We start from the raw sequence: 144,179 nt of genomic DNA on the forward strand, positions 1-144,179 counted from the left end.
AAAAACCCATTACTGACCACATAACTTGTCCTTTGAAAATAAAGGTTTCTTTTTATCCAGTGAATAAGATTTATACCAAAAATTAAATATTTTAAGACTTAAACCAAAAAAAGGCCTTTTTAATATCTAAAAGATGGATTGCCCCTGGAATTTCAGTAATACCAGTAAATTCATTTATATCCATAATTAGGATTAATTAGCTGGCTCAAGTACTTTTTTAAACGATTTGCAAAATCAACTGTCAACAGTGAAATGGGACTACAATGGGCCTAGAAAATAAAGTAACAATACCATTTCTTGAGACTGAAATATTACACTATTCCCCATTAAAGGAATTAAATTAACAAGATACCATCATAATCTGGAGTCTTGTTTTGATTAATTGAAACAAGGGTGTTATACAATTCCTGTTTTGAAATTGGCAGATCAAGGGGTTGTTTATAATCGTCACCTAATTTAGGAATATCAATATTTTCAAGAAACTCCTCAATGATACCACTGGCAGTTTGCCCATTGTTTTGAATGGAGTAAAGTGTAAAAACCCATGATAGATAGGCTAGGGTTAGGGTCAGAATTAAAATTAAAGTCAGGGTTATGTTTAGGTTTAGGATTAGGGCTTAGGTTATAGGCTAGGGTTATGGTGAAGTTTATAGGGTAAAGACGGGGTAAGGATTATCGTTTATATGTTATTTAATTTTTGGACTAACGAACCTTCCGGACTATCGACCTGTTTCAGGATGTGGTGTGGGAGGGGGGGGGGGTAATAACAAATAAATTGATTAATAATTTATGTGTACACTGCGAAATGGTTCTCTGAATAAATAATCAAATAAATAAATAAATAAATAAATAAATAAATAAATAAATAAATAAATAAATAAATAAATAAATAAATAAATAAATAAATAAATAAATAAATGAATAAATAAATAAATAAATAAAATACATAAAACAGCGTAATTATGTTATAACAGCATAAATAAATAAATATATAAATAAACAAATAAAGAACGAAATAAAGAAAGTAAGAAGAAAGAAAGAAAGAAAGAAAGAAAGAAAGAAAAAGAAAGAAAGAAAGAAAAAGAATGAAAGAAAGCAAGCTCTCTCTCTCTCTCTCCCTCTCTCTCTCTCTTCTCTCACTCCCCATCTCTCCTACATATTTCCTCTTTCACCCCACTCTCTTTCTTTTTCTATCCCTCTCTTCGTTTCTTTAAAATTTAATTTCATATCATTTTTAAAAATATTCGAAAATCTATATGTTAGCGTTCGGTTCATGTGAGAATAGAAGTATTGATAAAAATATCACGGTATGTGCTTTAGACCCCACCCCAGAAAAAAAAACACACACAAAAAAACAACAACAACAAAACAATGACGATCATTACTATATATATATAAGTTAGCCTCCATCATACCGATTTGTTGACACAATTTGATAGGAAATTATGGGCGTCAATCCATTTTGAAAAGGCGGGGGGGACATATCCTTTTGTAATGAGTATTTCTTCGTGTGAGCGCGGTATGACGCGCTTGCGCGACGGAGGGGTGTCTGAGGGGAACGTGCCCCCCTCAGAAGTTATGAAGCCCCAATTGAGCCATTTGGACACATTTTTACACTACGTATTATTGGTTAATGGTTAAAGTAGAACATACCTCGCCATAGGGCCGGAAGTTCCCCCTTTTGATCCAATAAGTCCCATTTGCGTATCGGGCGAAAGAAATAGTGTTTTTTACGCCTTTTTGGTCAAAAAGGGTCCAAATTTTGAAAGAAGAGGTGTACTTTTTCAAAATCCGCCCCAAAACATTTCTAGTATATGGGCCTGGGCCTCAAAAATGGGCCTAATAGACTCGCGCGATGCAGGATTGTCTGAGAGGGATGTGCCTCAGAAATTGGAATATATCTCTAAAAAAAGGCCCAATTGAAGCCGTAATTTTACACATAGATTACGATGTTGTGCTTGCTCGAAATCGAATAACACTACGCTTGTTACTTTATGATTGAAGTTGCCAAATTCTGGGTAAGGACGTTTGATATTGTGGCCCTACTGTGGGAGGGGTGGGGGATATGGTGGTGGATTGACGCCCCGGGATTGACGCATTCGATGGAAAGGTTACGTGGAACAGCAAAATAAAATGCAGAACTGGCTGATAGCCTTTTCATATGTGTGTGTGGGGGGGGGGGACTCCTGTGTCCACCAGGTTTAAAGCCGTTGATGGGAAGGTTACGTGTAACTATAAATTGATACTTACCAGGCTGAGCGTGCACGTTTTGTGGAGAAATGGCAACTTCAGAAACTAACAGCAAAATAAATGGTAGAAGTGGCTGTAGCCTTTCCATAGTCTCAAGCATGTCAGTTTTGACTCTTTACCAGGAACAATTTTAATTCAGTATATTTTGCAAATGAACCATTCGATGACGTTGCTAATGATAACTTGACCTAGGAATAGTAAATTTTCAAATATCACTTTTTGTTCAATTCACAAATAATTAAAGATATCAAGTTAATTACTGGTTACTGAACTGAGAGTTAAATGTGATTATCATTATTTCAACATGTTGCCGTGCCTATGTACGCTTATCGTCTATTAATCGAACAGACATGCAACAGTTAGTCATGCATCAGTTAATTCAATGTATACATGGTTTACTGTTCAGGTCAATGGGTCATAGATGGCGTGCCTTAACATAGTAGAGTACTGCAGGGGGTACTGTGTGGTTTTGAGGTCCTATGAGATATTTCAAATAACTTTCTTTCGAAGGAAGTATTTATTTCATTGACCCTCGTACATAATATATGCAATGTTGCTTGCTTATTTAAATGTTCGGTAACGTGACACTGAGACGGTATATTGGGTGTATTTATCTTTGCACAATGGGATTTTTAAAATTGATTAAGTTTTTAAAGAAAATAAAGCTTAACACAGAATATCTGATAGGACCAGACAGACCGAGGAAAACTAGGGTAGGCAGATTTCTTTCATGTTTTAATGGTTGTGCAAGTGTCCCATGTTATGCACACTGGTGACATTAAAAAATTATCACGACCCTCTGGTACGAGATACAAGACCCCCCTAAAATAGCCTCCCTTTTCCAACAACAACAAAGCTAGAAAATGGGGATTTTGAAGATAATCAAAGATAATTACAGAAAACCATTCACAGTCAAAAATATACTCTGCAGGTGTTAAGTTGATATATTAATCTTAACGGATATGAAAGAAAAAGTACAAAATCTAATTGGTTTGTTCCCTTTTTAGGAGGGGTGTTTTCCTATTTTTCACTTTTTGAGAAAATACATACATACATACATACATACATACACATACCTACCTACATATGCATATATATGTATATATATATATATGTAAGTGTTTGGTCATTACCCATGGGTTTTTTTCTTCCCTTTGTTCATGGCCTCACACATTTTTTGCTTGCTTCTGTAAGGTATCATTGCATTTGCTCACACTTGTAAAAGGGTTATACCCGAAACGTTGTGTAATTTAATGTATTTTACATTATTATCAGGCGCTGTGCCAAACTTTGTATACCCAACTGTCGACCATATAAATAACCAGCGTCACGCAGAACTTCGACCTCTATATATATATATATATGTGCTATATGCACGAATAGAAATACCCATCCGATCGTCTACCCAGGGTAAGGTTACCCAGGATAACCTTACCCTGGGTAGACAATGTGATATGGATTTTGATATAGAGCTACGACGTATCATGTACACCCTAGAGCTGTTCTTATACATTTAATTCCCGTTAAATAAGGACTGACATGTGTACAGTGTGCGCAGGCCTACATCTTCATTCAAGTTTGCAAATTAATAAATAACGAACATGTCAACTAGAACATCAAATGGCCTCCAAGTTGACAATATGTCTTCAACGGTCACCCTGGGTTGACACTGCAAAATATGTATAATGTTCATAGGCGTATATATTATAGACATTACACGTTGGCAAGAAGTCATATGTCATATACCCTATGTGTGTTAGCATGGTTAGTAACAGCACACGGATATCCAGATTTTTACAAAGTAATAAAGAGTCTACCATTTTGGTGAGCCTGTTTCGCAGTCTCCAGATGATGTTGGTTCCAATCATGGAACTGACAGAAGCATACTTGGCAACAGCCTTGGAAACACGTTTGGGGAAGCCAAGTTTCTTCAACCCACTTCGGAAACGGTGATGAATATGGCCGAGTGACCCAATCACAAAGACAATGATTTTGCAATCAAATCCGCACAATGTGAGCAAGTTACAAAGAGGAGTATACTTTTGGAATTTTGTGTTGTAACTTTCCTCAATGAAAGCAACGAAAGGACAAGTTACTTCCAAGATGAAACACTTCATGTTTTCGTGATCAATGAGAAATAAGTCTGTTTTTCTTGCTTGAATGTCCTGAAAGATGTTTGCGAATTCAATTTCATCATCATCACTCGTGATCAGGGCACCTGCGATGATCTTTTCACGGTAGATATCACACCTGTTATATTTTTTAAATTTCCTTTTCAATGATATTGATGATCCGGTTGTGTCTTCACATGTAATTGTAATGAAATTACATGCAGCCGTTTGCTACATGTGACATTGTATCCTATGAATTTCTGCAAAGAGGGCACGACTTGCTGACCTGAGGAAACATTACATGGAGCAAAGAATTTGATTCAGCGATTTGGAGTCTAGCTTTGATGGTAAACTTAAGCAGGTCAACACTTAAATCACCATTCTTTAAATGCTCCATCGAACATGCATAATCTGCTTTCTCGAGGTCCGCAAGTCTTCCCTGTGATTTAAGATTTTTCCAGTTGCAGTTTCAGTCAGTTTCTTTATGATAAAATAATAAATTACTTTATGACAAACCATTACAGTTTCACCTGCCTTTATGGCATACGCAAAGTTTACGTTGTTTGATTCAACCAACTCGATGGCTAGTTTTGAGCAGATCTCGTTTAACTCAACCCAGGCTGACTTGCTCAAGCAAGTCTAAATATTTTTTGTAATGGTACCATTTTCATCAGTTTCATACCCAGCAAAGTTTCTTAACCAGAAAATTCCTGAAGATTGGAAGATGTCAAAAATTATTTTGATTCCCAAAAAAGTACGTGATCTGGACCTCTGGACCAAATTGATAACTGGCGACCCATTTCACTGACTTGTATTATATATAAAGTTTACATGATGTTACTAAAGGAACGCTTAGTTCAAAGCGCTTCACAGTACAAAGAAAAGAAAAGAAAAAGAAAAAGAAATACAATTAAAATAATTCATTAAAGATCTGCAGCAACGGGTCGTGGACCGTACACTGAGAATCCACGATCACCTGCATGTCTGATAATGTCCTTGGAGGAACAAAGATTACGTTTGCTGGAATGATGATAGAAATTAGCTCGGGCAAGTAGGTGGGGCACTGTTATTTATGCATTGCTATATGATATATGATATATGATATATGAGAACAAGGATTTTGAACTCGCTGCTTGACTGGGGGCCAGTGAAGACGGATGAGAAAAGGTGATATATGATCGCGCCTACGGATACCAGAGAACAAGCAAGCAGCTTTGTTTTGAATGCGTTGGATTTTCGTGAGTTGGGCTTCAGTGATACCAGCAAGCAGCGAGTTACCATAATCGAGGCGGGAGCTCACAAGTGCTCGAACAACATGATGACGGTTTTCTTCATTGAGGTACCGCCTTATACGAGACATATTTCGGAGTTGATGATTAAGAGTACGGCATAACCCATTTACATGATCTGACATAGACATAGTACTGTCAAAAATAATACCAAGATTGCGGACCTTATATCTCTTTGTATAATGTTTTACCATTCAGCAAGCCGGTCAATGATTAGGCTTGATTGGACATTGCCATCTGCTATAATGCATCCAGACTAAGTCGTTTAACACCTGGTCAATATACGTAATCCTACAGGGGACATACCGGTAGTAGTTTGACAGTGTAGTGAAAGACCCATTATTTAATAGAATGTTTGGAATTTTGTAACTACAATACTAAATAGAGATCAAATCACTTTATTATCAAAATACATATAAAACCATTGAACAATAAAGGAATACAATAAGCCCAGGACAGATCGTATAAAAGATAATGCAGGGCGGACAATTACAGTATAACAACATATAAGCATTAGAAAAATCAATATTAAAAGACATAAAAATAAATAAGATTTCATTATTTATCACATTATGCACTGAGCAAATTGCACTGGTCCCAAGACCTTTCGTCTTTGGCATGGTAAATGACAAAAGAGGCAATGATGGACAATTAGGAAACCTTGTCGCGGAATTCCTTGAAACAAATCGGGAAGTGAACTAAAGAAGTGAATGATTTGAGCCTGTCAGCATTATCTTGTGAAATGAAACCTCTCGAGCCAACTTCAACAGGAATGTAAGTAACATCAAAATCATTTTCCTTAATATCAGAAATAAGAGGCGCATACTTATCGAGCTTCAACTGATGGGCCCTGTCAATACCATGCTCAAAGGGAACGGTCAGTTCCACAATCAATAGTTTCCTGAGATTTTTCCAAAGAATTACCAGATCAGGTTTGAGGTTGGTTGGAGAACATTCAGTAGGAATGGTAGTGACACCAGCAAAGCCAGCTTCACCTGGAATGTCATGAATTTTTTTTGCATCCGAATCTTTGAGGCCAGCTCGTGCGACATATATAAAATATTTCAGAAAACTATTATGACGGTAAGTATAACGACCTTGGTCCAGAAAGGCTTTACAGTTATTTAGAACATGATTGAGAGTCTCTTTGTGGCAGCAATGTAAACATTTGTTGGAAACAGATTTACCCCACCTAGCAAGGTTGACCCTTGTGTTCAGAGAGTCGCCAAGGGCGTTAACCAAAAATTTGCTGACTCTCGAAGGAAGATTGAAAATGATGCTACGCCAGAGAGTGCAGGAAGATTACTTGGAAAGGAGATCATAACAACGTCCTTGCACTGCAAGAGAACGAACATGATTATGCCAAAATTCAGAAATTGAATCAGTCAACGTTTTCTTGGCGGAAGTTTGACTTTTCCCCAACTGCTTTAAATATTTTCTTCACTCCTGGCAGTCACTGATTTCTTCCGAGTCCATTTTCGCTATCTATCCAATTTGGAATCAATGCAGTGGTTAACAAGCTCATCACTTCTATTTCTAATTGAAATATGAGTCATCACATGAGAGATCAGAAATGGATCGAATATTGAGCCCATTAGGCATGAAAATAAAGGCAAGGGTGCCGGGTTTTGGAATACTAAACCATTTTTTCAAATGGCGATTGCACATAGCGTCCAGCGCTTGGAGATGAGAAACGCAGAGATCATTGACTGTCAAATGGTAGCGTAAAGAGGGAAGAAAGTATCTTGTGTAAACTTAAATCTTATATTCGTTACGAATAACAGAAGTTGCGATATTTTCCAGGGCGGAAATCGTGCATGGTACATTGGTCCGAGCAATGTATAGGGAGCTTGCCATCACTTTAGGCCTAATAGTCCCCGGGGTATAGACTTTTGGTTTCCCCGTTTTATTCAAGATTTTCGCATAGAGCCCCAAGAAAATTGAAAAATTAGATTACCATACAAACAAAACAGTACCGTGATCTTTATCGGGGTTCTATGTAAAATAGTGGCTGGACCAGGATTTTCCCGGAGTATGGTGGGTGGTGGTGGTGGTGGTTGTGGGGAGGGGGGGTAAATGGGGGGGGTTGGGGCAAACCAACAAATTTTGGGCAAAATTGCCGCAAAAGGTGGAAATTTACGTAATTTTAGTTTCTTTGCCTCAAAAGTGGGGAGGGGGGTACAAAAATGGGAAAGAAACATATTGGGGGGGGTGGCTGCCAAATTGCCCCACCCCTCACCTGTACAAAAACACAGGATATATTGAAACACTCGTTTTCTACGTTTCCTTTACCTAGACATGAGGTAAAATCAGCACAATCAACGTGCAACGTACGTTTTAATGCTACGTTGAGTCCAAAATGTGAAATCGCAATGTCATTTTTTAAACGCAAAGTATCACACACATTTCAATGGACAATCTCTGCGTATGGATATTACTTTTAAATTTAGTCAACTTTTAACACATCGCTGTAGCTTTATTAAAATGATTTGTTACAAACAAAAGGGATCATAATAATAATTAGACTTTCCTTCGTATGTTCATTATCCTTGACTGTCATTAACATATTGTGAAATGGACAAATTTTGTGCATTTTCAACGATATATCTACGTTCATTTCGGACGTGGAAAATCTGCAAAACGTGACCTCGTTTCGATACAGGAGAGTGGTTTTGAATAGATCAACGTACGTCCGATACCTACGTTTGGAAATCGCAATGTCTCTAATAACTGAATACTTGGTGTGGTTGGGGAATAAATCAGCTATCACATACCGTTCTTGAAATATAAGAATTTTACGACACTCCCTCAATTTTAAGCCTTTCCACGGATTCAAATATCAATCGATGAGCTTTATACAGACTTGACATTTAATATGGAATATTTTTTCGCAAAATTCCAAGACTGGTCTGGAAGGGGTCAGCATGAACCACGCTGGCTAAATATTAATTGGGGTGTGTCGGGATGGTTTAAAATAATTGTTTACCAGAAAATGCGCTTTCCATTAGTTTACATTATGGCGCTCATAATATAGTGAATTAGCCTAAAATGGCGGATTTAAGGAGACTGAATTTGATTTTTGCGGGGTAAAATTTCTGAATTTGAGCAACATTATTCTAATATTATCAAATTTAGTGAGGTTTGAGGCGATCTTACAGAACCGAAATATCAATAAGTGTTTGTCAGAACTGAAATGCACCTTTGATCTACCAGTTTTGAAAATGGGAGGAGCTTTGAAAAATATGGCTATTAAAAGTGGCACCACTCAGAAAATTTGAATGGTCCCCTGGGGCCAAATGTTATAAACTTATTGTACACAAAGAAAGAGTGTGAGTTCATTGGACAACCAGAAATCCGCACAGTTGTGTTTGTACCGTAAGTTTATAACATTTGACCCCAGGGGGCCATTCAAACTTTCTGAGTACGTACAGCTTTTAAGAGCCATATTTTAAACTCCTCCCCTGTTCAAAACCTTGGTACATTGTAAGTGTATTTTTGCTGTTACGAATGCCATTTGCTGACGCAGTTTAAGAAATATCACCTCAAACCCCTATAAATTTGATAATAACAGAACCATATTGCATAAGGTCCGAAATTGTGTCCCCACAAAGCTCAAATTCAGCATCTCTAAATCCGCCATTTTAGGCAAATTCGCTATATTATGAGCACCATAATGTAAAGATATGGAAAGCACATTTTCTATCAAACAATTATTTTACACCATCTCCCGACACACCCGAAATACTATTTAGCCCGTGCGGTGTATGCAGACTCCGTCCAGACCAGTCTTGGAATTTTGCGAAAAATATTCCATATTAAATGTCAAGTCTGTAGTATAGGCAGCGTACTAAGGCCATCTTGATTCAATAATTCGTCTCAAAGTCCTCGCGCGCATTATTAAAATCGCCCGTTTATTCGCGTTATTCCCGCTGGATCGAGTAAATGTCTCCTTTTTTCCGCTGTTTTATTTTTCCCGACCCACCACACAAAAATCTCACGTCTGGCATGATCGTCAGACGTCAATATAGCCTAAAGCTTAAACCTCAATAACAACTTTATCTCGCTCGACACAGTGCAACCATCCTGAGAGATGAAAAGGTGGTCTATTCTTGCCACAGATACACAAAATTGAAGTAAAAATAACAAATATATAAATTAAATAAAACCACATTCCGTATTAGGTTTTTTTTACTTGGGAATGGTTTTGAGACGAACTATTAAGATTAAAAATTAAGATGGCTTAATCACTGCGGATTATCAGCGCATGATGCGTCTGTTGTCATTGATCAGTTGATAGATATTGACTCCGTGGAATGACTTGAAAATGAGGAAGTTTCGTAAAATGCTTCTATTTCAAAAACGGAGCGGTTAATTGTCAAAATTCAAAAAGTATGTGATAGCTGATAATTATGTTCCTCAACATCACCAGTTATTTTGCCCAAACAAATCAGTTTCCGACGATACAGTTTTTTCAGGGACACCCTGTATAGGGGTAGTTTATCTATTTCATATATTTTACCTACATTATATTCGTGTGTTGTGAACACATTTTTAACAATATACACACAATGACTTCACACTTCACACATTCCATTTCTAATCTAATACAGGAGTGCATTTGTCAGTTTATTTAAACCGATTATATTCTGAAAATAAAGACATGATTATACTGGCCCGGTTCAAGTCTTTGGTAATGAAATACAACGCTGTCCATAATTACTCTGTTTCTACAATTAAGAGCAAGCATATCCGACTCTGCAATAGTGAAATGTTAATCAAATTCAGGCTGTTATAAAAATAGTTACAAATTGTGACCTAGAACCTTTTCGGCAGACCTGATATCGAGACTGTCAATTTATTGCAGGAAAAGGACGATTATTAAGAAATAATATTATTATTGTTGATTGCTATTAATCCCCAGTGCTGTGTATTTCGCAAAAATAATTTGTGCATATCTCAGATATTTAATATTAAAAGAACCCTTGACCAAGGTACATATTCCAAAAGCAAATAAAGTTTATGCCATTTCAAAGCTGAAATATTTTTAAAACAGTACAAGGGGTCATTTTATCATGTGACGCGTTTTGTTTTCGGGCACTTGAATGGTCACTGTCCAGCAAGTCAATCAAGTCTGGAGTTACAATATCCATTACAAAACTGTTATTGTTATGCAATACGAATGACTTGAACCGAGCCACTGACAATATTTATTAACTTATTTATTTAACTACATTTTAAAACTATTTATTTATGTCTATATATATATATTATAATGCCAATCTAGAAAATTAATTAATTTGATACCTTAAATAGGATACCATCACCCAAACATTTCCTTTCAAAGATTTGTTAACAATGAGTTGCTTGGATATTAGAGGCATCATTGGACATCGCAGTAGCGCATAGGCTATACCAACCCCCTCCCCGATTTTCGGAGGCAGGTATTTTTGGGACCCTAATGTATTGAGATTTTGAAATCCGCTTGCCTGCACATAGGCCAGCAGTGGGTGAGGCGGTGAGGTCGCTATTTCAAAATGGCCTTCAAAATCACAAAAATCAAAATAAGTAGACCAGCAAAGCTCCTAGTAGCATAATTCTGATGTCTACACCCATGTTTTTAAGTAACAACACTGTGGAGCCTAGTTAGAGTTTAAGGTACTAAAAGGATAAAACGGGCTGATACTTGACACCCTTTCCTCTGATGAGATTTTGAAATTGGTTTAATTTATTGACACTAAACCAAGGGTATACAAAGGTACACTTCCAAGGGTTTAGATCCGAAAAAACAGCCTTACATGGATCTCGGAAATCGATAAATCGGCAAGAATTAGGTTTTTCCCAGAGAGTCATTTAAAAATTTGTGTCACCATCGTACAACTACTGATCCAGGGATATTTTTAATGTGTTAACTGGACACCTTGACACTGAAAACACAAGTATAGATATTAAAACCATGTTTCCAGGACCTTCAAGGACCGAGATATAGGCAATTTTAATTTTCAGTGTCGGCCATTTTGAAATTTTGGCAGCCATCTTGGAAATTAATGTCCTTTTGCCATTGTAAGTGACACTGTTGGAATCCTTGACTCTGAAAACATGTGCGTAGAGATCTGAATTATGCTGCTAAGACCTTCAATGACCAAGCTATGGTGATATTTGTGATTTTGGCGGCCATTTTGAAAAAAGCGCCCTCAGCGGCTCACCCACCCCTGGCCAATGTGCAGGCAAGCAGATTTCAAAACCTCAATGGATAAGATTTCCAAAAATACCAGCCTTCAAAAATCCCCCTAAGGGGGAGGTTTCAAGGATGAGCCCATAGCCTACCATCTATTAAGACTAAGCATGTCTCAAATGTAATACATGTACTATGGGGTTTCGAGAAACATCTGAGCTTCCTTCCAATGCCAAATTCGTAATTTTGATGGTGAAAAGTGGGAATGAGGCTGCCAAATTGGGTCACCCATCTTTAAGCTTGAGTAAGCGATATAATTATTATGCGTGAATTAATCGTCAAAGTGAAATATTACGATTATTACCTAGACAATATACCAGAATATTTTAAGTAGAAATTGGAAACCACTGTCGGTGTACTGAATTCAAATTTGCCATTTTGAATAAAATTGTCAAAAAGATTACACCCTCCAAATTCACTTAAACATAAAATATCACAAAAACATTAATAGGCCTACAAAAAAAATAATTACGTCCTTTGGAGGTTAGTAAAGATTGGACAGTGCCCTCCTCGCTCTTATAACTTTGCCATGCCCCTACTACGTCCAGGGGAGCACCCCGGGACCCCTTCACCAATATCTGAATAACCTATAGTCCAAAGAGAGTCAAAGATGCACACACGAAATTAATTTCTGAAACAAGATAAACTAGGTATTATAGTTACCCCTTAAACGTGGAATAGTAATAATTTTAGTATACGGAAGCTATTTAGTGAGTTTTAATGGCGAACCTCGTCTGTTAAAGGTATATTAAGCCTATCCTCGGTTTTCGATCCTCGTTTTATAATATAGGTATTTATAAACCGAGGACAGGAAACCGATGATTCGTTGCTGTGCTTTGATACAACAAATCATTAAGGAAGTTGATAAAGATTCAATATTGCCATTATCGCTCTAATAAATTCCACATGCCTCTACTACGTCCAGGGGAGCCATGGGACCCATCCATCAATATCTCATTGAGAGTCAAAGATGCACACACGAAATGAATTTCTTAAGGGGGTACTACACCCATTGATTTTTTTTTTGCATTTTTTTGCATTTTGTGAAGAAATTACACAAAAAAAGTGGACAAAGTGAAGGGGCAAATCTTCTCGTTTTATTGGTGGTATCGGTATCAATGTAGCTTACATGCTTTTACAGATAGAAGCCAAAAGGAGGTACATCACTGATGATTTAAATTCACTTCATTTTGGAAAGCTTACTATCAACGGATTTTGTTAAAATTTTGGATTGTGTTGCTAACACATTAGGGAAATAAAGTTGATATGTAAAATGGGAATAAGTGGTTCCTGATTTCTTTTATGACTTCATGAACTTGGTGCTCCACAACTATCAAAAAAGGAACTGGTTAAAATGCTTCTATTTTCAATGTTGAGCTATATTTTGTATTTTTAACTTGCGACATTATTGCACTGAAACTTAATTAAGCCATAGGTAACAGGTTACAACAACCATACTACAGCAATGATGAAAACAAATTGTATTTCTTGTCACCTATACAACCATATTGGGTAGTTTTCCGTAAGCTTAACTTTTGTGATTTTGGTAACTATTTTATATTTATTTGTGAAATCCATCTCAACTAGGCATTCTAAATTGTACTCACCATTTACATCCCAATGTATATTAGTATCAACCATGCACTTCTCGATATATATCCAGTTAAAGACAGAATATCAAAATTATGCCTCATATGATATCACAGACTCTCACATGTGTATTCAAAATTGATGCTTAAATTTGACCTGAACCAATTGACCTATAACCTGACATACGGTGACCTAATAGCCTTTTCTTTCTCCTAACAACTAATGACTATGCATCCATTGTATAAGTGTTTATTTAATTTATTCAGTGTTATATCATGGTAGGTATTTTGCATGCACCACTATAGATTTTCTATAGAGAGTATAACAAAGGATTTAATGTATTCTATTCATGTACCCTACTTGAACATGTTGAAAAGAATAAATTGTTTGTTATGAAACACCGATCTGAGTTACTAGGATACAGTAAACAAAAAAATATATAGGGCTAAAATGACTTACTAAAATGATTGAAAATCACTTTATATGTAGATATATTTTATAAGTTCAGGACATGAGGTGATAAACATAATATATGTACTTAATAAATTTGCAAGAAAAAAAGAAGAGGGGTACTGATGAAAATCGGGGTATTATTCCCCCTTAAAGGTGGGTAACCTGATTGAAAATCTCATCCCCCACTTTACCTCATCAAAATGCTGATTTTGGTATCAGAAGAAAGCTCATATTTTTCTCATAAACATATTGAAATTTGGCGTTTCAAATCGGTGTATTTCCGAAGAAATCATCAAAAAACTGCCGAATTAGTCAAAACTATGGTATACCATTCGGCTAATTTTGGCAGTTTTTTGATGATTTCTTCGGAAATACACTGAGTTAGAACTTCTAATTTCAATATGTTTATGAGAAAAATAGGGCCTTTCCTTTAAATCAATATATTACATGATCATGATGATTATCATTAATAAAAACACTGTAGACTACCAATATCACTATAACGTCCTATTGATTGTCTGATTTGGCTGTAATACTAGACTTTTGATAATATTAATTAATGAGATTCCTTGTAAATTATCTTAATGTGCTATTTTGTTATCACAATTTATACTTCACTTTTACTACCACAGAATACACATTGATTTTGTCTCTAGGTTATGATTAAAATGGCAATATTTCTTCATGCGTTCAAATAATGCTGCATACTCTGTTCTATCACTCATAAATAATTTGTTGAACTTTCTTAATTAAACTAATTAACCTGTTGATTCAATGTTGTTGCGTTATCTCAGTAAACGTTGAATAAAGTAATACTTAAGGGAAGCAACATTTGACTTCCAGTGGGCTGGAAGTTACAAAAAACGTTTCCCACTTAACTGTGTAGGGTATACAATAATATTTTAAAAAATGTGGCCAGTACCTAGTGCCAAAAAACACCCACACACCCCCCACACACACAAAAACCCAACTTCGCCGCTCGACCCAAACATTTGTTTTATGCCGTTGATAACCAAAAATCATACGGAGCTGAATCTTATGGCCATACAATTTTTGTATTTAAATTTGACCACTACAGGGTGATTTAAAATGAACTGTACCCAAATTCAAAAATTTAAATAAAATACTTACCGACATTTAAATAATTTGTGTTTGTAAGCTGTAACAGGATAGTATGTTTTCTATTATTGGTGAAAAAATCATGTCTTCACCTCAAATGGTTTTGAACAAAAGTACATTTTTATAAAACACACCAATTTTGTTACTGCGGTAGAGAACACGGATAAAATTAGTTCCATGTGTTGGTCTAAAAATGGGATGATAAATTGAAAATGCGATATCTTCTGACTAAAACCACTTATTATCACAATTCAAAATTTCTACTACAGAACACTTATCATTGCTTTCTATAATAGTTTTTTGATATCATCAATCTCCGCGAATATTATATAAAAAATGGGTAAAATTGCGTACAGTTCATTTTAAATCACCCTGTATGGCCATAAGATTCAGCTCCGTATGATTTTTGGTTATCAACGGCATAAAACAAATACTATTGAATGGCTTTTATCACAAGTTCTTTAGTTTTGTTCACCATTTGACTTCCGGGGTGGGGCTAGATGTTTGGGTCGAGCGGCGAAGTTGGGTTTTGTGTGTGTGTGTGTGGGGTGTGTGTGTGTGTGTGTGGGGGGGTGTGTGTGTGTGTGTGGGTGTTTTTTTTTTTGGCACTAGGTACTGGCCACATTTTTTTAAATATTATTGTATACCCTACACAGTTAAGTGGGAAACGTTTTTTGTAACTTCCAGCCCACTGGAAGTCAAATGTTGCTTCCCTTAAGTATTACTTTATTCAACGTTTACTGAGATAACGCAACAACATTGAATCAACAGGTTAATTAGTTTAATTAAGAAAGTTCAACAAATTATTTATGAGTGATAGAACAGAGTATGCAGCATTATTTGAACGCATGAAGAAATATTGCCATACGAAAATATTGAATTGAAATAAACCTTGATATGAAGACTTCTAACACAAGTTGTACATGTATATTCAAGAACATGATATCTCAAAAGTAAGTGATATCTCAAAAGTAAGTGGACGAGTTATTTTTGGTCGAATACTAGTTTTAACAGTACGCACAATTCCTTTCGTGGATGACGAGAACATAACTTTACCAGCAAAAGGAGCTCGAGCGAACTGACATTATAACAAACTGAGAGAGCAGATGAAAATCAGAACCGGTGGGATCGAACCATCGAGCTCGAGATTTCCGGTAGAGAGTTCATCCAACTGCTCCACACAGAACTATATGGTCCACACTTTATAAGTTCACCCTAAATACTTTTGTTAAATTAACCGACACATATTTGACGAAATGCAAACGTGTAAAAAGAAATAAGAAGCCGTATTTGTTTTACACATATGGGCCATATTATATCGTCACACGTCATGGCGTTCAGTCACAATGGTTCATTATGTAAAAAAGATACCGTTTTAAACAGTGTTAAAGTTGCATCTGAGTTCATAGGAGTCAGGTAAGCCAGGCCTATGCATGTTTTTTTTTTAAAGAAAACCTGACTGCTATGGACTCAGGTGCAACTTTTAAAACGACCTCTTTTCTTACACAATTAACCATTGTCACTGAACGCAATGATGTGTGACGCTATAAATTGGTCCATATGGGTAAAACAAATAGGGCTATACATATCTATTTACATTTTTATATTTTGTAAAATATTTTTCGACTTATTTTAAAAAGTATTAGGGGGACTTATAAGTTGTGGACTGTATATAATCGGGCTGATCATGATTTTAAGGTGAACACTTCTTCACTAGGCATCGCTTCCTATATCATGAGTCTTAACGGCTAATATGCGATCCTCAATACTTAAAAAGAAATAATCACCGGGTCCACTTACTGTTGGAACACTCTTATAATATATACGCTACTCATAATATACGATTATTATTTAAATTGTTTTCTTTTTAAACATAATGTTTTAACATATTTGTATAATGGAACCAGTCAAATTTGTTGTTTTTGTACCAAAACGGTAATTGTTGTATAATTATTGCAATTGCGATAACAAATCTCCAAGTAAACTGTCGATATAGTAAGTGTGTTTTTCTTTCTTTGTATTTCATTTCAGTATTTTGGCCTGAAAATTAAGCGACCAGCAAACTTTCCTGACCGTCATTACTAATATTATTTTATCACTTTGTAAAAGAGTTACAAAATAAACAACTGACAAAAATCGTATATTATTAATATTTTCACATACAAGTAAAAACTATAAATACATACTACATTTACCTTACAAGATTGTGTGCATTGTTATTACAATTAGTGCAACTTCTTCGTGATCTGATCATTAAACGTATATTTGGTGTATTTTTCCTTACAAGGGTGTTTCACGATTTTAATTAGCATCCTCTTTTTATCATGTTTCAACACTCTGAAAAAAAAAAGCGTTTTGGGAGTTTTACATATAGAACAGGGCTCTAGGAAATTACAAGAACCCCATACTGATTCTTTCAGGCCTTTACCGAACCTTTTTCATGTATAAAATGGTTCTTTCTCGCCTTTGCAGAACCATTTTAGTGCTTTGTAGAACTATTAAATATTCTATGGTAGCTTAAGAACCTTTTTAATTTTACTTGAAGCCTTTATGTAAGAGTGAATAGATATACACACAAAAAAAGCTTATGCACACAAATATTAGGCCTTTTTTGTCCTAGATTTCTAAAATGTATAAAAATCTCCACTTTTTTAGAGTAAATTGGGGGGGGGGGAGAGGATGAGGTTGTTGATCACGAAGTGTCCCTTTAATATCGAATGATAACTATACTTCAGACTTCAAGGGTGACCAACCCGGGGCACATGTCACGGTCATCGTCACTTCCTACCACAATTCAAGACAACTTTCATTTATTACATCACCAAATAAGTACAAAACGGTAGGCTTAAGAGTCTCACCAAAAAGCTATTATATGTATCATTGTGCCTGTTCCTTAATGTCTGCCACCAGGGCTCCTGTCTGTGGGAATTTTCACAATGTTCTGGCTCGTTCCGTTAATAAATACGATTGTTTCTTTATTTACAATCATGAGCCCGCAACTGGAACTTACACGTACTGTGTATTTTCGAGTCAAACATTTGAAATTCGCCATGTGGCCCTCATATCTAAAAGATTTGGTCACCCCTGCTCTACTTGGTGCATTAGCAAAGTGCTAAAATACATTGTTATGTGCGCAAATCACTTGGATACAATAATACAAGTATATATACAATCTAATAAAATGATACGGGCTTACATTACACCCGTAGTCATTAAACATACAGTTCTTACGATACATGCATATGGATTAATTAATATTTTCAAAGTAGCAATGTCTTTTATGTTCAGTTCACATAAGGTGACCCGTTCCTACAAAACCCGCCACATGTCGGCAGACATAAAGATAAATACCTTTGAAAAATATAGTATAATTATTAGTCAAACTTTTGAAATTTTTCTTTTTTTTTTCTGAATTCTCAGAATTGCATCCAAAGAACATCTTCAAAACATTTTACATGGTACAAAACAAACAATATGGGTAAAGTTACAGCTGTAACTATACAGGGTGTCCCAGAAAAAATTACCGGGCGAATGAATTTGGACGTAAGTCAAGAAATAGACATCAGAATCCAAAAAAACTAAACATCAGCGTGTAGCCCATCTTATTTTGCATCTTTTACACCAATTCTACTGGAATTGTTGACTGATCGCGAAGAAATGAGCGATTACATAACACATGCGTCAATTCACTTCGTTCCAAGTTTGAAAGAAAGATCATTCAACACAATGCGCTCTAGTGGATAACTGTCAATGGGCTTCCGCTTCATATTTTGTTCTGTCAAATCCTTTTCGTTCTTTTCAAACAATTCGTTTCCTGCAAAACATTTAATTAGGTTTTGTAATCGTTCATTTCTTCGCAACCAGTCAACCGAATCAAATAAAATTGTCGTATGTGATGCACAACAAAATAAGCTATGTGCTACATTTTTTTTATTTTGATGTCTATTTCTCGACTTACGTTCAATTTTATTCGCTCAGTAATTTTTTTCTGGGACACCCTGTACATTAAATATCAAATGGTCAAATTTGAACATGCTCCGAGTTTTGTGGGAACGGGTCACATATCTAAATTTACCCTCTCAAGATTTAAGGATTACGTTTTCTTTCAAATAAATATTTTGACTACTAACACTGGTTAGTAATTATAAACCAGTGACTATATCTTTTTAAATAACTTTCAATATATTAATAATTGAAACGTCTCATCATAATCCTCCCAAGACTTAAACATTGCGCTTTTTTTCCAAAATCTTGATATTTTGGTTTAACAACTATGTTTAACTTCTAATGCAAAACGAGATTATTAATACTGAATCATTGTAACAGATACTACATCTGAATGATTCACATTTCACAAAATACCAACAATTAAAAGAGCGTCTCAATTGCATATATTTTATATTAAACAAGGTATTTTTTTCATAATAGACTTTAAATAGTTTATTTCTTTTTGCATTTGAGCGTAATCTGCAGTTGATGTTGTTGTTGCAAACTGTGCGCGCAGTAATGAAACAATAATTTGTTTTAAACATTTGTTTTACTGATGAGTTGCAGTTAATATGATTTCTATTGGTATGGTTGTAGTGGTAATGATGATGATGATGTTGATGATGTTAATGATGATGATGATGATGATGATGATGATGATGATAATGAGGATGATGTTAATGATGATGATGATGATGATGATGATTTTGATGATGGTGATGATGATGGTGATGGTGGTGATGCTGCTGCTGCTGATGAAGATGATGGATAATGCTGATGATGTCAGATGATTATTATGATCGTGATGGGGTCATGGTGAAAAAAAATGATGATGGCAATGATGAGGGATTTAATTAAGTACGCAATCTTCACTCCACCTCCCGCACCCACCCACTCAATGTTGTTTTGATACTGAGACAGGAACGGACAATTAGTCTAGTGTTGGCTCCAGCATAGATTGGGGGAGGAGGGGTTGCAATCAATATGAATTTGAGTAGCTGTGCTTCAAGAAGCACGAATATCAGGTGGCAGCTTTGTATGGTATGTCTGATATAGTTGATGATATTTAATTGGACAAGTGCTAGAAATGGAAGAAAATTATTTACTTTTCCATGCTCCCTTCATATCAAGGATGATTTGCACCAAAGTAAAGTCCATTCTGGTCCATTTCAACATTTGTACTTTGACCTCGGGTAACCTCTTGTTGACCTTTTCATGTTCACTTCACATTAAGGATTCTTTGTACCAAGTTTAAACCAATTTTAAATATTTGACCTTTGACCTTGGGTGACCTGACGTTGACCTTTTCATGTTCCCCTCATATCAATATTGCTTTGCACCAAGTTTAAGCCCAATCAGGCGAATTGTAGCGTGTAACCTCATTTGGCCCTTGACCTCAGGTAACCTCATGTTGACCTTTACATGCTCCACTCATATCAAGGATGATTTGCGCCAAGCCCAATCGGGCCCATTTTAACATTGACCTTTGATATTGGGAGACCTCAAGCTGACTTTAACATGTGACCCTTATTTGACCTTTGACATCAGGTTGACCCTCAAGCTGTGGTACAACTAATATTAAGCTTAGGCCATTGGTTTTTCTGACCAAGTTTGGTGGTAATAGCATGTAATTTAAAGGAGCATCAGCATTTTAAAGATTTTCACTAAATTACGCCTGATGTATAATATTTGACCCCTATCTGTGAACAACTTATATCAAGCAAGGGTCAGCGGTTCTTATGGCCACGTTTGGTCAAGCGCCTGGCGCTAGTAGCATTTTAAAGATTTTAACATAATGACCTCTTATAACTCCTACATGACCTTTCACCTCTAACTGTTAATAACTTCGGCGCGAGATCGGCGCAAGTTTCTGGCACTAGTAGCATTTTAAAAGAGGGTTTGGCGAAAGAAATGGAAGAAGAAGAAGCAGCAGAAGCAGAATCAGAAGATTCGCCTGCTCAACAATATATTAGTGTGGCATTACATGCCACCTGATATAAACATTAATGTTTGCCACTCATGTTACTTGCAATGTTTAAACAAAGCACACGTACTCAACTACCCTGTTCTCAGGTATGTTGTTTTGCTTATCACATTATGCTATGAGCCAAAAAGACATCATCTCCAAAGACACAGTTCAGGGACCTCGAGGCCTCCATTCACCAAGAAAGTTAACCTGAAGTTGTGGAGAATGGTGTGTTTATACGTATACACAATACGTTCAGAGGTCAACCAACTATGTCTTTATAATTCGAACAGCATGTAACATAATAGGCCAAACCAGGTCAAACCGACTTTTACAATAAAGATATACAATGTATGCATAATCTGCAAGAAGACAGGTCAAATGTTTCCATGCTTAAAATAGAATTATATGCTAAGCATGTTTCATCATCATCATCATCATCATCATCATAATCATCATCATCATCATCATCATCATCATCATCATCATCATCATCATCATCATCATCATCATCATCATCATCATCGATGTCGTCGTCGTCTTCTTCATCATCATTACCTGATTACTAGCCACACCATCACGCCATCAAAAATATATCAGATCAATCAATTTGCTGCAAGTCCTCAGGCAAATTTAATATACAAATATGTAAAATCACGTTTTATTACAACGTATCTAATTGCAATTACAAACACAATTGCTAAATTAAGCTGAAATAAAAAACAGACTATTAAAGTCTATTTTGAAAATAACAAGTGGATGCAAATCTGTATTACAATGTATATTATTTATATACATTTATATTGCGTTATATTTAATTCAGTGTGCAACAAGTAATTGCATTATTGTTTTTCAATGCGTTTTGTGTTGAATGGTTTTCATGTGTCATTACCCCCCCCCCCCCCCCAAAAAAAAACCCAACCCAAAACACCGAAACTTAATATTGCGATTTCTTTCCAAATGCTCTGTTATGGCTCCTAACTAATTGAAAGAGCTTAACCATTGCAAATATTATATACAGGGTGGCCATTAAAAAGTTCACACTTTTTCGATGGCTTATTTCTCAGAAATGAAAACACATATTGAAATAAGTTGAACATAATTGTAAACCTCTATGTCTGGACTGTCATTGCTGAAAAGGGCATTAACATCCATGGTCTAATTACAAAATGGCGACCATTTAAAGCAGAGAAGTCAAAAACCACTTTGCACACACGTAAGACTATAGACAATGATCATGCATATTAAGTTTTTAGGCTTAAGCAAGTTTTAAAAAAGTTTGATGACTCTATATGCATTTACTTGAGTGTCATTGCCGGGGTCATCGGACTCATGCGTGTACAGAGTTGTTTACTGTTTGAAAATCATTCACCTGTGAAATTGACACAAAAGGCTAATTGGACATGCTCATTTACATAACAAATACACTAGTTTTGGAGGGAACTTTAAATTTAAAATGCCTTGCGTGCGTTTTTGTCATTCATGTTAGAGATACCCGTGTAAGTACTTTGAGGTGATTCTTGCTGTTCAAAATGCGGCAGTTTACAAAGGAGGAACGAATTTTCATCGAGGAGGAAATTTCAAGAACCGGAAAGGTGCGCTCTGTCCTGAATGCATGGCCGAACCAGTTTCCGAATACCAGACTTCCCAGTCGCCGACACATCTATAATATTAAACAAAAGTTTCACTTACATGGAACTGTTCTCAATCGGAACAAATCTTACAGTGGGAAACCACGAACAGGAAGATCAGCCAATCACATTGCCGATGTTAGAAGGGATTTGCAAGCTAACCCAAGATTGAGTACTCGACGGAACAATTGTCCCCATATTCCAAGGACAACGTTCAGACGAATCATCACTCATGATATCGAATGGCACCCTTACAAGATCCTTAAGCGTCATGGACTGCAACCAGGAGATCCAAATCGGCGACTTCAGTTTTGTAACTGGTTAGTTAACAGAGCACGTCGCTTTCTTGATACCGCTGTTGTTGTTGACGAGGCAAACTTTCAAATGGACGGGTCTGTCTCTTCTCAAAACGTACGGATGTATGATGCACCGAAAGGCAATCCTCCGAAAGACTTTGCTTTTAACGTTCCACATGACAAACGCAAAGTAAGTGTTCTCGCAGCCGTCACAGGAAACAACCGGTTGATAGGACCGATATTCGTTGACCAGAACATAAATGGAAACGTTTACCTCGACATAATCAACTAGAGCCTCAACTGGTTCAAATATTTGGACAGCAAGCGAACGGGGCCATCCGCAGGGCGTGGTTCTTTCAAGACGGAGCGCCAGCCCACCGTCTTATCGCTGTTAGAGACAGATTGCAGGAGTTGTTTCCGCATCGTGTTGTCGGCCTTGGACATCATGTGGAGTGGCCTCCGAGGAGTCCTGATCTGACACCTTTGGACTTCTGGCTTTGGGGTGATGTCAAGGCGTCTGTGTATGCCGAAGGTCCGCCAAGGAATTTGCGGGAGCTGAGGAGACGTATTACAGATGCGTTCACAAGGATCCGACGCACCAGGGTTAATTCAAGAGCAGTTCACCATATGTACGATCGTGGGATGATTTGTATTCGCGAGCAAGGAGGCCACGTTGAAGGACGATAAGAACACTTTAAAGACAGAAGAATTTTCACTGTAGCATGCATAAATACGTGACTTTATGGAACCATGATAAGCAGTAATGAAGAACAGAACTATTTTTATCAGAGTCAAATATGATTTTACTTGTATTCTTACTTTTCTAGAGCAATATTTTTAATTTCATGACAATTGCGACAAATAACTCGTTTCCATTGAAGCACTGCTACGGCTTACATGTGTCTATATGAAGAAATAATTTCCGACGAGAAGGAGAGACATTCCTGACACCTATTTATAAATTTATCTTGTTATATCTCTATATAAGATTTATGTTATAGTGCAATAACCATCATGAAGACTCGGGTATAAAATTATGCACATTATCTAGAATGCGACTGCAAACAAACGTTAACTGCGCAGATTATTTAAAGCTACTGTTACATATTCTGTTCAACTGGAAGGCTACATATATTCTGTTTGAAAAAGAAATATTTATTTAAATATGGTTAATTTACAAGAGAAATATTGAAAGAACTTTCATGCGTACTGTTATTTTTCTTCCTTTGTTCCTAATCCATTGTGGTGTGAACCAGCGACCACCATAATATATCGCGTGATCATCCGCTCCATTTGACTTACGTGTGTGCAAAGTGGTTTTTGACCCCCTTGCTTCAAATGGCCGCCATTTTAGACCATTAGACCATGGATGTTAATGCCCTCTTCAGCAATGACAGACCAGACATAAAGGTTTACAAATATGTTCAACTTATTTCAATATGTGTTTGCACTTTTGAGAAATAAGCCATCAAAAAAGTGTGAACTTTTTAATGGCCCACCCTGTACTACTAAGTGGAGGCAGAGCTGTTTTACAATACATTTATATTGCATCATATCTTGGGATACATACCCAGTGATTTTTTTGTTATTTCTAAATTTTTTGTGTGTTGAATGGTTTACACATATCATTATAGCCCTCCAAAACTTGATATTGTGATTTCTTCCCAATATTCTAAGCTACCAACTAAAACAATGGTAAAAAGATATTGCAATACAATATCGATCAATGATGCAAATATGCAAATATTTAGTTACAAATTAAAGTAATGTTTTAAACTGCTCATTCAGCACCAGGTTACTGATATCAAATCGTGCTAATATTTACTAAATACTGAATAACTCATATTTTATAAAATGCCAAAAATTGCAGTTTACTTTGACAAAATATCAACTTCACAGAACTTCGCGATTGCAAAAAAGCTGTTTTACAATACATTGATATTGCGCCCAATTTAATTAGTCAACATGTAAATTACATTCTTGTGATACATATCAGTATTTTTTCCTTCAAAATTTTAATATTTTGACTGCCAAACACAAAAATGGTAAACAGCTGTTACATCATTAGATTAGTGATATTGAATCGTACTAATACATACTACATGTACAGTAAGCCAAAAATTAAGGTACCAGTAGTATTCGCCCCTGTATATCCTAAATAAAGACACATATATTAAAATTAAAACAAGCATCCAATACATGTACTCTTAAGCTCTGATTTGAGACCTTATTTGTTGAAATTGGTTGAGAACATGATGCAGTCATGTCTACAGTAGAATTCATCTCGACCTTTGCAGGACTTAACCCCATTAAAAGCTATTAAACCAAGATAACACTCATTGAAACAGCTCAACTGATTAAATCGGATCTTCTCTGGTTGTGCACAAGTGTCTGTTTTCATGTGCGATATCGCAATAAAGCTGGTATTCATAGCTTCAGTTGGGTAACCGATTATAAAGGAAACGAAAGGAAACAATGGTATGTGTACCTTTGTTCACGAAATGAGACAATGGCGTGCTTTTTGTAAACAAGCATTCTTGAAAATGAGCAACATAATGATTGTTGACTTAACACGGGTTGGAAATAATTTCTTCATATTTTTTGGTGTTATCTGTCGTTTACATATCCTTCCTAAAACACCAAAGTACGAGTATTTCCAAACATCTAAATTAGCTAAAATTTAGGACATGTTACAAAACTATATTGTCTAGAATTTTAGAAGAGTACTTTTAATATTGGCCGGTTATTTTTCACACAGCGACGTTAACTAGGCAATGTACTATTACCTATAACATTAACTAAAACACCAAAGTACGAATATTTCCAAACATCTAAATTAGCTAAAATTTAGGACATGTTAAAAACTATATTTTCTAGAACTTTAGAAGAGTACTTTTAATATTGGCCGGTTATTTTTCACACAGCGACGTTAACTAGTCATATCCCCATACTTTTAACGTATGGCTATCTGTAGGGGTCACGCGTCAATGGGAAAGAGCACTGTGTATTGTGTATAGGAAAACGGACAGTAACTGCAGTATGATTAAAGCAACGGTGATCTAAAAGCTAATGAAGAAACGAAATCAAAAGTTGAACTTTTGTGTTCTAATCAATGAAAGCACGACGCTAGTTTCAACATGCTAATCAATGGAAGCTTGGCGCTAGTTCTCTTGTTCGCGAACGCTTTGTGTACACATCAATAGGCATGCACTGGAGCAAACTGCAACTTTAAATTGGCATCTTCCTTGGGTTTTTGGATCATCGTGTCTTCATTTCTTGAACAATTTCAACGAACGATGTCTTAAATTCGAGCTAAAAGATGCAGTTTTTTTTGGCTTACTGTATTATACTGCATGACTCGCATTGTACAAAAAGACAAAATTGATTTATACTGTGTAGTGTAATTATTCAACATGCAGCAAGTTCTTGCGATACATGCTCAGTGATTAAATTATTGTTATTTTTCAATATATTTTGTGTTGAACGGCTTATTATAACATCTCCGTATACCCTCCCCAAGGCTTCGATATTACGATTTCTCAATATAATGTTAATATTTTGGCTATACCAAATTTAATAAAGTGCTATAACAACATCAGATTATTGATATTGAATCATGCTAATACATAGTTCATGTTAAACAACTCACATTGTACGAAAAGCCAGCTTGAAATATCATAGCAATCAAAAAACATTTTAAAGTTCCAGTGAGTGCCAGATTGTTGATATTAAAGCATACTGATACATACTGTATGACTCGCATTGACAACTTGAACGAACCTCGCACTTACTAAGGGAGTGTTCATAAATACTTTGGTGAGGGGGTTGGAAAAGTTGGTACCTTGGGCATCAACAATTTATTGATCTCAATAAAAAGTGTGGACTTTTATATACCCCTTTTTATGGTCTAAATTTTTTAATCCCCTCTTCATGTCCTAAAAAGAATCCAAAAATATGTTATTGGAGTTATGACCGTTTGCAGTTATTACTCATTGGAGTCATAGTATTACACTCAAATTGTAAAGTGTGCAAATTTTGTTGCTTGGGAGTACGCAATTGTATACTTAACATTCATGCGAGCGAAACACGCAAAAAAATGCGCATGCCTTGTCGTTCATTTCCCTCCAGATTTTATCCTCAAAATGTTTGATCCCCCCTATTAAAAAAACAAACATTATCACTTTTTAAAGCCCATTTTTTTATTCCCTATATTTCCAACCCCACCAGAGTTTTTATGAACACTCCCTTAGTGAGTGAAAAGCTGTTTTACCATACATTTACATGGCATCCTATGTAATAGGTTATTTCGTACATATACATATAGAAAATACATTTTCATTGTTTCATATCCAAAAGAGAAAGTCCCCACTTGATAAGATTTCCATAACTTAGAGCACAAACAAATCAATACAATCCAGATGAACATGTGGATAATTTTGTTTGAAAGAGATCGGAATAAACGATAATATTAAGGCGTGGGGTATGGGCGAACTTGAAGTACCGGTATCTGGAGAGGGAAGCAATGAGTTGCCCCAAATCACAGCGGCAGGTAGTGACTGGCCCGCAGAGTGCTAATATATATTTATTTTGGAAGGTTCGTGTTTGTTTTAAATTTTGGGGCGTTTTTCCAAAATTTGATATTTTTGGTAATATTTCAAAAGCGACATGCCAAAGACAACTCTTTGGGCACATAGTTTGTTATTGTTATTGCAGTTCTTTTCCACATACCTACGTTAACATTCGATTGGGTGATTTACTAATATTATATATTTTATGACTGCAATTTGGCGTTTTCAATGCGTTTTACACGTATCATGAAATTAACGCAACTATCTAGTCACGCTGCTTTTAGAATTTTTACCTGATCGTCGGCTTTTGCAGGCAACAAAATGCAGATTGGGTCACGATAGATGTGGTATTCCTCTATGTGGTTCACTTATTGATAAAATGAGTTTGCATTCCTTGTAACAACACACACATTGCCGTCTGGAAACCGGGTCTGGTACTGATTTTGGGACAGCCATAGACTTCAGCGCCGTATCAAATCTCATAAAAACCACACGACTGACGACTATGTGTTTATGTTTCCCGCACGAAAGCTTGTATTGTGTCTACATCTATTACTATACTTCTTTGGAAACGTTGACCTTTGACCATTCTTTGTATAACGCCCTGATATGACCTTGATATGTTCGCTTGATTGGGTACGTTATAGCATCCATTTCATTGAGTTGTTAGGACTTGGTCAGTAGATAATACTACACGGATACAATAGTTTAACATGGTGTGTGAGCATGGTGAAAGACTCATTATTGATTAGGCGCGGACATATTAAAGGCACAGGTCCTTTGCGTGCATAGCAGAAAATTATAATAGAATGTGTGAATAGAATGTTTGGAATTTTGCAACTAAAATACTGCATTCTGCATTATGTATTTATTTATTTATTTATTTATTTATTTATTTATTTATTTATTTATTTATTTATTTATTTATTTATTTATTTATTTAGGCCTATGCCTATTTATTTATTTACTGACTTATTTATTTATTTTATTTATGTGGTATATTAGTTAGTAGGCCTAGTTAGTAATATTCCATGATAGGCCTACGTCGGTTTATTATTGATTGTTGATAACTTGACAACTTGATTGATTGATCGATTGATAGTTATTTCACATTATATTCCTAGTTTATAGGCCAATTTGAATATCATTGTACATTAGATAAATATACCTATCAGTATTGATTTGTTCTATTCAGCAATATCAAGGATTACTATCAAACTTCCCATAGCTAATTGTCAGTTGGCTCAGTGGTAACGCAGTGGGTTTTACAACACGGAGGTCCCGGGTTCGATTCCCACCTCTGCCTATTTTTTGCAAGGCTGAGAAAAAAATGAAATTTCTGGACTGCAAACTTATTTAGCGCGCGATCTGAGCTGGTCCTTTTCTGGTGGCTGTGTCTGTTACAGGCACACTCCCTCTGCATCCAAACCAGATTCACGCTCATTACACCTCCCTTAAGAGTGAATGAAATTTGATTCAAATGGTTTGAATGGGTATCGACCTTGTAAGATTAAAAAAACCGCAGTCAGCATAGTCAGTTACCAATTCGCCGTCGAAGTGGGGCAATAATTGGATTAACTACCATAGCAATAGGGTAAAACAATTTTTGAATATATCGTGCTGCACTTCAATCAGGTTACACTCATCACCTGTGCATGTGTGCAATCATAGTTTGAATACAATACCGCTCTTTTCAAAGATACTGATCTTACAGGTGTGAGTAATCAGTATGAGATGGTTCAATGCAGAGGTACCGCATGAACGTACTAGTAGTAAAGTGCGATATATTCCAAAATTGTTTTACCCTATTGATATGGTAGTTAATTCGATTATTACGTCACCTCGACAGCGAATTAATCGCACACGCTGAGATTCACTGACTTCAGGAGAATGAAAAATTGCAGGCTGTGCAATTTCGTATTGCGTGATCTGTTGGATTTTTTTTTCAAATTTCAATCTTCATTCAATCATTAGTTTATCGATCATTTGTTTTTACACAAATTATACGACAGCTAACAAAATTTCCTCGTGTTTATACCAGTTTTATTACTTTAATTGAAGTATGTTAAGAGTTATGACCACCTAATCAAGTAGGGACTTTATAATTATTTGGATGTGCTTATTTTCTGTTGAACAGCTTATACATCTTGATATGTCCTTCCCAAGACTTCAAGATCACGATTTCGTTTAAAATGTTAATAAATTTTGGCTATGAACTAGAATAGCTATTACACAATATGCTAATACAAACTAATACTGACGAACTTACATTGCACAACTCGCAAGAACTTCAAAATTGTTAATATTTGTATGTATTGCCAATTGAAACCACGCATAATTATGTGTATTAGAGTGTGGCAAAAACACTTTTTTTCTAGGATTGACTATGGCGTCATCTGGATGCCTACTTTCCCCCGGGTGTTTCTACAGATTTTTCTATATAATCTTAACAGTAAGAAATAGTAACTAGACTTAGCTGTGGTCTAAGACCACGAACACAGCCGTGTTGTGACCCTTTAATGACCTTTGACTCCAAAATATATGAAAACCCCATAGACATTGGCTAATGTCAATGTTTGTGTGCACATGGCATCACTTTGCCATGTTATTTGTGGCAGAAGGGGCATTTTGAAGGTTTTCGTCTCAGACCGGAAGTGACCCCTTAATGACATTTGACCCCAAATAAAAAAATACCACATATGAATTGGGTAACCACAACTCATGTGTGAACATACCGTTACTGTCCTATGTTTTTCTTAGCAAATAAAAATGTTTTCGGAAAAGGTTTTCGTTTTATACCGGAAGTGACCCCTTAATGACCTTTGACCCCAAATCTGTGTACACCCCATAGACACTGGGTAATAACAATGCATGTGTGCAAGTGGCGTCACTGTCCTACAGAATCTGTGGAAGAAGATGCATTTTAAAGGTATTTTGTTTTATACCGGAAGTGACCCTTTAATGAGATTTGACCCCAAATAAAAAAATACCACATATACATTGGGTGACTGCAGATCACGTGTGAACATACCGTTACTGTCCCATGTTTTACTTAGCTTATATTTTTTTTAAAGATATTTCGTTTTTTTACCGGAAGTGACCCCTTAATGACCTTTGACACCAAATCTGTGTACACCCCATAGACACTGGGTAATAACAATACATGTGTGCAAGTGGCGTCTCTGTCCCACATAATTTGTGGAAGAAGATGCATTTTAAAAGTATTTCTTTTTATACCAGAAGTGACCCCTTAATGAGCTTTGACCACAAGTAAAACAAATACCACATATACATTGGGTGACTGCAGATCATATGTGAACATACCGTTACTGTGCTATGTTTTACTTAGCTAATAAAAATGTTTGAAGGTTTTTCGTTTTATACCGGAAGTGACCCCTTAATGACATTTGACCACAAATCTGTGTACACCACATAGACACTGGGTACTAACAATGCATGTGTGCAAGTGGGGTTGCTGTCCGACGTAAGTTGTAGGAGAAGATGCATTTTTAGTTGAAATCACGTTTTTGACCCCTGTGACCCCTGCGTGACCTTTGACCCCGCGAGTTTCATGTGACATGTGGTCAATGATCATTGTGACCAAGTTAGGTCAAAATCGATGTAAGCATGTGAGTGCTATAGCAAATGTAATGGTTGACAGAAAGAAGAAAGAAAGAAGAAAGAAAAAGAACCTGTAAGAAAAAAGACACAGCCGTGACTAACGTCACGGCTGTGTACGTCACGGCTGTGTAAATAAGTAGGGATTTTGTGAAAATCTACTGCCTGGGTGAAACATGCTTCGATCTTACTGATATTTCAGCACGATAGTAGTATGTACCACAGTGAAATTATCCGAGAGTTCCAAGTCGATCCGAGAAAAAAAGTGTTTTTGCCACATCCTAATTTGTATACATTTATATTACACCCTACTATACGCAATCATTCAATATACTATACAGTAAGTTAGACATTATGATCAGACATTATGAATTATAAGGTTATAATCTGTTCTGAAACGTATGACCCGATATTATTTGTGTTAAGATGTAGGGGAGACCGGGCGTGTCCGCCCTATTTTCTTCAATCTCGCCTAGAGGGCAATTCTCATGTTAGAATGCTATAGTTTTTACATTTTAAAGCTGTTTATAGCTAAATACTACCACATTTGTAAGGACATTGAGCTTTTAGTAACGGCAGGAGAAGGGAAAATAAAAATCACGATAACAGGGCGGACTTGCCCCGTGTTTGGGCAAGTCCGCCCCTATGGTGGGGTAAGTTCGCTCTGATAAAAAGTAAAGGTTATGATATTGCAAAACAATTAGTAAAGGGTATATTAGGCAGTCACTCTATTCCAAAGAGGCTACTAAATTTATTAGAGGGTTATAATGTAAGCTAATAAATGTAGGGGTCCAAAATAAGCAAAACCTTTATTTACAACTTCGGTATTTATGGTTTTAGGGCATAAACGGCGGTATGAGTAATACTGATACCACTTAACTTTAAAAAATATACTTACATGTAGTTTTACTCTTCTTAAAGGTATTATTATCAATAGTTTGCATAATACGCAGATGGGGCGAATCCGCCCCGGGAGTCCGCCTGGGGAAAACACAGGGCGGACTTGCCCCTTCACATACAGGGCGGACTTGTCCCAACGCTACTTTTTTTTACCACGTGTTATGCCTACTAAACACAATATGTCGATCTTTTTATTGTATAATATGTTGGGCAAAACGTTCACCTTACAAATAAATATAAGAACGAAAACCGTCTCTGCAAGTCTTGAGATTATTACAATATTACTAATTTTAAAAATGTGAACTTCCTTGACGTTTTTTGACGATAATTTCTGTGGCGAGATGTGTCGGACTGTCTTGTTTTCTTGGGTACTTAGCTATGACGTGTGCCAGCTAATCACATCATCATTGTACTTTTCCAGCAGTCACGGGATCAGAAACTCTGGGTGGACTTGCCCCGGTCTCCCTACTACCATGACTGAACCCCTGACCAATTGTGTGCCTATTTTTGCATTTTTCTCAAAAATTATAGCCTCATTGGTGACAAGTAAGATATGTATATTATAGGGGCAAGGAATACAACTACTGCACTGGGAATTTTATTTCAGCACAGACAACAGTTGTGGAAACCAATATTTGATCAATAAATCAATAACTATTTGCCTTGAGTTGCTGAATTTCCAGTGCAGTAGTTGCAGTCCTTGCCCCTATAATATACATATCTTACTTGTCACCAACGCGCTATAATTTTTGAGAAAAATGCAAAAATAGGCACAAAATTGGCCAGGGGTGTAGTACCCCCTTAAAACATTGACACAACTTATTATCTTTCAAAACTTTAAGAGTAAACCTGTTAATATTTTGTCTACCAACTAGAACAATGATAAACAACTAATACAGCAGCAGATTATTTACATTGAATGATGCTTATTGCTAATACAGTACATACAAAATGCTGATGATGCATATTATACAACAGAACAATCTGCAAGAATCCTACATTTGCAGTAATGTCTGATTTCATATCTAGGCTACGGACACTGGACGAAGGTCCGCTACAGACTTTTTAGTGGATGTAGACTATTCGATGTCCTCGTTATTTAATATATTCCCATGCTTGTGTCTTTCTAGTTTTATTTTGTCCGCACCAATAATGACTTCAATCATCGTCTGTTATAGCGATATAAGTAAACGAGTCATGATAGATTTCTCCATTTACTTGAATTGCAATATACATCACAAGGCTCTCATCCGGCTCTACGTTGACATCGTCAACGATAGTCAGGTTAACTGTAGCAGTAGTCGCAGTCGTAGTAGGCATGAATTCTACGTGTTCATCCTGAACAGAAATATAGTCACTACTGGATGTCGCTGTATAATCTGCTGTGTTCACAACTGGAACAAAATAATCATAATTGTAAGATATTGATTATATCTACGGTTGAGAGCCAGAAAGCCTCAACTCACAATAACATGCTCCCATAAAATGAGCATAAAGTCGCCATGACACTATAGAGGATACAATCAATATGACAAAATTCAATAGAAAACAAAAGACATTGTGGAGGAAATATTGACTTTTGAAGCCCAAAGCAAGGGACCAACTTTATGCTCGTTTTGTGAGAGCTGGTCATAGATTTTCTGGTTATGAACCCTCAATATTTCGATTAAGGCGACGCGATCTTTTATGCGTAATTATAGAGGGCCAGGGGATTCACTCTATCATTAAAAATTAAATATTTGAAGAAATCATAGAACCCTAGGAATAAACATTGTAGTGTAACATACACAATGACAAAAATTAATTGTTGTAATCGATCAAATTTTGAATTTAGACTGAATCCGTAAGTATGACACCTCTCGCCCATTTAAAGGTCAATGCTGTTTTTACCATTATGCAGCGAAACATTGTTGAAGCTATCTCACCAACATGTTCAAAACACACTTTCCATATCCTCCTGTCCTGCATCGCCGTTCCCAGGTCAGATGCTTCCAGTCAAGTGTCTTGCTTGAGTACATATACATATGTAAGGGGTGGTCTACCAGGGTTTCTTGTTCCATGTTTGGGTGCCCAGTTTATCATGTTGGCGACAGGTTCACACTTGCTCCTAAAGCAGTGCCCAGCGAAGCGTGTTCTCCTTTATCTGATCTTCTCTGAGAATCTTGGAAGGTCTCTATACAGCTCTTTCTTGCTAATGTGCTGCTTCCAGGGGATGTTGTACACTGCCCTAAGCATTCGGGTGTAACAGCCGTCCAGCTCTTTAGATAGTTTGGGCGTTATGGTCCAGACTTCACATCCGTATGTTAATACAGACTCCGCGGTTGCACTGAAGATCCGTATTTGAATTTCTTTGGTAGAACAGACTTCCAGATCTTGCTTAGGCTATTGTATGCTCCCCAAGCTACCGCCTTGCGTGTTTTGAGATGCTTGCTCGAGATATTTGAAGTCTTTCACCTCACTTAGCTTTGTGCCATTATTTGTGCTGATGTTAACTGGCTGATCTTGGTTAAAAGACATGAACTTTGTCTTGGTGGAGTTTATCTTTAAGCCGACTCTTCCGAGTGATGTTTCTACCCTTTGTAGCAGCTCCTGAGCTTGTTTTATTTCTTCTGACAGGAGGGGCGATGTCATCAGCGAAGTCTAGGTCGGTTACCACTTCTGGAACAACTCGTCTGCTTTTTCTTTTTTCTAGCTAGAATACTAGTGCTTCTTCCTTACCATCTATAGCCATTCTTAAGGCATAATCGACCACTATCACAAACAGATACGGGGCAAGGTCCATTGCTTGAGGCCATGGGCATCAAATCCGATTGGTTTAAATCATATCTTTCTAACAGGCAGCAACTTGTCAGTGTTGACGGCATTCAATCTAATCTTATGCAGCTCTCCTGTGGAGTTCCACAGGGGAGCCTGCTTGGTCCGCTGCTTTATCTTTGCTATAGCAACGACATGGCTATGTCGGTAAAAAACAAGCTGCTCCTGTATGCCGACGATAGTGTTATTATATCTTCAGACACAAACCCGGATGTGATTGCCCATGATCTTAGCTTAGATTTGAAATCCTGTAACAACTGGCTCATCAACAACAAATTATCCTTGCATGTTGGTAAAACCGAACTGATTTTATTTGGCTCACGTAGAAAGCTTAAAAAGCATCCAACTTTCACATTTCATACAATGATCATACCATTCAACCAGCTCCCTGCATAAAATATCTTGGGGTGTCACTTGACCAACATCTCTCTGGAGAAGTTATGGTCGATTCTCTCATTAAGAAAGCTACTGGCCGGCTCAAATTTTTATACAGACATTCTCAATTTTTCAACCAAAAGCTTCGCAAAAATCTCTGCTCTGCATTACTGCAGTGTCATCTTGATTATTGTTGCACCTCATGGTATACTGGTTTGTCCAAAATTTATCAGCACAACTTCAAGTTATTCAAAACAAGATGATTCGTTTTATTTTGAACCTAGCTCCCAGAGATCATGTTGGTCAGGTAGAATTTGACTTAGTTAAACTTCTAGATATCCAAAACAGGGCTAGGCAGCTGAGACTCAACCACATGTATAATATTTTCCATTCACAGGGCCCTTCTTATCTTACCCAGTTTTTTACCACAATTTCTGATATTCATTCTCATGCCACTAGGTCAAGCTCTTGGAATTTTCATGTCCCAAGAGTTGGTTCAAATACCAAAAAATCTTTTTTCTACCATGCAACTCTTGATTGGAATAACCTACCTTCGCATATCAAATCCATTCTGGACAAATGTACTTATAAACGTGCTATGAAAAAATACCTGGCTAGAGTTGCTATGACCCATGAGTCTGCTGAATTTGTGTAGCTTACTCCTTTAGGTCCCCGCCTTTGTTTTATCTTATTGTTTCACACGCTCCCAGGCATCTTTTTGTTCTTTTTGTGGGACCCCATTGGAATTAAGTCTACACAGGAAGCTAGACTTTATGGGTCATCCTGGCAATTCGGCATTTTGGTGTCTTTTTGTTGTGCAGCTTTTCAATGTGTTAAATTTTTGTATGTTTCATTGTACTATTTTATGTCGCTTTTGCCAAATAAATATGAATGAATGAATGAATGGTATCTCCTTGTAGAACTCCGGTTACGATGTCAAACAGCTTTATCATATCATCTTCTCCCTCTATATCTGGGGGGCTTCCTAGTAGGTCTTTGAAATGATGATACCAGTTGGTAACTCTTTCCATCTGAGTGTCTCCTTTTAGCTGGCCTCTCATTGACGATTTTCTTCCTGTAATGTCATTAATCAGTCTCCAACCTATACTGTGCTTACAGTTGCCATGAGCTGTGTCAACTTCTCTCAGCTTGATGTTGAGATCATCCTCTATTGCCTGGTTATAGGCTACTGCTAATTCAGACTTTGCCTGATTATAACTGAGCCTGTTGTCTTCGGTTGTGCATTCTTGATATGTCTCATAAGCATCTTTGATTTTCAGTCTTGCTGTTGTGACTCTGTGATCACTTGAGAAGCGCGCCTTCCTGATTTTCTTTCTAACAGGGATGATCTTCTCCGTTGCTTCTGCAGTAGCGCTTATAAATCTCTCATATTGCTCGGTTGCACTTTTATCGATATCTTCTAGAGGTTGGAATCTGTTGCGTACCTCAATTGTGTATTGCTGCTGTAACTTGTTGTTTGAACACAGTGCCCTCCAGTCATAGTGTTTCTTTATTGATAAAGCCTTGCTCTTTCTTAGACTTATCCTTGCTGATACGATCCTATGATCAGATCCTATACTGGAAAAGGTGCAATAGGCTTCAGCGTTCAGCAAGCTGTTATTCCACTTTTTCCGAATCAAAACATAGTCCAGTTGATATTTGCTTCCTGTTGGGCTCATGTACGTCCAAAGCTTTCCATTCCTCTTACGGAAGTAGGTATTTGCAATTATGAGGTTTTTCTCAATTGCCAAATCTACCATATACTTTCCATTTCTGTTGGTTGCGTCATGATAGGTAAAATATGCATATCCAGTTCCAACTCGACCATTGAGGTCTCCTACTAGTACAAGCTGGAATGGAATCAATGGCTCTTCTTAAGTTGTCATAGTTGTTGTAGTTGTTGTTGTCAATGTTGTCTTCATTGTCTACGTTAACTTTTCAAAGACATATTCTTCGTCAAACATATATCTCATGCACTACTGTTAAACAAAATGAGTATCTACATTAAATTGACCATTTAGGCTAGGAGCAGTAACCTCAAACAAAAAAAAAAAAAAAAGAAAAGAAAAAAACCGAGTTCGTTCACCCTCACTACATACAAGTATTGACACCATAGGTAGTTAGTATGGACCCTCTATATCACTGCTAGGTAGGTAGTGGGCTCAAATGGTGGTATCACATTGTTTTACAGGTCATTTTATATATGGACGTATAATCGCATAAAAATAGGACACACTTAATGGGTAGGGGAGATATAAACTCCAAAAACTCAACTTTTACTCGTGATATTGAATTAATTTTGGTATTAATATGTAGCTAAATAATGTTTCTGACTTTCTAGTATTATTTTAAAGCAAAAACAGGTTTCATTTGGAAGTATATAGTCCATAAGTGAGTGTTTTTCTAAACCATGTATGAGGTTTGACACTGGCCTCAAATCTCACAACTATGCCAATTTATATTTTCAAATTGATTAAGTTTCCATTTTTAATTTTTTAATTTTTTAACCCTGATGTTGATTTCCCTCGTACATCAGCATAACATAACAAAATATTAAGGGGTAGCAGAAAATAAATCACCAGAACTCAAAATTTTACTCATGATATTGACTTCATCTTGGTATCAATTCTATTAAATTAAATTCAATATGTATCTAATTGATTGTTTCTAGTATTATTTTAAAGCAAAGCGATCATTAGTTGTCAGGTAGGTTCACAGAAACCTTGAGGAAAAGGTCAATTTTCTATGTCTAACAGTGTAAATATGACAATATTAAGGGGTAGGGACATATAAACTGCCATAACTCATCGTTTACTAACGAACATGAATTCATCTTGGTATCAAAATGTATCTAAGTGATTGTTCTAACTTTCTAGTAATATTTTAAAGTAAAGCGACCATTAGTAGTCAGGCAGATATACAGAAACTGTGAGGAAAGGGTAAAATTTCTATATATGTCTAACAGCGTAAATATGACAATATTAAGGGGCAGGGGAAATATAAACTGCCATAACTCAACTTTTACTCATGAAAATGAATTAATCTTTGTATCAAAATGTATCTAATTGATTGTTCTAACTTTCTAGTATTATTATAAAGCAAAGCGATCATTAGTTGTCAGGTAGTTACACAGAAACTGTGAGAAGAATTTACGTTTTCTATGTCTAGCAGCGTAAATATGACAATATTAAGGGGTAGGGGAAATATAAATTGCCATAACCCAACTTTTACTTATGAAAATGAATTCATCTTGGTATCGAAATATATCTAAGTGATTGTTTTAACTTTCTGGTATTATTTGAAAGCAAAGCGACCGTTAGTTGTCAGGTAGATACACAGAAACTGTGAGGAAAAGGTCAATTTTCTATATCTAGCAGCGTACATTTAAAGATGACAACATTAAGGGGTAGGAGAAAATATAAAATGCCATAACTCAACCTTTACTTGTGATAATGAATTCATTGTGGTATCAACATGTATCTAAGTGATTGTTCTAACTTTCTAGTATATTAGTTGTTATGTAGATACAAAGAAAATGTGACAAAGTCTCTTGCTGCTCGATTGCAAAAAGTGCTTAATTGCAATTCCGTATAAAAACCACATGTGCCTGCTAACGGTCAATTTTTTTTTATTTTATGAGGCGAAAGGGCTTTGGTAGTAGGTTACAAAAAGTCACATCAAAAATTCCTCCGGAGCTTGTTGCCATAGCAACGGCAGATTTTATGATTTTAGGGATTTTTGCTTATTTTGGGGTAAAAATATACAATTTTCTGAATTGTTCTTGACTTGACTTAATCTAAATTATATTTTTAATAAGCGCATTTACTACAGGCTCTAGGGAGGAGTTTGTGTACATGACTCTTTTAGAAATTGACCTTGCATTTTCATGTTATATAAATTATGCAAATTTGAGTAAGACAATCAGATCAAGTGCAATCAAAGATGGCGTTGAAAATTGCCGCCAAATAGGGGGTTTACCAGTAAAACACACTATAGCAACATACAAATGATCTAATGATGAAAAAGTATTGATGCAATTGATGTTTCTAATCAACAGAAATAAATATGTGCCCTTTTAAATTCAAAATGGCGTTCAAAATGGCCGCCAGAATAGCATATTTCAATTGAAATACACTAGAGCAACATGAAGTTGATATAATAATAAAGTATTCTCAATGGAATTAAATTTTCTTACCAAAAGAAATAAATATGCACACAATTTGTTTCATTGGTATCTCTCCAATTCCGGTGTTGCCAGAAAGTTTGTCAATTTTTTAAAAATTGCATTTTTCGAAATAATGCATTGTCTACATATTTACTCATATAACTTTTTACACGACCAACTTAATTGAACTATTTACCCTTTGCATACAAGATACAAGACACCCAACTGCATCCGGAAGCAACAATTAAAGGCTGCAGAAGAGTCGTATTCTGCAAAAACCGGTATTGCCAGAAAAGCTGACTTTTTAAATCTATATTTCCAATAAGCGCATTTTACATAATTCAGTTTATTTAATTATTTTTTAAACTGTTACCGTTATTTTATCTAGCTTTATCTGTACATTTGCTAGCATGATCTCATACAGGTTTTGAAACTTGTGCTTGGTGTTGCCAGATAGTATGAAAAACTGCTGTTACCCAGAAAACCCATATTTGTCATGATCACATGCTCTGTCACCCAAAGACCCTTTTTTTCCTTTGAATGTGTCACCCAAATACCCTTATCTATCCATTTGAATAGCAAAAAATGGTCGCCAAATAGGGGTTTAGCATTAAAACACACTATAGCAACATACAGTCATGGACAAACGTTTGGAATATCTTTATTTTTGTATCAAATGCAGTTTTCAATCATATTAGGAACAGATTTATTGTTCTGGTGTAGTGCTCAGTAGAATTTAATTGAAAGATATGAATGTCCTTTGATGTTTACATCACACAGTTTGTCAATAAACAAAGAATTACCCGAGGAAGCGCATTACAATGGAAGAATTACACAATCGCAACACTTTTGGCGGTTTCATTGTATCACAAAATGAGATTAATGACACTAGAAAACTTTCTTGTTTAAACAAAAACTTAAACTCTCACTGTGATTATTTGTTCAGATAAGTCTCTTGCTTGAGAAAACACATCTCAATATTTGGTGTGTCCACCCCTTGTCAGCTTAAGGTCATTTAGGCGACGTGACATTCCCTCATCCAGGTTAGCCATGGTCCCTTGTGGAATATCTCTCCAGCAAGCAATGAGGGCGTGTTTAATTTCCTGCAGGGTGATTGGTTGATTGTCCATGTTACCTATCCTGCGGGATACTTCTGCCCATAAGTTCTCTGTAGGGTTCATATCCGGGCTCAAAGACGATCAGCCAAGGTGTTCTGCATTCTCATTTTCAAGGAATTCCCTCACACGTAGGGTTCTGTGTGCCGTGGTGTTGTCATCTTGGATCACGAAATTGTTCCTGAAGTCTCTTCTTGCAAACGGAAGCATAACTGTATCAAGGCCATACAGATATTGGTCCTGGTTCATGTGTCCTTCTAGCATGTAGAGTTGTGATTTCGACCTACTGTGAAATGCTCCCCATACTGTGATTCCACCACCATCTCCCTGGACTCTAGGAAGGATACAATCCTCAAGCAGGGCTTGACCAACCTATCTTTTGATCATTTGTACAGTCATGGACAAAAGTTTGGAATATTTTAATTTTTTTGCATAACCCTGTTTTTAAGTGCAGATTTCTTGCCATCAATGACCCGTAAGCCATGCAAAATGGATCACGGGTGTCTGTCAAGGTCTTAGGTACCATTCCATATCACACAATACATAATGTAGGACAATGGCTTCTTATGCCTGACCAATGAACCATCGGGCATCCTTTTTGCAGTCATTTTAGCGATATGATTCATAAGGTTACATTGGCTTTTGCATTACGGTGTGAAGAAACCAGCTTTATTTTGTTGCATCTGTCTGTTGTATACGATATTTCTGATCATGGGGTACGAGTTGAGCGCAGATTTATACGCCCGCGTCATCGACTTACGTAATCGGGGCTACAAACAGAAGGATATAGGTGCCACTTTTGGAATTACATAATGTGCAGTCTCTAAAATTTTGAAAAGACGTCGGGAGACCGGAACTACTACACCTAGACTAAGGTCAGGTCGGGCCCGAAAGACCAACGCCCGGGAAGACCGATCTCTCCTGAGACTTTGCCGCAATGGCCGCACGAAGTCTGCATCTCGGCTACGAACAGAATGGCTGAGGTCCATAAAAGTGCCTGTTATCAGGAAACTTGTGAACAATAGACTGGTTAGTGCAGGTTTTCGCGCAAGGCGACCAATAAGAAAGCCGATACTTCTGCAAAGACATCTGCATGCGCGCTTGCTTTGGTCGCAGAGACATAGGGATTTGACAGTAGGCCACTGACGTAATGTGATCTTCAGTGAAGAGGCCCGGTTCCTCCTCTACAAACAAGATGACCGCTTCAAGGTCCGAAGATAGGTTGGTCAAGCCCTGCTTGAGGATTGTATCCTTCCTAAGGCCAGGGAGATGGTGGTGGAATCACAGTATGGGGAGCATTTCACAGTAGGTCGAAATCACAACTCTACATGCTAGAAGGACACATGAACCAGGACCAATATCTGTATGGCCTTGATACAGTTATGCTTCCGTTTGCAAGAAGAGACTTCAGGAACAATTTCGTGATTCAAGATGACAACACCACGGCACACAAAACCCTACGTGTGAGGGAATTCCTTGAAAATGAGAATGCAGAACACCTTGGCTGATCGTCTTTGAGCCCGGATATGAACCCTACAGAGAACTTATGGGCAGAAGTATCCCGCAGGATAGGTAACATGGACAATCAACCAATCACCCTGCAGGAAATTAAACACGCCCTCATTGCTTGCTGGAGAGATATTCCACAAGGGACCATGGCTAACCTGGATGAGGGAATGTCACGTCGCCTAAATGACCTTGAGCTGACAAGGGGTGGACACACCAAATATTGAGATGTGTTTTCTCAAGCAAGAGACTTATCTGAACAAATAAATCACAGTGAGAGTTTAAGTTTTTGTTTAACAAGAAAGTTTTCTAGTGTCATTAATCTCATTTTGTGATACAATGAAACCGCCAAAAGTGTTGCGATTGTGTAATTCTTTCATTGTAATGCGCTTCCTCGGGTAATTCTTTGTTTAATTGACAAACTGTGTGATGTAAACATCAAAGGACATTCATATCTTTCAATTAAATTCTACTGAGCACTACACCAGAACAATAAATCTGTTCCTAATATGATTGAAAACTGCATTTGATACAAAAATAAAGATATTCCAAACTTTTGTCCATGACTGTATAATAGGAAAGGTGATTAGACCACAACTACTAAAGTTCACTATGTAATGCTACAGCTTTGTACTTTCCAAATAAGTAATCATGGCATCACACTGCTTATTGTATCGCTGTTGTATTTGGCTCACGGGTCGGAAATATGAATTCTATTGCTATATTTCTATTTAATTATTAATATGACAGTTAACTGGAAATATCCTAATTTGGCGGCCATTTTAGATTCCATCTTGAATTGGAGAGATTCAAATGAAACAAATTGTGCATATTTATTTCTTTTAGTTATAGAAATTAATTCCATTGAAAATATTTCATTATTATATCAATTACATGTTGCTCTAGTGTATTCCAATGGAAATATGCTATTCTGGAGGCCATTTTGGACGCCATTTTGAATTTAAAAGTTCCGAATGAAACAAAATGGGCACATATTTTTTTCTGTTAATTAGAAACATTAATTGCATCAATATTTTTCATAGCATAGATAGTGTGTTTTAATGGAAACCCCTATTTGACGGCCATTTTGGACGCCATCTTTAATTGCACTTGATCTGATTTTCTTACCCAAACTTGTTTGAAGGTCTTTGCATATATATCATGACAATGCAAGGTAAATTTTCATGTACACAAACTCCTCCCTAGAGCCTGTAGTAAATGCGCTTATTGGAAATATAGATTTAAGTCAGATTTTCTGGCAATACCGGTTTTTGCAGAACACAACTCTTCTGCAGACTTTAAGTGTTGCTTCCGAAAGCAGTTGTGTGTCAAATCTTGTACGCAAAGGGTACAAGATTTCAATTAAGTTGGTCGTATAAAAAGTTATATGAGTAAATATGTTGAAAATGCATTATTTCGAAAAATGCATATTTTTGAAAATTGGCAAACTTTCTGGCAACACTGGCTTTACAGGACAAATAGCCCCAGAGTTTTTTAACAGATTTGGAAGGGACAATGTCCGCTCAAGTACCACCAAAGAGAAAATAATTCTGAGTGCTCAAGCAAAATTAGTTTTTTGACTTCAAAGATATCATTTTTTCAAAAGTGCTAAATTGTCAATGTTGCCCATCCCTAAAATTGCACATATTGGAAATATTATTGAAATATTTTTTGCACCTGGGAAAAGTGCAAAGATGGCACTTTATGGTGGTAAGGTTGATTTTTTGACCTCAACTTTTAAGTCAAGAACAATTCAGAAAAGTGTATATTTTCTCATGTTTTACCCCAAAATAAGCAAAAATCGTTAAAATCATAAAATCTGCCGTTGCTATGGCAACAAGCTCCGGAGGAATTTTTGATGTGACTTTTTGTAACCTACTACCAAAGCCCTTTCGCCTCATGCAATAAATTGTTTTGACCGTTAGCAGGCACATGTGGTTTTTAAAGGGACTGGTCAACAATGATCAAAATGGATTTGTAAAAGGTCGTAGTATTCATAATAATATTCGTTTAATCGAAGATGTTTTACGTTATGTTGATGATAATGACATTCCTGGTATTATGTTACGTGTTGATTATAAAAAAGCGTTCGACACAATTGAACGTGAATTTATCTTGTATGCTTTAAGAAAGCTCAATTTCGATGAATCATTTATAAAATGGATTTCTACGGTCATTTTTAAAAACACATCAAATTGTATCATAAACAATGGGCATATCTTTAAATTCTTTGAAGTCGAACGCGGTGTAAGACAGGGATGCCCGATTGCATCATTGCTCTTTGTTCTAAGTGTGGAACTGTTATCATGTAAAATTCGCCAATCCAAATCTATTAAAGGTATACAACTTCCTATAGAAGGATATGGTCGCAACGAAGTCAAAATTTCAGCCTTTGCTGATGATACAACATAATTTGTCAATTCTGCTGAAGCACCCCAAAATACTCTAGTCACTCTAGATAAGTTTGCGCTTCTATCAGGTCTCTGTTTGAATTACAATAAATGTGACGCCATCTGGATTGGTTCTCTCAAAAACAACGATTTTAAAATTGGTAATGTTAATTGGAAGCTTTCTCCAGATAATACTATTAAAATTCTTGGTATTACCTTTAGCCTAAACGTCCCTCTTGAAAAAATCAATTGTAACTGGGATGAAAAAAAAAAAAAAAATCGAGAGTTCCATCCGTGCATGGCAAATGAGAGGATTATCAATGATTGCTAGAAACTTAATTGTCAAGTCTCTTTTAACCTCACAACTCACATATATTGCTTCCACGATTATTATTCAAGACAAAGTGGAGACAAAAATCAACAACATGTTTATAAAATTTGAGCTGAAGCGGTAAAACGCAGAACAACCATTTCTGACTTTGATATGGGAGGAATAAAAATGTTTCATGTAACATCTTTGTTTGAATCATTGACTTTGTCTTGGATAAAGAAACTCGTCAACAATGAGGTTGCTGTGTGGAAAAATATTGCTTTATATCATGTGTCTAAGATTGGTCTTTATACAGACCTTTTTAAATGTAACTGCTCAATTAAAACCATGGGCATCGATTGTACCAATATCATTGATAAGTTACCCAAGTTTTACTCATCTGTAATCAAATATTGGTTTAACACAAAACCGGTTGTTTACAAACATGATATTGATATACCTGGTACTGAAATAATATGAAACAACAATGCTATTCAACTTAACAGTAAATCACTTTTTATGCATGACTGGATCAGAGCAGGCTTCATATTATGAGTTAAAGAGTTAACGATCTCTTTGACAATCAAGGGTCTATGTTTTCTGTACAAGATATACCTCAAAATTAAAGGGTCTTCATTGATTACTTTGTTGTTCATAATGCTAATATGTGTGAAACATGTAATGTTATTGATCATGTTGATCATTTCTTTTACTATGGGAATTTCCATAACCTGACCACCATTTCTGACTACCTTTTCTGACCACCTTTTCTGACCATCTAGTTTGACAATCTTATTTGACATTATTTTGATGTTTGCTTCATTGTTATTATCTTTACACTTTGCACAATAATGTTGTACCATTCTGGATGTTAAGTGACATAAAATTGAAATTATCAACTGAAATTTGTTTTGTTTTTCCATACTTCCACAGGACAGTTAACTTCTCAGTTTAGAGAGGAGACAGTTATCATTTCAGGTGCTGGGTCAATAATCAATAAATAAACACAATTACCACTTCACAAGGTCATATTCATGATATTTGTCAGGGAATGTCCATAACCTGACCACCTTTTCTGACTACCTTTTCTGACCACCTTTTCTGACCATCTTTTTTGACAATATTATTTGACATTATTTTGATGTTTGCTTCATTGTTATTATCTTTACACATTGCAAAAAAAATCAATCCCATTTGGGAAAGAGTCAAAACAGTGATATCTTTGAATATCCAGCATAACATCTCTCTCAATGTTAAAAATGTCATGTTTGGTGATCATGGTTCACATAGCAAAGACAACGTGTTTGTCAACTACGTAATTGTGATTGCCAAGCTTTGTATTAGCAAATAAAAATAGGGTAATCACTCCAATCTTCTCTTTTTGTTTGATAATGAACTCTAAATTCGCAATGTATCTAATATTATACCCGCATGCGAAGCATGGACGGGTATATTGCCATCCTGTGGTTTCATCTCCTTCTCCTTCTCCTTCTCCTATCAAACACATCATTCTGTCAAGGCTAGCGCTAAAACTACAAGGGCCCCATGGCCCATATGTAGTACACTTATGGGCCCTACCCCGCAGATGTGCCTTTTGCCCATCTCGGTCCCAGAGGTCAAAGGTCACGGGCCCCAGGGTCCAAATGTAAAAACACAAACCATGCCGTTTCTCATCAGATGAAGCAACCTCAGGGCCGTGTGTTGGTACACTGATAGCATCAGGGGTACTCTATAAATACAAGTATACATGAGCCCCATATGTTATATATTATGGGCCCCAGGGGCCCAAATATTAATAATAAGGGGCAACAAGATTGACAAGCCTAGCTCCAAAACTACAAGGGCACTAGGGCTCATATGTTGCACATGTATAAGCCCTAAATTGTAGATGTGCCTTTTGTCCATTTTTGCCCCAGATGTACAAGGCTAGAGGCCCCAGGGGCCCAAATGTTAAAACAAAGGGCCGGCCGTTTCTCGGCAAATAAAGTAGCTACAGAGCTCAGATTTGGTACACAGATAGGTATTTAGTATTATATTGTCATATGTATATATGAACCCCATATGTCACATAATATGGGCCCCTGGGCCCCAAACGCTAAAACATAGGGCCGGCCGTTACTCTGTAAATAAAGCAGCTTTAGGGCTCAGAGTTAGTACACAGATTGCACCTGAAAATCACATTGTTATATATACATGTGAGCCCCATATATTACATTATATGGGCCCAGGGCCCCAAACGCTAAAACATAGGGCCGACCGTTACTCATTAAATAAAGCAGCTACAGTGCCCAGCTTTAGTATACTGATAGCCTAGAGAATTAAACTTCAACATATGTCCATGGGCTTCATAAATCAAATATTATGGGCCCCAGGGCCCCAAATGTTAAAACAAAGGGCCGGCCGTTTCTCATCAAATAAAGCAGCTTCCGGGCTCAGAATTTGTACCCAGTAGCACCTGAGAATTATATTGTTACTAACACCCACATCCCCCCCCCCCCCCACCCTACACACGTAGGACTAAACAGACATATCCGTATTATAATTATTAACATAATAATTGGAAATACCAGCGTGAAGCGTTAAGGCTGTTTCAGTTAAATTACATACCCATTGGCTGTTCCATTTAATTTACATACTCCCTCTGAAATGGTCCCAAAATAGGCTGTTCCGTTTAATTTACATACTCCCTCTGAAATGGCTGTTCCATTTAATTTATATACTCACTCTGGAATAATTTTCCCCTAATCATATTGCATAGCCTCACTGTGAATAAGAGAGACTGACAATAGCAACCTATGGAGAATAAGAGAAACGACTCCCCTATGAGGGGACTTTTTACAATTTCTTTATTTTAAGTGCTAAGACAGTGCAACCTACATTAAATTAGATCTTGTGACTTGGACTTTCACTTCTTACACATTTCCGCCCAATTGGGCGACTTTTTACAATTTCTTTATTGTAAGTCCTCGGCAAATAAGGACTGTAAGTTTGGGTACACCGATAACATGCGGGTATAGCCGTATTTGTGTACAAATATATAGCCTTCTAGTTATTGTTCAACTTGTATATTTTATATAGTGTATTGCAATAATCTTTGTGTTCTGAAAATGTGTGATTTAATGATTTAAATATGTATAATATGTGACCGTCCACGGCGAATGAGCCGTAAATTCCTCCCCGGTCAATTTTGTTTTATTTCGTGTTTAAAAATAAACATCATAAACTTAAAAATGGTATATCATTTGACTTCAAACGATATCCAAAAGCGGAGTTATGGTTTGTTAAACTTTGCTCCTTCAACAAAATTATAGCTTTTTACGTTTTTACATGTGTCTCTTTTTCCACATTGCTGGCAATAAATACCAAACAGCCATAATTGGCGGTCATTTCAAATCATCCCCAAGTCAACGAGGTTTAAGAAAGTTCTCTCATTGTTAATTGTTGGTTATGCCAGAGAAGATGTAAAGAAAGGAGATAGATCCAGCTATCCTCAAACAAAATATATGTGTTGCCGCTCATTCAAAAGTAATCACGCTATTTAGGTTTAACAATAAAATACAACAAAAGGGTTCGAACCCATGACGGGTGTGATACACAAGTTGCTGCTTACTAGTTTTAGGGAAAGGTCAGTGTCTGTATACCATCAATACTATGCATACCATGCATGCAGATCCTAACATCCAGTTTATTTCAAATAAAATATGACCGAAGTTCCATGGCAAATAATAATTTTCACGCTTGGTTACGCTTTCAACATCTACGATTTATGATACAGCCTATTTTCAATTATCAAAATATCTTTATTAGGTTTGCAGGAAATGACAGGAAAATACATAAAACAATAGAATATAAATGATCAAAAATCATCCCTTTTCTAACAAAATCCTAAAACACTCTCCTAAATAATTAATATATGTTCCAAAATGGGCGGATTTTTTTTGGAATCTTTACAAAACTACATTTCTTTCTTATAGTATCCACATGTGGCATCCCTTCAGAGCAACATCAGGTACTTAACACACACGTGTCATACTTTCAAGGGATTCACTATAGAAACATTGGATATGGTTTCAATTCTGGAGTGAAAATTAATCAACCGTAGTCGGCAACTCACATCACATCAAAGGCTACTTTCAAGTAGATGTGTAACTACGTGAGAATAAAGGACTATGAATAGGTGCGACAGGATTACCTACGGGATTATCTCAAGGATATAATTCCGTTCTCCCTCCTTCTTTTTCAACTTTCCTGGTTATGCATACCTGTACAAAATACAATGCCTGATTACCCACCACTTGAACAGGATTTAGCAAACGCAAACACAGACCAGCGCTATTAAAAGTTCTATAGCCATCTAAGGTAGAAGCTTATTATCCACTTCAACAATAGGATTATTGATTAGTTTTTGACTATCAAAATGAGACGGATGTCGGTCGGCTTAAGTTACCGATGAAAACGACCTTCGTACACATTTTACCCCGTAACTCAGAATACAACTTAGGGAATTTACGGCTCGTTTGTGCTGCCGGGTCACATATGTGGTTTTCGTAATATGTATAATAAAGGTTTATGCCTGACAACTCGTCAAAAAATAAAATAAAAATTAGCTACATATTGATCATGTTGATACCAAAATGAATCATCGTCAGTAAAAGTTGTGCTATTGTGATTTGTGTGTCCCCACCCCTTAATATTGTCGTATTTTACGCTGATATACAAGGAAATAAAAACATTTTTCTCACATTTTATGCCTATCTACCTGACAACTAATGGTGTAATTACTTTTAAAATGATGCTAAAATGTTAGAACAATCAAATAGCTACATATTGATACCAAAATGGAATTCATTTTCATCAGTAAAACTTGAGTTTTGGTGATTTGTATGCCCCCTACCCCTCAATATTGTCATATTTTATGTTGCTATGTCCACATGAAAATTACCCTTTCCTTTTTTCACATTTTATGTCTATCTACCTGACAACTAATGGTTCAATTGCTTTAATTTATGCTTATTTATTGTCATTATTTTATGCTGCTACACATGGAAATTAACCTGTTTTTCACATTGTATGTCTATCTACCTGACAACTGATGCTTTAATTGCTTTCAAAATAATGCTAGAACATTACAGCAATCAAAAAGTTACATACCAATACAAAAATTAATTCATTTTCATCAGTAAAACGTGAGTTTTTCTGATTCTATTTTTAAAGTGCAATATTTGTTTCTGTAAATGAAATATTACATCATTCTGTGAGTTACATTGATGTTATTCTTAAACAAATGTTGCATGGTTGTTGTTTTTATCTTTGTAAATTTCAAATTGATGCCACGGGAAAACGAAATAGAGTATGAAGCTCATATTTTCGGGATTTTCCTTTCTCATCAATATCTACCACCACACAGAAAAAAAATTGAAGAGGTGCTGCGGTGCACATCCCTGGAGTTGACATGGAATGGCCCATATCGTCGTCCGTATTCCATAGTGGCGTATAGTGGGGCGCCGCGAATAAACAACTTTTCGAGAAAATCGGGTTTGAAGAAATGCCAATTTAAAATCGAGTTGTGTAAATCAGACATTCATTATATTTTGTAAATGATGTGAAATTTCTGTAGTAAACTAAATAGATTTTATTGTTATATATTTTGCAAAAGAAATAAATACATACTATTGCTGGCAAACTGAAAATAAAACTATACGTCACTATGGAAAACGAACAAAACGCAATACCCTAACCTAACATTAACCGTACGCCACCTCGGTCGCCGTGTAATCCCTATGGCGTTACTTTTCGTCGTTCGTATTCCATAGTGGCGTATAGGTCCGATACGCGTACGCCACTATGACATACGATGTTTTTCATTTTGCCGATATTTCATAATTATAAAATGTGGATAAAAAGTGGCGTATGGTCGATACGCCACTATGGAATACGAAACATGTCACTCTGTAACTATACGCCACATTTAATTAATTAATTACTAATTAATTAGCTAATTATGACTGATGAGACTTAGAAAAATGAAAGAGAACATCATTAAAAACATATGTGCCAATTTTCAAAAAATGACCAAAAATTACTATACGCCACTATGGAATACAGCCGACGATATGTGGTTTGAAAGACAAAGGTACATTCTTCATTTGATCATCAAATTATATCCAATTCATTTGCATGACTGATTACTGCCCCCTGTTATAGCTCCTGTTTTACGACTTTTACATCTAAATTGACAAAGTAATATTAGTGAAGACGAAATACGAGGTTTATAATAGTATGAATATTTTTTCGAACTCACCAACTACTCCTGCGTTTGAACAGTCCGGTAAACATGTCCTTGTTATAGTGATGGCAATATTGCCGTCTCCTTCTCCAATAACATATCCTCCAGCGGGTACAACGATGGAAAATGGTTTTGCGTCTGTTCAGGGAATAAAATAATGATTTAAGTATAGAGTAAGTTTAAATCTCCAGCGGGACAATTATTTGAGATGCAAAAACCGATATATTTATATTTCTCGATTTGAGATATACAAATCGGTAAATTTAAAATAAACTAATAAGAAAATTATGTGCTACGTTTGATCATAGTTTCAAAAAACAATTATCCTGGAATTTATCAAGTAGGGTGAATTTAACGCTGACATTATAAGGCAGATAGATGTTTGTGGCATAAATACGAAAAAGTTTAAAAGTGACATTTATCTGAACTCGTTATGTTGTACTGACACGTTTAAAGCATTTTTATTTATGCTGCTCATAATTTAAACTATCTATGGTAGCAGTGCAGCTTTGCTCCCTCCAGTGTTGTACATCCCAATCCCCGGGCTCATAAATATAATATGTTTGAACATGGCGGAATCGGTATGTTTTAAAAAATATACATATTTTTGCACATTATTAATATTAACGTAGAAAATGCAAATGGATGTTTGTATCATATTATTGTTTTATAAACATTAAACTTGACGTTCAGTAATGATGAGAGAAAATAGGAGTACAGATCATGTCCTCCGATGTGAAGGTCGCAATTTTGCAGTAAATTTGATCAAACATCTGGTGCATTTATTAGTAGTAGACCTACTTGTAAATTGCATAAAAGTACTGGTATTTTTCATCAACACTAGTAAAAAATTCTCTTTGACAGGTTTTCGGATGACCTTGCTTGATCTTGCAAGCAATTAACAATCCGGATTATAGCGTGCTATTTGCTGTAGAAGTAGTGATGTAACAGGATTAATGACCATACAATAGGTTTACACTAAGGAGGTTAGAGATAGAAAGGAGAAGAAATAGATTACGTAACGCCTATTGTTCCTTTGTGCCTATTTGAGTTTCCGAAACGCTATTCATAGAGAGGTACCTTTTGTTCGAGACAAAAGGCTTCCGCCATTAAATCGGTAACTGCCCTGACAGCGTATCAACGCTATAATTATGGATGGCGGATACCTTCAAAATACGCCTAAGAATACGCCTAAGCTTAGACGTCTAAGATGCAATCTTAGACGTCTAAGATGCATTCTTAGGCGTCTAAGATGCAATCTTAGGCGTCTAAGAATTTCGCGGTTGGCTTAAATCAACGAATCACAGGACCGGAAATCCAAAACAACCAATCATCTTAGGCGTATTCAATTATTGACCAATGAAATCTTAGACGCCTAAGATTTTACACACCTAAGAATTCTTACACGTCTAAGATTGATATTTTAGTGATGGACGGTATCACCAATGTGATAGCTCCCAAAAGGGCGCACACCTCTAAATCACTCCGCGGACGATGTAATGTGGATGCGTTCCGGTAAAAACGAAGTATTTTGGGCCTTTCTGTGGACTAGTAAGGAAAAAGAGAAGCATGTCATAGCTTAAATAAAAGTTTGAGACCTCTACACGAACTTGGATCCAAAAAAAAGTTGCATAATCCAATTTTTGCAAAAAGTAGGCCCTCGGATTGAGAAAATGACCGGGGTAAAAACGGAACGAAAATGGTCATGGTTCTGTTTAAACGCCCATATCTTGAAATCTAATCGGAAGGCTACCCGTACATTGAAACATATATTAAATTTTCATCGATTTGCAATCGATTGGTGGTATATTTATGTTCAATTTGTTGCCGAAAAGGTCAAAAATCGGACAAAGAAGAGACGTGTTTTCACGTGTATTTCAATGGGACGCGCTATTGGTGGTGTGCGCCCATACCGTCCATCACTAGTCACGGTCGAATGGTCAATCTTGGACGTCTAAGAAAATCTTAGGCGTGTAAAATCTTAGGCGTCTAAGATTTCATTGGTCAAAAATTGAATACGCCTAAGATGATTGGTTGTTTGGAATTTCTGGTCCTGTGATTCGTTGATTTAAGTCTACCGCGAAATTCTTAGACGTCTAAGATTGCATCTTAGACGCCTAAGAATGCATCTAAGACGTCCAAGGTTAGGCGTATTCTTAGGCGTATTCTTAGGCGTATTTTGAAGGTTTCCGCCATCCATATATAATAGGCAGGCTACTGTCAATAAGTGATGAAACGGAAGTCACGTAAGAGCGCCTACACGAGCGAGAGGTACCATTTGTTCTAATGTAACATGTCTTTTAAATGCAGACGAACCGTGTTTGCTTCAAATATATTTGATAAAATTCCATATTATTGGGATAGGATTCTATGATGCAGTCAGGTGCGGCCTGTTAGGTAGTTAGTATGGACCCTCTAGATCACTGCTAGGTAGTGGTCTCAAATTGTGGTATCACTTTTTTTATAAGCCATTTTATATATGGCCGTATAATCACATAAAATCATAAAAATAGGACAAAATTAAGGGATAGGGGATATATAAATTCCCATAACTCAACTTTTACTCATAATAATGAATTTATTTTGGTATGAATATGTAGCTAATTGATTGTTCTAACTGCCTAGTATTATTTGAAAGCAAACCTAGGTTTCATTTGATCATGATGGAAGTGGCCAATCCATACACCAGTAAAAAATCAGACTTTTCACAACAATGCGTAGGGTGGGTGTTTTTGTGACATTGGCTTCAAATTTTACTATTGTGCCAATTTCTATTTTCAAAATTAATTAAGTTTCCATTTTTTAATTTTGTTTGTAATATAAGCATATCTAGGCAAACTTTGATGTTCTGGTTCAAATATTTATGTATGTGCATGTTTGCTTGCATGTTGGTTTGTGTTGTGTGGGTTTGGGGTAGATGTGTGTGGGGGTGTGGGTGTGGGTGCGGGGTGTGTATAGAGTTCAGGGTTGGGGTGTTTTACATGTAAGTTCTATTAACAAAATTTGTTTGATAAGTTGCCATCCATGTAATATTTTGAATATTTATATGTGTGGGGTGAGATCAACCGCTGTTTGTCAGGAAAATAGACTGAAAATGTAAAAAAATAGTTACTTTTCCACATGTAGCAGCGTGTATAACAATATTAAGGGGTAGGGGAAATATAAACCATCATAACTCAACTTCTACTCATGATAATGAATTCATTCTGGAATTAATATGTAGCTAATTGATTGTTCAAACGTGTTAGTATTATTTTAAAGCAAAGCAAACATTATTTGTCAGGTAGATAGCCATAAAATGTGAGAAAAGGTTACTTTTCTATGTATAACCATGTCAAATATGGAATTATTAAGGGTAGGGGAAATAAAAACCACCATAACTCAACCTTTACTCATAATAATGAATTCATTTTGGTATCAACATGTAGCTAATTGATTGTTCTAACTTCCAGTATTATTCTTAACAGAAAAACCATAAGATAGACATAAAATATGATAAAAATGTTAATTTTCCAATGTGTAACAGCGTAAAATTTAACAATATTAAAGGTTAGGGGGCGTACAAACCAACGTAACTCGACATTTATTCATTATAAATCATTCATTTTGGCATCAATATATAGCTGTTTGGTTGTTGTAATCTTTTAAAGCAAAAGAACCATTAATTGTTAGCTGGAAAGAGATAAAAAAAAATTTTAAATGTCAATTTTTCATGTATAGTACCGTAAAATATGACAATATTAAGGTGTAGGGGACATTCAAATCACCAAAACTCAAGTTTTACTGATGAAAATGAATTCGTTTTGGTATTAATATGTAGTTAATTGATAGTTCTAACTTTCTAGTATTATTTAAAAGCAATTAAGCCATTAGTTGTCCGGTAGATAGACATAAAATGTATGAAAATGTTAATATTCAATGTCTAACAGCATAAAATATGACAATATTAAGAGGTAGGGGACATACAAATCACCCAAACACAAGTTTTACTGACAAAAATGAATTCTATTTTGGTATCAATATGTAGCTATTTGATTGTTCTCATTTTCTGGCATTATTTTAAAAACAATTAAACCATTAGTTGTCAGGTAGTTAAACATACACTATGAGAAAAATGTTGATATTCCATGTCTAACAGCGTAAAATATGACAATATTAAGGGGTAGGGGACATACAAATCACTAATACTCAAGTTTTACTGATGAAAATGAATTCAATTTGGTATCAATATGTAGTTATTTGATAGTTCTAACCTTCTAGTATTATTTTAAAAGCAATTAAGCCATTAGTTGTCCGGTAGATAGACATAAAATGTATGAAAATGTTAATATTCAATGTCTAACAGCGTACAATATAACAATATTAAGGGGTAATATAAATCACCCAAACTCAAGTTCTGCTGATGAAAATGAATTCATGTTGGTATCAATATGTAGCTATTTGATAGTTTTAACTTTCTAGTGTTATTTTTAAAGCAATTAAGCCATTGTTAATATTCCATGTCTAACAGCGTAAAATATGACAATATTAAGGGGTAAGGGGCCATATAAATCACCAAAACACAGGTTTCACTGACGAAAATGAATTCCATTTTGGTATCAATGTGTAGCTATTTGATTGTTCTCATTTTCTGGCATTATTTTAAAAGCGATTAAACCATTAGTTGTCAGGTAGTTAAAAACATACAATATGAGAAAAATGTTGATATTCCATGTCTAACAGCGTAAAATATGACAATATTAAGCGGTAAGGGGACATACAAATCACCAAAACACAAGTTTCACTGACGAAAATGAATTCCATTTTGGTATCAATATGTAGCTATTTGATTGTTCTCATTTTCTGGCATTATTTTAAAAGCAATTAAGTTACCCACGAGGGGTTGAAGGTCATAATGGGGCCAATACTAAAAAATTATCCTATCATGTTGTAATGTTGTGATCTCAAATTGTTCCTCTCATCGCTAAGAATTAAAAAAAAAAGACAATTGTCATAGTTCTACGAAGCTTAGTTCAGGGGTTATAACGTCGAATATATCATAAATAAAGGTCAAATTTTAAAATGGTCCAATTGCACCAATTAACGTAAGAAACCTCAATCGTATACTACATTCAAATTTTGGTGCAACGATTTGTATTCCCGTGTTCCCCTTCACAGTTAATGCAGCCAAAGTTGAGTTATGGTAATATTTCCCCTACCCTTAATATTATCATATTTGACACTGTTACACATGGAAGTTTTTCTCACATTTCCTTTGTATCTACATAACAACTAATGATACTAGAACGTTAGATGAATTCATTATCACGAGTAAAAGTTGAGTTATGGGAGTTTATATTTTCCCTACCTTGATATTGTCATATTTAGGGACCGTTCACAAACACTGGAAAGGGGGCCTGATGCAAAAGGGGGTGTCTGAAATTTTTGACCCTCCTAAGGGGGGGGCTGAAAAAATGACCACGCACGTTCTTGTTGTGATGATTATTAAAACTTGAAGTATTGAAAGAAAAGAGATATTAAAATTGTCTCTAGAATTAAGTTATTAACCCCCCCCACCCAATGAAGGGAATAGAAGATACTTTCAAAAGCAATTACTTTAAAAAGAAAATTGAAAATCAAAATTGAAATGGTGTCAGACACTGTCTGATATCGTTTCAACTAACAGGGAGGCAAATGGCCGGAGGCCGGAAGTGTAATGCCACTATAGATCTTTAAAAACCTAAACCATCAGTTTAGGATAGCATATAAAAGTTGAAATATCCTAAGGCAGTCGGCCATGATATATCGTGCATAAACTTGGCGCATTGTTTCAATAACAAATGTTATTGTGACCGACTCGCGGCGGCGTCCTGTTCAACCCCCCTTGTTTTAAATAAAGAATCTGAATTGCCTTTGTTTTGTATTTTGTTTGCTTATTATGGATAAAGTTTGATTTCTGTTGTTAATCATGCAAATAAAATACAGATGAGAGATATCAATCAGTTTTATAAACGGTTTTGACTTCTTTTTCATTAAGTTGATCGTTTTACCTCAAATATATATTTTTGCCTTCGGCACAATCGGTTTTTTTAAGTCACACGTATATCACATGCTGACTTTTTTTTTCTTTTCTTTTCTTTTCTACATTTTCCCAGCTTATGTTTTTGAATCATATTATACTGGTCAGAAACCCGTATTTCATTTTTTTTTATTTGATTGAAGGATATTGGGGAGGGGGAGAGAATAGGAGATGATACAATTTTGTCAGTTTGTTAGGCCTACATGCTGCCAGTCATTCCTAATTAGAGCTTTTAAAGCGCAATATTCCGTTTTTTTCTGATTTGCTATGCTGAGAAAAAACACATACGAAAAATATAGGCCCTACTGATGATCCTAGATGATCATATTTTGGGAAAAAGCTTCCTTCCCAACCCCCAACCCCCCCCCCCCCCATTAACAAACACTCTCCCCCACATCATCACTACCCCTATTCATATAGATAGGCTATACACAAGCAGTCATAGTTTAATGATGACTTGTTTTTCACCAAAAGACCGACAACAAATCTGATCATGGAGCGCGAGATTTAAATGTTAACCAGCCAACCGTCACACGCGCGAGATTTAAATATTAAAAGGCAAAACTGTGCGAGGAATAAAGGTTCAAAAAAGAAATAAAGAGGCAGTGGACAGAGGTGAAAACGGCCTATATCATTGAATTTATGTGGGGAGCAAGGACTAATCGTTGTTCCACACATAAAAATATTTATTGGTAGGTGTTGTCCAAGTTTCATATGCTATGGTCATTTTACGCTGTTAGACATAGAAAATTTACCTTTTCCTCACAGTTTCTGTATATCTGCCTGACAAATAATGGTCGCTTTGCTTTAAAATAATACTAGAAAGCTAGACCAATCACTTGGATATATTTTTTGATACCAAGATGAATTAATTTTCATGAGTAAAAGTTTAGTTATGGCAGTTATAATTTTCCCCTACCCCTTAATATTGTCATTTTACGCTGTTAGACATAGAAAATTTACCTTTTCCTCACATTTTCTGTATAATCTGCCTGACAAATAATGGTCGCTTTGCTTTAAAATAATACTAGAAAGCTAGACCAATAACTTGGATATATTTTGATACCAAGATGAATTCATTTTCATGAGTAAAAGTTGAGCTATGGCAGTTTATATTTCCCCTACCCCTTAATGTTGTCATATTTACTCTGTTAAACATAGAAATCGTACCCTTTTCTCACAGTTTCTGTGTATCTACCTGACAACTAATGGCCGCTTTGCTTTAAAATAATACTAAAAAGTTAAAATAATCAATTAGATATACCAAGATGAAGTCAATATCATGAGTAAAATATTGAGTTCTGATGATTTATTTTCCCCTATCCCTTAATATTTTTCTATGTTATGCTGATATACGAGGGAAATCAACATCAGTTTTTGATGGGTTTATTGGTTTTTTAAAACATTTTTTGTCTTTTTCCCAGTGGTTACTCACGTCCTACACATAAATATTCAAAATATTACATCAATGGAAACGGATTTTGTAAATGGAAGTTGGTGCAGTGTAGTGACATATTAAGACACGTGCACACACCCCCTCCCCTCACCCCCACACATACCCTATGTACACCCAGCACCCCACACACACCTCATCCCACAGACATCCCAACGAACTCATACATATTATAATGATTGGAACTGTTACAATAATGTTTCCCTTGATATGCTTAACATTAAAAACAAAATAAAACATTAACATTTAAATTAAAAAAATTAAAAATGGAAACTGAATCAATTTTGAAAATATAAAGTGGTATAGTTGTGAAATTTGAGGCCAATGTCAAACTTTACACATATGGTTTTAAAAATGAGATTACCACTCATTTATGGACTATATACTTCCAAATATGCTCAAATGAAACCTGTTTTTGTTTAATACCAAAATGAATTCAAAATCACGAGTAAAAGTTGAGTCCTTGGAGTTTATATCTCCCCTACCCCTTAATGTTGTCCTATTTTTTGTGATTGTATGCGATTATACGTCCATATATAAAATGACCTGTAAAAAAAGTGATACCACAATTTGAGAGCACTACCTACCTAACAGTGATCTAGAGGGTCCATACTAACTACCTATGGTGTCAAACATTGTATGTAGTGGGGGATGAACGAAGTCATTTATTTTTTGAGGTTGCTGATAATAGCTTTAGCTGTAATTTCAGTCGTTGGAGCTCTGCACTTTAGACAATAAAAAGGCATGTAAATCTCAAAGTGTATACATTCAATATTTGGCTTTTTTTTAAATAACGAAACGGTATACGAAATACACCAGCTTATAGTTAATAAAGAAAGGTGATTATACGTATTCACTTATCAATTTGGCATGGTTGCAGGCCCCGTATGCATAACATGACTACCGGCCGCAATAAGTCAGGGCGCAAATTTGAATGACAATACGCTATTAACATATCAATGCGCTTCATGCTAATGATTTGAGCAATCTCCAGGAATTTACTCTATGGTTAGACTACCTTTTGAATAGAGGTTTATTTATTTATTTATTTATTTACATAACTGGCTAAAATACATCAAAAATACACATACAAAGCATGTCATAAAATAAAAATTATAAAAGATTGTCCCGGTAGGCTAGCCAGGAGGAGCCAGGAGCGTGAACACTATCACCCAAGGGGTTGATACCTCCAACCCACCGAGACAAGTGAACTCAAAACATAAATATTAAGTATTAAATATTGCACATTTAGAATAAGTTACATATTACACATTACACATATTTCATCAACAATAACATAAAATTTTGGAGTCCAGCTCCAGCTCTTGCATAGTCATTTCAATAAAATGTGTTTTAAGGTGGCTTTTGAATGGCCTCATATTTTTATACAAAATAAACTGATCCCTGATGGACACTGGAAGTGCATTCCAAAGACGGGGAAAATTGACACTGATGGTATTTAAAACTATCGGTTTTTGGGGTGATGTGATTGTTAAAAAGCAAATTGTCAAGATGGCGAATGTTTACAGTCCAGTTGCTGAAATGAAAGACATAAGAATTTGAATTTGAAATACACTGGCAAGCAAAACAAATAGATAAATATTTCCTCCTGTTATTAAGATCCATAAGATTGAGTTGTTGAAGACGCTCCCTGTAAGATTGATCCCCCCTTCTCTGACCCAAAATAAATCTTGATGCCCTCCTTTGGATAAGTTCCAAATTATTAATGTGATTTTTACGATAAACAAACCAAACTGGTGAACACAAATCTATGACCGGTAAAACAAGAGAACGATAAAGTGTGGGCAGGATGTTTTGATTTTGTTTACCAACAACAGTCCTGAGGAAGCCTATGAGTCTATTGCACTTTTTTGTAACATTGGACACATGTTCATTCCAAGAGAGGTCAGAAGATACCTGAACCCCAAGGAGACGTAAACTAGAAGCTTCTGAAAGCTGGGTATTTGAAACATAATAAACTGGTGAAGGTTTCTTTCTGCGACGGCAAATACACATAACTTGACATTTCAGAGGATTTAACTGAAACACATGAAAGGTTATCCACTTTACTCATGTGTGACCTCTAACAAAAGGCACTGGTTCCCGTAGTATTCCTCATTCAAACTAATTCAACCTCGGAGTTACCTGCATGACTTTGGCGGGCTATTTTGAAATAGTCATGGTTGTACATGCAGGTACTTCTTTTGAAAGTCCTAAACAAGGTATAGGAGTCGCTGGTAGGATATGCAGCTTATAGAACACGGATAACCTCTATAGAGTACTCAATCCCAAGAAAGGAATGTAAATTCTTCCACTCAAAGGAGATGATCGCCCAGCCAAATTTTCTCCACCTTGTCGTCTGACGATCGCCTTTAGGCGTGAAACTCAGAGTAACTACTTCTAATCTAGAAGGTCTAAACTTTGAATTTTTACACGCTCTCCCTTTTTGGGATTGAGCACATAAACTTATGGTTGTTTGAACCTCATACCACCTTACCTTCCGGTGATATCATATATATCCCGTTTGGGAAATCTTAGGGAATTTCCGGAAATATATTTTGTCTAAATCTTGGTGTGAATCTTAGACGTAAAATTTAGTTTTCTAGTATAAGATTTTCGATTTTAACAGGTTTCAACTTTGCCCCTTAACATTTGGGTTTTTTATCAACTTTTTAGCTTTTCAAAGTAATATAGTTCGCTAATGATGATTTTAGTGTCTTTGAATAGGTTTAAGAGGTCAGAGAATTCAAATTTGTACAAATATAACACACTAATGTCTTCAATCACACCGAAATCCAAGATGGCCGCCCAAATGGCCGCCACAACATATAATTAGCTGTATATTAGCTTCTAAAGCAGATATGATGATGATTTTAGTGTCTTTGAATAGGTTTAAGAGGTCAGAGTATTCAAATTTTTACAAATCTAACAAATCTTCAATCACACTGAAATTCAAGATGGCCGCCAAAATCCCACCACCACATATGATTAGATATATCTCCGCTTCTGAAGCAGATATGATGATGATTTCAGTGTCCTTGAATATATTTCAGAGGTCAAAGAATTCAAATCTGTACGTATCTAAAACACTAAAGTCTTCATTCGTACTGAAATCCAAGATGGCCGCCAAAATCGCCGCCACCACCACGTGTTATGTTTAGGTATATTTTGGCTTATGAAGCAGATATGATACTGATTGTAGTGTCTTTGAATAGGTTTTAGGTGATGCAGAAGTCAATTTTGTATTTCTCTTAAATAAGTATATGTCTTTACTGACACTGCAATCCAACATGGCCCTCAATATTGTTAATATCAAACATGATTAGCTAAATATCTCAGCTTCTGAAGCCAATATAATGGTGATTTTAATCTTTGAATAGGTTTCGAAGAGAATGTAGGTTTTAAGGGTCAGAGAATTGTTGCAATTACTTAAAACCCGGGCTTATAACACTGAAGTGCAAGTCGCAATAGAATCCCAAATAGCTGCCATTACATGTGAATATATATCTCAGCTTCTGAAGCAAAAGCAGCTGTCTTCGTTCTCATCTACAGGTATATTCGCCTCAGCGTTTTGGCAATGTTCTCCTGTGTAATCTTCACAAGCTGTGACACATTTAAGTCCATTTTTGCGACAGGATCATCCGTTATTTACACAAGAATTCCTGGAGGAAAGTTTACAGTTGTATTGTACAAGCTTAAGCAAGCTATGTGGTGCTGCATCTAAATTAGTAAGGACCGGTGCTAGTACGATGTTAGAGTGTTTCCAGCCCCATTGATTTAAAGTGGACTCAAGTCATTGTTTGTTAGCTAATTTCTCCAAAGTATGACATGTAAAAGAACCCGCAGACTGTGAAAATACGCTGCTCTTTCAGTAGATGAAAGCTTTTGTCGATAGCTGTGGATCAAATGATCATCATGCAGTTATTGTTAACTACGTGTATGCACACAACACAGGGGCACTCACAATAGGCAATTGAACCCTACTGGAAGCGCTGTATCGTAGCTATTGGGTATGAACTAGTATCATATATCAAAACGTATAAAAGCTATGAGTTTAGTACTTTCTCTCTGTTTCAATTACTTATTCTTTTCCAAATATCTGAATCTTCAACCCGGTACAAGCTTTAATAACGGGGAACATACATTTTATTAAAAAGAAATCCTACCATCTATCCAAACTCGCCGTGTTATTCCAATGCACATTTTACTTCACCGGGCAGCCATTTTTTGATCGTATTTTGAAGATTGGCGTCATAAAAGCGTCATAGGTACAAACTTAGTACTTTCTGTCAATCAATTATGGCTTATTCTCTACATGTCAATCTTTAAATAATTGGCATAGTCCTTATAATAACGGTACTCCGCCTTGATGAGTAAATGACAACAAACAGCTGCAAATCAGTGAAAAATATCCCAAAACTCGGTCAGTGGGGCTCGTTCGTACATGTCAATAGAGTCATTATCGATTGGATTAGTCGTTCGTAGCGGACAATTCGGTCGCTCATTGGATCAATATTATCAGGTGGTAGTACATTTGCATTGGACAATAGATAACTATATAATGGTTTAGTACTGCATATATCGGTTTAATCTTCAATCAAGCGGGTTTATGGCTGGAAAGGTCACGGTGAATTCGCAAAGGGAGACACTACTGCAGTGTCGGGGAGCTGAAAATTACCTTTGCCAACACCTGCAACCCCGTTGCAAAGAATCAGTATTTAACATGCTGTTTCTGGTGTTGGATTTCCCATTGGGTGCTCCCAGGTGCGGGCTGGTATTTTACCAGAGTGAGGGAATGAGCGCCTTCTATCTCCGTAGCTCAGTTGCTGAACATGCCAGCTTTAGGGCGGAGGAAACCATCAGGTTCAACGGCCAGTATGTTCAAATGTCTTGGCCATTTGTTTTTGCTACTGTAACGATGTAGACAGTACAGCCAGCGACAAAATCATGATGAGATATTGCTCCGTTCGTTCTCCTTCTAGTTACTCATATTATGGTGTTCATGGCATTTGTTAGGTTAGGTTTAATACCAGGTCTTTCAAGAGCACTTGTGAGTTATGTTCCGGCCGGACTTTGTCCTTAAACTGCTGGAGAACAGTGCGGTAAGATCGGGTGCTGTTTTTCTGGTAGGGCTAGTTTAGTTCCAAGGTCTCTTGCCATGAACATCAAAACTGCATCTTCATTTTCTTGAGTATTCTAAGGGGTCAAGGATGGTAGTGATTCTCTTCAAATTGGAGTAGCCTATCCCAATGGCTCTAAATCTTCACCATGGGCCAAAGAGCGGAAGAGGAAGATTTACGTCTCAACGGTCAATTAGGCTGGTGTTGAACATGTCATCATTGGTCAACCTTCCAACAAGGGCCAACATGTTCCAGATCAGGGGCGAACTACTACATATTGGTAGATCTCGGCTGCTGTGTGTCCAGAAATAAGCTGAAACAGGGCTGATCACCCGTAAAGCTGCTGGGACTGGACCAAAATCATTCCCAGCAAAATTCATGATTACGAAAACTACAAGCAATCTTCGAAAATACCGAGGGTAACTGAGCGGCAGTCTACTGTTGACTTCATGACAGACCAGCGGGAACTCGGCACACCATCACGAACTGTTGGCCCTGATTATTGTCGCCTGTCTACCTTCAAATCTCTTATACTATATATCTACTTATAATGTCCGTACTGTAAATCAACAAGGGAAAATGCATCAGCTATTCATGGGCTGTGCTGATGCAGGTATTGACATTGCCGGAATTCAAGAACATCGTCTTATTACACCAAGCCCAACCGATGAACTTTGGTCAGATGATAGGAACTGGGTTTTATTATTCAGTTCTGCTACCAAGCAAAGGCACGGAGGAGTTGGTCTGGTCATGTCCAAACACATTCACAGATGTCTTAAGAGTGTTGAAGCTGTCTCCGAGAGGATACTATTTGTAACATTCCATGGCAACCCTCAGCTCAGCATCACTGTTGTATATGCACCCACTGAGTGCGCAACATCTTCTGACAAGGAGGAATTCTATTCATCTCTATCTGACCACCTGGATGGTATGAAAAGGCACAACATCCATCTCATCCTCGGCGATTTTAATGCCAGAATAGGAACAGACAGTCATATTTCCCATCCTTGGGTCATTGGTCCATATTGCTACCATGATTCAACAAATGACAATGGTGAGCGTCTGGTCAACATCTGCCAGGAGTACAATCTCAGACCGGCCCAGATGAGATTCCCGCAACCCAGGAACCGTCTCTAGACTTGGACCCATCCAGCTGGATCAACCCATGCACAGTTAGATCACATACTAATAAACAGCAAGTGGGTAAATTCTCTCTGCAACTGTCGAGCATACAACTCAGTAGAAGTGGACTCCGATCATCGTATTGTGAGCATCCGTCTAGCTGCCAGTCTGCGAACTAGCAAAGGAAAACCTTGCAAGAGACCAAAATTCAACTGGAAGAAGTTGCAAGATCCTGATACAAAGGAGGAATTTCAGCTGGAGCTATCAAACAGATTCCAGGTCTTGAGCATGGATGACACCACACCCATCTCTGATAGGTATGAGACCTTCGAAACAGCGGTCCGTGAAGTTGCTGAGAAAGTTATTGGAAAGCAAGAGCCATGCGGACTACCAAGTTGGGTATCAGATGCAACCATCAGACTTAAACTTGAAAGGGATGTGGCCATAAAGCGGTACTCCTTTTCAAAGTCTCGTCAATCTAGAGAAAGATGGAGGAACTTGAACACCAGTCTTAACAACTCTTATAAATCTGATGAGCTTGCTACCCTCAATAAGCAGATGGAAGACCTGAAGCTGGCCGACGAGATGGGGAATTATACCACCACCTGGACAATTATACACTCGCTTTCTGGGAAGAACTCAAGGAAAGGGGTGAAAGTCAAAGAGAGAGATGGATCAGCTCCAACCAGTGACCATGAACTGCTTCAGGAATGGAAGGAATATTTTAGCTCACTCCTTAACAACGACAGTGGCACAGCAGCTTCAGAACTTCCTGCACCAGCTGTTGAAGATCTTCCTATTATCACTTAGCCCCAAACTCGTGAAGAAGTAGTCAAAGCAAAAGCAGCCATGAAGATCAACAAGGCAGCAGGATTGGACTGTGCTATAACTGCAGAAGCACTTCAGGGAGGAGGGGATAACATGATTGATATGATTCTCGAATTCTGTATGGAAGTATTCTCAACGCTGACACCGCCACGTCAATGGGTTACGAATGTAATCATTCCTCTACCAAAGAAAGGTGACCTCTCTCTCATGACAAACCGTGGTATTTTGCTTATGTCCATTGCCGCAAAAGTGTACAACAAGATCCTTCTGAACAGGATCCGACCCCACATCGGGTCGCAGCTGTGCTCAGCAAATACACATTTTGATGAGGATCATGGAAGGCTTCAAGGAGTACCAACTTCCCTTAACAGTCACTTTTGTGGACTTCAAAAAAGCCTTCGACTCCATCAACAGGTCCGTCATGTTGTCAGTGCTGCGGTATTATGGAATACCAAAGGTTGTGGTCAATGCCATCCAGGTGCTCTACAAAGACTGCAATAGTGCCGTTATGGTGGATGGCAGTGTGTCGGAGCCTTTCCAAGTAACAACTGGAGTGCTTCAGGGTGATGTGTTGGCACCATTTCTGTTCATTATCCTGGTAGACTACCTTGTGATGAAATCAACTTTTGGAATTGACGCTGGAATTGTTACCTACCCTCGTCGGTCAAGCAGGTATCCAGCCAAGATGCTGAATGACCGGGAATTTGCTGATGATATTGCCCTGCTGGAATCTTCCATAACCCGGGCCCAGTCACAACTTACTAGGACTGCAACTGCAGCAGCAGATCTAGGCCTTGTCATCAGCGCACCTAAGACAGAATATATGACTGCAAACTGTAACGCCCAACCTGCACTTGAAGTCTATGGTAGTACCATCAACCATGTCACAGACTTCAAGTATGTGGGTTCCAAGATGGGCTCTAGTGTTGGAGACCTAAAAAGAAGAAAAAGCACTAGCCTGGGCAGCTTTCTGGAAACTGGAGCGCCTTTGGAGAAGCCCGTCCCTGCCAATCGAAACAAAAATCAAGCTGTTTCAGACAACGTGTGTTACTGTCTTTCTGTACGGGTGCGAGTCATGGGTAATTACCAAGGACAAGGAAAACAAGATCAATGCATTTGCAACATCTTGCTACAGAGTCATGTTAAACACCAATCAGCAATAGGAAGTTACTTCATCAACGCCAATATCAACAGTAGATAGCTAAACCCAGCAACAATCAGTTGGTAGCTACTTTATCATCACCAATACCAACAGTAGATAGATACCCCAGTACCAACCAACAATTGGGAGCTACTGTATCAACACCAGTATCACCAGTACAGTAAACTCAGCACCAATCAGCAACTGGGAGCTACGTCATCCAGCTACTCTTAGCTATCGTTTCATTTTTTTCCTAGAATTAATCCTTTTACAAATAGAGTTACTGAATATAATTAGATTAGTTGTTGATCTTGGAGTTGGGGCATCGACTGTTGAGTGGCCAAGTGGGTAAGTGCAATAGCTGCCATCGTGTAGCTGACATGTGTATATGAGTACAATATATAATATATTGCCAAATGTTCACAGGACAGCTATTACACTTACCCACTTATCCTACTAAGTAAAGTACTAAGGCTTTGATACTTCTTGTGTTTAGGTAATAGACATGTCGTTGATTATTTATTGTGTCATTATTGATGCCATTTTGAATAAGTGCTCTCACCACCTCACCCACCGTTGGCCAATGTGAAGGCAAGCGGATTTCAAAACCTAAATGTATTGGCTGGAATCCTTGATTCCGACAATACGGCATAATGCATCAGAGACATGCTCCTTAGAGCTTCAACGACTGCGATATAGACAAAATTGATATAAATGGCAGCCATTTTAAAATTCAGTGGCAGCCATCTTGGAATTTGTGAAGATGGAAGTATCTCAGAGCCTTTCCAAGTAACAACTGGAGTGCTTCAGGGTGATGTGTTGGCACCATTCCTGTTCATTATCCTGGTAGACTATCTCCTGAAGAAATCAACTTCTGGAATTGATGCTGGAATTGTTACCTACCCACGTCGGTCAAGCAGGTATCTTGCTAGGATGCTGAATGACCTGGATTTTGCTGATGATATTGCCCTGTTGGAATCTTCTATAGCCCGGGCCCAGTCACAACTTACTAGGACTGCAACAGCAACATCAGATCTAGGCCATGTCATCAGTGCACCTAAGACAGAATATATGACTGCAAACTGTAACGCCCAGCCAGCACTTGAAGTCTATGGTAGTACCATCAACCATGTCACAAACTTCAAGTACTTGGGTTCCAAGATGGGCTCTAGTGTTGGAGACCTAAAAAGAAGAAAAAGCACTAGCATGGGCCGCTTTCTGGAAACTGAAACGCCTTTGGAGAAGCCCATCCCTGTCAATCGGAACAAAAATCAAGCTGTTTGAGACAACTTGTGTCACTATCCTTCTGTACGGGTGCGAGTCAAGGGTAATCACCAAGGACATGGAAAACAAGATCAATGCCTTTGCAACATCTTGCTACAGAGTCATGTTAAACATCAAGCGTGTGGATGGGATCCCGAATGAAACCATCTACAACCTGACCAACACCACTCCACTGGTTGCCAGAGTCAAGATTCATTAACTCAAATTTCTCGGCCATATACTGCGTCTTGAAGATGACGAGCCTGTGAAAGAATATGCCCTTTATATTCCACCACATGGGAAGAGGAAACCGGGACGGCCGCGGACACTGTACTTACAGTATGCACATCACCTTCTGGGAGATACTGACGGGATGCTGCAGCCAAACAAAATTGTTTCGCTTGTAGCTTGTAGTCGCCTGCTCCGCAGGCGACTGATGATGATGACTACAGAATATATTGTATACTCAAAATATAATTTTAAAAATGGAAACCTGTTAACTTATATATTTGTGTACTAAAGTATAAGGACACGTGAATAAAATCATGTAGAAGACAAAATGGCCGCTAATCCGCCTATTGTCTAGACCTAGGCTACATCTTCCGGTTTGGTTATGTAACCTAGGATGATTATCCCTTCGTATCGATCCCTGTTGCAATACACTCGATTTTATTAGAGATGATGGATGTCCTATCTTTCTAATGAATCATTATATTTGCCATACTATTATATAATAGTGGATCAAACATATTCAGAAGAATGGTGATATCAGTATAATGATGGTGCTCTTCTCCGTGAATCGAGAGTGTGGTTTGGGAACAGCCATTGAAATGCATCCCGTAAAATCATGATAATTTGGATTATTGTAATTTTGCGATGGAATCATTCAGAGGATTATATTGTTAATTGTGTTTCGAAAAGGGATCTGAAATAGGATTCTAATTTTAGCCGAACACAGGTAAGTCCTAATAAATTTTCAAATGTGTAAACAGTGTAAAGGAAGGCTTTTATTCTGTTTGCCCTATGAACCATTTTACCTACATGCCCCTGAACTTGAAATCCGATCAATGTACGTACCCAGAATTGTACCCGGACTTCGGTAACATTATAACATATCGAACTAGGCCTACTGATGAAAGTAAATATTCCAGCATGGCAAAATACCATCTGATGAAAAAATGCAGCTTGTACGAAAAACAAATAAAATTTAAACAGAAAATATACCTACTGTCGATTTTATCATAATCAAACATGCTCAAAAACAAACAATTACAAATACAAAGGCCTAAATGCATTAATACATATTAGGGTGATTCACAAAAAATTAAATTGGTATTTTTCAACGGGACACCCCTCATTTTGTTCATGTTGGTAATAAAATCATACCTGCAAAATATGAAAAAAAATCAAAAAAGTTTAAGGGGGTGCTACCGGTCAATGAACTTTTGTACACAAAGTCAATGGGATTTACGAGCCATTTTCTTTACAACACAAAAAAGCCATGTTCATTTTCCCTGATTGTGCCAAAATATTTGATCATAGTGTGAGTAATGTCCTTTAAATAAATGCTAAAGAAAATTGTAAAAATGTTAACCCGCTTTCCAGAAAATTGCATTTTTGTGAAAACTGTTACATTTGGGGCAAGGCAGTTGCTGGAACAGCCAAAATATTATGGTACTTGGCTAATATAAAGTTGTGTTTATGGGGCTCTAGTTCTTTCTTTTTTTTAAATGTTTTTTTTTGTTGTTTCTTTGTTTGTAACTGTAAATTATGTTATTCAAGTGTTGAATGTGTGTAGGTTTGTAATTTTATGTAAATGTAGTGTAATGTTTAATGTGTAGTAGTAAATGTGTCTTAGCCACTCTAGCTCTTGTCACAAGTACCTTGCACAAGGTGTAGTTTTGAACTGGCCACTATCCAATGTTGTGACCCCAATAGAGGTTATCCGTGTTCTATAAGCTGCATATCCTATCAGCGACTACTATACCTTGTTTAGGATTTTCAAAAGAAGTACCTGCATGTGTAACCATGACTGTTTCAAAATAGCCCGCCAAAGTCATGCAGGTAACTCCGAGGTCGTGTATTGAATTCCTTTGAATGGGGAATACTACGGGAATCAGCGTCTTTTGTTAGAAGTCACACATGAGTGAAGTGGATAACCTCTATTTATATACATTTCTTTTCAACCATGGTGAATCTAATCCTTCCTGTGGTCATTCAATTCAAACAATACAAAGCTTCATCAGGTATGGCCATACTGACCACCCCTGATACAGATGTATGGATTTTGATAGTTACTATTACATAAGATTTCAAAAGCTGGTATCACAATTGGGGGAAACTAAATGTGAAGAATTTTAATCTTTTTTTTTATCAACAGTTCAGTTCAATAAGGTATAAATTTGGGGTGCCTGGTGGGATTCCAGGGGATATCCCAGGGTATTCTTTTCTTGAGCTACACTCCCTCTGTCACTTTTGAAACATTTTTTTTTATTATTACAGTCAACTATGAACTTTAATTTGGTAAAAACCCATGTTTTCACAATGTTAGGTATATCATTGAACATTTACTTCAGTTTTGCAAGCCTGGTAGACTTTTTAGGCCCTGAAATAAGCGTTTGAAATTTTTGACAAAAAATCACATTGACTTTGTGTACAAAAGTTCATTGACCGGTAGCACCCCTAAACTTGTTTGAATTTTTTTCATATTTTGCAGGTATAATTTTATTACCAAAATGAACAAAATGAGGGGGTGTCCCGTTGAAAAATACCAATTTCATTTTTTGTGAATCACCCTAATACACATATACTATGTTGCAATGTTTCAAAAATAAAATATACCTCAGCGACTGAAAAAAAAAAGGTTAAAAAATATAAATCGGATACAAAGAAAAAAAAAAAAAAAAAAACAAAAAAAACAAAGAGAAGAAATGACGAAAGATAAAATATGTTTTATTATAAATAATAGAAAAGGAAAGGACATTATACTAGCAAATCGTGGCGGAATAATAGATTTATGACACAAATAGAAGTATAATGGCCGAATTACAGGCGAAATGCAAAATTTGTGACGATATAAAACAAAAAAAGTAAAAAAAAACACAAAAGATCAAATATTTTAAATTAAAAGAAAAAGTACATAGGCCTACATGTAAATCTTGACGGAATAATACATTTATGACACAAATGAAAGTACAGTGACCGAGTTGCACCAAAATGCCAAATTTGCGTTGTTATTTTACATACAAATAGCTCTGTATACTATTATATAATTGTTCATGATAATGCTCTGTTTCTTATCATTTAGTTTAGAAACAGTCGTAATTCTATTCAATAAACTGTACATTACATGTTTTGTACGAATCCACACTTCTCTGTACGAATCCACACTTAACTGTAGATTCGTGCAGATAAGTGTTGATTCGTAGAAAATAATCTACAGTTTATTGAATAGACTGACGTCACAGCAATGGCTTAAATTATAATATTATATACTGTATAATACTAAGTAATCTACGATGTCAGTGGCGTAGCGTCATAGGGGCCCCCAAAATATCTGAAATAAAAAAATCCCATAGGGAAAGTGCCGAAAAATGACTTGTGCCCCCCCCCCCCCTCCCATGTGATGACCCACACTACGCCACTGTACGATGTATTCGATGCATGTAAATGCTGCGGCATTAATGTAGTCATTTAAACAAATTTGTTTACAGAATAGTTAAAGTATGATTTTATCTTGCGATTGGGGGATGTATAATATCCGGCGCGTACGCAGGATTTGTTTTTGATGGGTGGGGGTGGGGGGGGGCATGGTTTTCTTTAAGCATTTTGCTGAAAGGGTATTTTCAAAAAATTTTGACCCTTTCAATTTTGCATTTTTCCTCTGAAGGAGTCAAAAACATTGCCCAAGGGGTATTTTTATAATACTATTTTTGAAGACATTTTTAACAATATGTGTGTTTTTGGAGCCATCGATGTAGATTTTTTGTCAGGGGGATGGTCCATACAATCATCCCCACAACGCCTGTATGTGGGTTTCTGACCAAATTAACCTCATATTTGGTCATTTTAGTCCCAAAAGTGCAAATTGTTGCGCACTTAGTGCGAAATTATTCCACTTTTGCACCATATTTCAACAGTTTAGCTTCAAAATGGTAAAATTTGTTGTACCATAAACTTATTATTTTGCCAAAAGGTGCTGGATTCACTATACTTCAAGACATTTTTTCCCCCCCCCCCCCCCCAGTCAATAAGAAATATACGTCACTTTTTGGAGCAGTGGCGGATCTAGAGCAGTCAGAAGGGGGTGGGGGCAATTTTAAAAGAAAATAATAACATTTAAAATAATAATAATAATAAAAGAAGTAAAAAACTTGTGCAAAATAAAGACCTAATTGAAGCAATTTGGTGGATCATTTTGGCACTATTAATATGTAAAATTTTAGTTTAAAAAGCCGAACATTTGTGAAATGAGCAGTCCATGGAGCCTTTCGTGGACGGCAACTTTTCCCTTTTATGGTAGCCTACAAATTATGTCAAACATAAATTGGCAAATGTCGAAAGCAGAAGTGAAAGTGGCCGTTTGTTTATCAACTACGCAGGGTGATGTTCCCCCCCTCAGAACTTGGAAAATTTGCAAAATGAAGACCTAATTGAAGTGATTTGGTGGACCATTTTGGCACTATTACTGTGTAAAATTTAAGTTGAAAAGCCGAAAATTGTGAAATGACGGTCCATAAAGCCTTCGTTGTCACGTTTTCCCTTATTAGGCCTATAAATTGTGTTAAACACAGGGCCTAAATTGGCAAATGTCGAAAGCCGATGCGAAAATGGTCACTTGTTTATCCACTAGGCATGGGGGTGTGTGAGGGGGATGTTCCCCCATGAGAGGGAATATTTTGCAAAATAAAGTCCAATTGAAGACATTTGGTGCATCATTTAAACAGAAAAAAAGGACCCGAACCCAATTTGCTAGATTTCAAACTGATCCTCTACCATTTTAGTAATCACTAAAACATGCATGGATCGATGCTGACAAAATGTGATGGGCCCTACATATCGGAGGTAGGTCCTAAATGCCAAAAGCCGAGAATAAATGCACAATATCGGATGTTTCTCTATTCAAATCTTGCAATATCTGAACGCGTACGTTTTCAAGATTTTGTACGCGTTGGACTTTGGGACTTTGGATTTGAAGGAGTCAGCAAAGTGCCTGAACGTGTAAATACGCGTGTTTGTTGTGTTAAAGAAAACCCTGGGGGGGGCTAAAAATAGCGTCATCCCGTTTAACATAAACTCTGCTGTTATCTAGCTAGAGGGCGCAGTAAATGTTAATGTTATTTAAAAAAATCGGACTATAGAGCCTTTTTACTGATTCGGACTAAAGAACACGGTTTCCGTTTCGGACTATAGAACCCTTTTGCAATTTCGGACAATAGAACCTTTTTTTTAATTCGGACGATAGAGCCTATTTTCATATTCGGACTAGAGAACCGTTTTTAAAATTCGAATTAAAGAACCTCTTTTAATATTCGGATTAGGGAACCTGTTTTTTTAAATTCGGACTATAGAACCTTCGAAATAAAGAACCGTCGGAATAAAGAACCTCTATTTAAATTTTTCGGACTAGAGAACGTCTTTGAAAATTCGGACGAGCGAATGCTATGAGCACATGTTCGGACTAGCGAACCTTCAGACTAAATAACCTTCGGATTTTAGAAACGTCGGATTATAGAGCAGTCGCCCATAGAACACCACAGTTAAGCGGTCAAGCTATTAAGAGTTTTCTTTCCTTTTTATCTTGCTACTTCTGCTTCATATGTAACGTGCAAACCTTCCTGACAGTTATTTACTAACATTATAAATATTGTTATCATTTTTGGAATAACAAAACTTCAAATTTGCCCGAAATCGTATGTTATGACTTTAATAAAAATATGAAAACTAGGATTTAAAATCAAATCAAAAATCAAAGAGAGGTGCTTGCGGGGTTCGAACCAAGATCGAACTTCCAAATACATGTATTTACCACTAAGCCATACCAGAGATATTATTAATTCGTTGACAATAATAGCAATGTTATTCCCACTCAGTGGCTCACTCGTGTTATCTATTTCTGGAATGAATTAACACCGTCCAAATAATGTAACACAAACCTTTATGCTGACTTTTAAAATTGTTTGAACGTTGGGAGTATTATTTTCAAGTTAAATAACCAACAATGGACAATTGACAATGAAAGTTTCTTTGCAGAAAAAACTTCGGTCGTACAATATATGGCGTGACAGTAGTCACGCACAAAGATAAACATTTCAACATGTTCAATATGCGACTAGAAATATACCCCAACCAAAAATCATGAAATTTTCAGGCAAGCTAACTTTAGTTATTCTATAACATGACACCCATTTTTAATTCCGGCGCTTTTTCTTGCTTGATGATATGAACATTTTTGTGTTCGTGACATGCAATTTTTCTCATTTTCCGATCTACTTTGGACATGTTCAAACTTCACCTATGAACTTCAAATGTGGTGGGAGTATGTATTTCGACAACAACCTACCATGGTAAGAGCGGTCATCTTGTATTTGCACTCTATAGGTTCCGCGGTATTTCCCGGCCATTTTTTGCATTTATTCCTGTATGTAAGTTTAAAGCGTGCATACGTGTGCTACAAATATGGCAAGTCTGTATGTATTAAACATATTACATTATTGACAAATTAATTTTTATCCTGAAATTCCTAATATCGCCCCTCGAATGAAGTGCTTGGCTGTACTAAAATGCGTGTTAATAGAAAGTGGTAGAAATATAATTTGCCGCTTACTAAAGGCAGGGAGTATTAAAGGGCTGGCAGCGTCTTCACAAGTCAATATTTCGAATCTCATCCTAATTTCCGTGTCTGATGAACTGGTGAGAGGTTGTATTTCAATCACTGTTGCTTCTGTCACGCTTCCAAATGATATTACGTCGTATGCATATACCGCCTGGTGGTTAACATGAAATATCTAAAACAAAACAGAGAAAGAAAAATCGTTTTTTTTTTAATAAAGAGTTAGTATGCCATTGAGCCGACTTCTCCATAATTATTGCCATTAAACCTTAATTCAACAACGCTTCCTTTACCTTTGTACAGAGACCAAGCGTTGTTAATCGGTGATGAATCCACACCTTTTCAGTAGCGTATACGCGGACGCAAGTTTAGAACGAAAGCGCAAATACGCTTTAGCGCGTAAAATTCATCATTCCTGGAATTGGAACTTTGGTGCGTGTAAACAAAATTGCATGTTGAATTCATTGTTTTTGAGGAAGTGGCTTAGCATTGCCGTTTTATTCTGTAAGCTTCTGTAGCTTTATTGTTGATATCAACAGAGAAATCATCGATCTTCTCGTAATGGTAATAGCTGGTTTTCGTTGTTTAAAATTGTTTTAATGTTTCGCGAAAAAATCCACACGCGGACATGTCGTTGTAAAAACGATGATGAACAACGGTGAAACATGATTGAATCCTTAAGTAAAAGCTATTTAGTTGAAGACATTACTGGTCCCAAAACAATAATGACTAGCTATTACTACGGTCACAGACCTTTTTACCAAACTGTTTTGCTGAATTTCGAAACCACTGAGATTGTGTTTGCTGTACGCGAAGAACTATTTCAAGGGGTAAACAACTGGTGCGGGAATTATGTGACAAGCTACTGAAACTAACAAACACATGGAGCCAATGATGAGAAGAGCACCTAAAGAGGTGAACCGAGATATGCGAAGTTGAATCCCCAAACGAAGAGAAAAACACAGTTCATGAAGTTATTTTTCTATCAGAAACTTCTCGATTGGATTTTATTTTGAAATATTTGTCAAGAGCATAGTTTATTTGTAATATAGAACTTGAAATTGCAATGATTGTGGTCTTGGGTTTTCAGGAGGGGGTCATCAATGTTACCCCTCTTAAGCAAAAAAAAAAAATGTAAAAAAAGGGCAATTTTTAAAGCCCTTTTATAAAAATATACATCTTAAATATTGATTTTTTTTAATGTCAACATTTTGAGGCTATATTGGTCTACTCCAAACAATAAATGGTAGATTTGGGCGGTGTAACAAATTTGCATAAAATTTGTGTTTCTAGACAGTATTTTCGCCTAATAAATTTCTTGAAAATGATATTGTAAGTCTAAAAATTGGAGGAAACTGAATGTGACAATTCTATTTTTAACAACAGAGCTCGACTTGAGTGGAACCAATATGAAGAAATGGCGTGAAAGGTGGGTGGAAAACTTGTCAGAAAAAGACCTTACTGATCCCCAAGAAAGCTTACTCGCGCGTGGGTTAGGTTTTGCCGTATCTGTCAACAAAATTCCTCATGATGAATTTATTGTCGCTTGTGAGTCGGCATGTGCCAAGCTAGCACCGGGAGAGGCACAAAACCTCCGTATGGAAGTTGCGGGATCACTTAAAACAGCTAAAATTCCTCCATCTAACATCACTAAAGAGGAGTGAAAGGCAATAAAGGAGCTACAAAAATCGACAGATTTGCTCATCATGGGGGCAGACAAAGGCAAATGCACGGTAGTGCAAACAATCCAGAGCTATGAAAGTAAAGTTGAAACCATGCTAAGTGACACACAAACTTAAGAAAAACTTAAGAAAGACCCGACACCTACTTACAAGCGGAAGTTGGTTGGTATGTTACAAAAGCTCAAGGCAGAGAAAAAGATTGAGGAGGGCCAATATAGACTACTGTACCCCACGGCAGAAAACACACCGAGACTGTATTGCACCACCAAAATACATAAACAAGGAGACCCGATCCGGCCAATCGTGGATTACATAGGTAGTATTGGGTACCAAACATCAAAGGCACTTGCAGAAAGTATCTCACCGTTAGTAGGGACAACCGAACATCACGTCACCAACTCAAAGCAACTCGCTGAAGAGCTTACAGGTGTACTCATCGATGATGGAGACATTTTTAACTCTCACGATGTGGTCTCACTATTCACAAACACACCAATAGACAAGACATTAGAGATCGGCTTATGAAAGACACAACGTTACCCTAACGCCCACGACTGAATGCTACCGAAATCATGGAGCTATTAGAATTCATTCTCACGACGACATACTTCTCCTTCAGAGGTAACATCTACCGCCAGAAGTTTGGAGCAGCGATGGGTAGTCTGTTAGTGCTATTGTGGCAAACCTATACATGGAATGGCTAGAACAGCAAACTATTGCCACGGCACCACTCGATTGTGCACCAAAATACTGGCGCCGTTATGTGGATGCCGTGCTTGAGGTCATCAAAAAGGACACCAGAGAGAAACTAACTGAACATCTAAACAAGGTGGACGAAACGGGGAATATTAAATCCACGTATGAGGAGGAGAAGGATTGTAGCATACCGTTCCTTGACACATTAGTGTAGTAAACAAGATGGCAGCATAAAGCTTCTCATATACAGAAAGAAAACCCACACGGATCAATATTTGAACTTTGACTCACAACATCCCCTACATCAGAAACTCGGGGTCATCCGTACACTGTTTGACAGAATGGATAGCATAGTGACAGAGGATGAAGATAAAAATGAAGAAGAAAAGAAGATCAGAACCGCGCTTCAAAACTGTGGCTATCCAATGTGGGCAATGGCCCGTGTTATGCAGCAAATGTCAACAAGTAAGATCAAGAGTAACAGTTCAAAGAAGAGCACCGATGATAACCCGTCAAAGGGTATGGTAGTTTTACCGTACGTTGCATGCCTCTCAGAGAAGCTCAAGCGCATCTTTTGGAAGCACAAACACGCAACAGCCATGAAACCTCATAACACTATTAAGAGCTTATTAGCTGTGGCGTATCTAGAAGGCCCTTACCCCCCGGGGGGGCTGAGGTGGTTTGTGCCGCCCCTGGAGAAAAGATACAGGATGGCGCACTACCCCTCCCCCCGACACACCACCCGATCATTTGGGGATTCTGAGGGGAATGTTATCTCCTAAGAATTTGGAAAAAAATTGCAAAATGAAAGCCCGATTGAAGCCATTTGGTGGTCGATTTTGACACTATTATAATGTAAAATTATACTTAGTAAAAGTGAAAATGAAGGCCTGACTGAAGCAATTCGTGGACCAAACCTGATTTTGTGTTCAAAAGAAAAGAGAAAACGGGCACTTGGAAAGTTTTGGTAAATGATGGTCCAAATTGAAGCCATTTTGTCCATCATTTTTCACTTGTTTATCCATACGCAAGGGGTATCTGAGACATGTCCCCCCTCGTAAAGTGCTTCCAAATGAAGGTCCAAATTGAAGCCATTTGATGTATCATTTCACAGTTGTTTATCCAATAGCAGGGGAGTGTCTATGGGGGATTTTCCCAAAAATCCTCCCTCCGAAGTTGGACAATTTTGCCAAATGAAGTTCCAAATTGAAGCCATCTGTGGCAGCATTTTTCACTTGTGAAGTTGGAAAATTTTGCTAAATGAAGGTCCAAATTGAGCCCGTTTGGTGGATCATTTTTACTTGTTTAACCATACGCAGGGGGGTGCCCTCCTAAATTGTACAATTTTGCCAAATAAAGGTCCAAATTGAAGCCATCTGATGCATCATTTTCAACTGCTTTAACATATGCAGGGAGTTTCTGACAAGTCTGAGGGTGGATATTCCCCCTCCGAAGTTGGACAATTATTCTAAATGAAGGTCCAAATTGAAGCCATTTGGTGCATCATTTTTTAGTTGCTTATCCATAAGCAGAGGGGTGTCTGAGAGGGGATGTTCCCCGCATAGAAGTTGGCCAATTTTGCAAAATAAAGATCCGAATCAATGCTATTTGGTGCATCATTTTCACTTGTTTATTCATTCACAGGGGTTGGTTGTCTGAGGAGTGATGTCCTTTTGCGGGCTGCGCAACATGATTGCCACCACTGGCTTATCAGATAGAAGACACCCCTACCCTCATCTGTAGCCCATGTTTTTCCCAAGCTGTCCCCATAATTCCTTTACCGTGAAATTTAAAAAAAAAAAGTTAAAATTCAAAGGGGATATATCGGAGACACCGAGCTAAGGGCCGAAATTTTCAAATCGTCCCACTGATTTACTAGGCTTACTAAAAGAATATAACCGGGAGAAATGCTAAAATGAACACAATTGAGCACAATTGTGCCAAAGGAAGATGTATACGCCTTTTACAACATTTGATTAATTTAGTCCCGGTATTTTGATCGATCCAGCTCATGAGTTTTATGCTTATTCCAGGCATCAGAGGAGCTCCCTACTGCACTCCTTTTTGAGATTCGTGATTGTGTTCAAGTTTGAGATTTTTTGTGTTTTTAGGGATCGCCAGGGGGTTGTCGCACCCCACACACCCCCAGGCGACGGCCCTGTGGGGGAGGCCATTTGATATTGTGTTCCCACATTCAAAAAATCTGATCATGCGTTTATTCGTTTTTTTCCGACCCTCTGAATTTTGCCGGCAATAAAACAATCTTTCATAATGATTAGTTTTGTTGAAATTTAGATTTTAGACATGTGCGGCCCTACAAAAGTAGGTGGCTGACAAGCATTTTATCTCCATTTTACTTTTTTCCTTGTTACAAGCCACCTTCCTTGTATGCGCCGCCCCAAAATCCTCCATACTTCTGCATGCTTCCCCACTAGCCACCCTTCTTGTAGTGCAGGCCCATTACAGCCAAAATGTGTGATCTAACTTTTCACCCCCTCTTTACCCCTGGTTACAAGTCACGATGTGCCGCCCTATAGATGACCAACAAGCGTTTTTCTCTCCTCGCTCCCTCTAGCTTTGTCCTGGTTACAAACCGCCTTCCTTGTATGTGGCGCCCGTCACAAGCCGCCCCCCCCCCCTTGTGATAGGTCACCCTGTAGGCATATTAGACTTGTTGTGCATTTCCACTCCCTCTTTTATCTTGGTTACAAGTTGACCATGTGCCGCACTCACAAGCCACCGCTCCCCTTGTATGTGTCGCCCCATAAGCCGCTCTCCTTGTATATGCCACCCTGTAGGCATAATAGTGCTCTCTCTCCCCTAATTATTGCCTGATTACACGCCACCCTACTAAAATGTGCCGCCCTTATAGGTGATAAGCGTAATTTTCTTACTTCTTTCGGTTTTTCTTCTTTCGTTCTTTTCCTTTTCTTTTCTCTGTCCTTTTCTCTTTCTTTCTTTCTTTTTTTCTTTTCTTCTTCTTTTTTTGCCGCCCTTTTTTATCCCGGGGCTGGCGCCTCCAAAGCACCCCCAAAATACGCGCATGAATTTAGTGCACCCTAAAGACAAGAGAGAAACCAACCAGATGTGCGAGGTGGTCTATTACATCGACTGTAAGGGTTGTGAAAAATCATACATAGGGGAAACAGGGAGAGCGTTTGGCACACGGTTGAAAAAGCACCAGAAAAATGCCGAGAAAGCGGAAAACAAGAAGTACACCCGTGCAAGACGGAAAGAATCTACCACAGAATTCAACAAATCAGCAATTACGGACCATGTCGCTACTGACAACCATGTTATAGATTGGGAGGGAGCTACACTACTTGACAAGGAAGCAAATCAGTTCAAAAGAAAAGTCAGGGAGGCCATATGGATCAGGAGAAAGGGGCCGCCACCATGAACCGGGACATAGGCTCATACACTCTAGATCACGTATATGACTCACTGCTTGTACCATCACACTCTGGGAATGAGGCTACAGCCGTGTTCCGCAGGAGAAGCAGTGAACAAAGTCACTTTTGAAAAAGCCATCATCCGAGATGGCGAAAGCTAAAGACGTGAGTAGTTTACTGGATTTGTTTACCTAAATTTACTTTGATTCTATTTTTTAGTCTTAAAATGCTTAAAATGTTTTCATATGGTGACATTGTTTTAGAATTGTCTATACAGAATCATGTCAAGTCTGCAGAGGAGTTTCTAAACACAAAACAATTCATATTTAGCTATCTGAGTAAAATGCAAAACAGAAATACTGAATACAAGACTACCTTGTGATAAACCATGATGAACAAAATAGCAATATAAATGTAGGTCCATTATGTAGGCCTATTGTGTATGCAATTTTTAATTTTATCATATATATTGTTTTTATATGAAAAGAAACAGTGACGTGCGCATCACTTTGAAAGTGTGTGTGTGTGTGGGGGGGGCAGGTTGTTCAGTTCCCCGAATGGAGTCTGATTATGAGTGTAAGGTGTGGGCGAAATCAGTCATTTTGGGGGAAATGGCTGAAATCCCCCGAATGACCAACAAAAGTGGGGGACCGTAGCCTCCTGCCCCCCATTCGCGCACGCCACTGGTAAGAAAGTAGGATATTAGTTGGCTACTGTGATAATAGGTGATAACTAAACATAAATAAAAAGAGTTTATTAAGGAGTAAGTTAATCAGTTCAAATAAATTGGATCACAGTTTACATTCACAAATAATTATTCTAGAACCACTATGCTGCAAGTGCCCAAGAATCTTAGCCACAAGATGTGGCTCCAGTAGGCCTATGTAGTAGCTGGGGCAGATATGGTCTATGATCTTCACGCACTTTATTCAGAATTATGGAAGTATGTGCTGCATCCCAACAGAAGTCTCTACATGGACTTGACTATACGGTATTGCAACAGAAGGATCGAAAGCATTCGATACAGTGGAAGAAGTGGTGAATACTTTGGTTGGTATTGGAGCTCCAGCAGATTGGGGGGAAAGTATGAAACACTTCTTGAAAGAGGACAACATATATTTAAAATCGGACTTTAAAACTCATGTATCTCTTGAGGATCTAGATCTAGATCTCCCAGATCACTGCATTTTCTATGCTCTAAATGACAACACCTCTCATTACTTTTCTGCTTCATGGGACCATGAGCATAATTTGGCATGCTCCATTTGCTGTCAAATCAGAGACGACTTTGTCAAGATAAAGAACATGCAATCCAATACAGAAGTATCTCTCTCTTCTGAAGAAGAGTTTCGGCTGGGGTTTCAAATACAGAAGGCGACAGAAGCAATTGAGGCATGGAAATTGCACTTGCACAGATGTGTCAACCAGGACGCAGCCAAGACCGAATACCTTGAAAGATTTGATGAGAAATGATGTCTTGGTTGTTATGGATTGGGCGATGAAGTTCCTCCAAATAAAATGTAGAGAGCAAATGACTGATTTTTTTGGGAAACGAGGACGGAGTTGGCACGTATCTGCAGTTATCACCAAGAGAAATCAGCAAGGATATGATGTCATGTGCTATGTTAACATATTTGATGAATGCGACCAGTCCGATGGTCTGTCGTTGCGTCTTTAATTGAGAATCTCTTAGCTACAATCAAAGCTCAAAACTCTTCACTGAAAGATGTATACCTGAGATCAGATAATGCTGGGTGTTATCACTGTGCACCCCTTATCTACAACAATTTCCAGTGGGAAGATAATGGAATACGAGTATGGAATACGAGTATGGAAGGCCTACAATATAGGAGAGGGCAAGCTTCTGAAGTATACTGAACTGCTCAAAGGAAACCAACAGCTCACATGACATAAGATCATTGACGAATTTAGTTCAGCTACCCCTGGAAGACAGACACGAAAGACCGACAGTACCAGCAGCAAGAAAGGATTATTTCACTGTTTGGAGATTCGATGTATTTTATCCTTTGATGACGAGGAGGATCATATTAAAAAGCAATGGGCCATGACGGTCTCAGAGATAAGCCAAAAGCCAACAACCTCTACTCTCTCCAGAAGTGCTTCATCTGATAATCGTCTTGAAATGAGCAGACGCAGTCCAAATGTATCCGAAAGGGTACCACTCGTTCCAGAAGCTTTGGAAAACAGCCAAGCAAATCTCAAGCCTTTTCTCCAGGTTAGCTGCAACACAAAGCTGCAGAGGAAGCTGCAGAGGAAGAAAAGATTAGCGATGATGATGTTGGTGGACTAAACGCTGAAGAAGAGTGGCAACAGTTAAGAAATACAGTCTTCAGTTCTATTGACATTCAACACCCAATGAAGTTGAATAAAGTCAACTTGTGTGAACTTTATAGCATGAGAAACATGGGCAAACTGAAACTTGCAGCACTAAAATCCGTGTGTAATAATTATGAGGTTGAGGTTCTGGGTGCAAAAAATAGGAATGCCTCCTATATTGCTGCACTCAGCAAGTTACTACAGGGTGTATCAAAATGATTGGTACCGACGACTTCTCATTTTTGCCGAATTGTTTTACTATTTTTTGTACCAGTTTGGGTTTAATTGTTTAAATATTTGAAATTATAGTAGTTTTATCTTCTCTAAGAATTTTTGATCATAAAGATAGCGCATTCTGTTCAGAAGTTACATGATTCTAAAGGAAAGTAGGTGTTTTTACACTTTTCTTCGTAACGCTGGATCAGTAGCGCACCATTTTCAAAGCTCTATTTTACCACAAATACCTTGTAAGAATGATATGTTGGAAATCATGGAAATGTTTAATTTTTTCGTTGCCTATTTCTTCATTTATAATATATATAAATATTCTAATCAATATTTATTGGTTGAGAGTAATATTATTGACTTACATCATTTAGGTGGGGTGAAAGAAGTTTGTGTATCATGAGCGGTAATCTAAATTGTAGTAATAGATGTTTGAGATTACTAAGTAGATGGTGTGGCAGTGAATGGCTATAGACTGTAGAGAGTGTCTGTTTGGTTAAACCCGGTAAGAGTTATTGGAATGGCTCCACAGTATTCCACACTTCAGCGTGCATTCATAAAGAATTACTGGTTGACATGAACCTAGGTGCAGAGAAGATTTAGAACACCACGGAGTCTAAGAAAAGCAAGGACTATCCCATGCAAACATGCTATAACTTGTAGTGTTTCAAAATTGGGCAGTTACAGAATGGATCCATCCCAGGTGTTAAGTTCATTCAAGATAGGGCTTCACCTCACACTGCCAGAGTCGTAAGGCAGGGACTTCATTCAGGAACTATCGTTCTAAAAGCATGTGTAAAGTAATTTTATGTTTTATAGACTGAGGTAAGATATTGAAGAGCATGTATGCAACGAATAGTTGTGATAGTGAACCTATTCATCTTGTGTTGTGTAAGTAAAATCATGATTACGTCGATCTTCGTTTAAATGACAATAGCTCCCAGATGCATCAACCTATTATCTTCAGATTATTAGATCAATGAGTTAACATATGCCCTTTCTATTTATAGTACAAAAATTATATTAATTAGGAATTTTATATTTTTGGTATATTTTTGAAAATGTCACATAGCCCGGTACCAATCATTTTGATACACCCTGTAGCCACATGTTCTTGTAGGAGATGAGTTGTTCAATATTATCGTGATTATCAGGATCAGAAATTTCAATGGACGATTGAGAGTAAAATTGAGAGTAAGAATCTTGTCTTTTTTGCAATGTCCAACAAAAAGTGACAGATTTCCATTTGAGATACCCAAATATTGCGAATATCCTGCTTTGTTTTTTCTTTAGTGGTTACTTTGTAACTTGTTTTAGATATTTTCAACAATGCCACGATAATTGTATTTCAAACACCAGTATGAGGTAACATTTTGTTTTCTTACATTATATTATCTATAGGCTGATTGTGGTATTTTGAAACAAAGCAAATAAGTGCACAGCCAATCTATGTTGTGACAATTTGTAGATGGCTTAAAGGAATGTAACGTTGCACTTTAAGCTCCAACCAAGATCTTCAGATGTCAAATCAACTCTAAAATAATGTTGACACTTGTTGCTGAAGCAAATGAACCGCCAGATCTACATAAGAATATTTATTCTTATGATACTATTCTTGCATACAATCATGACAATGTACATACGATTCTGGCATACATGTTCATTTGATTTTAGTATACATGCAACATGGCATTATGCATGAAAGACATACGATATCTTTCAGCTTTATGATTCCCTCATTTCAAATCTTTAGTTTTGGTTTCTCTTTTGTTCAGAAACCAAAAATCAAGGGATTAAAAAGTAGAGCTGATCTGGTCTGCAATCATAACACTATTATTCTGGGAGGACACAGTATAGGGTATATAACCAGAAGTATACAATATCCTATTGTGCTAACATAATTATTATCATGATTGATATCGGAAATCTATCCCGCGGACGACAGTTGATGTTCTCTGTCGAAGGTAGGTGGCACGAGTTCTACGCCTAGAAATCATATACATGCTCGTATATTGAAGGATGGGGCGGGTGGTAGTTCCAGTAACTGTAACTCGTCAGTAGATGTCATTTATGTTTATGATAAAGACTGAAGTCTTGCTGGCAGGACTAGGCGGGTGGGGGATTTGTTTGTTTGTATGAAACATAAACGATGCATGGAGATGATTTGATTATGAATTAGTTTATTATCCCCGGAAGCACAACCCATACCTCTTTAAGAGGGGGCTCCCCTCCCTATATAACCACCTCTTCCCAAAATTACCCCTTTCCCTCCTCCTCCCCTACATTTGATATCTTCCTCTCGAGCTCTCCTCCCCCTTCTCTTTCACTTTCAATGCTCTCTCTCATCTGTTTCTCTCTCTCCCGGCCCATATCCCCCTTGCCCTCCAAGCACCCACATGCACACACACACACACACCACAATCTCTTCTCCCCTCTATCTTCTACTTTTTGCAGTAAAAATTGCTTCAGTAAAAGTCATTAGGTTATTAGAGGTCATATAATGGCCTTCCATCGATTCTGGTACATGGGATTAAGGATCGATTTTGTTTATAGCACCTATACAATTACAATAGTGGCCCCTTTTGTATTGTCGAATGCAAATATTTCGATGGTCTATATTTTGTCACAGGTGAATTAGCTAGGCTTATTCGGTTTTGTAAACCACGTCTTTCAATCCCTCATTTCAAATATATAGTTTTGGTTTCTCTATTGTTCAGAAACCAAAAATCAAGGGATTAAAATGTGGAGATGAACTGGTATGCAATCATAACACTTTTGTGCTGGGAGGACACAAGAGGGTATATATAATCAAAAGTATAATGGCCTATAACCATACGTATATAATAGCCTATTGTGCTAACATATGAATTATCGATATCTATCAACGCCGGCGACTTTTGATGCTCTCTGCCGTAGGTGGCACACGTCCATGACACCATAAAATTGCACCCAAGTTCCGATAAGTTATGCATAGACATCGTTGAGACATAAAAGATGGATATACATGTATACGAGGCCTAGACCTACTACATGTAGAAATCATGTGCATATATTGAGGGGTGGGGGGGTGTTTTGTTTATTTGTCTGAAATGTAAACGATGCATGATGATGTAGATGATTTGATTATGAATTAGATTATTCCCGGAAAGCACAACCCATACCTCTTACCTATGTTCCTCCGCCACCTATATATATCCTCCTCCCTCCCCCTCCACACACTCGATATCGACTCTTCCCTATTATTCCGCTCCACTCTTGAGCCCCCTCTCCCCCTCCTTCCCTTCCCACTTCCAATGCTCTCTCCCCTTTCTTTCTCCCTTACCCTTACCCTCTCCCCTCACACACCCTCTTTCCCTGGCGATCTCTTCTTCTCTCTCTCTCTCTATTCTCCAATAAATAAATTGAATAAAAGTTAGTTTAAACCAGGTTTCTATGATATTGATCTTCCGTCAAGCGACATGCACATAAATAGAATTGTGTATAATAGTGTTTATAACACTGAAGTCATAATCTGTCAAGTGCCTATTGTAATGTCTGTGGAAATATTTTGATGGTCTATATATTTTCACAGTGAAATCAGCTTAGGCTAATTCGTAGTCTCAAGTCAATGCTTTCAAACTAAATCAATGCTTTCAAATGTAGACTTCTTTGTTCGACTTCTCTGCTCGTGAATATTGCACTGCGAAATTTAAACATTTCTTTTGTATACTTAGAGTAGGTAACTTCAAATCAAATAATTTTACGATCCACACCACTTATAAGAAACTGAAACCAAAACCGAAACTGACTGTCACAAATGTTCGGTTTTAAACAAAAGGTAGAAACAATGAGTTCGATATCTTATGATTCAAGTGGTTAGGCAGGACAGTAGGAAAACACGTGGCCAAAACCAAAACCAAAACTAAAACTATATATTTGAAATGAGGCACTGCCTCATTTCAAATATATAGTTTTAGTTTTGGTTTTGGTTTTGGTCACGTGGTTTCCTATTGTCCTGCCTAACCACTTGAATCACAAGATATCGAACTCATTGTTTCTACCTTTTGTTTAAAACTAAACATTTGTGACAGGTAGTTTCGGTTTTGGTTTCAGTTTCTTATAAGTGGTGTGACGAATAAAATTACAGGATTTTCTAGTTACCTGATCTAAGTATACAAAAGAAATGTTTAAATTTCGCAGTGCAATATTCACGAGCAGAGAAGTCGAACAAAGCAGTCTACATTTGAAAGCATTGATTTAGTTTGAAAGCATTGACTTGAGACTACGAAACAGCCTAAGCTGATTTCACTGTGAAAATATATAGACCATCGAAATATTTGCATTCGACATTACAAAAGGGGCCACTATTGTAATTGTATAGGTGCTATAAACAAAATCGATTCATGTCCTTAATCCCATGTACCTGAATCGATGGAAGGCCATTATATGACCTCTAATAACCAAATCATAATCAAATCATCTCCGTGCATCGTTTATGTTTCATACAAACAAACAAATCCCCCACCCCACCCCATCCTTCAATATACGCGCATGTATATGATTTCTAGGCCTAGAACTCGTGAGTGTAATATGCCACCTACCGTCGACAGAGAGCATCAACTGTCGTCCGCGGGATAGATTTCAGATATCAATCATGATAATAATTATGTTAGAACAATAGGCTATTGTATACTTCTGGTTATATACCCTATACTGTGTCCTCCCAGCATAATAGTGGTATGATTGCAGACCAGATCAGCTCTACTTTTTAATCCCTTGATTTTTGGTTTCTGAACAAAAGAGAAACCAAAACTATATATTTGAAATGAGGGATTGTAGATTACCATGCTCGATTTCTCTCCTCGTGAATATTGCACTGCGAAATTTAAACATTTCTTTTGTATACTTAGAGTAGGTAACTTCAAATCAAATAATTTTACGATTCACACCACTTATAAGAAACTGAAACCAAAACCGAAACTGACTGACACAAATGTTCGGTTTTAAACAAACGGTAGAAACAATGAGTTCGATATCTTATGATTCAAGTGGTTAGGCAGGACAAAAGGAAACCATGTGACCAAAACCAAAACCAAAACTAAAAGTAAACATTTGAAATGAGGCAATGTAATCAAATGTTCTTTGATAGTCTTCAGTATTTTATTAAAATACGATCATTTTGTTTTACTCATTTTGGAGGGAATAAGATATAGAAACATCTAGACTACATCGATCGTTGATTTCATAACTGAGAACGATTTGGATGTGATCGCCCTCCAAGAAACCTGGTTGACTGGGTCAGACCGGGATGAGTGTGCTCTCGCTGATATCAAACACACTGTTCCAGATTTTGACATCTATAACATCCCTAGAGAGTTACGTAGTGGCGGAGGAGTTAGCTTTCTGGTGAAGAGCGGATTCACCACATGCCTCAACCAATCTCCCACTTACGGATCTTTTGAGCACATCGATATCTCGATCTCCAAGAATACATCCACCTTGAGACTTATCAACTTATATCGCCCTTCACCATCACGTGAGAACAAGCTTACGTCTAAAATGTTCCTCAATGATTTTTCCACCTTTCTTGAGAATGTTCTGTCCTCGCCAGGAGACATAGTAGTGTCCGGCGACTTCAACTATCATGTTGACGATCAGAATGATCGGGACGCATCTCATTTTTCTGATCTTATTGATGAACTGGACTTGAGCAGCACGTTAACGGCCCCACCCACCGATCTGGACATACGCTTGACCTTCTGCTCTCACGAAAAGAGTCCAACGTGATCCGTGATGTTAACCTTGCAATTGGTTTACCGTCTGACCATAACGCGGTGGTGTGCGGTTTCAACTTTGATCGTCCTGCAGCTTTGAAGAAAAAACTTGTGTACAGAAAAATGATAAATCCGCGAAATCGACATAGATCAGTTCAACAAGGACATTGAACTGTCTGCTCTGTTTATTCATCCTGAAACAGATCGTATCGAGCTTACCAAGCAATATGACGATGTTCTTCGTGATCTTCTTGATCTTCACGCTCCTGTTAGGGAAAGATCAGTCACCGTAAGACCAAATTGTCCTTGGTATTCCGACGATCTTCGCCGTGCAAAGAGGAACAAGCGTCGTCTTGAGAGGAAATATCGCAAATCAAAGCTCGAGGTTGATAGACAAATCTACAGTGATGCTTGTGAGTCCTACAGATCTGCGCTAGAAGCCTCAAAACGAGAGTATCACAACAGCAAGATAACTAACAGCAGTAGCAAAGAACTATTCCGGATTGTTACTACTCTCACCAATCCGAACACTGATCGTACTCTTCCAAGCCATGAGTCGCCAGAATCTCTCGATAATGAGCTTTCCAACTATTTTGTTAGCAAGATTCAGAACATTCGTACCAACTTAGACTCTGTCCCTCACACTGAACTTTCCGCTACTCTCCATGAGCAATGCACTAGTTTATTTGTTGAGTTCAGTGAGCTATCAGTGGACACGGTTCTTCGTCTAATCATGGAATCTACACCGAAAAGCTGCTCCATGGATCCAATCCCGACCCCGCTTCTGAAGAAATGTGCTCATACTCTCGCTCCGAGTGTTACTCGTATCATCAATCTCTCGCTAACTACCGGCGTTGTACCACCGTGCTTTAAAGTCGCTAAGGTGACTCCGTTGTTGAAGAAGCAATCACTGGACAAGGACGTCTATAAGAACTACAGACCTGTGTCACTCTTGAGTTTCCTTTCAAAGCTTCTTGAAAGGTGTTGCATGCTGCAGGTACAGGAGTATTTTAGCGCTAACAATCTTCACAGCAGTGCTCAATCTGCTTACCGTCCCCACCACAGCACTGAGACTGCTCTTTTGAGAGTTCAGAACGATATCCTTCGTGCAATTGACAACCACAGTGAGGCAGTGCTCATCCTTTTGGATTTGAGCGCTGCCTTCGATACGATCGACCATCATGTTCTCCTGCAAAGACTCGAGCTTCGCTACGGTATTTCCGGCACAGCACTACAATGGTTCACCTCATACCTTGAAGAGCGCTCCCAATGCGTCACCATTGGAGACTCCGAATCAAGGCATCACAAGCTTGTTTGGGGAGTGCCTCAAGGATCGGTATGTGGGGCACCTATTTTTACATTCTATACCGGCCCCTGAGCGACATTATCGCGAAACACGATCTCATGCACGTTATGTACGCTGACGACACCCAAATCTACGTCCTCTTTAAGCCTCAAGATAGGGAGTCCATAATTCATCGCCTTGAAGCTTGTATCAAGGACATCAAAGCGTGGGCGATTAACAACAAGCTCCAATTCAACGATGAGAAGACCGGGATAATACACTTCAGCTCCCGCTTTATCGGCACTGAAAATCTTCCTTCGATTGAAATTGGTGACTCTCATATCAACTCAAGCCCTGAAGCTCGCAATTTGGGAGTCATATTGGATACCCATCTTAAACTGAAATCTCACATCAGCAACATCTGTCGCGCCGGCTGGGCTTTAATATACAAACTTGGGCGAATCCGGAAGTATCTGGACAATAATACCACAGAACGCTTAATCCATGCCTTCGTCACTTCGCGCTTGGACTCTTGCAACCGTCTCCTTTTTGCTTTGCCGGAATGTGATCTTCAGAAACTCCAAAGACTCCAAAACGCTGCTGCTCGCCTGGTCACCTGCATCAAACGCAATGAACATATAACTCCCATCCTTAAACAACTGCACTGGCTCTCAATCTCCCATCGCATTAGGTATAAAGTTCTCCTGCTGGTTTACAAAACTCTCATTGGACATGCACCCACTTATTTAGCCGATCTTATTGCACGCTACAAGCCTTCTCGCACGCTCCGGTCTTCATCACTCAATCTTCTCAAATTCCCGTCTCCACCTCCACGTACCATCTTCTATGGACATAGAGCATTTTCAGTGTCCGCCCCAATGCTCTGGAACACTCTGCCAATGGAGATTAGGAGCGCTGCTTCAATTGCTGAATTCAAATCTAGACTCAAGACTTTTCTTTTCAATGATTATTTTGACTAATGTGATTTTATTATTGTTTATTCTGATGCTGTTATATTATGTTTTCTTGCCATGAATTGCAGAGTCAAGGTTCTATGATGTATAATATTAAGGTTGTTATACTGTTATATTAATATGTTTATTATGTTTTCTTGCCATGAATTGTAGTTTTAAGTTCTATGATGTGTAATTTTAAGGTTTGATGTAATTATTTTTCTGTATTTATATGTTCAGCGCTCAGAGGCTTTTGTAATGTGCGCTATATAAATCCCCTTGTTATTATTATTATTATTATTATTATTATCTACATTTTAAAGGTTTAGTAATGTTTATTTTTCCATTATTACCAGCTTGGTAACTTTAGTCAACTTTATAGTGAAGAAATGCCTTAAAAGACATGTGCTTCCTTAACGGAGATTTTCAGTTTCGTGATCTTGCTAAAATACCATATAGAAACACTGAATTTTCTAATTAAACCAATCAACACCGTCCAAAGATAATCTGATTTGTTTCCTATAGTCTAACAGTCTAGGCCTACAGCCTAAGGTTGGTTCATTTGGAGGAAGATGAAAACAAAACAAAATTTGGATGTATGTTCTATATGCTTGTGAATTAATTTAATAAAAATGAAAATGTTAAAGAAGTTCTGAGGGAGGACAAATGATAGGGGTTGCTTGAATTATTATTTGTTAACTATAATGTTAATGCAGCGCCAAAGGTATGGAACGGTATGCCATCTAGATTACGTGCTATAAAGGACTTTCTGTGAACCCTGGAAACTTTCGGGCATCATAACTGCTTAATTGTTGGTGTAAAGTATATAAAAGCATACATATTTAGAATGGCAAAGACTTGATAAGTTCATCTGTGAGGTCCGATTTGGGCCAAAATGCTCATTTTTGGCCCAAAATCCCAAAAAACGGTTTTTATATACCAAGTTTACTTTACAAGAGACTATCCGTCTAATGATCGGTATACCCAATGATCGTAAGTAAGGGTATGCTGTGAAACTAAGTATACGGTTGCCTTGCCAAAGGTCTATACTTTGAATTTGTTTCTTAGCTCACCTGTAATGGGTTTGAGCACTCTATAACTCCAAAGTTAGTCAATTGTAAAGTTAACTTGTTATATTACGCCCCCACTATTTTTAGTGGTTGAGCAATTATTTACGAACAGATTACATTCGGTGTTAGTGCTACACCAATTTCTCTAGCCTATATATATATATAAGTCGCCAATCATCATTTTTGAGATATTCAACCAAGATATTCTGCTTGAAATTAGCTTCAAAATGATGTATATCATGTCTATAGTACTTGACATTTAAGTAGTGAAAAATCAATAAAACAGTCAATAAATCCTTTGTTTCCTATTGTTTATTGTTTAGTTCAATGGAGCATATCTCACTAGTGGCACTGGCGACATCCGGGCTCAGTTGTGATGGATGGTCATCTTTTAGATTATCTTTTGCTCAATCCCAAAAGGGAGAGCGTATAAAAATTCAAAGAACAGACCTTCCAGAATAGGTAGTCGTTACTCTGAGTTTCATCCCTAAAAGGCAATCGTCAGACGACACGATGAAATGCTTTGGGTGGACTACCATCTCGTAGGAATGTGAAAGAATATACATTCCATGGTGTCAACACAGCCAAATTATATCCCAGAGTCAGTCTGTCTATCGGAAATAGTCAGAAAGTACTCAACTGCAAAAACAGGAGTGTGATAACAACATTTTACTCATAGTTAGACTTTTTTTTGAATAAAGTGCTCAATCCCAAAAGGGAGAGCGTATACAAAAAATCGTAGCAGTTAGGCATAAATATTATTGTTACATAATCCGTCGTCTGTATTCCATAGTGGCGTATAGTGGGGCGCCGCGAATAAACAACTTTTCGAGAAAATCGGGTTTGAAGAAATGCCAATTTAAAATCGAGTTGTGTAAATCAGACATTCATTATATTTTGTAAATGATGTGAAATTTCTGTAGTAAACTAAATATATTTTATTGTTATATATTTTTCAAAAGAAATAAATACATACTATTGCTGGCAAACTGAAAATAAAAAGCACAAAACTATATGTCACTATGGAAAATAAACAGAACGCAATACCCTAACCTAACGTTAACCTTACGCCACCTCGGTCCACGGCCGTTTTTAACGTCTACTTTTATCGAAAACAACGAAAACTGAGGGGGTAAACTATTAGTCTCGTATACACGTTTGTGGCGTGTCAGACGCCTACACAGCGAATGCCCACCGTTACTGATGAGTACGTTGAAGATATGGACACGTAATACGCTTTAAGCTTACTGAAAGTTAAGTTTTAAGCTTACTGAAAGTTAAGTTTTAAGCTTACTGAAAGTTAAGCTTCCTTAAAATCCCATTAGATCATGGTTATATAATAGTTAAAGTGTCCAATATCTTCAATTTAACAATAATTTAACCGTAAATTGCTACGGAACCCGTAAATTGCTACGGAACCCGTAAATTGCTACGGAACCCGTAAATTGATACGGCACCCGTAAATTGCTACGGAACCCGTAAATTGCTACAGAACCCGTAAATTGCTACGCAACCCGTTAATTGCTACGGAACCCGTAAATTGCTACGGAACCCGTAAATTGCTACGGAACCCGTAAATTGCTACGGAACCCGTAAATTGCTACGGCACCGTAAATTGCTACGGAACCCGTAAATTGCTACGGAACCCGTAAATTGCTAAGGAACCCGTAAATAGCCTACGGAACCCTTAAATTGCTACGGCACCCGTAAATTGCTACGGAACCCGTAAATTGCTACGGCACCCGTAAATTGCTACGGAACCCGTAAATTGCTACGGAACCCGTAAATTGCTACGAAACCCGTAAATTGCTACGGAACCCGTAAATAGCCTACGGAACCCTTAAATTGCTACGGCATCCGTAAATTGCTACGGAACCCGTAAATTGCTACGGAACCCGTAAATTGCTAGGGCACCCGTAAATTGCTACGGCATCCGTAAATTGCTACGGAACCCGTAAATTGCTACGGAATCCGTAAATTGCTACGGAACCCGTAAATTGCTACGGAACCCGTAAATTTGTACCGAAACCGTAAATTGCTACGGACCCCGTTAATTGCTACGGAACCCGTAAATTGCTACGGAACCCGTAAATTGCTACGGAACCCGTAAATTGCTACGGAACCGTAAATTGCTACGGAACCCGTAAATTACTACGGAACCCGGTACATAAAATTATATGTAATGTAGAATTTTATCGGAAATTTTGGCCCGTAGAGCATTTAGTTACGTAGCTGGTTGAAACAAGCTAAAACTCATCGCGTAGCGTTACATTTGTAAATCGGACCAAATTGATTCTTCGGAAGAGTGCGACGATGATACCATAACATACCGATACACTATTTCGGCATTGTAAAGAACTACGGAAGGACAAAATATAAAAAATGGAGAATTTATCGAGATTGGTAAAAACAAGCGACAAGTCATAGCGTATCGTTACGTATCTCACACGAAGCAAATTAATGCTTCGTAAGGGTTTGACAACAAAATCGCAACTCACAATGATTTCAGTCAGCGCACACACACTACATGTTATACTTTTGGGTTTCTATGTCGAGTTTACATGTACATGTACTGTACTGTAGTACAGTATCATGAGTGGCTATAGTGCGTGTATTATCAGTACATGTCATATCATTTCTGCAAAGTATATGGACTGTGACACTGTTATGCTCGCACAAATTATTATCATTAGCATCTGTTTTACTTGTAAATAAAGAGAGGATGATATTATTAACTGTTTTTATGTTCCAATATTCTGACTAAAATACGCTATACCGTACGGTATGATTCGCATTTTGTGCAGTGAATTTAGTGATGGTGTACGGACATATGTTGTTTATTATCAAGCATCTAAGGAGTGTGAACGGTAACTCTTGGATAGCATTTTTATCTAAAGCTTCTAGTTTACTTGAAACAATTAATAAAATATAATTGGGAGTGTTTTTGTGGGTCTATTCTAGTGATCAAAATGGGCTATTTTCAACTTCGAAAGGACATTTCGTCGCCATTATCGGCGACCGATTACATTCGGTAACTATGTAGGGTTGGGCGGTATGGGAATTTTGAGTCAACAGTACCGCTATACTTTTGTGTGCTAATTGGTATCGGTAGTTTACAATTATAACTCTTTGTATCGCCCTACACCACTTTAACGAAATAAGACTCCTTAAGTCAAAACTGAGGGCGCTCTAGATAAAAGTAGACATCACGCATAGGCGGCGAACGGCCGTGGGTCGCCGTGTAATCCCTATGGCGTTACTTTTCGTCGTTTGTATTCCATAGTGGCGTATAGGCCCGATACGTGTACGCCACTATGACATACAATGTTTTTAATTTTTGCCGATATTTCTTAATTATAAAATGTGTATACAAAGTGGCGTATGGTCGATACGCCACTATGGAATATAAAAAATGTCACTTTGTAACTATACGCCGCATTTAATTAATTAATTACTAATTAATTAGCTAATTATGACTGATGAGACTTAGAAAAATGAAAGAGGACATCATTAAAAACATTTGTGCCAATTTTCAAAAAAAAAAAATGACCAAAAATCACTATACGCCACTATGGAATACAGCCGACGAATCATGCTCATTTACTACGAACCTAGTAATAATACAGTATAGTACGTCAAGTATTTAAAAACTTAAATTAATGAAGTTGGCTTTCTTTTCAATTGCAGTTCTTTATTAAAATAAAATAAAAATAAATGAAAACAAAACAGTGTGTATCATCATGGAATGTGTCGTTTGCGTCACGGTATGCGTCGAGTCCATCGCGAAATGCGTCGTGTGTCATTGAATGCGTCAAGTGCGTGGTGGGATGTGTCGTGTGTGTCATTTTAACAAGGTAACCTACTCAACAAATATTATAAAGTTGATTTTTAGTAGGGGCTGCTTAAAAATCTTTACTTTGAACTTGCCCATGTAGCTTTACATGTTTGAAGGCCTATAATATTCAATATTCAATATTCAATACTGTACACATAATATAGTCCAGTCTAATGGAGGAACCTATAACAACAATTACTGTACAATGTAATTTGTGGTAAAAATAACATTTTAACCACAATTACTCATGCGTGACGTTTGACCCCAAATGGGTCATGTCAAATGTTAAGGCTTGGGTATTGGAGCATTTACCATTTTGGTCATAATCGGTCAAATAATGAAGAAGAAGAAGAAACCGACCTATTTTCCATCCAATAGAAAGAAAAAAGGAAAAGCCATGCCATATCCCCTCTCACACTATAGTCTGAAGACCGGCCGTTTCCGCGATCAATGTTTGTAGTTTATTTAGTCGTACATTTTAGTATGTCAAGTTCAAGTGTTCCTAGATACGCCGTTGTCTAAAACGATACGAAGTCCAGCAGTGATCTTGAAATGACCTTTGTTTTATAAAAATCATCTGAAAACAAAATTTGACCTTTGTCTGACCTCTGGTGACATTGAATTGACCTTCATTATATTTTAAATCATAATAGGATCGCATTATACTAATTTTCATTTAAATTGGGCAAACTTAAGAATTTTACCCCACTTGACACCAAAACAGACCTCTCCCCATGTTTAAGCCATTTATACAACCACACATGCACCTAATGATAGAGTCTTTTTGGCATTATTCTAATGAATTTCTTATTACTGTGCCGCGAAATCTGTAAGAGAAAAAGTATTTTTGTTTAAAATCGCATCTTTTGCCAAGACTACTTATGCGTGATATCAAATGTTAAGTCGTTGGTGGTGAAAATGTTGCCCAATTGAAGTTTGGTCATAATGTAGGAGTTAGAGCATATAATATCAATTGTGACAGAAAGAAGGAACATATGAAAAACAAATGGCTTCAAGTGAGCCTGGTCTCCCCCTCTGACTGCCCTAAGTCCGCCACTAAATGTAATTGAAAGATCATTGATAAAGTGAACAGGGCCGTTCCTAGGATTCTTCTGCCGCCCAAGGCAAAGCATATCCCGGCCGCCCCACCAAAGCATACCAAATAATGTTAAGGGGGATTACCACCTTGAAAACTAATCAGCTTTGACCTATTTCTCAGGCAGTGGCGGATCTAGAGCAGTCAGTCATTTTTGAGAAAAAAATGAAATAAAATATAAGAAATAAAACTCAGAAGTAAGAAACTTTTGCAAAATGAAGACCTAATTGAAGCGATTTGATGGACCATTTTGGCACTTTTAGTGTGTAAAATTTTAGTTTGAAAAAGCCGAAAATGTGTGAAATGAGCGGTCCTTGAGTTTTCCCTATTATTTTAGGCCTATAAATTGTGTTAAATATAAATTGGCAAATGCGCGAAAGCAGAAGCGAAAATGGCCACGTGTATATCGATTACGCAGGGGGTGTCTGAGGGCTACTCAATTACGTGCAATTTAACCATTTCTCTTCTCCTTTCCTCCCTTTTCTCTTTTTTCTCCTTTCCCCCTTTTCTCTTCTCTTCTCTCCTTTTTTGGAGGGGGGGGGGGCGCCGCCTCTTTCAATCCGCGCCTGTTTACAGGTCCCCCTTTTCCTTTTTCGCCATGTTTCCTGTTTCTCTTTTCGCCCCCTTTTTATGTTTTTTCCTATTTGTTCTTTTTATCCGCCCTCATTTCTTCTTCCTCCATTCCCGTTTATCTTTTTTCGCCTTTTTTTGTGCCCCTCGGCGTTTGCCGCCCTAGGCGACCGCCTTAACTGGCCTAATGGTCGGAACGACCCTGAAAGTGAATAATAGAAAAGATCAAATGCGATGCTGTCGATCCTTCTTGGTGCAGAAAGGGGTTTTATTCTCTGGTAGCATACGAAACGTGTAAAAGCTTTATACTGATATGCTTATGCTATCTCTCCGTCGATGGGAAAATACATATTTTTCCTCAGTGATTCACATGGAAACATTTTTTGTTCAACTTTTATCAAATAAACGTAAAGTTACTGCTCGGAATCACCTACCTTTGGCATTCCCGTGCCGTAAGTAGTAATATAGTCCGTTGAACTGGTATCTTCGCCAAGTTTAATCAACATACTTGTGACACAGTTTGTGTTAGATCCTCTATTTGAAAACGGTCTACATTGCAAAATGATACCAGATATAAGCATTGGGTAAGCAAAGGTCACCTAAAAGAAAAGGAAAAATACAATGAAACAAGATAAAATCGAATGCCCACCGTTACTGATGAGTACGTTGAAGATATGGACACGTAATACGCTTTAAGCTTACTGAAAGTTAAGTTTTTAAGCTTACTGAAAGTTAAGTTTTTAAGCTTACTGAAAGTTAAGCTTCCTTAAAATCCCATTAGATCATGGTTATATAATAGTTAAAGTGTCCAATATCTTCAATTTAACAATAATTTAACCGTAAATTGCTACGGAACCCGTAAATTGCTACGGAACCCGTAAATTGCTACGGAACCCGTAAATTGATACGGCACCCGTAAATTGCTACGGAACCCGTAAATTGCTACAGAACCCGTAAATTGCTACGAAACCCGTTAATTGCTACGGAACCCGTAAATTGCTACGGAACCCGTAAATTGCTACGGAACCCGTAAATTGCTACGGAACCCGTAAATTGCTACGGCACCCGTAAATTGCTACGGAACCCGTAAATTGCTACGGAACCCGTAAATTGCTAAGGAACCCGTAAATAGCCTACGGAACCCTTAAATTGCTACGGCACCCGTAAATTGCTACGGAACCCGTAAATTGCTACGGCACCCGTAAATTGCTACGGAACCCGTAAATTGCTACAAAAAAAATACAATGAAACAAGATAAAATCATTCATTCATTGTTAAGTTACACAATCAGTTAATGTGATTGTTCGTTATTCATAAACATAGTTTAACTCTTGAACCGGAAATGACGCTGTTATACGTTTGACACCAAATATGCAAATAATAAGACGACACTAAATTATCATATAATATAACTATCACTTTTTGCAATCAAAATCACAACAAAGACAGAGACCCGTCAAAAGCAAAGCATGAAAACGGTTGCAGCCTATTCGCCGCAGAAGCAGTGATGTAACTTGGATTAATAGTCCAGGCAAATTAATGGTTGACCTCAAACAAATTGCAACAGATTTTTTTTAACCACAATGCATGCAAGTGGTGGAAATATGCCTAATTTGCATAAATCCAAAATGGCCGCCAATTCACAGATTGTTCACTTTATTTTGAATTTAACACTCATCTTATACAGCTTTTCAGGTACTTTAGATGCCTAAAATGCTTATTCCATAATGTATAATCATGTTTCACAAGTGTGCCAAATGTCTCAATATGGGTGCCTTAATTTGCATAAATCCAAAATGGCCGCTAATTTTGGGACATTTTATATTGATTTGGTCATCATTCCCAATCTACACAACGTTTGTGGTAATCTAAATACCTAAAATGCACATTTTAGGATCGCTAATTTCTATGTATGTTTCACAAGTGTGCAACGTGCCTTAATATGTGTGCCCTAATTTGCATAAATCCAAAATGGCCGCCAATTTTGGGACATTTTATATTGATTTGGTCATCATTCCCAATCTACACAACGTTTGTGGTAATTTAAATACCTAAAATGCACATTTTAGGATTGGTAATTTCTATGTATGTTTCGCAAGTGTGCAACATGCCTTAATATGTGTGCCCTAATTTGCATAAATCCAAAATGGCCGCCAATTTTAGGACATTTTATATTGATTTGGTCATCATTCCCAGTCTACACTACGCAACGTTTGTGGTAATTTAAATACCTAAAATGCACATGTTAGAATTGGCAAATTCTATGTACGTTTCACAAGTGTGCAACGTGTCGCCTTAATATGTGTGCCCTAATTTGCATAAATCCAAACTGGCCGCCAATTTTAGGACATTTTATATTGATTTGGTCTTCATTCCCAGCTAGCTATATCATGATCTTATTATATAGTTACATGGGTAGCATTTGTTTGGAAAAAAAAATTAAATAAACATGGAGCCATTTACGTCACATAAAGATGTCAAAACATGTTTTAATGAGTTTTATCCTGTACAGTGCAAATGACAGTCATTTTGAATATTTCAATGTCAGGTGATGAGATATTGACTGATATTATCAGTTTGTATAATTATTTTGATTATAAATTTTAGGCGACAAGGGTGCCATTTGCGTCACATAAAGATGTCAACACATATTGTTTAATAAATTTTAACCGATACAGTGCAAATGGCACCCATTTTGAATATTTCAAAGCCAAGTGAGGAAACATTGACTGAAATTTATCAGTTTGTATATTTTGATTATACATTTTAGGCGACAATGGTGCCATTTGCATCACATAAAGATGTCAAAATATGTTTTTTAATGAGTTCTAGCCTGTACAGTGCAAATAGCAGTCATTTTGAATATTTCAAGGTCAAGTGATGAGATATTGACTAAAATTTATCAGTTTGCTTATACATTTTAGGCGAAAATGGTGCTTATAAATGTTTTGCAAAAATGGTGCCATTTGCATAATATAAAGATGTCAATACATGTATCTTAATGATATTTAACCTGTACGGTTCAAATGGCAGCCATTGGTCGGTTGATCATTTTTGAATATTTCAAGGTCAAGTGATAAGATTGTGTATTTTTCTAACATTTGGATACATTTAAGGCAAAAAATATGGCAATATCGCCTCATAAAGATGCAAAACATGTTTTTATAACGATTCTTGATTTTATTAATCCAAAGTAACATAATGTGCCAATTTGGTTCTGGTAGGAAAGAGCAGTAATTTTTTTTCCAGGGATGGACCTGTCTGCAGGCCTATTAATGTTTTCACGTTCTATGAGCGCGTTTATAGTGGCTTTATATGGAGAGATTACATTTACGCTAAAATATATACGCTAAATAACGGATATGCTGGCTCACTATGAGTGTCAAATTACAAAAATCACCCACCACTAATTGCAACAGAATCCATTTTGCATGAGTCAAAAAATCTTTCACAATGCTTTTTTTTTTATCGTAAAAAGAGTAAAAATAATTTCATAATAATGTTCATATTCTAAATGCACCTATAGTAAGAATTCCAATTGAATGAACGCAGCTTTTAACAGCTGCACTCGATCCAACCGCGATCGTATATATATTGCGTATTTCAAACTACAACGCGAACGCACGACCTTGGATACAATGCTATCCAATCACGAGTGCGTTGGCATGGTTGGATTCACTTCCGCGTTACTCACGCACAGTCGCACACGCTGGCGTACATCGCGCAGTGTACGCAAAAATTCGTCACGCTATTGAAAGCTGCGTTCATTCAATTGGAATTCCCACTATAGTGAATGATTCGAACCACGGCGTTGTTCGACGGTATACCAACGGTATACCAATGGTATACCATCACATACAGCATCGAAATGCGTGTAAGCTTGACGATAAACCACTATTCAATAAATAAAATAAATAGTATTTTTTATGGTGGTTAATCGAGGATTACCGTTGAGTCTCATTGTGTTCATTAAACACTGGACCCGTAATGGTTCTCCTTGGCCCTTCAACTCCGATCATGTCAGAATACACAGGTAGTCAGATTTGTAGCCAGGGGATGTACTGCGTTTTAAATCTAATCTTCCCTTTGCATGCTTACCTGCATTGAATTAGTAGCCAGAGGTGTTTGTATTATCCAAGCAACTTCATGATTTAGTCTGCCATCGACACTACCATCATGCGAGTTTAAAACGTGGCGGTCTGCTTTATTCGTTACATGCTCAATTCCAGAAGGCATCATACAAGCTGATGAATGGAACACAATAAAAACAATGGGACAGTTGGAATGTAATTAGAATATTCATGTACGACGTTTTTATTTTTATTATTCAGCCAATTAGACATCAAATGACCTTTGACTTTAGTATGCGACCTTGAACTTCACTGTTAAATGGACGTTCCACAGCACCGCCTTTTTTCAAGTTTGATATTAAGTAAAGGATGGATTCAAAAGTTGATCTGCGAGGTCGCATTGAGTGTTATTTTACAGATGTGACGGTAATCACAATGTGTGTTGTATCGTACATAATCTTTATTACACAGCTGTGACAGTAGAGTGCCGCCTGTTCTTCCTCTTCTTCTTCTTTTTCTTCTTCTTCTTCTTCTTCTTCTGTCACATGACACCCGTGTGATCAAAAGGTCACGTAGGGGTCACAGGGGTCAAAATCGCGATTTAAACACAAAATGCTACTTGTCCCACATATTACGTAGGACAGTAACGTCACTTGTCACACGGCACACACGAATTGCTATTACCCAATGTCTATGAATTATACACAGCATTGAGATCAAAGGTCATTAAGGGGTCACTTCTGGTATAAAACCAAATACCTTCAAAAATGTATCAGCCAAGAAAAACAAACCACAGTGACGGTATATTCACACATGAATTGATGTTACCCAGTGTACACGTCAATTTTTTGTTTGGGATCAAAGGTCATTAAGGAGTCACTTCCGGTCAAAAACTAAAACATTAAAAAATGCCCCTTCTGCCACAAATAACATGGCAGAGTAATGCCACATGCACACATGCATTAACATTATTCAATGTATATGGGGTCAAAGGTCACACCACGGCTGCGTTCGTGGTCTTAGACCACACCTATGTCTAGTTTCTTTTTCTGTTGACCTTTATATTGCTCTAGCACTGGAAGATGCCTCTGTTTCACTTCTGGCACAGTGTCCAGCAAATCTCAGCCTTTTTGTTTTTTGAGTTTGCCGTACATTTTGAGAAAAAAACCTGTGTATCATTTTAATTCCTTCAGTTAGATTTACCTGGTCAATACGGTAAGTTGTACGTGCAAATGGGTGGGTTAAACTGTATTAGGTATGACGATTAGCATTTCAGTGACTTCGTGGGGTTCATTTTAAATTCTGGACTTGGGTGGTTTTTTGAATCATATACTAAGACAATGATGTTGGAATGAGATTACCACTAGTAAGATAATACAAAATAAAGCACACAGTTATGTATAATGTTGATAAGCATTCTGCCATGTAATATAAACCACACACTTTCCTTGATTAAACCCATTTTTTTCAAAAGTCACTCTCCAGCAATGAATGTGTTACAAGTGGACTTTTATACATACTGGATTTCAATCAATGTGTTACAAGACTCAAATAATGGACTTGTGTTGATTCTTTTATACATGCTATTTTTCACATGCTCGATAGACACGGAGGATGAATTTGAGTTGTTCTTTCATACATACGACAGGCCTATGTATAGCAACACTTTCCCATGCTTAACTCAATTTGGCCAAGGTATGGACTTGGGTGGCTTTTGTATTCATATATTCAATTGTTTGCGGGCCGATCCTACGACTTTTCCTTGTGTTAAGTGTGAGCCCTAGACGATCTTCATTCCCACGTAGTGCTTTCCTGAGGGCATAGTCGAGGACTGTTACAAATAGAAATGGTTCAAGTGTGTCCCCCTGCAGTACCACAGCCTGCATTATGAAGTCATCGGTGATTCCATCTGGTGTGGTTACATGGGCAACAGTGTTCACATAGGTATTTCCAATAGCCGTCATGAGTTTCTCTGGTACTCCATATGCTCTCAGAATGTCTAGCATTTTCTTTCGATGGATTGTGTCAAATGCCTTTTTAAAATCAATGAAGACCAGTGCTGCTTGCAGATTGTTGTTGTTTACCTCTTCAATAATTATTCTCAAGGCCAGTATTTGTGACACTGTCGACCTTCCATGGCGGAAGCCATTTTGGTTCATTCGTAGTACAGGATCCAGGAAGGGACGAATTCTGTTGAGTAGTAGTCTGTTGTAAGTCTTTGCCACTATGGATGATAATCATTCCTTCCCTCTCTAAGATCATAGCTTTTTAGAATTGGGATGAGATTGAGAATTGACCACTGCTCAGGTTTCCTACCATGCAGTGATGCCTCATTACAGAATATGATGTCATCAAGGTTGCATCTCTTTAAAACTTATGGTGTGATTTCATCATCACTTGCACTTTTTCCTTCATTGATGACCTTCTTTGCTGCCTCGTACTCTTCGTATGTCAAATTTCCGATGCACCTGCTCTATCGGCTCATCCTCATTGATGATGACTGGTGGATTCCGAAGTAGCTGCTGGAAATGGGAAAACCAAGAATGCAGTCTCTCACTCTATGTGTCCCCTTTGATCTGACCTTTTTTTGGCAATTCTCCTTCCACTGATCTCATTTATCAAATCCAATGCAGCTTTTGCTGGCAATTTTGATCTGCTTTCTCTACCTGACTGCTCTTTTGCTCCAGGATTTCTTGATTAATTTTGTCATGTGTCTCTTTTAGGTGATTCTTCCTTGCTTGCAGTTCGGATCTTAATACACTAGTGTATTCGTGGGCATCCTTTACATTTGCTTCATGCACTTCATTCCGGGCACTCCCTGTTCTGGAATCAGTCCAGATTGTCCCCTTATGGCGTTGGGGGCCTTTGGTATCAGTTCTTCCGTAACTTCCCTGTCGGCATGTATGAAACATTGATATGTGGATGTAGTGTCTTGCCATTCGATCTCAAGCTGAGACGTACTTTTGCTGTAACAACACGGTGATCCGACCCAATGCTTGCGAAGGAGTTGTAGGTGCAACAATTGAGAATGCCATTCCTCCACTTCCTGCTAACAAGGATGTAGTCAAGCTGTGCTTTAAAACCAGACGGTAATGTATATGTCCATAATCTGGATCGAGAAGCTTCAACATAGACCAATATGTGACGCGTATAAAGTCACGTCACCGTTCGCGAAATCGAGATAGACCAGTATGAAATGCACTTTAAATACGATATCGGGAAATGAACTATTTCACATACAGAACTACAACTCCAGTGTAGTTTTAAGCAATATTGTATACGTTTATATAATTCAATATAATTCGGTTAAGTATATGTTTTAATTTAAAACCACTTTCACTAAAAACCATAGTCTAATATTAAATTATAGAAAGGTAAGCTTAATACGAAGATTTTCAATTGCGATTTTCTAGAAATGCGTGTTTTTCGAGATCTAGATAGACCAGTATGTGATGCGTCCGACGATTTTAGTAGATTGTCTTTCCTTGTTCCTCCTCTCTCCGTGCACACCCGTCCGTGAGGCTTTAAGGTACTCACATCATTAATATTAGTAGCTAATACAGATTCAGAACTTGGATTTAAGGTAGGGGCTTTAACCCTAGGGCGTTTAGTTGTAGCCATCATTTAAAGTCTTTCAATTGCTGAATACTGTTGATGGTCGCAGCTCCTATCACCAGTTGTCCAGTGGCCGTTAAGAATGTGCAGTGCACTGAATTCTTCATCCGCCCTTTGCTCTTGTCTCCAACCATAGCTCCAAGTATATAGCTCAGGTATCAGGACTCCCTGATTTTGATCACTGGTTGCTGGTTGAACTCATCTCAGGCACCCTTTTGCCGTTTTGAGCCTGAATCTCTGCTCAGCCTAAGATAGTGATCTATCTTAACTATTTGCCCATTGCTGGGACAAGCGTTGGTGAGAACCAGAGCGTATCCACACGCCGGTGGGTCATGCATACTGCACCTCTATGGCCGCTTGCTGCTCCGAGATCCCCTACATATCTGACTGGAATCGCAAGATATCCAGTTACCAGTAGTGACCAACTGGGAGGTTATGTAGGAGTCTTGAATAAGGAGCGGCTGTGTACTGGCGGGAGAAGACTTACACACACTGCTTCTCTTTTCACATTTCGGCTAGCCAGCGGCAAGTTGGGTTGCTCAGCAGCATATTTGTGTTTCAAGCAAGTAGACTAGAAGCGAAGCTAGGAGAATGACAGGAGAATAGGAAGTATAGGTATGAAGGATAGGGAAACATCAGCTACATCTACAACTACAATACATGCACTAGACGCATCACTTAAACCTGTGACAAGCTTGTCACCCACCACCTTGCATTGCTATTACCTAGTGTTTATAAATCATACACATATTTGGGGTCAAAGGTCATTAAAGGGTCACTTCCGAGGTAACCAGGCAAAACATAGCACAGTGTCGTGATGTTCACACATAGTGTTACTTAGTGTATACGTGATATTTTTGATTTGGGGTCAAAGGTCATTAAGAGTTCACCTCTGGTATAAAACAAATACTTTCAAAATGCTACTTCTGCCACAAATTACGTAGGACGATGGCTCAACTTGCACACATGAATTGCTATTTCCCAGTGTCTATGAATTATACACATATTTGAGGTCAAAGGTCATTAATGGGTCATAAAACCAAATACCAAAAAAATATCAACCAAGAAAAACATAGCACAGTGATGGTATATTCACACGTGAATTGTGTTTACCCAATGTTTATGTGGCATTCTTTTAATTTGGGGTCAATGGTCATTAAGGAGTTACTTCCGGTATAAAACGAAATACCTTCAAACTGCTACATCGCACACAAATTACGTAGGATACGGCCGACACTTGCATACATGCATTGCAATACCTAGTGTTGATAAATCAGATTTGGGGTCAAAGTTCATTAAGGGGTCACTTCCGGGGAAACCAAGCAAAACATAGCACAGTGACGTGATGTTCACACATAGTGTTACTTAGTATATACGTGACATTTTTTTAAATTTGGGGTCAAATGTCATTAAGGGGCCATTTCCGGTAATACCTTAAATACATTGAACATTTTTATTATTAACTATGAAAACATAGGACAGTGGCACTTTGTTTACACATGAATTATGATTACACAGAATATAATATTTCGGGCAAGGGATATTAAAATGTCACTTCCGGTATAAAACGAAATGACTTTAAAATACGTCTTCTCCTACAAATTACGTAGGACAGTGACGTCACTTGCACACATACATTGTTATTACCAAGTTTATACGGGCTGTACACATATTTGGGGTAAAAGGTCATTAAGGTGTCACTCCCAGCATAAAACGAAATACCTTTTTTTAAATATATTTTATTATTAGCTAAAAACATAGGACAGTAACGGTATGTTTACACATGAAATATGGTTACCCAGTGTATATGTGGTATTACTTTATTTGGGGTAAAAAGGTCATTAAGGGGTCACTTCCAGTATAAAACGAAATACCTTCAATTTTTTATTAGCTAAAAGCATAGGACAATAACAGTAAGTTCACACATAAATTGTGATTACCCAATTTATATGTGGTATTCTTTATTTGGGGTCAAAGGTCATGCAGGGGATCACTTCCGGTGTAAACCGAAATACCTTCAAAATGCTTCTTCTGCCTTAAATAACGCAGTAAAGTGACGCCACTTGCACAAATGCATTATCCAATGTTTACAAATTTTAAACAGATTAGGAGTCATAGGTCAATAAGGGGTGACACCACGGATGTGTTCATGGTCTTAGACCACAGTTAAAATTCTCATTTGGACCTATATTTGAAATTTCATATAATGTTACTAACAGTGTACGTTAGACCTGTACAGCCTTTTTTGTCCCCTATTCAGAATTGCCGATCTACAAAACATTTGGACACTTCTAAAATCAGTCAACCAGTCAACAGACTGGTTCTATTTTGGAAATATGTGCTTATTTAAACATTAAGCGGAAAGTTCGCGTGAACGCTGGCAACCAAATTATTTTGGTATAATTCGGGTATGCTGAACTCACAAAATTTGTGTGCCAAGCTGTATTTGAAACCAGAGACCACTAAAAATGACCCCCTTAAACCCCTGCATGATCATACCAAGGGCCAAAAATTAAACATGCTCTAAATGTCAAATGATTTGTCTGGACCTAAGGATTACAAAAATGTAACATATTTGGTCGAATCCAACGAAAAGTGTACACGGCATGTTCAGGGCCATAACTTAAAAGTATTAATCAATTGGCATTCGTTTTTGTATTGTGTTTATTCGCCTTGATCATACGCTTCGCGCCATATATAATAAGACTCCTTCTGTGAAAAACTTAGACACAGAGACCCCAAAACATGCTATTTTTACCCAATTTTTCAAAATATTTCTTAATGTATTTTTAAAAACATCTAAATCAGTTATGAAAAGAAGTCATTGCATTGAATCTAAATTGATTTCCTGAAAGGTGTGTATTCATAGATTGCCTGTTCAATTGTTCACATATTTGTACATAATTATGAATTTTTGTGATAATTTTTGAGTGGTATTTTTTACATTACCTACGAATACAATTTTTCCAAGCACTAGATATATCTTTAAAAAATGGAAATCACTAATAAATGCTCAATTGATACAAGCTTTGATATGTCCAATACTGAAATGCATTGCATTCGGACATCTTCATTATTGTGTTTAGCTGCCAGAAATTTTAAATGGCACAAAGGTAGGTTTGGTAAAAAATATGCATTACCTCCGAATACATGTTAAAAGCTGTGTCATTTCCACAAAGTGAGAGAATAGTAAACAATAGTTAAGCAATAGGTGCAGGGTAATACACTGTTTATTTCTACCAAGTTTCAATAGCCTGCGTTTAAATATTTCTGAGATGTCAACAATAAAAGCAAGTATTCGTAGGTAGATTTCGGTAACCGAATGTTACCTACGAATACAATTTGACATCATGACAGTATTGTGAAACACCGCCATTCATGCCAATGCCCATATTGGTACATAACGAAGGCCTGTATGTTTGCTATCAAATCATAATGTCAATGAAAGTTGCGAATTCACATACATGCCCACCATGCAAAAGTGAATACGGCTTAATTGTTGAAAAATATGTACTGAAATAGACGACGGTCTGCTCATTTAAAAGAAAAATCAGATTCAAAGAAGATTAGAAGGGATAAATACTTGGATTTGTCAACTGTCATGTGTGCTTCATTTTAAATGTTTCCCGAGCTTCTGGTTTCTGAGTAATTTGTGTCCAAATTGATTTATTCGAAGGTAACTTTTGACGTTTTCGCTAAGGTTAACTACGAATACCATGGAAAAAACGACTGTTCTCATTGTCTCATGATCTAGACAACACAGTGATGGACCCTGGTATAAAGCTAATTGTAGTTGCCCTCAAACGAAAGGCCACAAGACGTAACTGACTCCAAGATGGACTTCACAAGTCTGCAATAACGGTTTTAAGCGATTTGTGTGCAATTAATTGCAATACTGGGTAAAAACCACATGTGCCTGCTAACGGTCAAATTTTTTTTATTGCATGAGGTGAAAGGGGTTTGGTAGTAGGTTACAAAATGTCGCATAAAAAATTCCTCCGGAGCTCGTTGCCATAGCAACGGCAGATTTTATGATTTTGACGATTTTTGCTTATTTTTGGGTGAAAATAAAGGAAAATATGTACTTTTTTTAATTGCTCCTGACTTTAAATTTGAGGTCACATTAAAAAAACAACCTTACCACCATAAAGTACTATCTTTGTGCTTTCTCCAGATAAAAAAAATATTTCAATAATATTTCCCTATGTGCAATTTTAGGGCTGGGCAACATTGCCAATTTAGCATTTTTGAAAAATTTACTTTTTACCCTATCTTTGAAGTCTAAAACTAATTTTGCTTGAGCACCGAGAATTATTTTCTCTTTGTTGGTACTTGGGCAGACATTGCCCCTTCCAAATTTGGTAAAACATCTCTGGGGCTATTTGACCTGTAAAGCCAGTGTTGCCAGAAAGTTTGATAATGTTCAACAAATGCATTTCTCAAAATAATGCATTTTCTACATATTTACTCATGTAACCTTTAATACCACCAACTTAATTGAAATATTTGCACACTTTGCACACATGATTAGACACACACTGCAACATAAGCAGCACTTTGAGGCTGGGGACAAGTCCTGTCCTGCAAAAACCGGTATTGCCAGAAAATCTTACTTTATTAATCCAAATGTCCAATTTGTGTTTTAGAATTATTTATTCGGCTAATTTTATACTATCAATGTTAGTTGAATAGAATGTGCATTCAAACATCATCTGATACAATACAGGTTCAGACACATGGGCGAGTTTTTCGACAGGTGGCATAGCAAGCCATAGGCTTAGGGGACCTTGAGGATACTAAGCCTAGTTTTTACCAAAAATAGTCATTTTTGCATGGAAATTTTTTTTAAAAATAATTATATGCATCTTGAAAAGTGCATCAGCTTACTAAGATGGATGTTTGGATCAGAAAAGTAAATCACAACATTTTTCTGTGACCTGTGGTTTTTGACCTATGACCTCTTGGAATTCATAAATAGGCCTAAAATGTAGGGTTTTAATGATTTTGGTCATTTTGGGCAAAAATTAGACCTTTTTTTACCACCATCTCAAACAGGTTTTGAAACTTAGGCAATAATGGTGTTACCAGATTATATGACAATTAATTTACCCATAACGTAACTTTTGAGTTCGTCAAAACATGCGTGCATTTGTTTAGAAATATAGCCCGGTAAAATGAATGATACGAACAATAATATAAACTTCAAACTCCCATGCGGGCATCAATATTGACGTTTGCATTATTTGACACCCTCATTGAAATTCTCCCTAAATTAAGACATCCTTTATTGTTCCGATGCCATCAATTTCTACTTCTACTTCTACGTTTATACTGGAACAGGACCTGTTGACGGGATACTTGTCCAGGGTGGAAAGGTAACATCACTGTCTTCACATGTTCACATGGAAACAACCATGCAGACAATATTTTACCAGTTTACAATGCAAGTAAAAATCCAACTGGTGATGAAGCTAGTGGGTCATGATGTGCTGCTGCAATTAAAACACTCCCTATTTTCAACCATTTTCCCGGATCCCTAGTTTCTAACACAATCCTCAAAATAATTTTCTATCCGTTTGTGTATATGCTATCAATTTGTTTAAAAATCGCCATTCCAAAAGTATCATGGTAACAATGATATGATCATTAAAGGAGAAAAGATATAATACATAATACCCTAAAGGATGTTGAGGTCGAAGGTCATTTAGGGGTTGAAATAGCTGTGATTGGGCTCAAACTTGGTGAATATAAACCGAGAGGGAATGTGTTAAAATCACAGCAGAGGTCACTTCAGGTCAAACATCATGTACGGGTCAAATTTCAAAATTGCTCTGATTAATTTGATTGTGAATAATAAATTGCTAAATAACATTTGACACAGAAGAAGACCTCTCTTACTTCCATACCCTTACTAAAGCTTCCCTTTGAAAGGTCCGATGTTTAACATTTTCCCTGAAAGACTCACAATTTTAAATATTCCCTCCCGAGATGCCCAGATTCAGGTATGTAAGGATGTGATCAACTGTGGAAGATAACATTCGATGGTCTTTATAATAAAACATGAAGGATCTAAAGATTTACCAAATCCTGCATACCAGAAAAATATTTATGTATGTGGGCCTAGATCTTGGCCACATCCCAGTCCACATTGAGTGTTTGGGGCGAATAAAGTGGGCCTATAGAAGAATCCATTGAGCCAAGTGATGGTCAAAATTCAGTTGGCCATTACTGGGTCCCGTCTGCATCAAACTGGTGTTGTTACTGCCCAATTGGTTGGATTATACTTAAAAATCAATGTTGAATTCAATGAATATTGTGTTGTAAACTTTCATCATTCGGGTGATGGAATGCAGTTTAATATCCCCGCCAAGGCCCAGACATGAATTCAGGGGGGCGGCTTCCTCCTTCCAGACACCCTCCCCCTCCTTCCAAAAAAAGAGGAAAGGAGAGAAGAGAAGAGAAAGGGGAAGGGGAAAAAGAGAAGAGAAAAGGGAGGAAAGGCGATTAATTTTACAAACATTTCTGACAGCGAAGTTAACATCCTGTAAAAATTCTTCTGAAAAATTGTAAAATTACGTAACAATAAAGTATCATTCTTATACACTTGTGTATTTCACCGGAACAATAGAGGCAATGTTGCTGCCGGAAATGACCGTAAAATTACTGCATGTATTTTACAATGGATGTTTTTGTGATAATTTCTTCAGATTTGTTCAGTAATTTTTTGAGTGCTGATAGGCCTATTGTTAGTATAAAGCAGTGGTTTAAATCAGAGAATACACTTGAAACTGTTTTTCGTTGATACGAGTTCACTCGGCTATCCCTTTTGGATTCGTAATCAAGAATCAGCAGTTTCGTGTATACGCATTAACAGGATTATCATCAAGCCAAAAAAATTGTTTTATTGGCATAAAATTTTAAGCTATTAGGAGAATTCAAAGAGAAGACAGTTTCCATGGAAACGGCCATTTATATCCATTTTTTTTTACTAATTTTACTGGGAAATTAGCTCTATTTTACAGATATTTACTTAAAAATGAGCATTAATAGCCGTTGCCATGGAAACTGCATACTCGTTGAATTCTCTCAATAGCCTAAACTTAAAGAAGCCCTATTTGTCAATAAACTTAAGTGTAATTTAAACTTTTGTAATGCAAAACATTGCTAAAAATGGTAAAAAAATGTCAATTTTTGCCCAAAATGACCAAAATCATTAAAAACCTGCATTTTGGGCCTACTTATGAATTCCAAGAGGTCATAGGTCAAAAACCATAGGTCACAGAAAAATGATGTGATTTACTTTTTTGATCCAAACATATATCTTAGTAAGATGGTACACTTTCCAAGATTATGTCATTTTTCAAAAAATTTCCCATGTAAAAATTACTTTTTTTGGTAAAAACTAGGCTTAGTATCCTCAAGGGCGCCTAAGCCTAAGGTGTACGAAGGCACCTGTCGAAAAACTCGCCCATGTGTCTGAACCTATATTGTACCAGATGATGTTTGAATGCACATTCTATTCAACTAACATTGATGGTATAAAATTAACCGAATAAATAATTGTAAAACGCACAAATTGGAAATTTGGATAAATAAAGTAAGATTTTCTGGCAATACCGGTTTTTGCAAGACAGGGCTTGTCCCCAGCCTCAAAGTGTTGCTTCCGTTGCAGTGTGTGTCTAATCATGTGTGCTAAGTGTGCACATATTTCAATTAAGTTGGTGGTATTAAAGGTTACATGAGTAAATATGTAGAAAATGCATTATTTCGAAAAATGCATTTTTTTAAAATTATCAAACTTTCTGGCAACACTGGCTTTACAGGTCAAATAGCCCCAGAATTTTTTTACCAGATTTGGAAGGGGCAATGTCTGCCCAAGTACCAACAAAGAGGAAATAATTCTCGGTGCTCAAGCAAAATCAGTTTTTAGACTTCAAAGATAGGGTAAAAATTGCATTTTTTCAAAAGTGCTAAATTGGCAATGTTGCCCAGCCCTAAAATTGCACATAGGGAAATATTATTGAAATATTTCTTGCATCTGAGGAAAGCACAAAGATAGTACTTTATGGTGGTAAGGTTGTTTTTTAATGTGACCTCAAATTTAAAGTCAGGAGCAATTCAGAAAAGTGCATATTTTCCCCTATTTTCACCCCAAAATAAGCAAAAACCGCCAAAATCATAAAATCTGCCGTTGCTATGGCAACAAGCTCCGGAGGAATTTTTGATGTGCCCTTTTGTAGACTACTACCAAAGCCCTTTCACCTCATGCAATAAAAAAATTTTGACCGTTAGCAGGCACATGTGGTTTTTACCCAGTATTGCAATTAAGCAAATTAAAGTCACTTTAGTGCCTTTGTTTCTTACTTCAATCCTCTTTCAACCGCTGTGAACCGACATTATTAATACGTGATAGGGTCTAAAGTATCAATAAACGCACACAAAAAAATAATACATTCAAAGTGGTTTATAAAATGAAGATTTGATTGCGATATCCACCAAAAGTCTAATTCTTACCTACAAATACTGAAATGTTACTTACGAATACAGCATAATACATGACATGTGTAATGAAGTGTCCCTACCAATGGAAATTAATTGTCAAAAACTTTAAACGGTACCCCAGGACACTATTATTACCCATATACGGATTAATTCAACAATTATTTATTATGTAAAATTGCTGATTAACTACTTGTATATCAAAATGAAGTGGTCAAAATCTTGCTAAAAGCATCAACATTTTTGATCTAAGGTAATAGCATTTATTCATTTGGACGTACCATCTGAAAGAGATCTAAAACTACCATTTTATTAATTCATTACCATAATAGCAACATTTAAACCTCTAAACTCAATATAGATATTGTTAAATCGCTCATGTTACCTACGAATACCCGGGTTTCTTCACCTTTTCATTGTATAAAGCGTTAGGTGTATGCGTATAATTCCTAGTATTCTTGAAAACATATATCCTACTCGTTCTTATACAATGTGTAAATTGATTCATACTCATTTGATAAATAAAATACAGAAACTGACCTAAACTTCATTTTCAAAAATAAACTAGCATAAATTGACTAAGATCATATTGATCGCGTTATAAAAATAAAAACAAATATTATCTGGTTGAGCTAGCATTTTCCTAACACCCTGTGGTCTACATTACACGAAAAAAGCGTTAATGGGAATATTCCATTTGTTTTAGGTTGATTAGTATTGAGATAGTGAAAGCATCCTAGTGGTATTCGTAGGTAACATTGGGTTTTGATGTCACATTTACTATCACACGTCCTGGTTTTATTTTTCAAGATTAGTAATGGCACTTTTGGTTCCTATAAGGCCAATATGTCATCAATCAATGGGCAAAAGGAAAAAATTGTGGAGACATTTTTATTTCGGACTTTTATTTTTGGCCCGTGGACACTTTTGGTTGGATTCGAACATTTACGCGTAGGACATATAATTAACATGTTATGAGGCTCAACGGGTCCAAGGTCAATTGGCGCTGGTTCGCTATCTCTAAGGACCGCTATCTCTAAGGTTCGCCATTTCTAAGGTTCGCTCTCACTAATTACAAAAAAGGATCACTATACCTAAGGTTCGATATCACTAATTTGAAATAAGGTTCAGTATTTCTAAGGTTCGATATGACTAGTTTTAAATAAGGTCCGCTATCACTAATTTATTGAAGGTTCGCTATATCTAAGGTTCGCTATCACTAATTTTAAATAAGCCCGCTATCTCTAATTATAACAAGCCCGGTATCCCTAAAGTTCGTTATCTCTAGGATTTGCTATCACTAAGGTTCGATATCACTAATTTTAATTCAGGCCCGCTACATCTAAATTAATAAGGTCCACTAACTCTAATTTAAAAAAAAAAAAAAAAAGGCTCGCTATCTCTAATTTAAGATAAGGCCCACTGTCTCTAAATTAAAATATGGTTCGCTATCTCTAATTTAAAATAAAGCCCACTATCTCTAATTTAAAATAAGGCCTGCTACATGCCTATCTAATTTAAATTAGAGATAGCGAACCTTATTGAAAATTAGAGATAACGGGCCTTATTTAAAATTATAGATAGGAGGCCTTATTTAGAATTAGAGAAAGTGGGCCTTATTTAAAATGACTGATAACGAACCTTAGGTATAGCGAACCTTAATCAAAATTAGTTATAGCGAACTTTAGAGATAGCGAGCCTTAATTAATTAGTGATAGCGGACCTTAATTAAAATTAGTGATAGCGAACCTTAGGTATAGCGAACCTTAATCGCAATTAGTGATAACGAACCTTAGAGATAGCGAACCTTCAATGAATTAGTGATAGCGGGCCTTATTCAAAATTAGTGATAACGAAGCTTATTTAAAATTAGTGATAGCGAGCCTTATTTAAAATTAGTGATATCGAACCTTAGAACTAGCGAACCTTATTCTGAATTAGTGATATCGAACCTTAGAAGTAGCGGACCTTTTTTAGGTATAGCGAACCCTTTTCTTTATTAAAGATAGCGGGATTCTCATCTCAATAGACTTTACACATTAGTGATAGCGAACCTTAGAGAGAGCGAACCTTAGAGATAGCGGTCCTTAGAGATAAAGGGATGTTGCGGGTCAATTGGCATGTTGTACAGGGGTGAAAAATTAAAGTTGCTCCGTAAAAACGGATGCAAACTGTTCCTCAAGTTCAAGGGATGCAGGACAGGAATACCCTTACTATCTGTGATGTGAACATCAGAAGATTAATGATAATTAAATACAAATGCCATTGAATCCTTTAGAATCCTATTGTAAAGGAGATTTAATATGAATTTAAAAAAATCAGTGTTAAAGCATGGTTTTAAATAGCGATCAAGGTATACTATTAATTGGCACATAAAGAAGGCAGGGCTTGCAGAATGAGAGAAATTATGTGGGAAATATTAAACGGAATAAAATACTTATTCAAAGATTTATTCCGTTACAGACAACCTGCCTATTAGGTAGTCACTCATTCACGAAATAATATGCATGTTACGGGTTATTGACTTGCGTTAATACTTATTGGTCCATTTTTTTCACAGTAGTATCCAATATATTATGGATGCTATACCCGGGTGATTATGGTTTAATATGAAGACAGAATAATACGATTAGATATGCTGCGTTCTTGTAAGACTACGAAATCCAGCCGTGACCTTGAAATGACCACTGATGACCTTGAAATGACTTTAGACAAAACAGGAAATTCTTAAAAAAATAACACCATGGATGTAGATCGTGTTTCATAATTTTGCATTGACAAGTACTAGGAATGCTAGTAATGTGTGTGTGGGGGGTGGCACAACTAACTGGGTGGGATATATTGTTACTTATTGGTAAATACCAATGATAATGATATACTACTCAAGAATTTTCATATTGAAAGCTAAATTGAAAAATTTGTGCTTAATAGGTCTACTTTTTAATTCATACTTGTAACAAAGAGCTCAATGGAAATCACATCCTCCGAGTCTCACAATAATCCAACAATCTATATTCAGACATCCTTTGAATATTTGCTGCTCAATGGCGATCATATCAGAAAAGGCAAACAGACATAAGTTTGGAGTTATGCATGAGAGAGTTGACAGGAAGTTGAAGGAGTTAGATTGTTATAGACATGATGATTTTCAACCAAGTTTCATGACAATCTAACTATCTATTATCAGTAACTGTTAACCTTGATATGACCTTGATGGTTTTGACGCTTACTTGCGATTACATGCGCCACGTTTTATGACAATCCGACTATCAATGCTCAGTAGCTCTCAGTTAACATAAAAAGCGCTTGGCACAGTTTTGAATATTCTGACAATCCAACCATATACACTTAGTCGACCTCAAATGACCTTTAACAATTTTGGCGTATAATTATGACCCACATTCTGACAATCTATACTCAATTTACCTCGGATGACCTTGATCTGACTTTCAAAATTTTCGCGCTTACACCCATCATGTCTATAACAATCTAACTCCTTCAACTTCCAGTCAACCCTCTCATTCATAACTCTTTTTGCCTTTTCTGTCTTACCATTTATCAATATTTAGTACAAAACAGTTTTTAATTAAATAGCAAAAACTGAAATAATATGGCTCCTCCAATCCCTTAAAAGCATGGCATTTCATTTAAAATATATTTATTCGCAATGTATACTTAACCGATAGTTACAAGCACATTATAATCAAAAAGACTGATTACTCAATCCAATCTTTATTTTCTGAATGTATTGATTATATTGCTAGGACTACCAACTGTCCAGTACTCTACCAAAAGGGAATAAAACCAAAGTCACTTAATCTTCCCAAGTTGCTGGTATTTACCCCTCTTGACTACATGTAGTGTCACTCCCAACCCACACATCATGGTCATGCAGTAAGGCCCATGCACTGTTTAGCTTGGTCACTTGGTCCTGCTGTCTGGTCAGTTAATTGCTCATTGCCTGAAGGATGATTATTGTTTTAATTAGCCCTTGATGACAGCTTATCAGTAGTAATTAGCCCTTGATGACAGCTTATCAGTAGGTATCGGCAAGAATACAATTTTATTTCCTTTTTCATAGAGCAATATTGTCAAATAAAATAGGTCCTAAAACTTTATTTGTGAACGGACTTTCATCGTTGACAATTCCATAGATAGCATCTTATCTCCAGCAGATTCAATTAGTCATGTAGATAGCTGTAGGGTGCCAACATCAGGAAATTGCTAATATTTATATTGTTATAGTCAAAAACGGATACTTTTAGGACTTACTGTCAACAATACGAAACCGGCTGTGAAGGAGACTATGTGCACTAGATAACCAATTTTATAATAAAATCCGTTTTTGAGTATAATAAAGAAACGCATGCATATGCAAAATAAAGCAATTTCCTATTTCCAATTTGGTAAAATGTATACTCGTAGCCCAATCTTTTACTTCATAGCACCCATTTTTGGTTTATGGTTTCAAAATATTGAAATTAAACATTTATTTCAAATGTGAGGCACAAAACCCCAAATCTAGTACAAACAATCATTATACTTATATCATTATAAAGATATAGCAAACTGTCCATGCTAGAGATTGGACCCAGGACAAATTACACCTAAATTAATCTTATTCGTGTAGAGCCTAATGAGTGTATGATATCTACAATTAAGTGTAAATTCAGGGTTAGTCCGCTCATGGGGGAAAAAAAATTCGCGAAAAATATAGGCACTAAGTTTAATAACAATCTTCCTGAGAAAGGTTTTGACCTTTGGTTGACCCCTGGTGACCTTGAAATGACCTCCATCATGTTTTGAATCATATCAATATCACATACTATTTTCATTTAAATTTGACAAACTTTAGAATTTTACAATATTTTTGACCATTAGTTGACCCCAGTTGACCTTGAAATGACCTCCATGATATTTTGAGTTATACAAGGATCACCTATACTTATTTTATTAAAATTAGACGAATTTTAGAACTTAAAGCCCCCTTTGCCCCCAAAATAAATTCCCCCTTAATGACCTTTGACCCCAAATTTTGTTCCCCTCATAGGCCCCGGCTGTAGTCCAGATCTCATTACTGTACCATGCAATCTGTAGGATAAGAACCATTTTTGGTAAAAATCACATTTTTAGCCAACATTACTGACGTGACGTTTGACCCCAAGTGGGTTATGTCAAATATAAAGGCTGGGGTAGTGAAGCGTTTGCCCAAGTTTGATATAAAATTGGATCGATTGAGCCCATATTTATCGGTCGAGCTATGAGTTTTAAAATATTGGACGAGATGTAGCCGAGTCCAATATTTTAAAACTCATAGCGAGACCAATAAATATTGGGCGTAAAGCATCCAATTTTATCATTATTATGCGTTGGATATTTTCACACACTTGGACTCATCAAAACATAATAAATGTCATTATCGGTCAAATAATGATGGAGCTATTGCAAATTTTATCAATGACCTTGAAAGGTTGCGTGAAAGAAGAAGAAACACGACTCATCCAAATGTATTTAACAAATAACAAAGTTTAATTAAATTTCTGCACTTACTAACACATTAAGTTTTATAACTATAGTGAATCATACCTTTTGACAGGGCTAGAGACATGTTACAACCCAATATCTCCAACCGTAAGTGGCATGCACCATTACACTCATTAGGCTCTACACGAATAAGAATAGTCTCAATCGGTCTGCCAAATGTGTTGTTAACAGATTCGCTCCCGTCGATGTTACCTAAGAAAAGCTAATATAAAAAGACAGGTGCAATGTGGTAAGTTTTGAACGAGTTTGGTACTGCGCAATACATGTAGGAGTTTTAAATATGACACGTAAACATGATTATTTAAAATTGTGAATGTTAAGTGCTAAAAAAATAAAAAAATAAAAAATACAGAAGCATGTAAAACATCTTGTCGTCAACTTCATTAATATCATCATCATTATCATCGTCATCATCATCGCCTTCATCGTCATCGCCATCGTCATCATCAATATCATGCTATCGCTGTCGTTGTCTTCCTCGTCATCATCGTTGCCAACGTATTCGTCGTCCTCCTCATCATCATCATCATCATCATCATCATCATCATCATCATCATCATCATCATCATCATCATCATCATCATCATCAGTCATCGCAATTTCGTATTTTGCCACTTTTGAATGGTATTTTATACCTTCTTAGAGTTATTGGAATCATGCGTTACATATTGCAGTTCTCCTCCGAAACTTTGTGTCCACACATAGTAGCTCATCACCCAGTTGACATATTTTCCTTGTGTCACAAGACCAACAACTGCCGTTGCCAACCCAAGATATACTTGTATCCACGAGCTGTCAAGTCTTGTCACCCAAGAATTCATGCTGTTGAGTCTGCCGTCCAAAGCACGCTTTCCAATGTAGAATAAACTGTCTTTCTCGCTGGTGATTCGTGAGTCAGGAATCTGATGATTCTCCATTCCAAGTGGTGAAAAACACGTTGATAAAGCTATTGTAAAAATTGATTTTTAAAATGTATTAATGTGGTAAATAACGAGATGGGAAATTGATTCCAAAGTACATACATGGATGTTTATAATGATATGACATAAAAAAATGTCTTTATACTCCTCCTTACATTACATCCTTCCTCAGGTAACCAGGTCTACAAAAACACACATCAAAAAAGGAGATGATAAATACACAGCAACGGCAGAGCAAAAAATGTGTTGTAAACTAGGGGTTAAAAAAAGAAAAGAAAACAAACTCTCCTAAAATCCACGGAGGGTAGATAAACATAGACTCACTCGCCGTACCTACACTACGCAAAAAAGTTTCTTTATGGTTAGACATTTACCCACTATTAAAATCTAGCCAATAATTTTGTACATTTGTCAAATAATCGCATGAGAAAAGATATGAATGTTTAAGTAACACGAGGTCGAAAAAAAAAAATGCAAAAAGGCGTATTCAAGTTTTCATCATAAAAGAACACAAAAAACAACAAACATGCAAATAACATTTTTTGTTTACTTGCTGAGCACATTTCAGGCACCATACTGCCGTTTCCAACTTCACTTGAGAATAATCTCTTTTTCTTTCAGTACTTTGTGTGTCCACCGTTGGCTTCCCTTCCGACAACCATGCGGCGTCTCATGCTCCTAATGAGTCGTCGAATGTTACCTTAGTCAAACCCATTCCACTCGTTGATAACGATGCAAAGCAATCCCACCAGAGTTGTATCTGCCATTATCTTCTTGTTGACTCGTCTCTTGAGCTGATCCCAAAGGTTCTCCAAGGAGTCAATATCAGCGCTTCTGGATGGTCACTCAAGTGTCGCAATTCCTTCTGTTTTGGTAACATATTGAATCCCTTTTCCAAACCCATCTCTCAAAACGTAAATGTCTTAGTACCCACTCACCTTTGTCTTTGATCGTTCATCTGCACAATAAGCAAAGGATTATCCAACATACATCAAGAAAAATGGTTTAAATTCAAGCTCTAAAACCATTGAATAGGCTTCTTTGCAATTTTCATTTGTCGACCTCTTGGTACTTAAACATTCTTATCTTTTCTCAGAAGTGTCGTAGGGTAGTGATCGAGGTGTCAACATACGCAGGACAATCCACCGCATGTGATTATTTAGCAAACGTACAAAATTAGTTGCTAGATTTTAATTGTGGGTAAATTTCCTAACCATAAGGAAACTTTTTTTTGCGTAGTTTATGTATATTAACGACTGGTTCAATCCATTTTGTCTGTCTATGGGAACGATTTGCGTAGGTCAGATATTTGAAAAATGTCTTCAAAATTTGGTCAATGGTATATAAAATTGGTCCCCACCGTATTGTGCTTGCTAATTTAAGATCCGGTTGAAACAAAATTAAGGATCGAATGCAATATAGTGTCCATAAAGGCAAAATTATCGTCAAAGTTCTGCCGAATTCTGCACCCTTGCGAAGGGTGCAGAGTTCGAATCGGGAATAAAAATATCCGATCTTTGCGATCAAAAAAAACTTTGGACGTACTATTGGCAAAATACATTATTGCCAAACATTTGATGTCAACTTGTCAAAATATTGAAAATATGTGCACCCCAAACAGGTGGAAAGTAGGCAAAAAAATTCCCATTCAAACGCTTGGGAAACTGAAAGTGCATAATTAGATAAACAGATAAACAGACAATAACAAAAACGCGGGGGGGGGTGACACTAAATTCACGATTTTTGTATTAGCAACGCAAACCTATGACGAATTTTGTTGGCTTGTTTTTAACAAAGTGAGGCACGGTATCGATAGGTTATGAATAATTCACACCAACTCTTCGTTGACCCATGTGATTGAGGTAACCACATAAAGGTGTCGTAAGTTTAGCGAATCGTACCTGTTGAAGAGAGTAAAAACGCCTTCAATCGCGGCAAGACCGGGCTGAAGTGGGTCAACTAATATGATCCCATCAGGCAGCAGTGATGTTTTTCCAAGAAAGTCAATTTGCTAAAATAATGTCGAAATTAGGACTTACTGTCAACAATACGAAGGAAATGGATTTTTAAGTCATAAAACATCGCGTGATCTTGTATTAATGGCGCCGTATTTGTATGTGCGTTTGTATTCAATTTTCTTCATGGAAGTAAGAGAGAAAAGAATGGTATTTGGCTCCCAGCATGAATTATTGATTTTATAAATAGGTAAAGAAAATCACACAAAAGTGTAGTACGGTGTTGAGTAAATCACGAATGAACCATAAATGTTTGACCGAGGTCACACGGAGAATACAGTGACGTGTCTGGGATTGAACAGCACGTCATGCACGTGGGCCAGTCTACAATATATTTTAAGATTCGCGACTGCATGGTTAAATGTCATGTGCATACTCGATTGATGATCTTGTTCAGCTAACATCTATTTAAACTGCTGATAAATCGTGGTTTACTGGAGTTTATCTGTTAGAATTCAATATTTTTTAATAGAATTTTATCATCCAGATGGGGCAATGCAGCGGAATTTGACATTACTAGATTTAGCTAGATTTCACCCGAGCTCGGCACTTTAGATAGTAAAAATTCACGTATTAACTTGAGGTTTACACAAAGTAAATTGAACAGTTACATTTATTTTATTACAAAAATGGTATACTATAAAAAGCCGATCATTTGACAGCTATTTAATTGCGCATTTAACCCAATATAAAATTCGAGTCAAGCTCTGTCTGTGGATATTTTGAGCGCCCTCTAGCCAGGTCAGACCATCATGTTAATAACACTATTCTATTAATATATGAATTAGACACTAATTAGACGCAAATTACTGAGTGTCACATCCTGATTTAAATGATCCTTGCAAGAGGCTTGACCAGTGTGTGAGGAGAGAAAAATGTGATAGCGAAAAAAAAACCTCACACACTATCGATTGAAACCATAGACCAGAACCACAGGGGATCAGAACAATACAAAACAAAACACGTGGATAGCAACTGGTGAAACAAAACAAAGCTGCGATAACAAAGGGAGACGACCACTAGTGAACCCAGTAAGTCAAATCGAGAGGGGAGGGAAAAGGAGATCAGCAAACTAAATAAAAACAAAACAAGCTACTCATCAACATTGATACCAGACGTCGGCCCGATATCTTCATGGCAGAAAATGCCATGGTAGGTTGAATCCACAGCCACGGATGGCCATTATATTCCCACCTGTTTAATAGTTTAATGCATAGTATGCTGAAGGACATCCGACTAAGGCTAAAGACATTAGCCTGTGACTGACCTCTGTAAGGTCAGCGAGCATACATAGTCGCCATTGTCATATGCTTATAGACTGTCTCTACGATAGTCTCCTACACAGCCAGTTTGTGTCAGTCGGTCTGACACTCGTCGATCCTGTATGTTCGTGATAGCCACATATAGTCTGGCCTGAGACTACCTCCACGAGGTTCTACGCTGCGCTATTTAAAATCTTTAATTTTGGTCACTTTTTCAGCTCAAGACGCACGCTGGTTTTTCAAAGCGCAAACTAACGACTATCATATCTGTTCAACACGTATTTTCAAGTGTATGAGACCACATCTGGTTTCTTGAGAGAAAATCATTTACGGGAGATATTCATCATTTTCCAACCCGGTTGGGCCCGGTATCCGAAGATGTTCGTCTGATATCAAAATCGTGCATAGCAATTCACGTGTATCGATCCCGTGTATTTATTTGAATATCTCTGCTGCATCAAATAATTATTAGCCAGACGATGTCGGTGTGAAACGGTGCAAGAGTGCGTAGTTCAGCAATCCAGAGAGACTCTCGGATACGGATGATTTTATCAGAATGCTTGACATAGTGACCAGGAAGATTGAAGTGTCTCACGTAGGGCAAGTGTTACGAGTCGTACTTGACTCAAGGCCAAAATCACCTTTTACCCGAACTCACACGAATGCACAACACAAATACACTGTTTAATTATGCTAACAAAATGTAAGTCTTTAATTGAAAGCACATTAGTATTGGTACAATATATGACAACAAATGCACATACACAATAATCAAATATAATCACTCTTTATCTATTTAGTACTTAGCCAGCATTCTTCTTCTTGGTGGTTATAACGTTCTTGCAATGTTCTGGACGACTGATGTAACATAACCTTATTCACTTGTCCTGCGAAAATCAGCGAAGTCCAGTGTATACTTGAGTATATAAATATCCTTGCGTATGAAATCATCACACAAACATGGCATTGCTTTCTTCTTGCGTTGCTTTCTCCTGTGCTGCTTGCTCCAAACTTAACTCCTTGCGCTGCTATGGTGCTATTTCCACCTTTCACACAATATCTTCAGGAAGCAGGACTGCGATGCAGTTGTCCCCACTTACTTTGACAGTTGCGTTGAATCAAAACACCAGTCTTCATCAAGTCGACAGAAGAATATATATTCATTTCTTGGAAGAATTACGTTCTTTGACGTATTCTAGATCTCCTCCGACAACACTGGCTTGACATCATGTGACCCAGGATTTGACTCAAAATGTGTCCCGGGGGAGCCGGGTGTTGGCCGGGACTGGTATAAGACTTGACGTCGGCCAAACCCCCGGGAAATTGGGCTGGGACTTTACCCGGGCGAGGGCCGGGATTATGTCGTAACTTACCCGGGGTTTTCCAACCAGTAAAATGGGCCGTGAACTTTGCCGTGGTTTGCTAGTAAGGATGCCCGCATTTATAGGCAGAGGAATCCTATCACTTGGCCGTCGGTACTTGAGCCGTGGATGTATAAATCCACTGAGTCGCCACATTAATGTTCCTGTTCATATAAATCTATTCCAAAAACTTGGTTGTTGTTTCCAAATTTTGCAGTAGGCCATGTATCTGCTATTTAGAGGGGCTCTAAAGTTAGCATGTTTAACCAGACGACACTGGCTTCTTGACATGCACATGCAAACGAGAGCGTGCTATACGCTTATTTATGCCGAGCACGCAAAAGTTCCAGAAAGGATAAGTATTTTCCGTATTTTGAGACGTCCCGGGGGTAAGTGCCAGGTGTGCATTCTGCAATACGAGCGGTGTGAGGGTCCGGTAAGTCAAAGTGTGTACAGATTAAGCATTAAAATTCGTTTTTTTTTTGTCCATTTTGTTAATTAATTGAATGTGAGCGAGCGAATGAGTACATTATGGTTGAGGTGGTCGGGGCGGGGACAGCTATAGCCTATTAGTCCGAGAGGGTCATTATTCCAAGTTCGTCCATTTCGTCAATTTACGTTAAAATTAGAGCTAAAATTAGGGTCAGGGTTATATTCAGTGGCGGCACTACATGGGGGGGGGGTATTTTTCTTGACCCCCAAATAAATAAATTCATGACCCCTCCTTCAGATTAAAATGACAGCCTCCTATGTTCCCTGTCCTCACTTGAAAAAGTTATCAAATAACATAATTGGCAGCTACACAGTTCTGACCTTAATGCCCGTAAGAATCCCATTACGTCATCGATAGGGCCAATTGGCACGCCCATTTAGCACGGAAACAATGAAATATAGGTGTGTAAATCAGATATATCTAGCTTTTCCGTCGTTCGTTATTTTTTCCGTAATGGAAAACGCAAATAAAGAGTTTATCTTTCAGGTCAAATTATTTTACCCTTTGCTATTGTGCAAGAACAATTTTCCTAGCGACTTGTCATTTTCGCCTATACTAAATTGCATGTGGAGTTTGTGTACATCCGGGTACCTTACATCGTTGAATACGGTATGGCGACTTGCAGATGTCACGTGCGCATTTATAAAAGCGTATTTTATGCGACAAAACTGGTGGTGAAACGGGTAGGGCATTCGGGACTAGATTATAAGAACACCAGAAATATGCAGAAGCTAAACCAGAGCCAAAAGAAAAGAATCCCTGACAGAACAAAACAAGTCCGCCATAATGGGCCATATCGTGCAAGAAAACCATACTATCGACTGGAAGGGAGCAAATATTATAGACAAAGACTCGAACCAATTCACTAGAAAAATCCGTGAGACCATGTGGATAAGGAGGAGCGGCGACAAAACCATGAAACGACCCATAGGGACGTATTCTCTGGATCACGTCTTTGACTCGCTGCCTAACCAATCATCACCATGTTGGAACCAAGTCCCACGGCGGGAAGTGCAGTAAGCTTTGACATCTGTGATTAAGATGACATAACCGGTCATCAAAGGTCATACAGAGGTCAAATATTAGAAATGCATTTTTGGACATATGTAAGGAGTACGAGGCTCAAACTCGGTGACAACAAACTTAATGACCAGTGGAATATGTTGGAACACTTTGCAGGGGTTAGGTCAAAGATTATCTGGGGTCAAATCTTATACCGTAATTTCATTTTCTGCAAGGGGTACGGGGGCTCAATTTCTGTGACAACAAACCTCTTTGACCCGGGAAACATTAAGGTCAAAGGTCAGGTCAAAAGGTCATTGAAGGGTTACATGTCTTGCGATTGTCTGCGCTCTGTGAGCGCAAATTATCCCTGGTTGTATTTTGTGTCTTTTACCATTTACCAATATTGAGTACACTACAGTTTCTTAATTAAATGGCCGAAACTTAAAAAACTTAAAAAATATGGCTCCTGCAATCCCTTTAAAGCATGAAATTGTATTTAAAATACATTTATTCGCAATTTATAGTTTACTGTTAGTTACAAGTACAAGCAAACTGATTACTCAATCCAATCTTGTATTTTCTTAATATATTGATTGCTAGGACTGTAATACTTCTGCAAACTTATTGTTCAAAAGATGAGTTTATGGTCAAATATTATAGGTCCTAAAAAATTATTTGTGAACGGATTTTCATCGTTGACAAAACAAAATGTATGTTTAATATAATAATTATTTCATATAGCTTTTTCCTTAAACTTCATCCATAAATAATCAATATTATCTGTTTACAAATTAAGTGTTTAGTATCAGATTCAATTTGTCATGAACACAATTCAATTAGTCATGAACACAATTTAGTTTATCAGTAGCTATCAATACTAGCGGTAGATGCCAACATCGCGACCCTGCTAATATTTACATTGCCATAGTCAGAAACAGATACTTTCCGCAGTCTGCATGAGGCTTAGCCGCAAACATACACGACAGAAACTGGCTGTGAATGAGACTACATGCACTAGCTAACTTTCTTATTGTAAAATTCCTTCTTGAGTATAATAGGAAAAAACTTAGGTACCAGGGATGGATGGATGTGGTATAACTGACTTTATTTTAGTGAACTTTGGCTACTAGGAATTTTATTGCCATTTGGTTGCCAATTGGACAAGTATTTAATTCAAAAGAAAATACCCCATTTTGATCAAAATTTAACCAATTTGAATGTATTGGGTGCCAATCTGGACTGATTCGCCAGATTTCGTTGATTGCAGTAAATGTCATCCATGAAAAAAAAAACCTATCCAGATAATAATAATAATAATAATAATAATAATAATAATAATAATAATAATAATAATAATAATAATAATAATAATAATAATAATAATAATGATAATTTGACCTATAACACCTGTTATGAGCTTTATAACACCAATTTTTAACACCCTAGGCCAACCCCATTTAATAATAATAATAATTATTAGTAATGCAACTATTGGGTTGATCTGTGTCTGTCATTTCCCAGCTCTTTGGCTGCCTGTGCTTCTTATCCTGTGCATTCTCTTTCTATTGGACACAGATCATCTCCATGTATTTTATTTTTAAATAACTTCCATAATGTGTGATTTGATTTTATGAACAGTAGTTGATTAAGAGCAGGGGGCTGGTGGTTATTTTCTTTGTACCAGAGATGTAAGTTTTCGGGAAGTCTCCTGGTTTTGTTTTGGCTTGGTTCTTTCTCGGGCATTTTCATGCTTTTCACAGGAGTTTTTTCGTGGCTTATATCTTTGTAGTCTCAATGAAGTGTGCCTTTTTTCCTCACCAGTCCCAAGTACAGGGAATTAAAAAAATATCATATTGGCTTAGGATATGGATTGTCAAAGTTACATACAATGACATATATCGTCCACTTTATGCATCTAATTTATTATGATAAAACGAGAACATTTAGAGCGTAAATGTGAATCATTAGCACATGACAATTAGCAAGCCAATACGTTGGTACGCGTGAATTGCATTCTGGTCCGGCATGTGTGCCGTATTCCCGTTCGAGTCCATGTCCCGATGGAAACATGACGTTTCGCCATACCACTGACAACCAGTTCGCCCCAGCACACATTCATAAATTGACATTACATACCACTACGCCCATTATCAAGATGCATTATGATGATTTTTATTTAATTCGTCCCTTCAGTTTTTCTTTATTTTTGTGTACCGGTGTATCATGCACATTTCACATTTGTCATGCCTTGGCTACCCACAATTCCCCGGCGTGTGAAATATTGCTCAAATTGGTAACCTCAAAGCGACTTTTTTCACGATTTCTTTAGAAATACATTGATTTGAAGCTTCAAATTCCAGGATGCTACTGCAAAAAAATACGATCTATGATACCAAAAACTCATCAACAATGAGCAAAATAGGGGGGATGAAGCTGTCGATCGGGTTACGAGACCAATTATATGCTGCAGAAATTATTGGGTGCCTCGGGTTTAAATTGATAACGAATAACATTCCTGTCACTGATACAAGCTACACCCAAATGGACGCTGAACTAAATTTAAAGAATGGACGGATTTTTTTTAAATACTTCACACACGCTTTTGTTCTCTCAACTCTCTTGATTTTGTCCTTTATATACAAAGATCAATCTATTGATCAGTAATTGTCCGATGTATTAAATAAATCAAACTTGCATCCTGGGGTTTGCTAGCAATGTGACCCAGTTATTGAAAATTATATCAAAAGTAGCTGACTGGTGATTAAAAGGTCAACATACCAGTTGATCCCTGGGTGGTTGATCCCTGGGTGGTCGATCCCTGGGTGGTTGATCCCTGGGTGGTTGATCCCTGGGTGGTCGATCCCTGGGTGGTTGATCCCTGGGTGGTCGATCCAGGTGTGGTCTGTCCAGGGGTGGTCTGCCCAGGTGTGATCGATCCAGGGGTAGTCGATCCAGGGGTGGTCTGTCCCGGTGTGATCGATCCAGGGGTAGTTGATCCAGGGGTGCTCCCTCCATTGTCGGCGTAACATCCGGTATCTGCGGTCGTAGTATCTGTAGCATGGGATAAGGTGTATATACATGTATAGGTTAAGATGGACTTCTGATATTGGACTTGATGCAATGATTGATCATTTCAGAAACAAATTTCAAATTACTGGCACTAATGATGTTTTCAAAATGGTCAATCTCCTGCTCAACAATAAATACCGTCATGAATCATCAAATCAATTTGAGGTGTTGAACCGGGGGTTGTGGGCTCAACCCCTAACCATGGTCAGGGCTGATCCGCAATACTGATGATTATGATTTGTAATACAAAGAGCGCGCTCACAACTTCTTAATTATTTACCATACAAAGTACCTTAATGTTAATTATTTGATTCCCAAAGCGGTTTTTATTACAAAAACACACAAACATTTTGAATTATTATTTATATTGCAGATCACATGCAATTTGACCATAACCGCACCCTAAACCACATTGAATATTGCAAATCACCTTGATTTTTAGCTCGTAACCATTTGCAAAATCCAAAAAACGCCCTCATGTTTCTGATCAGCGATAAGTATAATAGAAATAACCCCATCTTTATATTTGTCCTTCAATGGGTTTTTGACAAACTCTTGAACTTGATTTGCTTCTCTCAGTGACACATCACGTTCACATCAAGTGAAATGATGAAACTGTTAATTTATAACTTCTATCAATTTCATTTGCTAACATTTGCTAGCTTATTTATTATATTAGACTTTATTTCAACACGGAAAGCCCAATTCAACCCATTTTTGCTTCCTTTGGGCCGTGCATAAGCAAATATACAAAATAACAAAACAATTACAAATGCTTATTATATACTAGGCTTAAACATATCATCGGGTGTATTACACAATAGATGACACGATGAGTACTCTTCATTGGAATAAATATAATGATAGGTGGTTCAACTATTAAATGCTTGAAAGAAATAGCTCCTGGTTACCTTCCCTCTTAGTTCACCATATAATAATGCAGGTAAAAGACTTTTCATTCACGTGCTACTAAATATTATTGTGGAATAGCTTTCCAACTGATAGTAGATGTAATTTTTACACAGCCGTTGACGTTAGTCACGGCTGTGTCTTTTTTCTTACAGGATCTTTACACAGCCGTTGACGTTAGTCACGGCTGTGTCTTTTTTCGTACAGGATCTTCTTCTTCTTCTTTCTTCTTCGTCTTCTTCTGTCGACCATTACATTTGCTCTAGCACTGACATGCTTACACCGATTTTGACCTAACTTGGTCACAACTATCTCTGACCATGCCCCTACATGTCACATGAAACTTGTGCACACATGAATTATGTTAACCTAATGTATATGTGGTATTTTTTATTTGGGGTCATAGGTCATTAAGGGGTCACTTCCGGTATAAAACTTGCGCACATGCATTGGTATTACACAGTGTATATGAATCATACACAGATTTGAGGTCAATGGTCATTAACTTGGTCACTTCCGGTATATAAAACCAAATTCCTTCAACAAATTGTATAAGCTAAGAAAAACATAGGAGAGTGACGGTATGTGCACACATGAATTATGTTTACCTTATGTATATGTGGCTAAGGTGATTTCAAGGGATGACAAGACAACTCGTCTTGTCATCCCTTGGAATCACCGGGTGGTTGGTGGTGGGGCTTTCAGCATTGCTGGTCCCAAACTTTGGAACAACTTGCCATCATCCTACAGCAGTGAAGAGTAAAACCCCCATGATGCTTTGCGAGTAAAGCATATTATCGAATGAGTAGCAACTCTGACGTCATCATTTTCATGTTGGTCCTCAAAGGGTAAAGACCATTCTCTCACATGTGACTTCATCATTTTTGGATGGGGTATAAACCTAAAATGTTGAGTTGATTTGTGGAAGGAAATTATACTTAAAAGCAAAGATTCATGAAAAGTACTTGCAATGTATCATTAATCATCAACATTGGAATCAGTAGTTTCTTTTTTACAAATAAAATCAATTCGCCACATGACCATTATCAACCACATCTAACATTTCTCAAACCCTACACCCCTGTATTGGGCGATACCATTTTACGCAAGAAATATTTCTATTGAGACCTCAAACACAACAAGGTTGAATTTAGCCCTATTTATAGAAAATATTTAATATGAGGCTAAAACTTTGATATGAAATAAAGAACCAGGAATTAAACTTCCATTTATTGATGGGATCGTGATGACGGCTAAAACTCTGTGAGTATTGCAAACCTGAGCAAAGCCATGGAATGCACCAGCGTGTCAATGCACTGTGTAATGCCTGAGCACAACAAATGATTACAAACATGACGAGTCGAGGCTCAAACTAGAACGAAATTAAACACATATACTGGCCTTATCTGGACATAAACGTTAATATATATGTAAATAAATTGTGTATCTTCCGGGAACTGGAGTAAAAATGACGTTGTGTAGGCAGAAGTGTGATAAAATAAAATGATTCTGCCCCGTATTTTATTAATTCACACAGTACAGTATTCAGTGTATGTTGTTGTACACGAGTGCACGAGTCGACAATCATGACTCATGCAGTACTAGTCTATGCTCTAAAGAATGTTAGCCATGTGGGCCTCAAGCGGGCGCTCATAATAAAGACTACCAGGGCAGTGCATAGCGATTTTCATCTGGGTACGAGACTAACCTGTTTCGTAAACATTTCGCTGGTTTTCATACTCCTATGGATACATACTGTTTTAATGGATAAATGATGTAAATAATGGAGCGCTTCCAACAATAAGAACCTGGTTTGCATCATCTAAACGTTATAAATCGATACAAGCAAAGAAATCTTGAAGCGCCCGTTTGTTTACATACATATTAAGCTGTTATTAGCATGACCGTATTTGGCACGTATTTCAATGATGAGGTTCCCGGTTGTCGTTAAATGTGGAATTTTCGAAGAATTGTTCTATGGGAAGGCCCTCCTCACTGCTGTGCCATCATCCATACGGTCATGTCCCACTGTCAGCAGTTTCAAGAGCCATCTAAAGACTCATTTGTTCACCTCATAAGATTTTTTGTTCTTTTCCTCTTTTCTTTTTGTGTAAAGTGCTATGTTCATATTCCTTGAATTTGTAATAGCGCTATATAAGTGCTGGTATTATTATTATTATTATTATTATTATTATTATTATTATTATTATTATTATTATTATTATTATTATTATTATTATTATTATTATTATTATTTTTTTTTTTTTGAAGTCAAAGGTCATTAAGGGGTCACAACATGGCTGTGTTTGTGGGTTAGACCACAGCTAAGTCTAGATTGTTTTATGTCTGCACAAGACTTTCTGTCAACCCGCATTTTGGCCCTAGCCCCTGCTTACATTCATTGATTGTGCCCAAATTTGCTCACAGACATCACACCCCATGACCACACGTGTCACATGACCAACTTGAGGTCAAAGGTCATGCTGCCCGACTTAATAATATCACTCTGGCTCTTGGTAATGTAACAATAACACCTACTAAGTCTTTGCCGAACCTTGAATCATGTGCACCCCGGATATGGAATTATCTACTTCCTGACATCAGGGAAGCTGGGGTACTCCATCAAAGCAAATCTGAAAACATACCTGTTCAAGTAGTTTTTTTTCATGCTCTTATCAAAATTGTCATGACATGTATTATGCTTTGTATTGTTTGTATTAGTTTATGTCTCTGGTCCATGTACCATAATTATATTCTCTTGTAAATAAAAGCACTTCGTTCTTTGTGGGCACTCCATAACTGCTTACTATGTAGACCTATAATGTTATGTCATGTTATGTTATGTTATGTTATGTTATGTTATGTTATGTTATGTTATGTTATGTTATGTTATGTTATCTTATGTTATGTTATCTTATCTTATGTTATGTTATGTTATGTTATGTTATGTTATGTTATGTTATGTTATGTTATGTTTTGTTATGTTATGTTATGTTATGTTATGTTATGTTATGTTATGTTATGTTATGTTATGTTATGTTATGTTATGTTATGTTATGTTATGTTGTCTCTAGATGTAATCTAACAAAACAAGGTGGAATCATCTGCGTAGAAGTAGAGTTGGATTTTACACTCATCACCCAGGTCATCAATGAAGACAGAGAACAGAGGTGGGCCCATCCAGTATTAACCCCTGGGACCCTGATGTATTGGTGGAGGAAGTACTTGATGACTGGTCAGATAAGACAAATTTAATGGAACGATCTGTCAGTACGTAGCTCCTAATCCAGCTGAGCAGCTTGCTGGATACTCCTTTTGCTGTGAGGTTCGAGCAAAGTCCATTATGCCAGACATTGTCGAATGCTCCTTTGATATCATGAGCAACTAGACGCAGTTTGTTGCCTTGGTCCAGGGAGTTGGGCCACTCTTGGATCAGAATGTGTGCTGTGCTGTGGACTAAATCGAAACTGTCTATCTGATATCAGTTGATTTCCAAGGAGATACTTCTGAAGTGGATTCTGTACAATCTTGCTGATGATCATGATGATAAAGAGCAGAGATGGGGCGGTACATAGGAGGATTAGACTTCAAATCTCTCTTGTGAATAAGGATGACAGATGCAGTCTTCCCTTGAAGAAGCAACGCTAAAACAGCAGGCTGAGTGGTCTTGCAAGTTCTGCAAGATAATGAGCGCTTGCAAAAAATATGCGCATGTATCTGGTTGCAGATTCCTAAGAAGCTTCCTAAAATCTTTGACCTTATATGTAGTATAGACTTGGCGCCGATCATTCAGCACTGGTACATCAATTTAACTCTGGTGGACTTACCAAACAGGGTGTTAACATGGGACATTGGGTCCTTTGAGGCTACTGTCTGAGCCCCGTACAGGAAAAAGTTGCTGTCATTGGTATTTTTGTAAACCCCAATGGGTAATAGTTCCAATGCAAAAAGTTTCATCCATGTGTCTCTTCAGCTGAATAAAACAGTTATGGGACATCAGCCCCTTTGAGGCTACTGTCAGGGCCCCCGTACAGGAAAAAGTTGCTGTCATTGGTATTTTGTGCACCCCAATGTATAATAGTTCCAATGCAAAAAGATTCATCCATGTGTTTCTTCAGCTGAATAACACCATATGGGTGGGCCCCTTTGGGGCTACTGTCCTGGCCCCCGTACAGGCCCAAATTGCTGTCATTGCTATAGGCATGAAAAGTATCCTCCTGGGAGTGATATCCAAAAAGTTTTGTCCATGTATCTCTTGAGCTTAATAAATGCTTTTTTTTTTGCCCCCTATTTTGTAACCCCCCAGGCTGAACGTACAGGCTGTGACCCGGCAGCAATATGGAATGTTGAATCATGGCCCTATACTAACATAACCAGGCCATCAAACCTTTTATGTCTTCTCAGCTGAATAAATCTCCTAGTCTAAATGTGAATACATGACAATTATGCGAGAATGCACCAACATACATACATTTTTTGCTATCTACTGAAGACGATATATTTGATATAACTATGTAAACCATGAACTTTTAAATATAGGATGTTTATGGATAAAAAGTGATTGAACCCTTAGACCATCGACAGCAATTATAATTGTGGGTTAGGAGTCAAAAGGTGATACCTTGTATCTCTGCGTGTAAAATTTCATGAGAATCGGACTTACAATAAGAACAATATATAGCTATAAAACCTGTAAAATATACTACACATGTTAACTATCTACTGAAGACGAAATAATGATTTTCTGTGTATTTTGTTTATTTTTTAATTTTAAAAACATTTATTTCATTTTGTCATGTTCTGTTTCTAAGATTATACTTTCATGAATTGCATTTATAATATTTCATTTACATGTTATGGGTAAAATGAACATTTCTTGGACGTACAACACTTATGATGCAATATATGACGTTATAATATGAGCTGCTTTAGTTGAATTGCATGAACTTCAAATTTAAGGCTGCATGCATGTACATAGATTGACCGCTCCCTTACACCGAACGGCCGATAAACAAGATCGATATAAACTTAAAATAAAGTTTACACTAATTCAAAGGATATTGCTAATGGCTTTAACGAGTTCTTTGTAAACGTTGGTCCAAATCTAGGTCAATCAATTGACAATATTCCTGGCATTGATTATTCACATTATCTTTCAAAGAGTAAGATTGCGAACAACAACAGCGTCCTATGTACACCCATCACTGAACATGAAATTCTCAAAATAATCAATAGACTTGATTCAAATAAAAGTCCAGGGCAGAATGGTCTTGGTTCATTCATCATCAATATTGTTAGCTTCTGGAATAGTGCATCGACTTTTAACCATTTGCAATGTATCCATTGCCACTGGCAGAGTACCAGACAGTCTTAAAATAGCAAAGGCCATTCCCCTGTATAAGCAGGATGAATGTGATTTGTTTTCTGTTTCTGTTTTACCCATTCTATCAAAGATTCTTGAACGTCTTGTATTCAAGAGATCTGTATCATACTTGGATACACATAGCATTTTGTATAAGTACCACAGTACATATATGGCAGTGATAGATTTGGTGAATAAAATTACGGACGCAGTAAATGAAAAAAAAATACTGCTGGTATCTTCTTGGATTTATCGTAAGCGTTGGATACAATTGATCACTCAATACTTCTTAGTAAACTATACCCTTATGGCTTCAGAGATGTATGTTATGACTGGTTCAAAGACTATCTGTGTAACAGAAAATAGTTTGTAATTTACAACGGTGTTTCATCAGAGAGCAAAAATATCTCTTGTGGTGTGCGTCAGGGGTCAATATTGGGGCCACTGCTAATATTTTGTATGTTAATGATATCCATATCGATGTTATATCCTTTGCAGATGATACTAACTTGTTTTTCTCACACAGCCAACTTAAGGAGGTAGAAACAGTGATGAATAAAGAGCTTACTCATATAGACAGATGGTTTAAAGTAAACACACTATCTGTAAACGCCAAAAAACCTACTACATGTTACTTGGCAGTGGTGAAAATACATGCTCTGACTACACTCTACATCTTGACTCAAGTGAAAGTGAAGTCACTCCTCCTGAATGAGTCACCAGCACAAAGTTTCTAGGCCTTCAAATTGATCAAAATCTAACTTGGAAGGAGCATATTGTTAGAGTCATTAAAACTTGCTTTCGAAATGTCGGTGTTATTAACAGAGTAAAACATTTTCAACCCAGTGAAGCTTTGTATACAATATAGTGTTCGTTAGTCTTGCCTTACATGGATTATAGTATTTTAGCATGGGGATGTGCCTGCTCTTCATATATTTATAATATTTTTAAAATTCAAAAAAGAGCATTGCGTATTATTAGTAACAGTAATTACAGATCTAGAACTAATCCTCTGTTACTTAAATAATAATTTAAGGGTTGAGGTATGAACGTTTGGACAGTATTTATTGTGGGACATTAGAGCACATCAGACATATCGAATTGCATTATGAATACGAAGAATGTCCTTCTGATATCAAATAATTTAAAAAAATTTGAAATTCGCAATGTAATACACATTTTATGGCAAATGATTAAAAATTGATATATTTTTTATATTTAACAGTACTCGACTCGAAGTAAACTTTATAAATCTGATGATTTATACTTAAAGTGTATGTAGGTGGGATGAAATGCCGACGATCAATTGAAACACTTTTTTGGGAAAAAAATCCATATCTTTAATAAGGGAGGGGAAATGTTTTAATTGATTGTCGGATTTTCCTCCCAGCTACATACACTTTAAGAATATATCATTAGATTTATAAAATTTACTTCGATGACTGTTATATATCAAAAATGTGAAAAATATCAAATTTTAATAATTTGTCATAACATTTGTATTATATCGTGAATTTCAAAAAATGAAAATTGTCTGATGTGCTCTCATGTCCCCCAAAAAATACTGTCGAAACGCTCAAAACACTCATTCCAGATCCCTTAAGTATCAAATATATGTACGCTCTAGAGCTTGGGACATTCATGTATAAACATACAAATTGCTTATTACCAAATGTTTTTGACGACCTTTTTACAAAGCACTCTGAAATTGTCTATTGTCTTTTATATACAATGATCAATCAATTTATAAGTAATTGTCCGATGGATTAAATAAATCAAACTTGCACTTGTACACCACTTGGATCCTGGGATGTGACACAGTTATTGAAAATTATATAAAAAGTAGCTGACATGTGACTAAAAGGTAAACATACCAGTTGATCCCTGGGTGGTTGATCCCTGGGTGTTCGATCCCTGGGTGGTCGTTCCTATGGTGGTTGATCCCTGGGTGGTCTGTCCAGGGGTGGTCTGTCCAGGTGTGATCGATCCAGTGGTAGTTGATCCAGGGGTGGTCCCTCCATTGTCGGCGTAACATCCAGTATCTACGGTCGTAGTAGCTGTAGCATGCAATAAGGTGTATATACATGAACAACAGCTTAGAAAACTTCAACTTGTACAGAACTCTGCCAAACTTTGACAAACACTCGCAAATATGATTATATCACACCCATTCTTATGAATCTGCACTGGCTTCCCGTACGTGAAAGAATTGAATTTAAAACTCTTCTTCTCACATGGAAAGGATTAAACAACATTGCACCTTCTTACATCACTGACCTTCTCGTTCCATACACACCTGCACATATTCTAAGATCGTCAGACAAATGTCTATTAAAAATTCCGCGATCTAATTATTCCCTGGGAGACCGTGCTTTTTCTACTGTTGCTCCAAAACTTTGGAACTCGCTTCCCTATAATCTGAGACAATCAATTTCTGTTGATCGTTTCAAATCTGGACTCAAGACTTTCTTATTCAATACTGCGTATAATGTCAACTAATATTTGTTTATCATACTCTTTATTTTTGTTTTACATGTATTAAGGATTCTTTGGTTCATGTTGATTTTATTTTGTATGAAATTGTATAGAGCTAACAATTTGGATAGTTGATTTGTTTTATTCAGCTATACTTTTTGTTAACTCTGATACGTGTATTCTTGTTTGTATGTGTATCTAGTTTTCTGCGCCTTGGATTAGATTGAATTTTCTAGATAAATGGCGCATTACAAATGCTTATTTATTATTATTATTATTATTATTATTATTACATGTATAGGTTAAGATGGACTTCTGATATTTAACCTACCATGCAACAATGATTGATCATTAAGTTCAAATTGCTGACACTAACGATGTTTTCAAAATGGTCAATTTCCTGCTCAACAATAAATACCGTCATGTATCACCAAATCAGTTTCAGGTGATGAACTTACTTGATTTTTGCAACGACAAGGTGAAAATCATAGGCATCGGAAGCGGGGGTTGTGGGATCAACCCCTAACCATGGTCAGGGCTGATCCGCAATACCTATGATTACACAGCCGTGCCGCGGCTGTGTCTTGTATCGTACGAAAACTTTCTGTCGACACTCACACTCTAACAATCACATGCTTGCACCGATTTTGACCCAACTTGGTCACAACCGTCATTGACCATGCCCCTACATGTCACATGAAATTCGTGGTGTCAAAGGTCAAGTATGGGTCACAGGGGTCAAAAACATGATTTCAATTCAAAATGCTACTTCTCCCACAAATTTCGCAGGACAGTAACGCCACTTGCACACATGCATTGTTATTATCCAGTGTCTATAAATGATACACAGATTTGAGGTCAAAGGTCATTAAAGGGACACTTCCGGTATAAAACCTAATTCCTTCAAAAAATTTTATAAGCTAAGAAAAACATAGGAGAGTGATGGTATGTTCACACGTGAATTGTGTTTACCCAATGTATATGTGGTATTTTTTTATTTGGGGTCAAATGTTATTAAGGGGTCACTTCCGGTATAAAACGAAATACCTTCAAAAATTTTTATCAGCCAAGAAAAACATAACACACTGACGGTATATTCACACATGAATTGATGTTACCTAGTGTACACGTGGTATTTTTTCGGGTGGGTCAAAGGTCATTAAGGGGTCACTTTCGATGTCTGACCGAATACCTTCAAAATACTTCTTCAAAGGTTCTTTCGATAGTATCGATCAATACCTATAATGTATAATTGGCGTTCGTTTTGTTGCTAGCTTTTTTCATTAAAGCGCTCGTTTATGTTGCATCTCAGATTCGTATAAATTGTAACAATTTTAGCTCAATGTCTTCTTTTTAAAAGAACTATTTTACGGGTTACACAATTTGGACTCGGAAGGTTACTGTAATTAACTCCTTTCCCGGGACTCCTTATCACCGCCTCTTCACTTTCCCACGCCTGAATGACATGAGATCATATCCTTAAACCATTGGATGAACCCTTACACTACATAATGCACACGTTCTACAAAGCACAACCGCTAGCAGTTATTGTGCGGATTTTCGGCGACACACAAGGCATTTTATGTACCATGTAATACGTGCCCTCGGGGATGTGTACTTGAATCCCTCAAGATGATTTTGCGACACAGTTTCAACCTAATGGGTAATTGGGAAGGGGGTGATCAGATTGTTTAAACTCATCTTTCCATTTTTTGCGTAAAACATCTTCATGCTAATAATTAAAGAGGGTCATCCTCAAGCGTTTACCATGTAAAAGGTCATTTTGGGGCGATTTACAACGTGCATAGTGCAGTTTTATCCACGGTAAATTCACCGTGACCTTTTCAGCCATAAACACGCTTAGTGAAGATTAAACCGAAATATGCAGTACAATCTAATGAACAGGCGAACATTTTGTAGGGGTCAGATCAAAGGTCATATATTAGAAATGCATTATCTGGACATCTGTAAGGAGTAGGGGACTTTAACTTGGTGACAACAAGCCTCATGACCAGGAGAACCTTTTGGAACATTTTGCAAGGGTTAGATACCTCCACAACACCAACACGCCCAAGCTAGGTTTCACCGTTAGTGGTTTATGACCACCATTTGCCACTATTGTCAACTCAAAATGCTACTTCTCCCACAAATTTCGCAGGACAGTAAACGCCACTTGCACATATGCATTGTTATTACCCAGTGTCTATAAATCATACACATATTTGAGTCAAAGGTCATTAAGTGGTCACTTCCGGTATAAAACGAAATAGCTTCAAAATTCTACTTCTCCCACAATTATGTAGGACGGTGATGCAACTTGCGCACATGCATTGCTATTACACAGTGTCTATGAATCATACACAGCTTTGAGGTCAAAGGTCATTAAGGGGTCACTTCCGGTATAAAACCATATATGTATTAGCTAAGAAAAACATAGCACAGTGACGGTATATTCACACATGAATTGATGTTGCCCAGTTTACACATGGTATTTTTGTTTATTTTGGGTCAAAGGTCATTAAGGGGTCACTTCCGGTCCAAGACAAAAACATTCAAAATGTCTCTTCTGTCACAAATAACATGAATAGGGGGGGTGGCCCAAAACGACATGGGGACACGCCATATTAGCATACATCATACTGACTAATGTTATAATGATAGTAGTAGGCCTATATGAATGTAGGCATGGTATATCTAGAATCCATGTGTTATAACTCAAAAAATGGGTCACTCTTAAAAGCATGTTAGCTTAAATAACAGGACCGGTTTCGTCCCTCTGATATTGGGGACTCATCAGCTGTGGGATATGTTGGCAAATAATAATAATAATTCAAGAAGTATACTAGGAGTATAAGTTGTAAACCCGTTTAGGCCTACATGCATAGGTATGCATTATATTCCGTATATGAAAGTTGCAAGTGGGTAACGGCTAATAACACGATATGCGTAATTATGCAACTATGCAGACATATAGGATATTATATAAATTGTTGAAGTAAAGTATACATGAATTTATCATTTTGAATTCAGAAGAAATAAATACAACAAGATAACAGCAATTATGGATGCATAGTGTTACGCTAATATCCGTGTATGGGCATTGCAATTGGGTATAATAAATACGACAAGGATGTAATAAGTTATTAAATAATATTAAATAATATTAAATGTTTTGCTGAATTTTGTGTAACAATATTTGTAATATCGGCTTTATGTGAACAGACCGGTATAGGCCGGTTTCAAGTGGTAGGCACACTATTCATTGAGAAGATCTAAGAGGCAGCTTAAGTTTGCTCGATCAATATCATCCCACGCTGACTTGCTTATCCCATCACTTGATGGATTTGGGTCAATAGGCGGCAATTCCTCAAAGGATGCGTCACGAGGCGTCGATTGATTGATCTCATTCCGACCTGCGGCCCTGGGTAACTTTGAGTTTACCAAGATATCAGTCAAGTTTTTGGCCCGTTTGAAAGCAAGAATTGGTGGGTTTGGGAAAAGAGCATGTAAAGTAGGATTTTGCTCGATTTTACCCCAGTATTTGAGTAAAGCTGTCTTAAGATCATGGGTTTTGGTGTAGGGAGTGTATGTAGTTACAAGAACCAGAGGGATGTTTTTCTTATTCTTAGTTGTAGGCCCATTCTTTGTACCTTTGAGATAATCTTGTTATTAAATATTATTGTGGAATAGCTTTCCAACTGATACAGGGTGTCCCAAAAAAAGGCCCCTCATTGCACCCTCTTTTTCTCCTACTTCTGAAAAGTTGATCAACTATATTTTGGTATGTAAAGAAACCTTGAGTCTATAGCTTTAATAAACCAAAACAATTATATCAATCGGCTTACAACTTTTGAAGATATGCTCTTTTAAATAAATGTACCCGTTTTTTACTCTGTCCACGGAGAAGGTTTGGCTACTTCAAAGATTGAAAAGGAGTACACATGCCATGCATGAATATCAAACATTCCTCAATGATAACTTTATAAAATAACTTTATTTATGGAATGGGCTTTACCGGTGGGTTTATGGGCAATGGATTTTGTTAATAGTGTCATTAATTTGTGGGTAAAATGGATGCCGAATGGGACTTCTTTTGCTTTACATGCAATTACTTATTTTTTCTTGGTTATTTATGCCTTTTTGTTTTATTATGTTTCTTACTTTCTTACTTTGTTGTTTCTTGCTTTCTTTTTTTATTTACAGCATAAATCATTTCTCTGTTTAGGATAAAAGGTAGCCCTAAAAGGCTGTTTGGTTTGTCTTTGGTTCTTCTGAAGTGAGTTTACTGTGCTGCTCTGCCCTCTACCTGGTTGCCTCCTTGGCGAATACATCCATGTGTGCCGGATACTTGCGAATGCATTCAGTAATACGTTTGTGAAGATCTTGGATTTGGCCACAAACGAAAAAAGTCAAGTGGTGTGAGGTCTGGTGATCGTGCAGGCCACTCCACATCATGAGCTAATCCAACCACCCTGTTTGCTATCCATGGACAGAGTGAAAAACAAGTACTTTTATTCAAAAGGGCATATCTTCAAAAGTTGAGAACCGATTGAAATAATTGTTTTGGTTTATTAAAGCTAACGATTAAAGGTTTCTTTATATACCAAAATATATTTAATCAACTTTTCAGAAATAGGAGATAAAGAGTGCGCAATGAGGGGCCTCTTTTTTTGGGGACACCCTGTAGTAGATGTAATTTTTACACAGCCGTTGACGTTAGTCACGGAATTTGTAATAGCGCTATATAAGTGCTGGTATTATTATTATTATTATTATTATTACTATTATTTTTGTTTGAAGTCAAAGGTCATTAAGGGGTCACAACACGGCTGTGTTTGTGGGTTAGACCACAGCTAAGTCGAGATGTCTATAAGTCATACACAGATTTGAGGTCAAAGGTCATTAAGGGGTCACTTCCGGTATAAAACCAAATTCCTTCAAAATGTTGTATAAGCTAAGAAAAACATAGGAGAGTGACGGTATGTCCACACATGAATTATGTTTACCTTATGTATATGTGGTATTTTTTGTTTGAGGTCAAAGGTCATTAAGGGGTCACTTCCGGCATAAAACGAAATAGCTTCAAAATGCTACTTCTCCCACAAATTACGTAGGGCGGTGATGCAACTTGCGCACATGCATTGCTATTACACAGTGTCTATGAATCATACACAGATTTGAGGTCAAAGGTCATTAACTTGGTCACTTCCGGTATATAAAACCAAATTCCTTCAAAAATTTGTATAAGCTAAGAAAAACATAGGAGAGTGACGGTATGTGCACACATGAATTATGTTTACCTTATGTATATGTGGCTAAGGTGACTTCAAGGGATGACAAGACGAGTTGCTGGTCCCAAACTTTGGAACAACTTGCCATCATCCATACGGTCATGTCTATGGCAAGTATATTGCACAATAGAACAGAAAAACCTGGTTTTTCGTCAATAAACCTGGTTTTTCAATCGAAAAACCTGGTGTTTCGACCAAAAAACTAGGTTTTTCAAATCGAAAAACCAGGTTTATCAAGTCGATTGTCAGAGTTTTTTTGATAAACTTGTTTTTTCGGCTGATAAACCAGGTTTATCAAAAACTATGACAATCCAATCGATAAACTTGGTTTTTCGATTTGATAAACCTGGTTTTTCAATCGAAAAACCAGGTTTTTCGAATTTGATTGTCATAGTGTTTAAAAAAACAGGTTTATCGGCCGAGAAACCTGGTTTTTCACTGATAAACTTGGTTTTTCAATTCGATTGTCATAGTTTTTTTTGATAAACCTAGTTTTTCAATCTAAAAACCAAGTTTTTCGAATTTGATTGTCATAGTTTTTGATAAACCAAGTTTATCGACCGAGAAACCTGGTTTTTCCCTGATAAACTTGGTTTTTCAATTCGAT

General features: G+C 37.2%; 2 protein-coding genes across 3 annotated transcripts in view; both read right to left on the reverse strand.

Moving 5' to 3' along the window:
- The window catches only part of LOC140169605 (uncharacterized), an 83,572-nt gene extending 81,015 nt beyond the window's left edge, over nt 1–2,557 (reverse strand). For both annotated transcript variants that reach the window (XM_072192870.1, XM_072192869.1), the window contains exon 1: nt 2,251–2,557. In XM_072192870.1, the coding sequence (XP_072048971.1) occupies nt 2,251–2,350 (100 nt within the window). In that variant the 5' untranslated portion in view covers nt 2,351–2,557. The remainder of the gene's footprint in view (nt 1–2,250) is intronic.
- Nucleotides 2,558–33,168: 30,611 nt separating this feature from the next.
- On the reverse strand, nt 33,169–74,922 carry LOC140170520 (uncharacterized). Its single transcript, XM_072193874.1, has 3 exons — nt 74,783–74,922; nt 50,987–51,109; nt 33,169–33,404 (listed from the first exon to the last, which is right to left on the reverse strand). The coding sequence occupies exons 1-3, from the start codon at nt 74,841–74,843 to the stop codon at nt 33,169–33,171; spliced, it is 420 nt and encodes a 139-aa protein (XP_072049975.1). The 5' UTR covers nt 74,844–74,922.
- Nucleotides 74,923–144,179: the final 69,257 nt, after the last annotated feature.

Source organism: Amphiura filiformis, chromosome 14, assembly GCF_039555335.1.
Source record: "Amphiura filiformis chromosome 14, Afil_fr2py, whole genome shotgun sequence".
Taxonomy (NCBI): domain Eukaryota; kingdom Metazoa; phylum Echinodermata; class Ophiuroidea; order Amphilepidida; family Amphiuridae; genus Amphiura; species Amphiura filiformis.

What these genes read in the sequence shown, in the direction of transcription:
- LOC140170520 (XM_072193874.1), bottom strand. Translation starts at nt 74,843, where the DNA reads ATGAGATTCGAAATATTGACTTGTGAAGACGCTGCCAGCCCTTTAATA. An exon ending in TTTAATACTCCCTGCCTTTA is followed by an intron (nt 51,110 to 74,782) that starts GTAAGCGGCAAA and finishes TTCCCTGAACAG; the next exon opens with ACGCAAAACCATTTTCCATC. An exon ending in TTCAAACGCAGGAGTAGTTG is followed by an intron (nt 33,405 to 50,986) that starts GTGAGTTCGAAA and finishes ATTTTGTTCCAG; the next exon opens with TTGTGAACACAGCAGATTAT.